Here is a 143,341-nt window from a genome sequence, read left to right as displayed (position 1 = left end):
TCTAATATGCTGTGTTTTTGAATGTTTATCCACAGGTTTACAATGTATTATTACTGAAAATAATTCTATTTGCTACTTTTATACAGCCATGAGTTTGTCACTTGTTATTTTTGTCGACGAGGAACAGCCTAGTTTTTAAAAACTTGTTAAACAGGAAAGAACCCACTAGAAATGCATTCCAGGGCAAAATAATTTGTCTGAATTTAATAGAAAAGATACTAGCTGGTTTGTCATCAGTGTTGGTCTGAATTGTTCTCCTTAAAGTACTTTTTACTTTTCTAACAGAGAGCCTGTAACTCTAAATTTTGTACCGGCAAGTTTGATAAATGTGTCCATAAAGGTATTTTTTTCATAACACTTTAATAAACAGAAAGTTGATGCAGAAACGGTTCTTTGTTTTTTTGACATGTATTACTCTTGGGGTCTGTCATTATCTGGTTGTGTATATAAATATTGAAGATTTCATTTATTTCAATAATTCCATTCAAAAAAGTGAAACTTGTTACGAATCGTTGTTTAAATTATTGTATTTCAACTGTTGATTTCTGTTCTGTTCATTTTGGTAATTACGGCTTACAGACAATGAAAACACAATATTAGAAAATGATTTAACATATTTGGTTTTTAATATAGAAACTGCAACCTACTGTGAAGTATGTCCATGTATATTATATGCATTCAACACTTGGTTGGGCTTTTTTATGAATTACAGCATCATGGAGATCAGCCTGTGGTTCTGTTGAGGTGTTAAAGAAGCCCAGTTTCTTTTATAGTTGCTTTCAGCTGGTCTGCATTGTTGGTTCTGGTGTCTCTCATTTCCCTCGTAACAATACCCCGTAGATTCTCTGTAAGGTTCAGGTCAGGTGAGTTTGTTGGCCAATCAAGGACAGTAACACCATCACCATCAAATCAGGTATTCGTTCTTTTGGCAGTGTGAGCAGAGACTGTCCTGGTGGAAAATGAAATTAGCATCTCCATGTCAGCTGAGGGAAGCATGACGTGCTCTAAAGTTTCCTGGTAGATGGCTGTGCTGGCTGGACTTGATAGAACACAGTGGACCAACAGATGCAATGGCACCTCAGATCATCACACTGGACCTCAAGCAACTTGGATTCTGTGCCTCTCCTCTTCCTACAGACTCTGGAACACTGATTTCCAGAAAAAATGCAAAATTTACAATCAACTTCTTTCTTCCACTCAACTTTCCATTAATCTGCTTGAATGCAGCATGCTGGGAACAGCCAGCTTCTTGTAGAGGGTGTCAATGACAGCTGTCAAGTCATCAGTGTGCCAGCCAAGGTTCTCCTTGACAGTGACTCTCCTGCATATTTCAAAAGAAATCCCTGCTCCAACACACCAGATTCCAAGGGCTGAGTGACCACTTCAGCATGTCCTAACTAATTTGGCCTTTCTGATATTTAAACTCACTGAGATACACATGTAATTCCAATAATCTGTATTATTCATAATCTTACAAACATCTTCTAAACAATGGTTTGATCCAAGTTATTTTCCAACAACATTCCTGAGAAACTAACAGCCAGATTAAAGGTGAGAGGAAGAAGAGAAGAGAATCGGAGTTTTATATTTGGACTCTGAATCTTGGACGCTGTCTGTCGTAGAACTCGAATTTTCTATCTAAACAACTTTTATAGACGAAAGAGAACACTGGTATGGTTTTGAGTTTTATTAAGAATCCAGAATATAAAAAAAGTGAGTGCATTAAGGTGCAGAATGTTAGAAAATCTGTGAGTGAGCAAAAGTGGCACATAAAACATTGCAAATCATTAGAGTAACTCCAGCACCAGTAGAGAAAGTAGTTCACTTCACAAAAAATATAGTAACATCCAGTTTATAACTTACAGTGTATCATACAGTGAAAATACGAACTAAAATGTCTTCAATAATTATAGTTTCATAAGGTCAGATCAGTGTGATGTTTGCACCCTGAATACGTTCTTCCAAAAAAGTCCAAAAGTAAGTTCTGTTCCCAGTTCTGTTCAGGCATATTTTGATGCCTAATTACAAAATAAAGTAAATATTGCACTTTTAGGTCACTTTGGGCATTACCAAATGAAATTAGGCAAAAGGAGTTCTGATCAAAAGGAAGCTTTTGGCTGACTCGGGAACATTTACATTAAATTGTTTTATGAGCTTGTTAATGCACTTAAAATAAAGTACTTTAAACTCAAACTAAAAACAATCATTTAGATTAGAAAAGCTTAGAACAATTACACATACTGACTCATTTTAATGCAAGGCTTGAATTTAAGTACAAAAGTAGATTTTTCCTTCAGTAAACAGCTCATTAGAGTTAATACATGTAAATAAAATCCTTGGTCAATGCTTTGGTAGAGTTAATGCTGGATCAAAATCAGAGCTCCACCTTCATGTCAATCTGCAGCGAGGTCCTTGATGGGGGTAGCCAGCTGATGTGTGCTCTCTAGCTGGCTGCAAACACTGAAAAAAAGAAATCATAGCATAAAATAACAGATCATTCTCAGCTTTTTAAAGCAGTAAAACAGAAATGTGCTTTGGCTTGTAACTCACTTCTCTCTCTGAGGCCCTGTCCAAAGCTCTGCACCAGTCTGATGAGGCCCCAGATTAATACCCCTTTGATCAGCAGCGAAATCAAAGCTCCGGTGACGGCGGCTGCTTCCAGGGTGTACGATTGGTCCTGGAACCATTTCTCTATCACCTGGAATGAAAAACAAACCTTTGCTGCAAGTCTTTCCCCTTCCTCTTTCTGCCTGTTTCCTGTCTGATCACTATAAATAAAAGCTACTAGTGCCACAAAAATCTTCAAAAAGGAGGACAAAGTAAATTTACAATCAGAAAGTGACAGATTTTTCAGGGCCTAGCATACGGATTCTCTAGAAGAGTTATTGACCTACCGAGTACATCAGATAAATGAAGAAGGCCACTTGAGGAAGGTTCTGCACCATGAAGAACCAAACCAGAACCTTGACTTCCTTCAAAACCTGAAACACAGGCGAGTTGTTAACAAGACATCATGGTTCTTCAACAAGTACCATGATGCTGGACTCCCAGACTTGCAGGCGCTCGTTCAGTTTGGGTCCACACCACAGGGTACCGGTAGAAAACTTTAGAACACTGGAAATTATTTATTATTTATTTCTTAGTTATTGCAAACACCGGGACTGGTCATATTTTCTAGATTTCCTAAATTATTGGTAATTTAATAATACGTCCCACGTAGTATAACATGTTATGTGTGTTTCAGCTCTCGGCTCTGGATCTGAACCGGGCACCCTTCTTATCTCCCATCCACCTTGGGATGGTGTGCAAACCCCACCTACTTGGTTTCTGTTCCCAGTGAGGGTGATGGTGTTAAACTGAAGTGTCTTTTTCTGTGCATTAAATAAAATCCAGAACTTTTTCGCCAGGACAGTGCTTTCTAAAAACGACAATTAGTGTTTGATGTTATTACATTAGTTACTCTGCAAAGGTATTCATACCTAACTTTAAAAATCACAAACTTCAACATATTTCATGGGGATTTCATGTGATAGACCAACAGTAAAGTAGTACCGTACATAACGGTGATGTAAGAGGATACACAGTCACCTGTTGCTACAATTCAGGGAACCTCTGAACCGGGCATTTCTAACACATGGATATGCTTTGATCTGCCGGTATGTTTAGGCTTGTTTGCCTTCTGGAAGGTGAACCTCTGCCACAGGCTAATCTCTTCTTACAGCTTTCCTCTCACCACTCTTCCATAAAGGTCGGACTAACGGTTTTCCTGTACACACATTCTCCCACCTGAGCTGTGGGTTTCCGCTGCTCCTGCAGAGTTAAACTTGGCCTCTCCTTGCCCAGCCTGTCAGCTCATGAATACAACGAAAATGTACAGGTCCTTCTCAAAATATTAGCATATTGTGATAAAGTTCATTATTTTCCATAATGTCATGATGAATATTTAACATTCATATATTTTAGATTCATTGCACACTAACTGAAATACTTCAGGTCTTTTATTGTCTTAATACGGATGATTTTGGCATACAGCTCATGAAAACCCAAAATTCCTATCTCACAAAATTAGCATATTTCATCCGACCAATAAAAGAAAAGTGTTTTTAATACAAAAAACGTCAACCTTCAAATAATCATGTACAGTTATGCACTCAATACTTGGTCGGGAATCCTTTGGCAGAAATGACTGCTTCAATGCGGCGTGGCATGGAGGCAATCAGCCTGTGGCACTGCTGAGGTCTTATGGAGGCCCAGGATGCTTCGATAGCGGCCTTTAGCTCATCCAGAGTGTTGGGTCTTGAGTCTCTCAACGTTCTCTTCACAATATCCCACAGATTCTCTATGGGGTTCAGGTCAGGAGAGTTGGCAGGCCAATTGAGCACAGTGATACCATGGTCAGTAAACCATTTACCAGTGGTTTTGGCACTGTGAGCAGGTGCCAGGTTGTGCTGAAAAATGAAATCTTCATCTCCATAAAGCTTTTCAGCAGATGGAAGCATGAAGTGCTCCAAAATCTCCTGATAGCTAGCTGCATTGACCCTGCCCTTGATAAAACACAGTGGACCAACACCAGCAGCTGACACGGCACCCCAGACCATCACTGACTGTGGGTACTTGACACTGGACTTCTGGCATTTTGGCATTTCCTTCTCCCCAGTCTTCCTCCAGACTCTGGCACCTTGATTTCCGAATGACATGCAGAATTTGCTTTCATCCAAAAAAAGTACTTTGGACCACTGAGCAACAGTCCAGTGCTGCTTCTCTGTAGCCCAGGTCAGGCGCTTCTGCCGCTGTTTCTGGTTCAAAAGTGGCTTGACCTGGGGAATGCGGCACCTGTAGCCCATTTCCTGCACACGCCTGTGCACGGTGGCTCTGGATGTTTCTACTCCAGACTCAGTCCACTGCTTCCGCAGGTCCCCCAAGGTCTGGAATCGGCCCTTCTCCACAATCTTCCTCAGGGTCCGGTCACCTCTTCTCGTTGTGCAGCGTTTTCTGCCACACTTTTTCCTTCCCACAGACTTCCCACTGAGGTGCCTTGATACAGCACTCTGGGAACAGCCTATTTGTTCAGAAATTTCTTTCTGTGTCTTACCCTCTTGCTTGAGGGTGTCAATAGTGGCCTTCTGGACAGCAGTGCCACAGGCTGATTGCCTCCATGCCACGCCGCATTGAAGCGGTCATTTCTGCCAAAGGATTCCCGACCAAGTATTGAGTGCATAACTGTACATGATTATTTGAAGGTTGACGTTTTTTGTATTAAAAACACTTTTCTTTTATTGGTCGGATGAAATATGCTAATTTTGTGAGATAGGAATTTTGGGTTTTCATGAGCTGTATGCCAAAATCATCCGTATTAAGACAATGAAAGACCTGAAATATTTCAGTTAGTGTGCAATGAATCTAAAATATATGAATGTTAAATTTTCATCATGACATTATGGAAAATAATGAACTTTATCACAATATGCTAATATTTTGAGAAGGACCTGTATAATTTTCCTTCCACTTCACAATTATGCACTACTTTGTGTTGGTCTATCATGTAAAGTCCAAATAAAATAGAATGGAGCTTGTTGCTGTAATGTGACAAAATATGGAAACGTTTAAGGAGTTTGAAAAGTTTTGCAAGGCTCTGTTCTTGCTGGCACCACCTTCTGCAGTGAAGTGTAAATGTTGTGGACGTACTGGAGCACGCAGAGTTTCCTGGTTGCAGTGAGAAAGTGTTTTGTTCTCAGGTGTTGTCTATTTGGGCTGTCAAACATGAAAGCAAGGATTTAAAGTATTCCAGCAGATCCTTGCATGTTAGAAAGACAATCAATGTTTTCTGTTTTTCAGTAGTTATCATCCTGGAGCTGATCAGTGTTTAATGTTTTCATCATCATCCTCATGTCTCACCGCAACAGCTCCGACAGCAGCGGTGAAGATGGCCCAGAACACCCCGACTCCCAGCAGTATTGTGTTGATAGCAGACACGGCAGAGTCCGACGTAGTGATCAGGATGCACAGACACAGCTGAAAACATCACACAAACAATCCACCATCATGATGTCAGTCCACGGTTATTTCAAAAAGAATCCGAACACATGAGAGATGCAGGATGTTTTGACCTCTCTTCCTTTGTACAAAAGCAGCATGTGACACGGGTTACATCCACAAACCTTATCTGGGTGTCCTGAGGCTCATAAGAACAACCAGTTAAGTTACTCACATTTATTCTATAGGGACACGCATCTTCTGACGTCTGAGCGCAGCAATGAGAAAAAAACAAGGCTATGTCTCACCGCTAATCAAACTGTGGGGATGGTTTACCCTCCAGGCTTACCTGAGCCTGCAGGTCAAAGGTCACCATTGAGAAACAGAGGTTGAGGAGGAAGTACTGCTCCTGTAGGCTCTCCAGGGCCCCGCCGACCCGAAATGCCATCATGTTGGGCCTCAGGATGAGCAACGTTGTGCAGAACACGTGCACGATGCCCAGACACATGATGCAAACGAAGCGAACCTGCAAGACAAACACAGTGCCGGTGATGGGAGCTGTTAACCCCTCTGTTCTGGTGCATCGTTGTTGTTTGGAAAATAACCGTCCAACACATATACGACTGAACGTGTACCGTACTCGGCGGAGGAATTCATCCCGTTTTAACTTATATAAGTAGCTCAGGTTCAGTCAGCGTGGATACAGAGTCTTGTCATAGATTCTCACTTTGACTAGGCCATTCTAACATTAATCTACAGGGGTTGGACAATGAAACTGAAACACCTGTCATTTTAGTGTGGGAGGTTTCATGGCTAAATATGACCAGCCTGGTAGCCAGTCTTCATTGATTGCACATTGCACCAGTAAGAGCAGAGTGTGAAGGTTCAATTAGCAGGATAAGAGCACAGTTTTACTCAAAATATTGAAATTCACACAACATTATGGGTGACATACCAGAGTTCAAAAGAGGACAAATTGTTGGTGCACGTCTTGCTGGCGCATTTGTGACCAAGACAGCAAGTCTTTGTGATGTATCAAGAGCCACGGTATCCAGGGTAATGTCAGCATACCACCAAGAAGGACGAACCACATCCAACAGGATTAACTGTGGACGCAAGAGGAAGCTGTCTGAAAGGGATGTTCGGGTGCTAACCTGGATTGTATCCAAAAAACATAAAACCACGTCAGAATTAAATGTGCACCTCAACTCTCCTGTTTCCACCAGAACTGTCCGTCTGGAGCTCCACAGGGTCAATATACACGGCCGGGCTGCTATAGCCAAACCTTTGGTCACTCATGCCAATGCCAAACGTTGGTTTCAATGGTGCAAGGAGCTCAAATCTTGGGCTGTGGACAATGTGAAACATGTATTGTTCTCTGATGAGTCCACCTTTACTGTTTTCCCCACATCCAGGAGAGTTACGGTGTGGAGAAGCCCCAAAGAAGCGTACCACCCAGACTGTTGCATGCCCAGAGTGAAGCATGGGGGTGGATCAGTGATGGTTTGGGCTGCCATATCATGGCATTCCCTTGGTCCAATACTTGTGCTAGATGGGCGCGTCACTGCCAAGGACTACTGAACCATTTTTGAGGACCATGTGCATCCAATGGTTCAAATATTGTATCCTGAAGGCGGTGCCGTGTATCAGGATGACAATGCACCAATACACACAGCAAGACTGGTGAAAGAGTGGTTTGATGAACATGAAAGTGAAGTTGAACATCTCCCATGGCCTGCACAGTCACCAGATCTAAATATTATTGAGCCACTTTGGGATGTTTTGGAGGAGCGAGTCAGGAAACGTTTTCCTCCACCAGTATCACGTAGTGACCTGGTCACTATCCTGCAAGAAGAATGGCTTAAAATCCCTCTGACCACTGTGCAGGACTTGTATATGTCATTCCCAAGATGAATTGATGCTGTATTGGCCGCAAAAGGAAGCCCTACACCATACTAATAAATTATTGTGGTCTAAAACCAGGTGTTTCAGTTTCATTGTCCAACCCCTGTACTTTGATCTCATTGTATGTCAGGCTGTATTGTTAGGGTGCTGTCCTTCTAGAAGGTGAACCTCTGGCCTGTCCGAAGCCTTTTCAGCTTCTAACAGGTTTTCTTCCAGCACTGTCGTCTATTTTGCTCCATCTATTTTAACATCATCTCTGACCAACCGTCACGTCACTGATGAAGAAAATCCTGGTGTTTTCAGTGGGTTTTCTGCCTCACATAGTGTGTTGCACATACTGTAGGTCAAGAAGATAGATTTTAGTCTCACAGAACAGCGCTCTGTCTCTTTCCCCTGCATGGCTTGTGCTAAACTGCCGAGGAGAAATATTTTGGTCTTTCATTTAAAGCTGAGCTGTGGATCTCAGTAGCTCCTCCAGAGTTACTATGGCAATCTTGGCTGCCTATCTGATTGAAGCTCCCCCTACCACACCTGTATGTTTAGGTGGACAGCCATGTCTTAATAGGTCAGAAGTTCTGCCATGCAGTTTCCATTAATGGAGGATGGATTGAACAGAGATCTGTAAGATGTACAAAGTTTAGCGTACTGTTTCAGAACCTAAACGCTTCAAACTTCTCCAGAGTTTTCTCCCTGACCTGTCTGTTGTGTGCCTTGGTCTTCATGAAGCTCTGATAGATGTTTCACCAGATAAGTTTGTTGTAAAGGTCAATGAAAAGCTGCAACAGTCATTGGGGCTCATTCTTTGTTTTCAAATGTGGAAAATGTACAGTGTGCATTTTTAAAGCATAATTCTGTGGAGAGGCTTATATTGCATGGCAGAAACTATTTATGCTATCCTATCCTTCAACCTTTCTTTAACAATTCTGATCACCCCGTGTCTTCACTCTCCAGTGAGAACTTCCCTCTGGGTCTCCAAACCGCAGTCATTCAGACAGCTTTCTACTGTAACTAAGACTGATTGCAGCTCTACATGACCCACATTAAAAAATCTGAACTATTCCTTTAAGATACAGATCTGCAGCAAACTAGTAGAGCCCTTCTCCTAGAAATGACAGGCATGCAGCATTTCCTGCAGCTCTCTGGGACCGCAGAGGTTGATGACTGCTACTCACCAAGTCTCTACAGCAGAATACCACAGATCACTATTAAAAAAAGATTTGAAAACTGAAAATCAAAATGGCATGTGCACAGGTACTGCTAGAATCACTGCAACTTCTACAAGTCGTCCTCCTACAGAAGATGAAGGCATTTCTTGCACCAACAGATCATAACATCACCATTCATCTACTGCAGGTCTAGACAATCAAATCAACCTCCACGTGGAGCAACAGTGACACCAAGTGGCAAAAAGGAAACTAACAGGTTGTTATGCAGAGCTTGTAATATTTGCCAAATGATCTGCAAGCTCAACGGCCCATTTTAAACTTGTCCTGGTTCCCAAAACCTGTTTCATGTGTTTCTAACTCACACATTTACACACAGCAGCCCTGCTGAGTGCTGCTCTTAGTAACTCAAAACCCATAATAGCTACAATCAGTGGCTACTGTAGGATGTGTGCTGCTAAAGGTTTTTCTAAAACTGTATTCTCTTCAGGAGTTGAAATAGACGGTTGGGTAACACCTTGGTGAACATTTATAAACTGAAATCTAAATAGTTTTTGGCTCAATTTGGTAGAGATTTGGTTTAAAGTTAGACGTTTTTTTGTGTCTACATTTGCTTTTAGACGTTTATTAGAAGAAGAGACGGAGAAGAGCAAACAGGACTAAAAACATGCGGCCCGTGGACCAGTCCTGTGCTTTTCTAACTAAACAATCATTCAGCTTTGTATCCCTTTTTAAGATGACATTTTTAATCCAAATTAAATTTGTTTTTCATCACCGAGGCTGCGTCCTTTCTGTGTTGTTCTGCTCAGAAACTCTGATTCTGTTATTATTATTATTAATATTATTTAAACTGGAACAAACTGGAACTTCCTTTGATGATATCCAAAAAGCGTATTGCTGTCGGTGCAAAGACTTTAACGACACATATTTAATATTTCGTCATATTTACCATTATTTTTTGTAATCTTCACCCACAAACAGAATAATACAAAGTAGTTCTTGCACACTGATATTATATTATCACAACATCACAGATGAAAAAAAAAGGATGAATTTAGTTTATGATGCTAAATCACATGAAGTAAAGTGTTTGTACTCTTTGAGTTTTGGTTTATGCTCTCAGGGCTTTTTACACTGTTTACAGAATATGTTGGTGGACCTTTAAATTTTCTATTTTATTTCTTAGCTTAGACCCGACAGTTCTGGCTTGGTCCAAATCCCAGCTATGGATAGACGTATCATTGACTCATGCCTAAATGAGGTTCACATGTAGCTTGTACGTTGAAATCAGGCCTGTTGCTCAGTGGAGTATAAATGTTAGGAGTTTTTATAGGCCATTTTAGACATGGCTGCTTTTACATGTACACAAGCATTAGTTTGCACAGGTCTATAGTTTGACATATCCTCGTTGCCAAACAGCTTCTGCTGCTCCTGTTTATGTCAGGACTGCAGGCAGGTCCCTGCATCCTCTCCTCTCCCAAACTGTGAGGTAGTCTCTGATAAAGGCGCTCTGTGGGGGCGGGCGCTGACGTCTAGGAGGATAGAGATCGGTCCCTAACAGATAAGGGGTTGCCCCTGGCTACAGAGTCTCATCCTCCTATCTCTCTATTGAGATCGTTAGACGACAAGCTTTGTTTTTCCAGTGGGGCAGATGTTGCCCCACATAATCCCAACGCCTCCGCCAAAGGTTGTTAGGCGTTGGCAGAAAAGACAAGTTTCTCAACAGCCAACCAATGCACCCAACCCTGCTGCTCCACCCACAGATGCATTTAAAGGCAACACTTTCTAATGGTATTAGAAACGCCAAGAAGCATTGTTACGACATGGAGATAATCAACCTTAAATAAATTTCCATACTTCGTGTACCAAATGTCTTTTCCTTCCTTGTAGTCAGGATTTCTTAGAATCTTTTAAAGCTGTCATAGTTAACAGTTCTCCAGATTTTCTAATGGTCTCTTAAAGTTTTTCCTCAGGATTTTAGCTGCTTTTTAACTCTGTCAGTTAAATACCCGACCATTTTAGACCAATGTTTTTTGTTAAAACACCAATCCCAACGTACTGTCAAAGCCAAAAAGGAAGCTTTAAAGACACTTCTTCTAAAACATTACAAAATTAAAAGAAACAATATTTAAAGAAACTGAGCTTTTGGACGAAAAAAAGAAAACAAATCAGGAGAGGACTAACACTGAAAATGTTTCTTGATTTTAGCTATTTTATTCTGGCACTATTTGTGTTTGCTCTTTATCTTTGTACTCTAACAGATGTTTCAGATCCCTGTAGGAGAGCAACAGCTTTGCTGTTAATCCTGCAAAAGCGGGCAGTTTTTCACTCTGCCACCAGTCCCGCCTGCACCTCTCTGACAAAGAAGGACGACAACTTTTAAAATCCAAAGACTCCAGAGCTAAAGCAAAAACAGAACAAATCTGTCAGAGGCAAACACTTTTTCACAGCCCTGAGGCATGAAGTATATGGTAGAAACAGCTGGAAACTTGGCATTGTTGGTGTTCAGCTGATCCGCAGCAGGTTAACAAATGGACAATGTTTCTCATGGAAATTTGGTTTGCTTGTAAACCTTCTGATATTTTCCCTCTAAACAGTAGGTGTGTTCATGTTATTAAATGTAAATGCAAGAGTTTCCAAACAAAGCTAGAGTTTCTTACTGACAATTAATTTAGACCAAAAGGAGCTTCAATAGAGCCTCCATAGGCTTTAAAAGCCAGCAGGTAGTAGTTCCTGGACATAACTTAACAAAAATATGTGGAGGGTGTGTGTGTGTGTGTGTCAGACAAGGACTAATGAAGACATCTTGATGCCACAGCTCCAGAAATCGTAGTGTTGTTTCTAAGACAGTATGGTTCAGGAACAGGGGAATGCCACGGATTACTGCTTAGAGATAATGTTCCTGAAAGTGTTTGGTGACTCACCAGCACCTCCTGCTTGCCCTCTGAGCCCACCACAGAGAAGTTGACCACAGATCGGATCATAACCACCAGCACGCTGAGCACGAACACCACCAGCTCCTGTCTGTTCTCCTGCAGCACGCCACGGCTGATGTAGTAGATGCAGAACACTGAGGGGAAACAAATGAGGTGACGCTCACATGGAGACGTGTTTAAGAAGTTGATAATGTCTCTGTTCAGTTTAACCTTCCTGGTACTGTCCTATGATGTTGCACCTGTAAGGCTGCAGCTGATGTTTTTTCTTGTTATTCATTCAGTCTGACGTCTGACACGCTCGGTGTAAAAGCAGCTAATAATACATTTTGTTATATTACAATCACAAACTTCAATCTATTTTACTCGTCGGACCAAGGCAAAGTACCACAAAACGATGAAGAAGAAGGTAAATGATACACGGTTTAATTTGATTTTTTTTACTAATTTAAATCTGACATTTGACCTTAATCCCAAGAGACAATACTTGGCAGAACCATCTTTTGCTGTGATTACAGCTACAAACATATTTTATCTGCCAGCTTTGCACATCTAGATGAAATGTTTTGCTCATTCTTCTTTGCAAAATAGCTCAGCCAGATTGGATGGAGAGTGTCTGTGAACATCTATTTTCACATCTTGGCACAGATTCTCCATCAGATTTGGATAGAAATCATCCTAACAGACAGATATGCTTTGATCTAAAGCATTTGATTGTAGCTCTGCCTGGATGTTTGGCATTTCGTCCTTGCAACTTCAAGCAGACCAGGATTGTCCTGCATTTAGCTCCACCAACCTTCCAATCAATGATGACTAACTGCACACTTCACTTCTAATGGGTTTCTTCCAACAACATCTCTCTTCTTGGCACTCCTCCATTAAAATCGGATTAGTGGAGTGCATGACTAATAGTCCTGTCAACAGATTCTACCACCTGAGCTGTGGATCTCCGCAGCTCCTCCAGAGCTACCACAGGCCTCTTGGCTATTATTAGTTTAAATTGGGCTGAATACAAATGTAACGACAACCATTAAAACTATCAGGCACAACTTTGTGTTGGTACAAAGCCTCAGTTAAATACGTTGAAGTTTTTGGTTGCAAAGAGACAAAATGTGGAAAAGGTGCAGGGGTTTGAATACTTTAGCAAAGCACTCTGAGAACAAATTTATATTTACAGTCTATTTGGCCAAATAAGGAAGGAAGAAACTAAACTGAACAACTTGGAATGATTTAGTAGCCTGGCCGCTCATTTTCATGCTGGTGCAGCGTAAACTAAAACGAACAGCCAAACCTTAAATGCTGGATCACCACTTCCTGGATTTCCTCTTTTAAACTGCTACTCATTCTGGACTTTCAACTTTGCACGTGAATGATGCATGCCGTTCTGAGCGTATAAATTATTCCTCTGTATTGTGTTTGCTCCGGTTTCTCTGTGAACTGGAAGGACAGAGGTCTGAGGTTTGACCAGGACAGTGAACAAGCAGACCGGGGGTCGAAGTGGTGAGTTGAAAGCTGGTTAAATTGTTGGGTCAGAAACTCTGAGTCCACTGCAGGTAACAGAAAAAACAAAACCTGGCAATGTTTGGATGTGGAGATCATCCTACAATACTCCTCGCAGCTTTCTGGTCCTTGATGAATCGGTGTTGTGTTAGCAGCTTTGTAGGGCGACCAGAGAATGAGTAAGCAGTGGCTTATTGAGGAGGAAGATGGGAGCCTCACAGTGAAACAAGAAGAGGAACTTGGGGTTTTCAGTTCTTGAGTCACAATGTATCAGTTTCTCTTAGAGTATGAATACAGATTAGATTTTACAGACTACTTTCTGAGCTTTTGAAATGAGTCATTTTGCTGCAATCTCTGCACTGGAGCAGCAGTGTGTAAAATACCCACTTTGCATCACTGCTGCCAAATCTTTGGGAAATTAAATAGATTACAACAAACTGGACACATACTTTGAAGAAACTAAAACTCAGAAACTGAAGGTGTTTGTTGAAAATGAGGACGGTAAAGAAATAAATCATCGCTCTGATCCAAACAGTGGGAAGTGATTTTAACGAAGTGAGCACAGGAAGTAATCAGCAATCTCCTGTGTTCACCTCTTTCACAGTTTTCTTCACATGATTACAGCAGGAGAACGTCTGCTTTCAGCTCACAGAGTGGCTGCGTGAAGGCAGTCACAGTGACCGCCTCTCTCCTTGCTGATGGAAGGACCTAAACCACTCACATATTCCAACCAGCTGAACGAGGGACACTGTGAAGTTGTCCTCGTCCGAAACCTCCGTGTTCTTGTGCTGCTTGTAGACGCTGGACACGGTGAGGGCGAGCAGCGCCAGCAGGGACACGATGCTGAAGCAGAAGTAGGTCTTCACCAGATTGGACAGCTCCGACCACGCCTTTATCTGCAGGATGGATGGAGTAGACAGAGAGCGTGTGTGCTTGTGTACATGTCTAAATACCGCAAAGTCCAACTTGATCAACATGAAACCTATAGGAGCAGAGCCATGGAAGGGCTGGATGTTGAGCTCTTTTCTCTGGTGTTGTATAAAAGGCAGATCTGCTCACCGGTCCACATGGTGTAGGAATCAGATTCCGGTGTCTCGGCCTCAGGTTCGGAAACAGAAGATCTGGGCTCTGGTGCTGCTGGTTGTCCAACAAAGGACTGAAAAGAACACATTATGAAGATTTCTGGTAAATACATATTGTTTTCTAAACAAACTGCAGCCCTGAGATGCCTCAATAGAGCAAATAGCTTCTAAGTCCTTGTTCACTTGAGCAGAAGCCAAATTAATTCTTACCAAGCCCGCACAATATTAGGAAAACATGATCATTTGATATTAATGTTGAATATTTCACAAACTTTATAAGTTATGATGAACACATTTATTCAAGGTGTGAATGCATGGCACTGAAAATATTACAGACTACCAAATATAATCCATCCATCCATCCATCTATCCCACAATCCATCATCCATCTATCCATCCATCCATCTATCCCACCATCCATCCATCCATCCATCCATCCATCCCACCATCCATCCATCCCACCATCCATCCATCCATCTATCCCACCATCCATCCATCCATCCATCTATCCCACCATCCATCCATCCCACCATCCATCCATCCATCCATCCCACCATCCATCCATCCATCCATCTATCCCACCATCCATCCATCCATCCATCTATCCCACCATCCATCCATCCATCCATCTATCCCACCATCCATCCATCCATCCATCCATCTATCCCACCATCCATCCATCAATCCATTCATCTATCCCACCATCCATCCATCCATCCATCTATCCCACCATCCATCCATCCCACCATCCATCCATCCATCTATCCCACCATCCATCCATCCCACCATCCATCCATCCATCCATCTATCCCACCATCCATCCATCCCACCATCCATCCATCCATCCATCCATCTATCCCACCATCTATCCATCCATCCATCTATCCCACCATCCATCCATCTATCCCACCATCCATCCATCCATCCCTCCCTCCATCCATCCATCTATCCCACCATCCATCCATCCATCCATCCATCCATCTATCCCACCATCCATCCATCTATCCCACCATCCATCCATCCATCCCTCCATCCATCCATCCATCTATCCCACCATCCATCCATCCATCCATCTATCCCACCATCCATCCCTCCATCCATCCATCCATCCATCTATCCCACCATCCATCCATCCATCTATCCCACCATCCATCCATCCATCCATCCATCTATCCCACCATCCATCCATCTATCCCACCATCCATCCATCCATCCCTCCATCCGTCCATCCATCTATCCCACCATCCATCCATCCATCCATCCATCTATCCCACCATCCATCCATCCATCTATCCCACCATCCATCCCTCCATCCATCCATCCATCTATCCCACCATCCATCCATCCATCCCACCATCCATCCATCCATCCATCCATCTATCCCACCATCCATCCATCCATCCATCCATCTATACCACCATCCATCCCTCCATCCATCCATCCATCCATCCATCCCACCATCCATCCATCCATCCATCCATCTATCCCACCATCCATCCATCCCACCATCCATCCATCCATCCATCCATCCATCTCACCATCCATTCATTCACCCATCTATCCCACCATCCATCCATCCATCCATCTATCCCACCATCCATCCATCTATCCCACCATCCATCCATCCATCCATCCCACCATCCATCCATCCATCCATCTATCCCACCATCCATCCATCCATCCATCCATCCATCTATCCCACCATCCATCCATCCATCTATCTATCCCACCATCCATCCATCTATCCCACCATCCATCCATCCATCCATCCATCTATCCCACCATCCATCCATCCCACCATCCATCCATCCATCCATCCATCCATCTCACCATCCATTCATTCACCCATCTATCCCACCATCCATCCATCCATCCATCTATCCCACCATCCATCCATCTATCCCACCATCCATCCATCCATCCATCCCACCATCCATCCATCCATCCATCTATCCCACCATCCATCCATCCATCCATCCATCCATCTATCCCACCATCCATCCATCCATCTATCTATCCCACCATCCATCCATCTATCCCACCATCCATCCATCTATCCCTCCATCCATCCCACCATCCATCCATCTATCCCTCCATCCATCCATCCATCCATCCAGTGACTTTACCTACCTGCTAATTCTTTATTAATAAAGAAATCAAAACAAATCTCCACTCAGTTCTATAGTAGCCATGCTTATTTCTTTCTCTTGATTGAAGCAAACCGAAACGTAGTATTTGTGTACTGTTACACCCCTAGTCATAGGCCTAGTCAAAGTCTGTACTTCAATCCGACAGATGCTGTTGCTTGACCTTAAACTGGCTGTTCACGTTAAAATAATTTGGCTGAATTAAAACAATTCTAGCTGTTCTCCTTTCATAGTTGAAAACATCTTCTGAAAACAGCGTTATCTTTGATATTAAAATTTGTTTGATGATCTGATATATTTAAGTGTGACCAAAAAACTGCAGAAATCTGTAAGGCTGCAAATAGTTTAGAAGTATTTACAACGGACCTAAACTGACTTTATGTACAGTTACTAAGTAACTAAGCCTTTCAGGTTTTATTAAATTAAAATATATTCCACCCTTACTGACTTGATATGACCAGCCCATCCTTCAACCACTCAACTGAAGACCAAAGCAGAGAAACACAAATAAGCTTGAGGGACGAGTTTATTTGAAGCCTGCACCACACTTCCTGCAAAGAACGTCACCACAGGACCACTGATTTAAATCACGTTTCAGTTGCACCAGCAATTTACTGCTCTTAGGTTTTAAACTCACCTAAAATTACAATCTGTTACTAGTTCTTATACATTTTTCTGCACAGCACAGAGGCACTCTGAATATGACTTTCATCAATATATTAATGATTCCATAGTATTTGGAGATACATTTTAAGTTTTGAATTTGAAGTCATGTCTTAAGTTAATCCAATCAGAGTTGACACAGGACCAGAGAGACCAGTCTGATAATCTAACTGCTGATTGCAATTGGGAAGTAAAATACTTCTTTCTGTATTTTGAACTCTGATATCTTTGGTATTTTAATGCCTGAATGTCTCATACGTCAGAGTTAGGTGGTTTAAGAAATCCTGGGTTCCTACATATTTTTATGTCCAAAGTTCATGCTCTTTTAGACTTCCTTGTTAGAGCAGCAATGTAAAGGTTCACAGTCATAAATATATTTCTTTTAAGGTCATGTTTTAAATTCAAAATATGCAAAAACCACAGACTGGGTAGAAAAACGTGAACAGATGGATGGATGGAACAAGACGACAGGAAGTGAAGTTTGAAAAAAACAACAAATATTTTTCCATACTCATATTCAGACCTGGAGGATAAATAAATAAAATTCCAGACTGCAAATGAAGCATGGAAAGCAAAACAATCCTCTGGAAACGGTCAGATACTGGACTAAAAGTAGTGTAAAAGCAGTCAAAATCCAAAGAAAAATATTAAAAGACTTTTGGAAAGCTGGAATATTTATAGAATAATAATTACACAAAGTTTCCACCATATAACAGTATAACATATGAGCCAAACCCTTCTGCTACCAGTAACACTCCCAGTTCCTAAAGCCACACACAGCCTGGACTTCCCCATGATTTCAACGTGCAACAAGGAGTCTTTCTGAAAATGAGCCAGCCTTCGTTTCCAAGCTGATTTCAAGACATTTCTAAATGCTTTCATGTAGTTTTCTTAGTTATTATCCCATTCACATGACTCCCATTCCTCTACAGTCCAGTCTGAATTACCTGCCAACATATCGGGTTTTAACACTTTCTCACATGCTGCCTTTTTAACGGTTTATGTTTGAGCTGCTGTTAGTGAATCAGTCATAACCTGATCATAAGAAAAAAACAACATCCACTGATCTCCAAACAGTTTTTCTTCATTAGCAGGCGACGTCTTGACACAAATTTTAAATAAATGGATGAGTGGACAAGCTGACCTGATCTCGTCCATTTCCTGTGAACGAACCCGGACTTTACATTCCTGCGACCTGATTTAACCTCCGTCACCACCTCCGAGCCACTCAAGCTCTCTTCAACGGGGACAGGAAAAACTCTTCTTTACGTTTTTTCTTTTGTATCTGTCCCTTCTCCACCACCCAGAGGGGCTGCTGCCCCCTAGAGGACACAGAGAAGCAGTACAATTAGAGCACAGATTTTAAACAAAATTCTATGTGATGCATAGAATCAAATTGCTTAAACGTTTTGTATTTTTTCCAGTTTTTTTGTTTCCCAGCATCTCCACTATGAGGCATTTTATTTACTTGGGTCAACATTAACCAGAAGCTATTAAATAATATGGAATGATTTGAAAAAGTGCAGCAGTGAATAAAATGTTTCAGTTGACAGCAGCTTATTTAACCTTTACTGAAGCAGGTTTTCAATCCTTAGATAAAAATATCAGAGCAAACATCTGGTGATCGTGGGAAAGACATAACCCTGGAGAGGCAGTAATAAGTTTGAACCATTGTAATTAGAGGCTGTTTGACTGTTTTGTGAAAACTAATGAAATAAATCACTTAGAAGCAGAACCGTTTAGCCTCAAAACAATCAGTAGTGAGGCATATGTGGAAGATGTATTGCAATTCAGCACAATAGTATAGGGTATGCACATTAAAGCAAAAATAAAAAGGCAATAAAGTCCACTGAGCCCTTGTTTGAAGAGCAGCGTGAAGCATCTATCATGCCTGATACAGGCTTGATTCAATCACTCAGCTCTGAATTCGTTAATGTGATTGAGACTAAATGAATGACCAAGATTATCCATCAGTGTGTTTTCATCACACATTCACTTTCAGTACCTTTCCCTCATTGTGAACATTTTGCATGACCTGACTACATTACAGTCTAACCATAAACATCAGTTCAAGATCTTGGTTGAAACGGCTGCAGTTCTATACAAATAGAAATGCTTTAGCAGAAAATAAAGAACTGAAGCAACTGTCTTGGCAAAAGGTTTTTGTGCCTGAATATACTAATATACACTCACCGGCCAATCAGCTAATCACGTGGCAGCAACTCAATGCATTTAGGCATGTAGACATGGTCAAGACGATCTGCTGCAGTTCAAACCAAGCATTAGAATGGGGTTTACATAGAATGGTTTTAAAAAGAGAAAATATCCAGTGAGCAGCAGTTCTGTGGGCGCAAATGTCTTGTTGATGCCAAAGGTCAGAGGAAAATGGCCAGACTGGTTCAAGCTCATAGAATGGCAACAGTAACTCAAATAACCACTCGTTACAACCAAGGCATACAGAAGAGCATCTCTGAACGCACAACACATCGAACCTTTAGGTGGATGGGCTACAGCAGCAGAAGACCACACCGGGTGCCACTCCTGTCAGCTAAGAACAGGAAACTGAGGCTACAGTTCGCACAGGCTCACCAAAATTGGACAACAGAAGATTGGAAAAACGTTGCCTGGTCTGATGAGTCTAGATTTCTGCTGCAACATTCAGATGGTAGGGTCAGAATTTGGCTTCAACAACATGAAAGCATGGATCCATCCTGCGTTGTATCAACGGTTCAGGCTGCTGGTGGTGGTGTAATGGTGTGGAGGATATTTTCTTGGCACACTTTGGGTCCCTTAGTACCAATTGAGCATCGTGTCAACGCCACAGCCTACCTGAGTATTGTTGCTGACCATGTCCATCCCTTTATGAACAGCGTATACCCATCTTCTGATGGTTACTTACAGCAAGATAACGTGCCATGTCATAAAGCACGAATCATCTCTGACTGGTTTCTTGAACTTGGCAATGAGTTCACTGGACTCAAATGGCCTCTACAGTCACCAGATCTCAATCCTATAGAGCACCTTTGGGATGTGGTGGAATGGGAGATTCACATCATGGATGTGCAGCCGACAAATCTGCAGCATCTATGTGATGCGGTCATGTCAATATGGACCAAACTCTCTGAGGAATGTTTCCAGTACCTTGTTGAATCTACAGGTCCTTCTCAAAATATTAGCATATTGTGATAAAGTTCATTATTTTCCATAATGTCATGATGAAAATTTAACATTCATATATTTTAGATTCATTGCACACTAACTGAAATATTTCAGGTCTTTTATTGTCTTAATACGGATGATTTTGGCATACAGCTCATGAAAACCCAAAATTCCTATCTCACAAAATTAGCATATCATTAAAAGGGTCTCTAAACGAGCTATGAACCTCATCATCTGAATCAACGAGTTAACTCTAAACATCTGCAAAAGATTCCTGAGGCCTTTAAAACTCCCAGCCTGGTTCATCACTCAAAACCCCAATCATGGGTAAGACTGCCGACCTGACTGCTGTCCAGAAGGCCACTATTGACACCCTCAAGCAAGAGGGTAAGACACAGAAAGAAATTTCTGAACGAATAGGCTGTTCCCAGAGTGCTGTATCAAGGCACCTCAGTGGGAAGTCTGTGGGAAGGAAAAAGTGTGGCAGAAAACGCTGCACAACGAGAAGAGGTGACCGGACCCTGAGGAAGATTGTGGAGAAGGGCCGATTCCAGACCTTGGGGGACCTGCGGAAGCAGTGGACTGAGTCTGGAGTAGAAACATCCAGAGCCACCATGCACAGGCGTGTGCAGGAAATGGGCTACAAGTGCCGCATTCCCCAGGTCAAGCCACTTTTGAACCAGAAACAGCGGCAGAAGCGCCTGACCTGGGCTACAGAGAAGCAGCAATGGACTGTTGCTCAGTGGTCCAAAGTACTTTTTCCGGATGAAAGCAAATTCTGCATGTCATTCGGAAATCAATGTGCCAGAGTCTGGAGGAAGACTGGGGAGAAGGAAATGCCAAAATGCCAGAAGTCCAGTGTCAAGTACCCACAGTCAGTGATGGTCTGGGGTGCCGTGTCAGCTGCTGGTGTTGGTCCACTGTGTTTTATCAAGGGCAGGGTCAATGCAGCTAGCTATCAGGAGATTTTGGAGCACTTCATGCTTCCATCTGCTGAAAAGCTTTATGGAGATGAAGATTTCATTTTTCAGCACGACCTGGCACCTGCTCACAGTGCCAAAACCACTGGTAAATGGTTTACTGACCATGGTATCACTGTGCTCAATTGGCCTGCCAACTCTCCTGACCTGAACCCCATAGAGAATCTGTGGGATATTGTGAAGAGAACGTTGAGAGACTCAAGACCCAACACTCTGCCAAAAAACAACATCCACTGATCTCCAAACAGTTTTTCTTCATTAGCAGGCGACGTCTTGAGACAAATTTTAAATAAATGGATGAGTGGACAAGCTGACCTGATCTCGTCCATTTCCTGTGAACGAACCCGGACTTTACATTCCTGCGACCTGATTTAACCTCCGTCACCACCTCCGAGCCACTCAAGCTCTCTTCAACGGCGACAGGAAAAACTCTTCTTTACGTTTTTTCTTTTGTATCTGTCCCTTCTCCACCACCCAGAGGGGCTGCTGCCCCCTAGAGGACACAGAGAAGCAGTACAATTAGAGCACAGATTTTAAACAAAATTCTATGTGATGCATAGAATCAAATTGCTTAAACTTTTTGTATTTTTTCCAGTTTTTTTGTTTCCCAGCATCTCCACTATTGGGACACATTTTTATAAAAATATTTGAATCGTTTCATACAGACAAAACGCTGTCCCTATGCCACCAATGCCTACATCACCAGAGAATTTCTTTTTCTGTGCATTTCTAAATATTTTCCCCAAGCCCTGCCCTGCTTCACACAATTTAAAAAACTGTTGACAAAAATGTAAAACAAAATCCTGTATGTGTGTAAATCCTTGTTGGTTAAAAAAGTTGCTTATCCTTGAAAATGCATGGGGTAAATGAGAGAAATGGCTGTATGCTACAAAGCATTGTTTGTAAAATTAATTACAGCTTATCTTTGGCGATGATTTGTTTTTGATGATGGAAGGCCTCCTTGCCATCCCCCTAATCTCTAGCTCCCTCCACAGACTATCACATTCAAGTAAGGACTTTGGTTGGGCCAAACCAAAATGTTAAAAATGCTTCCAGTTAGAAGAAACTTCTTGGAAAAACTAAAATATTACTTGAAACCTTAATCTACCAAGGTTATGAATATTTTTTGGCTTAATTGCATAAATAAAACAACCCTGTTCTTACATGGGGCTTCTCAAACTGGCTGATGTGTACAGGTCCCAAGGTGAGACTGCTTTTAGCCATTGGAAGGCAACAAGAAGATAAATATCTTGTGTTGCCATGTCATTGAAATGGTCCACACCACATAGACAGTGATTAAACTTCATGCCATTGACAAACTTGCAGGAACCAGGGATGTCTGGAACAAGTGGGTGGAATGGCTGCCTCTCTTCTTTGCATTATGGTTTTAAATGGTTATGTTAGTGTGCCAGAACAGTTCAAGAATGTAATTTTCATGTTTAATTCCAATAAAATGTAATTAAATAAACAAGGTTGTCATGTTTTCTAGTCTAAGATAAAACAAGGCATGGCATTGAGTAATATTACAGTAGATGCTCTTCTGCAATAGCAAGAAGTATACAACCTCAAAAAGTGTACTTTCCCAGTTTTCAGAAATAATAATTAAGGATTAATCCTTCTATTATCTATGTAAATATGCATACTTTAAGATTCTTGTACAGATGTTTATTATGAGGCATTTTATTTACTTGGGTCAAAATTAACCAGAAGCCATTAAATAATATGAAATGATTTGAAAAAGTGCAGCAGTGAATAAAATGTTTCAGTTGACAGCAGCTTATTTAACCTTTACTGAAGCAGGTTTTCAATCCTTAGATAAAAATATCAGAGCAAACATCTGGTGATCGTGGGAAAGACATAACCCTGGAGAGGCAGTAATAAGTTTGAACCATTGTAATTAGAGGCTGTTTGACTGTTTTGTGAAATCTAATGAAATAAATCACTTAAAAGCAGCACCGTTTAGCCTCAAAACAATCAGTAGTGAGGCATATGTGGAAGATGTATTGCAATTCAGCACAATAGTATAGGGTATGCACATTAAAGCAAAAATTAAAAGGGAATAAAGTCCACTGAGCCCTTGTTTGAAGAGCAGCGTGAAGCATCTATCATGCCTGATACAGGCTTGATTCAATCACTCAGCTCTGAATTCATTAATGTGATTGAGACTAAATGAATGACCAAGATTATCCATCAGTGTGTTTTCATCACACATTCACTTTCAGTACCTTTCCCTCATTGTGAACATTTTGCATGACCTGACTACATTACAGTCTAACCATAAACATCAGTTCAAGATCTTGGTTGAAACGGCTGCAGTTCTATACAAATAGAAATGCTTTAGCAGAAAATAAAGAACTGAAGCAACTGTCTTGGCAAAAGGTTTTTGTGCCTGAATATACTAATATACACTCACCGGCCAATCAGCCAATCACGTGGCAGCAACTCAATGCATTTAGGCATGCAGACATGGTCAAGACGATCTGCTGCAGTTCAAACCAAGCATCAGAATGGGGTTTACATAGAATGGTTTTAAAAAGAGAAAATATCCAGTGAGCAGCAGTTCTGTGGGCGCAAATGTCTTGTTGATGCCAAAGGTCAGAGGAAAATGGCCAGACTGGTTCAAGCTCATAGAATGGCAACAGTAACTCAAATAACCACTCGTTACAACCAAGGCATACAGAAGAGCATCTCTGAACGCACAACACATCGAACCTTTAGGTGGATGGGCTACAGCAGCAGAAGACCACACCGGGTGCCACTCCTGTCAGCTAAGAACAGGAAACTGAGGCTACAGTTCGCACAGGCTCACCAAAATTGGACAACAGCAGATTGGAAAAACTTTGCCTGGTCTGATGAGTCTAGATTTCTGCTGCAACATTCAGATGGTAGGGTCAGAATTTGGCTTCAACAACATGAAAGCATGGATCCATCCTGCGTTGTATCAACGGTTCAGGCTGCTGGTGGTGGTGTAATGGTGTGGAGGATATTTTCTTGGCACACTTTGGGTCCCTTAGTACCAATTGAGCATCGTGTCAACGCCACAGCCTACCTGAGTATTGTTGCTGACCATGTCCATCCCTTTATGAACAGCGTATACCCATCTTCTGATGGTTACTTACAGCAAGATAATGTGCCATGTCATAAAGCACGAATCATCTCTGACTGGTTTCTTGAACTTGGCAATGAGTTCACTGGACTCAAATGGCCTCTACAGTCACCAGATCTCAATCCTATAGAGCACCTTTGGGATGTGGTGGAATGGGAGATTCACATCATGGATGTGCAGCCGACAAATCTGCAGCATCTATGTGATGCGGTCATGTCAATATGGACCAAACTCTCTGAGGAATGTTTCCAGTACCTTGTTGAATCTACAGGTCCTTCTCAAAATATTAGCATATTGTGATAAAGTTCATTATTTTCCATAATGTCATGATGAAAATTTAACATTCATATATTTTAGATTCATTGCACACTAACTGAAATATTTCAGGTCTTTTATTGTCTTAATACGGATGATTTTGGCATACAGCTCATGAAAACCCAAAATTCCTATCTCACAAAATTAGCATATCATTAAAAGGGTCTCTAAACGAGCTATGAACCTAATCATCTGAATCAACGAGTTAACTCTAAACACCTGCAAAAGATTCCTGAGGCCTTTAAAACTCCCAGCCTGGTTCATCACTCAAAACCCCAATCATGGATAAGACTGCCGACCTGACTGCTGTCCAGAAGGCCACTATTGACACCCTCAAGCAAGAGGGTAAGACACAGAAAGAAATTTCTGAACGAATAGGCTGTTCCCAGAGTGCTGTATCAAGGCACCTCAGTGGGAAGTCTGTGGGAAGGAAAAAGTGTGGCAAAAAACGCTGCACATCGAGAAGAGGTGACCGGACCCTGAGGAAGATTGTGGAGAAGGGCCAATTCCAGACCTTGGGGGACCTGCGGAAGCAGTGGACTGAGTCTGGAGTAGAAACATCCAGAGCCACCGTGAACAGGCGTGTGCAGGAAATGGGCTACAGGTGCCGCATTCCTCAGGTCAAGCCACTTTTGAACCAGAAACAGCGGCAGAACGCCTGACCTGGGCTACAGAGAAGCAGCACCAGACTGTTGCTCAGTGGTCCAAAGTACTTTTTTTGGATGAAAGCAAATTCTGCATGTCATTCGGAAATCAAGGTACCAGAGTCTGGAGGAAGACTGGGGAGAAGGAAATGCCAAAATGCCAGAAGTCCAGTGTCAAGTACCCACAGTCAGTGATGGTCTGGGGTGCCGTGTCAGCTGCTGGTGTTGGTCCACTGTGTTTTATCAAGGGCAGGGTCAATGCAGCTAGCTATCAGGAGATTTTGGAGCACTTCATGCTTCCATCTGCTGAAAAGCTTTATGGAGATGAAGATTTCATTTTTCAGCACGACCTGGCACCTGCTCACAGTGCCAAAACCACTGGTAAATGGTTTACTGACCATGGTATCACTGTGCTCAATTGGCCTGCCAACTCTCCTGACCTGAACCCCATAGAGAATCTGTGGGATATTGTGAAGAGAACGTTGAGAGACTCAAGACCCAACACTCTGCCAAAAAACAACATCCACTGATCTCCAAACAGTTTTTCTTCATTAGCAGGCGACGTCTTGACACAAATTTTAAATAAATGGATGAGTGGACAAGCTGACCTGATCTCGTCCATTTCCTGTGAACGAACCCGGACTTTACATTCCTGCGACCTGATTTAACCTCCGTCACCACCTCCGAGCCACTCAAGCTCTCTTCAACGGCGACAGGAAAAACTCTTCTTTACGTTTTTTCTTTTGTATCTGTCCCTTCTCCACCACCCAGAGGGGCTGCTGCCCCCTAGAGGACACAGAGAAGCAGTACAATTAGAGCACAGATTTTAAACAAAATTCTATGTGATGCATAGAATCAAATTGCTTAAACTTTTTGTATTTTTTTCCAGTTTTTTTGTTTCCCAGCATCTCCACTATTGGGACACATTTTTATAAAAATATTTGAATCGTTTCATACAGACAAAACGCTGTCCCTATGCCACCAATGCCTACATCACCAGAGAATTTCTTTTTCTGTGCATTTCTAAATATTTTCCCCAAGCCCTGCCCTGCTTCACACAATTTAAAAAACTGTTGACAAAAATGTAAAACAAAATCCTGTATGTGTGTAAATCCTTGTTGGTTAAAAAAGTTGCTTATCCTTGAAAATGCATGGGGTAAATGAGAGAAATGGCTGTATGCTACAAAGCATTGTTTGTAAAATTAATTACAGCTTATCTTTGGCGATGATTTGTTTTTGATGATGGAAGGCCTCCTTGCCATCCCCCTAATCTCTAGCTCCCTCCACAGACTATCACATTCAAGTAAGGACTTTGGTTGGGCCAGACCAAAATGTTAAAAATGCTTCCAGTTAGAAGAAACTTCTTGGAAAAACTAAAATATTACTTGAAACCTTAATCTACCAAGGTTATGAATATTTTTTGGCTTAATTGCATAAATAAAACAACCCTGTTCTTACATGGGGCTTCTCAAACTGGCTGATGTGTACAGGTCCCAAGGTGAGACTGCTTTTAGCCATTGGAAGGCAACAAGAAGATAAATATCTTGTGTTGCCATGTCATTGAAATGGTCCACACCAAATAGACAGTGATTAAACTTCATGCCATTGACAAACTTGCAGGAATCAGCGATGTCTGGAACAAGTGGGTGGAATGGCTGCCTCTCTTCTTTGCATTATGGTTTTAAATGGTTATGTTAGTGTGCCAGAACAGTTCAAGAATGTAATTTTCATGTTTAATTCCAATAAAATGTAATTAAATAAACAAGGTTGTCATGTTTTCTAGTCTAAGATAAAACAAGGCATGGCATTGAGTAATATTACAGTAGATGCTCTTCTGCAATAGCAAAAAGTATACAACCTCAAAAAGTGTACTTTCCCAGTTTTCAGAAATAATAATTAAGGATTAATCCTTCTATTATCTATGTAAATATGCATACTTTAAGATTCTTGTACAGATGTTTATTATGAGGCATTTTATTTACTTGGGTCAAAATTAACCAGAAGCCATTAAATAATATGGAATGATTTGAAAAAGTGCAGCAGTGAATAAAATGTTTCAGTTGACAGCAGCTTATTTAACCTTTACTGAAGCAGGTTTTCAATCCTTAGATAAAAATATCAGAGCAAACATCTGGTGATCGTGGGAAAGACATAACCCTGGAGAGGCAGTAATAAGTTTGAACCATTGTAATTAGAGGCTGTTTGACTGTTTTGTGAAAACTAATGAAATAAATCACTTAGAAGCAGAACCGTTTAGCCTCAAAACAATCAGTAGTGAGGCATATGTGGAAGATGTATTGCAATTCAGCACAATAGTATAGGGTATGCACATTAAAGCAAAAATAAAAAGGCAATAAAGTCCACTGAGCCCTTGTTTGAAGAGCAGCGTGAAGCATCTATCATGCCTGATACAGGCTTGATTCAATCACTCAGCTCTGAATTCATTAATGTGATTGAGACTAAATGAATGACCAAGATTATCCATCAGTGTGTTTTCATCACACATTCACTTTCAGTACCTTTCCCTCATTGTGAACATTTTGCATGACCTGACTACATTACAGTCTAACCATAAACATCAGTTCAAGATCTTGGTTGAAACGGCTGCAGTTCTATACAAATAGAAATGCTTTAGCAGAAAATAAAGAACTGAAGCAACTGTCTTGGCAAAAGGTTTTTGTGCCTGAATATACTAATATACACTCACCGGCCAATCAGCCAATCACGTGGCAGCAACTCAATGCATTTAGGCATGTAGACATGGTCAAGACGATCTGCTGCAGTTCAAACCAAGCATTAGAATGGGGTTTACATAGAATGGTTTTAAAAAGAGAAAATATCCAGTGAGCAGCAGTTCTGTGGGCGCAAATGTCTTGTTGATGCCAAAGGTCAGAGGAAAATGGCCAGACTGGTTCAAGCTCATAGAATGGCAACAGTAACTCAAATAACCACTCGTTACAACCAAGGCATACAGAAGAGCATCTCTGAACGCACAACACATCGAACCTTTAGGTGGATGGGCTACAGCAGCAGAAGACCACACCGGGTGCCACTCCTGTCAGCTAAGAACAGGAAACTGAGGCTACAGTTCGCACAGGCTCACCAAAATTGGACCACAGCAGATTGGAAAAACGTTGCCTGGTCTGATGAGTCTAGATTTCTGCTGCAACATTCAGATGGTAGGGTCAGAATTTGGCTTCAACTACATGAAAGCATGGATCCATCCTGCGTTGTATCAATGGTTCAGGCTGCTGGTGGTGGTGTAATGGTGTGGAGGATATTTTCTTGGCACACTTTGGGTCCCTTAGTACCAATTGAGCATCGTGTCAACGCCACAGCCTACCTGAGTATTGTTGCTGACCATGTCCATCCCTTTATGAACAGCGTATACCCATCTTCTGATGGTTACTTACAGCAAGATAACATGCCATGTCATAAAGCACGAATCATCTCTGACTGGTTTCTTGAACTTGGCAATGAGTTCACTGGACTCAAATGGCCTCTACAGTCACCAGATCTCAATCCTATAGAGCACCTTTGGGATGTGGTGGAACGGGAGATTCACATCATGGATGTGCAGCCGACAAATCTGCAGCATCTATGTGATGCGGTCATGTCAATATGGACCAAACTCTCTGAGGAATGTTTCCAGTACCTTGTTGAATGTATAGGTCCTTCTCAAAATATTAGCATATTGTGATAAAGTTCATTATTTTCCATAATGTCATGATGAAAATTTAACATTCATATATTTTAGATTCATTGCACACTAACTGAAATATTTCAGGTCTTTTATTGTCTTAATATGGATGATTTTGGCATACAGCTCATGAAAACCCAAAATTCCTATCTCACAAAATTAGCATATCATTAAAAGGGTCTCTAAACGAGCTATGAACCTCATCATCTGAATCAACGAGTTAACTCTAAACATCTGCAAAAGATTCCTGAGGCCTTTAAAACTCCCAGCCTGGTTCATCACTCAAAACCCCAATCATGGGTAAGACTGCTGACCTGACTGCTGTCCAGAAGGCCACTATTGACACCCTCAAGCAAGAGGGTAAGACACAGAAAGAAATTTTTGAACCAATAGGCTGTTCCCAGAGTGCTGTATCAAGGCACCTCAGTGGGAAGTCTGTGGGAAGGAAAAAGTGTGGCAGAAAACGCTGCACAACGAGAAGAGGTGACCGGACCCTGAGGAAGATTGTGGAGAAGGGCCGATTCCAGACCTTGGGGGACCTGCGGAAGCAGTGGACTGAGTCTGGAGTAGAAACATCCAGAGCCACCGTGCACAGGCGTGTGCAGGAAATGGGCTACAGGTGCCTCATTCCCCAGGTCAAGCCACTTTTGAACCAGAAACAGCGGCAGAAGCGCCTGACCTGGGCTACAGAGAAACAGCACCGGACTGTTGCTCAGTGGTCCAAAGTACTTTTTTTGGATGAAAGCAAATTCTGCATGTCATTCGGAAATCAAGGTGCCAGAGTCTGGAGGAAGACTGGGGAGAAGGAAATGCCAAAATGCCAGAAGTCCAGTGTCAAGTACCCACAGTCAGTGATGGTCCGGGGTGCCGTGTCAGCTGCTGGTGTTGGTCCACTGTGTTTTATCAAGGGCAGGGTCAATGCAGCTAGCTATCAGGAGATTTTGGAGCACTTCATGCTTCCATCTGCTGAAAAGCTTTATGGAGATGAAGATTTCATTTTTCAGCACGACCTGGCACCTGCTCACAGTGCCAAAACCACTGGTAAATGGTTTACTGACCATGGTATCACTGTGCTCAATTGGCCTGCCAACTCTCCTGACCTGAACCCCATAGAGAATCTGTGGGATATTGTGAAGAGAACGTTGAGAGACTCAAGACCCAACACTCTGGATGAGCTAAAGGCCGCTATCGAAGCATCCTGGGCCTCCATAACACCTCAGCAGTGCCACAGGCTGTTGCCTCCATGCCACGCCGCATTGAAGCAGTCATTTCTGCAAAAGGATTCCCGACCAAGTATTGAGTGCATAACTGTACATGATTATTTGAAGGTTGACGTTTTTTGTATTAAAAACACTTTTCTTTTATTGGTCGGTTGAAATATGCTAATTTTGTGAGATAGGAATTTTGAGTTTTCATGAGCTGTATGCCAAAATCATCCGTATGAAGACAATAAAAGACCTGAAATATTTCAGTTAGTGTGCAATGAATCTAAAATATATGAATGTTAAATTTTCATTATGACATTATGGAAAATAATGAACTTTATCACAATATGCTAATATTTTGAGAAGGACCTGTATGCCACAAAGGATTAAGGCAGTTCTGAAGGCAAAAGGGGGTCCAACCCGGTACTAGCAAGGTGTACCTAATAAAGTGGCTGGTGAGTGTATTTTGGATGCTTTAATGCTTTTCAAGATAAAACAAATGTATCCTACAACTGCCTGGTTGGCTGTGTTCTGGATCTGCTCAGACATCCTGCTACATTACTACCCAAACTCTTGAAAACACTTTTTCTTTCCACTCAACTTTTCATTAATATACCTTGATGAGGAACTCTGTGACCAGCCATCTTCTTCAGCAATGACATTTTGTGGCTTACTCTCTATGTTAAGAGTGCCAAAGACTGTTTGTGAAACAACTATCAAGTCAGCAGTCTCCCCCGTGAGTGTGCAGACCACAACATAACATTTCTTTTATTGCTCTTAAGTAATACTGAAATTTTCTGACAACTGAGTATTAGGTTTTCTTTAGCTGTAAGTCATGATCATCAAAATTGTCAGAAGTAAACACTGTGTGTAGCAAATCTGTACAATATATGAGTTTAACTAAATTACTGAAATAAATTACCTTTTTAATTATATTTGATATGGCTGAGTTGCAACTGTATCATCAGGATTTTACACTTTTGCTTTTCCAACAATGTGTTTCTTATGCTAGTTTTTCTTATTCTTATTCTATATTTTAAGTGTTTTGGGAGAAATAATAATCAAAAAAATAAATAAAATGAAGAAACTATGAAGATAAAACCAAAATAGACTAAAACAGGGCAAAAATAAATTTTAAAGGACTGGACTCTCGCTTTTACTACTCTCTAGTGGTAAATTAGTGGAACTATAATATCATAATTGTACTTGTGTTAAAACTCAAAATCATACTTGCTGTTGACTTTTTAGATAGTGATTTAATCTGAATATTAAATAAAACTTTAATTCAAATTAAGAATGGCAATTAAAAAAAATAGAATCACAAACAAATTTCAAGCTTTTGATTTTCACTATGGGGGAAGTTACTTGCCAAAAAGCAAGAGCACACATTTTTAATTTAAGAGCAGGATTTAATTCTCCTCTCAAAAATATGTAATGTTTGCACTCAAAACATCTGCTTTCTTTCAAATATACTCTGTTCTCACTCAAATCTTTGTTTCCGCTCTCAGATTTAATGCTTCTCCACAAATATTTTCCCCTCCTGCTTTCTCCTCAGTCAAACTTGCTCTCTGCACAAATCATATTGAAGTGGTATCATCTCCCAACACCGTTCCAACCAATGGAATGACAGTGTGCAACTGCGAGGTCAGCCTCTTAGTTGGGGTGTGCTTGTTTCCTTCTAGTGGGGTTGCTTGTGTGGCTACAGTAGATCGCAACATCTCCTCATCCAGAGCTGTCTACTGCATGTAGCAAACCACCAAAGGAGAAGAAGAAGCAGCAGCAGCTACTTCTTTGGTTAATCCTCTTCTAAACCCGTTTAAGGTGAATATAGTTATTTTTGAGAATGAAGATAAATCTATGAGTATCTCATTTTCAGAAGGAACTGCTTATGAACATGAAAACATGTGACATGTTTACTTTGCAGCAGAGAGTATTTAGCAGCGTACTGTATATAAAGCCATTGGCATAAACTATTTGGCTTGTCGACATCAGTGTGGATTTGTGATTGAATTGCTGCTGTGTATTATCCTGTTCACACAGAATGGTAACCTGAGAATCTGCATTTAGGTTTCTGATGGGTGATTGCAATTGTTGTTGTTTGTTACCAGATCCTGTCGGATCAGGTTCTAAAACCACACACAAGGTCAACAAACTTAAATTCAGTGAAGCTGGTGTCTGGATCTTGGCTGGTCTTGGCTGCTTAAAATTCTGTTTTAAAACAAATGTTTTATAGAACAATTAAAATGCTATTTTTGACAGCAGTGGATATTTTTAGTCTTTACTGTGTGAACGTGTTTATCTTGACTTCCAATTCAGTCAAAACTTATTATAGAAAATTGTATTAATAGCTAATAAGATACAGTTCAAACTCCTAAACAGACTTTAATATTAAACATTTTTATCTATAGTTTGTGCAACAGTCTGTAATTAATTGAGAATCTGCATGTGTCTGCTACAATTCTGCCTTGTGTTCAGGTCCACCACTTTTTCATCTGACTGGGACCAAGCTATGAAGCATCAGCATGGATGACGAGATGACATGCAAAAGATTCAACATAAAAAACATCTGCACAACAGCAAAGAACTTTAGTTCAAATTCCACACCTCTTTTTATTTTGGCATTTTCATAATCTGGAAAAAATGTATCCTAGCAACAGATCTCAAGTCCACTTTAACACAACACCTGTCTGCAGTAAGTCTGAGGTGTCCCAGACAAACCCAAAGAGAGCTTTCGTATTTTGTTTTCTGCTTCCTTCCTGAAGTCCTCCAGATGCTCACATGCAGGGCTGCAGCTTTGTTACCAAGAACATGAGAGTAGGAAGGACCTGTGCATTTCATATAATCGAAGGGGTAAGGGGTTTTTGTAGCTTCTGAACCAGTCACACTTTCCCTGAACAGCACAGCTGGACCCTGGTAAGAAAGTTCCAGTCTTTAAAGATTTTTTCAAAGTTTCATGAAGAGCCCAGATGAACAAATTCTGTACATTCTGACAATCCTAGCTTACTCAGTACATGTATGGAGTTAATATGTTGCCCCCTAGGTGTTAGGAACATACATAAATCCAGTAAAAATAAACTAGATCTATTTTAATAAGAAACGTCATCAACATATGGTGCCGGGCTAAAACTTAGCAAACTTTCTTTGTCACACCTTTCTTGCTTTTATACTCAAAAGTATTTTCCTCACACACAGCAGAAAATGGAATTTGTTTGCCTACGTGCAGTGACAGTTGTCATTCTATTGGCTGGAACGGTTGCTAGGTGATGATAGTACTTCAATCTAAGACGGAGCCAATATAATCCTGACCGACCTGTAATTGCAGTTTTTATAGCAAGTTTGCACAAGGGAGATGGAGGAAAGCAGGAGAAAATATCTGTGCAATAAACATTAAATCTGAGCGTGGAAACAAAGATTCGAGGGAGAACAGAGTATATGTGAAAGAAAGTAGATGTTCTGAACGCAAGCATTAGTTTTGAGTGCAAGCAGAAATCCTGCTCTTTAAGTGAAAATGTGTGCTCTTGATTTTTGGCATGTCATTTCACCCATATTTCTCATTTCTGCTGAGTCAAGTTAGTCTAAACTATACCGGAAGCGGGTTGGTCTAATTAGAAAATTAAAAGCGCCTCGATTAGTGTCGTTTACAAATTTTCACTATGAGCAAAATATGTTCAGGTGGCACATTAAATTGTATGTATTCAATTCGTTAGCTTTCTATTTGTGAGTAGATATTCTAATTTAAAGGTAAATTCAAATGCTACCACTTCCTGTCTCGTGGCTGTTTAATGCTAGCTTTACGCAGCGTGCTTTACGCTAGCAGCCACGTCTCAAGGTGTCAAACTACCTGTTAACTGCAGAGAGCGTCAGGTTTTCTCATGGGACCTGGGTTGGATTGGTTAATCCTCGGCCAATGTAGCGTAACATGCAACCATGGCGAGTGGTTGTTGTTCAGCGGGCTCTTGTCTTTGTTACAGAAAACAACCACCAGCTAAGCTAACGTTGATGTGCAGCTTCCTCATCTAGAAAACCTCCACAGTAGCAGCTGGACCTGCAGTGACTTTCAGTTAAAGCTGGAGCGTCCAGATTTACCCAGAGGTAAGACTTTGTTTTCTGTTGTTAAAGCTTTGAAACCCAGAAGAGACTAGCTGCGCACATTTCTCATTTAGTAATAGGAATATCAATTCAATTCAATTCAAAGATACTTTATTGATCCCCGAGGGGAAATCAGAATTCCAATACAACCCATCCAAACATACATCATGACACAAGACAAGGGGGGGACGGGTCACCGAGGCTTTGCTGCCCACTCACTTCATTGTTGTTTTGACAGAGCACACACAGAGCCCTGATTTAGTGTCTCAGATGTCAGTCAATATTGAATAGCTTGATCGCATTCTGATTTATATGTATGATAAGGTTAGTAAATACAAACAGAAAGTAATATGGCAAAGTACTCATATCCTGTAGCTACTTTAGTAGAGTTAACGACACAAAAATGTTTCGGACTTTTATTTTGCAAAATTATTCATACTCTCGAACGGGTTCTTGTCACAACCCAAAATCTGTTTTTATTCAGGTTTTAATGTGACAGAACAATAGAAAGTAGTCTATAAAGGAAAAACAAATCACACGTTTTACACATTTTTCACAGATACAAATCTGACAATGCAGTGCGTATTTTTATTCAGCCCCCTTAAATACATACTTTGTAAACCCACCTTGCAGCTGCAAGTCGTTTGAGTTATGTTTCTGCCTGCCTTGCACATCTAGAAATGCTAAATGTTTCAGAAAATAGCGCACACTTAGATTGAATGGATTCAATTTTCAAGTTTTGCCACAGATTCTCAATTAAATTTACGACTGAACTTTGACTGGGCCATTCTAGCACATGAATATGCTTTCATCTAAATCATTCCATTGTAGCTCTGGCTATGGGTTAAGGGTCGTTGTCCAGTGAACCTCCGCCCCAGGGCTCATCAAGGATTGCTTCTTATCTAGTTCCATCGATTTTCCCATGAAGTCTGACCATCTTCTATGTCATGTTTAAAATAAAAAAGCATCCCTGGAGCTTTATGCAGTGACTACCTTTTTTCACTGTTAGAACAAAGTGTTCAGGGCATGCCACACTTTCCAGATTTGTTTTGTAAAATATGTATAAAAACATTCATGTTTTTCCTGCAGCATTGCAGATATGCACTGCTTTGTGTTGGTCCATTACATAAAACCCCAATAGAATATAAAGTTTGTGGTTGCAACGTGTGTATAAGTTTGTGGTTGCAACATTATTCATATACCCTTAAGCTTTGAAGCTTAAGGGTATATGAATAATGTTGTAAGGCACTGTAATTAGCAGCAAGCATTGTTTTGGTGCATTGGAATATTTGGATGTTACAGTACAAGCTGTGCTGCTGTACCTATGATTAATGGTAATGTTCTGGCTGCAGCAGTGGGGGTGGAGCTGCTCTAACAGATACATGTAGGGCCAGCAGGTAAACCCGATTACGCAAGAAAATACTCCAGTTTACAAAGAATTTTTCCTGATTTTAATTGTGTTACAGGCAGATTTGAGAGACTCATTTCCTGGGCACATCAGAAGATGGACTGACCCTCTAATCCACTTATCAGCTGCTCCTGTTCTCCCTCATTCCCTGACTCTTTAGCCCTTGAGGGCTCCCCCAAGTCAGAAGGTGAAATGCAGGGCTACAGACAGCCAACCAAGCAGACATTCTTGCACCTCCTGTCGCCGTTCCGCACCCGGCAGGAGCGGGTGGTTCTGGCCCGGAGCGAGAGCCAGCCAGGGGAGCAGGTGCTGAAGATAACGGTCACAGAAACCACGGTGATTGAGGCAGAGTCCGGCGTGTGGAACTGGCGCTCCATGTCCTACCTGGGTCTCTGGTACTTCTTCAGCTTCTGCACTCTGTTTCTCAACAAGTATATCCTGTCGCTACTGGAGGGGGAGCCCAGCATGCTGGGTAGGAATGCTGCTTTTTTATCAATGGTTTCAACATTGCCTAAATTTTTCCCTTCAGTTTTGTGTTTTATGTTGACAAATTCAGTGCACATTTGTCCTTTCTGACCCAAGACAGAGGTGAACTTGAATCCTACTGCAGTTACGAGCTTTGACAGTTTAAAAGTTAACAGTTTTCATTCATGTTTTTATCAAACTTTTCAACGAGCTGCTGGATTTCTTATGAATTACCTTCTTTCTCCGTCAGATGGAGATTGATGGAGAGCAAATGTGATCATCAATTGTCAAGCCTCACAGCCTCCTCAGTTTGACTTTGACTGGGCCATTCTAGCACATGAATATGCTTTAGACTAAACTGTTACATTGTAGTTCTGGCTGCGTGTTTGGTGGTGTTGTCCTGCTGGAAGCTTCTTATTCTATTAAAGCATCCCCGAAGCATAATGCGGCCACCACCGCGATTTGGCATGGTGTGTTTTACATGTAGGCCAGAAAGTTCAGTTTTGTTCTCATCTGACCAGAACACCTTCTTCCACATTCTCATTGTTTACACGGCTTGCGCGAGCTGCGGCTTTCTTTAAAAAAAATCACTTTCTTCTTACTAGGTGACTTCTGAAGGCAAATGATTGCACTGGGTTTCATTTAGGTATATCAGAGTAAAGGGAGATGTATACAACATCACAATGATGTGCTATGTCAGTCTATCACAAAACCTTAAAAAACACTAAATACACTGAAGGTTGTTACTGTGAAAACATTTGAGGTTTATGAAGACCTCTTGCAAGGTACTGTAACGTGTCAGTTGTAATATACAAAAGAACTCCTAAACTTTCGAAGTGTTTTTGAATCAGTGAAAGTTGTTCTCTAACAAAGTTTGTTGTAAGTAATAGCTCCATTAACGTCTATAGCTTATTTTTTTACATTTATTCTTCATGCTCCTGTAGGTGCTGTTCAGATGCTGTCCACCACTCTCATAGGCTGCCTGAAGATGTTCATTCCCTGCTGCCTCTACCAGCACAAGTCGAGATCTGAATATCCACCCAACTTCATTATGATCATGCTGTTTGTTGGACTAATGAGGTGCACACCTTTGTCTTTTGAACCGCATGAATACTCTGAAATACTGAAGACATGTAAAAGTGTGCATATTCAGATAACCACTAACTGCTTTTGAATTGCAAAACCAGTTGAGTGCATCATTAAGGTGTTGTTACAACTGTTAGAAATGCAGATCAGACGTTACGCAACTTCACTGTCTCTGCTCTGGTTAGGTTTACCACTGTGGTTCTGGGATTAGTGAGTCTTAAGAATGTGGCGGTGTCGTTCGCTGAGACGGTGAAGAGCTCGGCACCCATTTTTACTGTGATCATGTCCAGGTTGATCCTTGGAGAATACACAGGTGAGGAAATATGCATTTTTAGTTTTAGTTTTGGCTGATGTGTCACTCATTTTTACTTCAGAACATGATCAGATTTAATTTGTTAGACCCTGTATTACTAACCTATGATCCCCAGAGATTTGGTGTAAAACCATGCCTGGTTTTGCATGTTGGTATAAGACATTGGGCTGCAAAGTGGCACAGTGCAAGAGCTGCAGAGGAAACTTTTGGTGGACAGTTGACCAAATTGTAAAAAGTGCAAACTCTACAACTTTGATCAGAGAGTAGGTGACAGGGACGTCCATTAATTTAAAGATGCAAACTAAAGTAGGCCTGCTTCTCTATGCCACATTATCCCATGATACAGTTCTCTTGGCCAGAAATCGTCATTTAACATTAAGGCCTGGTGACACCAGCAGAGCAGCCAGGAAAAAAATCAGGTTTCATCTTGACAGCAGCAATGACTCATCATTGTTTCTGTTTGTTCTCCAACTTGCAGGCCTCTGGGTAAACCTGTCCCTGTTTCCTGTCATGGCCGGCCTGGCCCTCTGCACAGCTTCAGAGATCAGCTTCAACATGCTCGGGTTCTGCGCCGCGCTCTCCACCAACATCATGGACTGGTCTGTACCTCAGCGCTCGTTCCACACACCCGTTTCACCACAGTGTCAAGGCTTTTACTAACCGCACATTTCTTGATGGCAGCCTGCAGAATGTTTTCTCCAAGAAACTGCTGAGTGGAGACACATACAGATTTAGGTTGGAGAATAAAAATCTTCTAATTTTTAACATTGGTGTGTTTTAAAGACTAAATAAGTGTTTTTAATTTAGCCCCCCGGAACTGCAGTTTTACACCAGTGGAGCAGCTGTCATTATGCTGATCCCTGCCTGGGTGTTCCTCCTGGTAAGTAAACATGCAGTCCCTCATTAATTTTGATCTCAGTTGTTGTTCTAGCTAGTTAAATATTTAACAGTCCCTTTTAAGCTAAAGCCAATCGTTCTAATTAAAACAATACAAAAGTAGTTTGACCCTTAAACTTTTACATTTTATCACAGAGCATCCACAGACGTCTGATGCTGCAATTACGGGTGCAGGTCTTTTGAGCCATTGACCACGGGCTCTACTTGGGCCGGCTCCACTCCACTCAACCCGCCTGCTTTCTTAGTACCTTCTCCCAAGCTGGTATTACATGCAGGCAGGGTGCGCTATATAATAACATCTTAAATCAGCACATAAAATCAGCTGTTGATGCACATACATTTCCCTGAAAACATACTAAACAATACAACCATGAAACGGCGTGTTTAGTCGTGGCTCAGTGTGGTGATGAATTACAGAGAGCTTCACCAGAACAGATAGCGGTGTCTCCTGCCACCACGCCCCCACATCAAAACCTGCTGAGCCTTATCTGTGGTCCAGATAACTTCAGTGGATCATTTTACCCTTGAAAAAAAGACATTCGATACATTTAGAGACTGACATTTTTGCCCATTCTTCTTTGCAGAATAGCTCAAGCTCAATCAGATTGGATACTTTCTACCACATCTGTCTTGTTAGATTTACATTCCTGCCAAATTCTGAACTTAATACTTAAAGTTTAGGATTTTACTTTATAACCCAACCCTGCTTTAAACTCCTCCACAACTTTCTCCCTGATCTGTCTGCTCTGTTCCTTGGTCTTCATGATGTGTGTTTATTAATGTTCTCTAACAAGAACAGCAGAATTTATACTGAGAATAAATTAAATACAGGTAAAGTCTGTTTAGTAATTATGTGACTTCTGAAGGCAGCTAGATTGTATTTACTGCTATCATAGTAAAGGGGGGCGAATAGAAATGCTCGCCACACTTTTCTGATTTTTATTTGTAAAATCAAATTAAAATCTTGTATATTTTTCCTTTACTACAATATTACTCAAATAAAATCTCAATAAGATACATTGAAGCTTGTGGTTGTAATGTGACAAAAGGGGTCTGATACATAGTGCAAAGCAGTGTAGTCCAGCTCTGATTGCTTAGCAGCTCGGTGCACATTGGTAATGGTCAAAGTGCTTCGCTGATGACTGATAAGCAGATAAGACAGACCAACTGTACTTTGTAATACAATAACTAAAACTAGGACCGTAATGTCTGAAAGGTATATAATGTCATTGGTTTTGCATTTGGATATTGATGGTTGCCACTCTTTCTCCAGGACATCCCAGCAGTTGGAAAGGGTGGACAGAAGTTCTTGTTCAGCCAGGACATTATCCTTTTGCTGCTTTGCGATGGCGGCCTGTTCCACCTGCAGAGCATCACAGCCTACGCCCTGATGGGACGGATTTCCCCCGTCACTTTCAGGTAGCCCATATGCACAACGTCTCACTCAGAACTGTGTTAATTTGGATCCACCGAGTGTTGTAGCAGCTTTAAGTTAAATTAATCTAAAACTTAAGTTAATTTTAACCACTTTATAAACAACTTTATCTGATAAACCTGGCAGACACTGAACTTGTTCGCTGTTATCTCCAGCACTGCAAAGTCCAAGTGCAGTTTGTTAAGGTGCTAGGAATAATCCTGAGATATCAGGTTGTATATTCTCACTTAAACCCCCTCCTAATGTAGACTGTAATATAATCTTAATAACCCAAACTGCCATATTATGACAAAGAGGAAGGGAAAGAATAAAAAATATGGTGACTGGTTCTGCTAGTTGGTTAAAATTTTAAGATGGAAAACAAACCTCCATCTGTTCAGGCTGTCGAAAAGTCAAACATTTGTTTCCTTTACTTTTAAAAGTAATGAGAAAAAACAACTTAAGGAACGAAACGTGCAGTGAAAATAAAGGAGAAAATACATTTCTGTAATTTCCTGATTCATTGCTGTCATTCCCTTATCTGCGGTAACTGTCGTCACCTTTAGTGTTATCGTTGATCTACAGTCTGCACGTCAGCTCATAAGGCTTTTTCAGATTGTACTTTAAAAGGTCTATATCAACTTTTTAAAAACTTGTCCATTTCTCTTTTTAATTATATTTGGGCTCACTATTATATCTGATATAATGTGAGTTAATAAAGCAAACATCTGTATTGTGATTTTTTTATTTTTTTTCTCCCATCGAGTTGAAGAGAGCCAGGTGAAATGTTGCCTGAGTTAAGTAGGTTGGAGATCCTGCGGCCCAGCCCCCTACCCAGGGATTCAAGTGTTAAACCAATTCTGGCTGTGATTTACAACAGTGGTGAACACCTTTTTGTGACAAAAAAGAGAAAGCTGCATTCATGTATACAATGTAGTTTGTGATCCAGTTCTAACCAGCATTGTTGCATTGGGGGCCATCATTCCCATTTGTCCTGATAACTGTCACCAGGATACTTTAGACTGGTTAACTGTGTAGTAGTTACGTAAAGCATAGTGGCAGTGAACTGAAGCCGCTGAAAGTCTCACTTTTCTACACTTAATCATTCCATGTATTACTTGTGACGGTTTAATGAAACTACAGCAATGTGAAAAGGCTATTTGAAGGCAAGAATCTGTCACACCACTCAAACTCTTTAAGTCCGTCTGCTGTTAGTTTTCTCACAAGATGCTTTTGGCCCTGTAAATTAACTTCCATCTAAAGCAAAAAATCTGTCACTCATTTGACTCGACACTAAGAGAAAAATGCCTTTGCTGCTGCCAATTATTATAGTTAAACATACAGGAGGAATGTTTGGAGATGGTGGTTATTTATTTAATATCTCTAGCTCTGGACTTAAGCAGACATTTTGTAATAACAGAGGACAGACCAAAAAACACACATTGTTATTCTGAGAAACTCAATGGTCACATCCAACACATACGATTACCTTGATGGTCTGGCTGCTGACTCACTGCTCAATTTACTGTTTTTCAGTTTTCAGTTTTTCAACTTAATTGTTAAACTGCTTGCTCTTCTAGCTAATTTGACCCGATCACACAGGATTAAGATGGTGCTACAATGTAAAAGAAAACATTAGAAAGAACCTGGATAGTCTTCGTAGGGTCTTGGCAAGGTCCTCTGGAGAGTATTAAGATTGAAGTGGGCTCCACAGTACATGTGGGAGAGGGTGTTTTAAGTATGCACAAAGCCTATGCATCAAGGTGGTTTAAAACTGTGGTGGCAGCCTAACCATGACTCTGGGCCTGTGCAGACTGGAGCAATTTAGTGAATTGTAGATATGGTTTTACTGGGTTGTGACAGGATTAACGTAAGTAAACATAAAACTGGGAACGGGCTGTTATTCTGTGTAGTGTCTGTAGGTGTGCTTGACATTTAAAATGCAGAAGTGACAACTCTCCCTCTTCCTTAGTGTTGCCAGTACTGTTAAACACGCCCTGTCGGTTTGGCTGAGCGTCATCGTGTTCAGCAACCATATCACCCTCCTCGGCGCCACTGGCACTGTTGTGGTCTTCATCGGAGTCTTCTTATACAACAAAGCCCGGCAGATCCAGAGGGAATCCTTGCAGGCTATGGCTGCCGTGCAGAACAACAAACCACTCCTGCAGGACCAGGACTTTCAACCCTCACAGATTAAGTGAGGATTAAATGCCACGCATTCCTGATAAAGACAGTTTTTATGCAGATTAACTGTCCATTTGGCAAAGCTATCTGTATTCCTGTGGAGCTGCACAAACAGTATTTCTTAACCACTTGTTTTGACCTCATGGCCACTTTAAGCGTCAGTTTTGTGTCTTTTATAGTGGTAAACAGGGAAAGCTCAGGGAAGTGCTGCTTGGTTCATCATCTGTGGTACAGCAGCTGCTAAATGTGTTGGAGCTGCAACATTTAAACTATCGCAGGTGGTGCAGTCTGTCATCTGATGCGACCTCATCAGATCAAAGCTCGATGTGTGAAAAAGAGTGATTGGTGCCTAAAAAATGTTTCGGTTGTTGTTTGGCTTGAAATGTTTAAAGGAAATGTGAAATATTAAAGAGCCAAGATTTGCATTCTAGGAATGCCTCCATCCTGTAATTTTTTGTTTTCTCTCTGTATGGCAAAAAACAAATGGACATCCTGACAACAGTCATGTTGGGTGGATTTTCTGTACACAATAAAGGGTCTTATAGGATTGTGTTATTAGTCGTGGTTTTTATACTCTTTCATGAGTTTCTGTGCCTAAAGATGCAGCTTTAACTGTGCTCAGATTTACAGTGAGAGCTGACTGAATAGAGCATAAAGCTTCACTTCATATTGCTGCTTTTTGTTAAAGTTTGACAAGTTTCAAATTTGTGCACATAAACAATTGTGGGGTATGACTCATATGTTGTCATTTTCAAGCTAAAATGTGTTTTTTCCCACTAAAATCACTAATTGTAAGGTGTATAATCTGAGATTTTCTGAACTAAGGATGTTGTCTGCTACAGAAAAGTAAGTCTTCCTCCATGCAACATGTGTTTTAACATGTTAAGACTGATAGTACTGGTCCTCGTATGAGCAATATCATGCCCATTTTTTCAGCGTCTGTTAAAATAGGTCAAACTTGGTCAAATTAGTTTTTTCCTAATTCCCTCGAATGAGGAGGCTTTCATGTTTCTAAAACAAGTCGCCTTTTTTTTACAAAAATAATTTTGGTTTTGCATCAATTTAAACACAATCGATGACATTTAAAGGTCCTACGAACATGGCTGACTCTGCGAACAAAAACATCTTTCGTTTTGAAGTAACCCGCCAGGTCTGGTATCAATAGAAACTAGAGAAACACCTTTCCAGAATACAAATATATCGCAGGTCTTTGTAGCACTTTCTCCAGAGACATAATTTGCTTGAGAATTGGAGGATCTAAAAGGTGCGTAAACACAGGTGGCTATCTTCCTTCCTGCTCAGATAGATTCCGGTGGTCGTTTTTTCTCGAACATCTGTCATTTATAATGTCTCAGAAGAGGAAAATGGTCGCTTTGGAAGTTTTGGAGGACCTTTATTGGACCAGTGACATCGAAATGGAAGTATAGAAAAGCATGTCTATTGTTGGAAAATATTCATGCTATGCTTAAAGGATCTGTATTGCTATGCTCAAGTATGTTTAATAATGTGTGAAATAAAATGTATTGTGTAACTGAGGCCTGCAAACAGGCTTCTCTCTGTGTGTTTGACTTGGATATCATTTGCTCAGGAACAAGAAGATATTTTTGGATGTGTCTCTGTAAGATCTGCCCTACGACAAGAAGATATTTGTAGAAAAACAGGAAGTGCTGAAAAGTCATGTCAGAAGTGCCAGACAGCTCTGAAACTCGATTAAAATGTATGTTTTTCTTTGTAATGTACACGCCTTTTATTTTGAATAAAAACTACTGTTCTGGAGGAAGTAATCAGAAGTTTCAGAAGTATCCCGGACGAGCTTCTCCCTGTACAGGCATCTAAAGACTAAAGATTGTGCAGTCTCTGTGTTTTTTTTATTACTTTGTTTTTATTAGTAACAGTATAGGATGTCTTAGCTTTACCAAACAAACGAGCACGCAGGAGTTCCTGGGATCAATTCCAACACTAGTCATTAGTTTGTTTTGCAAGTCCTGCAATGTTTTCATAGCACAAAAATCAGAACACAGAACAGTTGCTTGTTACTGATATCCAAGGTTCATTTTGAACTCCATGCAATGATGGCAGGAAAAAAATTATTTGCACACATTAATACCAACAACAAACTTTAATGTGTTTTGATAGCTGCAACTCAGCGTAGCACATAATTGTGAAGGTAAATGATTGAGCATTGTTTTCCAAATCCAAAAAGGGGATTTGCTCATGTTTATTGAGCCTGCTTTGCTCTAATACCCCTAAATAATGCATTCCAAAATCCCCTTAATAAACCGAGTCCGCTTGTGTGTAATTTAATCTCAGTATAACTAAAGCTGTTCTCTGAAGGCCTCAGATTAGTAACAAAACATTAAAGAACAAACCGCATCATGAAAACCAAGGAACACAGCAGAGATGTCAGGGAGAAAGTTGTGGAGAAGGGGTTGGGTTTCGTATGTAACAGTACTGTAGAAGTGTAGAAGAAGAACCCCAGATTGATTAAAACCTTCAGTTTTCAGGAGAGTTAAGCAGCAGCTTGTTTCTGAGGTAAGTTCCTCTTAACAGTTTTGCAGTTTGAGATGCACTTAGATGGGTTGAAAGGTGGACTACCCACAGCCCACCCATATTCTGTCTATCAGAGCTTAGTTCTGCCTGGTTCCACCCACCTGCTCGGTTTGTACAAGCCTTAACTTCCATGAAAAGGCTCTGCAGTACCACCCCTCACTTTCTGAGTTTGACACTGAGAGACGAGAGCGAACTAAAAAGGGCTTGCCCTGATTACTGCGCTAAATGCATATTTTAATTAAATTTCAATTCAATTCAGTTTTATTTATATAGCGCCAATTCACAACACATGTTGTCTCAAGGCACTTCACAACAGTCAGGTTCATACATTCCAATTAATCCTAACCATTGAACAGTGCAGTCAGAGTTAGTTATTTATTCAAATTGGATCAAATGTTTTTCTGTCTAATGAAACCCAGCAGATTGCATCCAGTCAGTGATTTGCAGCATTCACTCCTCCTGGATGAGCATGTAGAGACCGTGGACAGTCACTGGCGTTGACTTTGCAGCAATTCCTCATACTGAGCATGCATGTAGCGACAGTGTATTTATATAATATATATATGAAAATACGTATTATTGACCATGTTACTGTCATCTCACTTACAAAAACGCTGCTGCCGACATTTCAGTCCACATGAATAACTACTGGCAAAATGCTCACTCATATATTATAGGAACACATTTGACTATAAACAAAAATGTTTTTTTGTAAAATGCAGACAAATTAGGAATAAATGACACCCTCTTATAAAAGTAACCATTTTAATAAAATTTTTTTGTTAGCTTATTGAGTTAATACAGACAGAAAAAAGTGGATGTGAAAGATGTGTGGTGAAGTAGAAACAAAAGGTTTTATATCACTGACCTGTTTCAATACAAATATCATCAGCTTTTTAAAGTCAAAACAATTAATTCAGACATTGCAGTTCCATAGCTTGTAATAAAGCTTTTAAAAAAACAGTAAGGCCAAAAGAGAACACTACCTGGATTTAACATAAGCAAATAGGTAGGATATTTCAAAGAGTCAAATGTTCTGGGATTAGGATTGGTCTAACAGGTGATCCAAACCTGCAATGAGAATAGAGAACTAGTATATTTGAGGTGGATGTGTGGTTAGAAAAATCTGAAAAGATTAACATTTGTAGCTAACAAAAAAATCTGGTAAAAAAAAATCATTGTAAAGCCTCTGTCACATTTTTTATGTTACCATCTATGCTGGTGTATCGGAAATATATTTTACGTGGGTCTAAATGTTGAGAAATTAAATGCATTTTGTTAAACATCAAGTCTCGTCACATCTCCAAAGTAGGCGTATCTGTTATGATGCGCCCCTATTTTGTAAAGTGCATGTATATTGGGATGAAGGGTGTAATTGTTTTTATTGTTTTGCTACTTTTGCTGTGACAGCACTCTTGTTTTTTTTTTATACCTGACCATCTAGGAATGTACATTCAATGCTCTGTACACAGTCTGAGCTTGTCATGTCAGCTACTTCAAGCATTCTACATGCTGAGGTGAGTTTATCTTCAACAACGCAGACAGAGTGTTTGCCTAGTGTAGCATAACATTAAGTCACATTTAAGTTTCACTACAATAAATTCATGGCAGTGGTGTATATGTGTGGCATTACATGGAGCCTCTAATTTGCGAAGCTATTGGCACAGATTCTAAACTATCAAACAAGCAGCCTGGCTTAGCAGAAGATCTCATTATGTAAAATAATACAAACGTGGCTCTTCTGTTTTGTTGCTGTGGGTTTGAGGTATTAAGCGGCTTAGCTTCGCATATCTTCAATCAGGTCATACAATAATTCAGATAAGGACAAACTTTGGTTATTCTATTCCTAATCTGTGATCAGGTTTAGTTAACCGACATTAGTTAAAAGAAGGTATTTGAATCCCTTTTTCTATTATTTGGCAATGTTTGCAATGTAACCTTCAGAATTTTAAATGTAGTTAACTTCCTTGCTTCTTTTTGTGAAACAACGTCTTTCTTTACTGAGGTGCCACTATTTCCCTGGTGGACAGAGGATCTTCAGCAGACTCTCGTAGGTTAGGAAGGTGATGGCGTTGACAGGGAAAGCCCTGACACTGTTCAGTAGGAGGCCTTTGAAGAAGACCCTTCCTCCTTCCTCCTTCAAGCTCACTCCTATGCAGTGCAAAACCCCACTGTACTGCCGACCACCAGCTCCAGACATTTGGAGCCGAGCTTTTACAACGTCCATGGGCGTGGCACATGCCCAGGTCACCACACCTGCCACGCCCCCTGCCATCAGTATGGCAAAGGTACCTGAAGATAGAAAATATTAGCATTCATAATTGAAATCCTCTTTTTTTAAGACACTGTACGGTGTCTTGGAAAAAAAATATACTTCTTGAATGTTTCCAAATTAAAACCACTAACTTCAAAGTATTGTATTTTATGTGACAGACAAACAGAGTAGAGCATAATTGTGAAGCAGAAGAAAGATATTACATGTATTTCAAAATGTATAGCAAAGGTATAAGTTTAGATCAAGACCTAGCAAGTCATGGCCCTCTGCCTAAACTAGGATTCTGAGAACCATGAGTTATTTTCCTTTTACTTCAAATATATTTAATACTTTGGGATGGTCTGTCACATGAAATCTAAAAAAAATACATTGAATGTGGCAGTTATAATGTGATACATAGTGGAAAGGTTAGAATAGGTACGAATACTTTTACAAAGCACTGTATGTCAGTGTTTAATGTGCAGAAAGGACATTCAGCATGAGGCCAAGTCATGTCTCTGCAACTGTAAACCTTACGTTTGGGCACTTTATCTTCTTTTCCAAACAGAATGTTAGATCACATTATCTCATTTATTGTGAAAATATCTCAGGAAAACACTGACTATGATCCTATTCAAACATCAAAAAAATGTCACATCACCTCTGGCCGTATGGCCTATTTTCCACTCAAAAAATTGACTTTCTGATCTTACCTTTTACTTTTACAAAGTAATGCATGGTTCTTAGATGTCTACTGTCTTATTTGCGCTACATTTAGCTCTCGTGTTTGACACCTTGATAGGAGCGGTTGTGTGTCATAAACATTAAATATGAGCAGTTCAGGTGTTTAGTTCAAAATCTGACTCTTGTAGTAGATTTTGGTTCCCCTATAGTTGGAACACACTCTACGGTCCCCCTTTTTGAAAAGGGGAACCACCACCCCGGTCTGCCAATCTAGTGGAACTGCTCCCGATGTCCACGCAATGCTGCAGAGTCACGTTACCCAACACAACCCTACAACATCCAGAGCCTTAAGGAACTCTGGGTGAATCTCATCCACCCCTGGGGCCTTACCACCGAGGAGCTTTTTAATCACCTCGGTGACCTCAGCACCAGAGATTGGAGAGCACACCCCAAGGTCCCCAGGGTCCACTTCCTCAGTGGAAGACGTGCCGGTGGGATTGAGGAGTCTTCGAAGTATTCCGTCTACCAACCCAAAACGTTCCGAGTTGAGGTCAACAGCACACTCTGCCCACTGTAAACAGAGTTGGTGGTGTACCTCTTCCCCTCCCCGAGACGCCGGTTGGTGGACCAGAATTGCCTCGAAGCCACACAAAAGTCATTTTCAATGGCCTTTCCGAACTCTTCCTATGCCCGAGTTTTTGCCTCAGCAACCACCCAAGCCGCATGCCGCTTGGACTACCGGTACCCACAGCTCTGGTAAACTGCCTCGGCAATGGAGGTGCGGCACATGTTCCACTTGGACTCATTGTCCCCCACCTCCCCCAGAACGTGTTTGAAGCTCTCCCGGAGGTGGGAGTTGAAGCTCTGCCTCAGGGGAGACTCTGCCAGGCGTTCCGAGTAGACCCTCAAGATTCGTTTGGGTCTGCCAGGTCTGACCGGCATCCTCCCCCACCATCGGAGCCAGCTCACCACCAGATAGTAGTCAGTGGAAAGCTCCGCTCCTCTCTTCACCCGAGTGTCCAAGACATGCGGCCGCAGATCAGATGACGCGACAACGTCAATCATCGAACTGCAGCCTAGGATGTCCTTGTGCCAAGAGCACATATGGACACCCTTATGCTTGAACATGGTGTTAGTTATGGACAATCCGTGATGAGCACAGAAGTCCAATAACAAAACACTACTCGGGTTCAGAACGGGAGGGCCATTCCTCCTAACCACACCCCTCCAGGTCTCACTGTCTGTCATTACCAACGTGACCGTTGAAGTCCCTCAGCAGAACAAGGAAGTCCACCAGAGGGGTGCTCTCCAACACCCCTCCAAGGACTCCAAAAAGGGTGTGTAGTCTGAACTGCTGTTTGGTGCATACGCACAAACAACAGTCAGAACCCGTCGGAGGGAGACTACCCTCTCGTTCACAGGGGTGAACCCCAACGTACAGGCACCGAGATGGGGGGCAACAAGTATGCCCACCCCAGCTTGGCGCTTCTCACCAAGGGCAACTCCAGAGTGGAAGAGGTCCAACCCCTCTCAAAGAGACTGGTTCCAAAGCCAGAACCGTGCCTCGAGGTGAGCCCGACTATTTCTAGCCGGAACCTCTTTACCTCGCACACCGACTCCGGCTCCTTCCCCACCAGAGAGGTGACATTCCACGTTCCAAGAGCCAGCTTCTGCAGCCAAGGATCAGACCGTCAAGGTCTCCCCCTTCGGCCGCCACACATACCACATTGCACCTGACCCCTTTGGCCCCTCGCATGGGTGGTGAGCCCATTGGAAGGGGGACCCACTTTTCCTCTTTGGGCTGTGCCCGGCTGGGCTCCATGGGTGAAAGGCCCGGCCACCAGGCACTCGCCAGCGTGCCCCACCTCCAGACCTGGCTCCAGAGTGGGGCCCCGGTGACCCGTGTCCGGGCGAGGGAACACCGTTTCCATTTATGGTAATCATCATAAAGGGGTCTGTGGGCTGCGCTTTGTCTGATCCCTCACCTAGGACCTGTTTGCCTTGGGTGACCCTACCAAGTGGCATAAAGCCCCTGACAACATAGCTCCTAGGATCATTGGGACACTCAAACCCCTCCACCATGGTAAGGTGACAGCCCAGGGAGGGCTGTTTGTAATATATTAAACAAAATTACTTTGGCTTTTATTCTGACATTCTGAAATCATTTTGATGTTTTGTGTCCGCGAGTTTAGACTGACCTGGCGCCTTTCCAGTCTCAGTAAGGGCCTTACGAGTGACCTCATAAGGGAGGAAATAGAGTCCATAGCAGGGCACGTCCCTCAGGGCCAGAGCCACCCCTCCTCTGTACAGACCCCTGAGACCCTCCTCCCGTAGTATGATGGCCACACAGTGTATGGGCCCACGGTACCGCTCGCCAGTTGTTTGACCCTGCAGGCGCACCTTCACCAGATCAATTGGGGCACAAACCAGCACCTGGAAGCAAAGAAAAATCCACTCAAATTACTTTAGACATAATCTGTTAAATTAATTTTTGACATTTTGTTGCATATAGTCTTAAGAAAAATTTCTCGATCTCCTTACAAATGTTTTCCATTTTTGCTCTTTTTTTTTGACACTTAAATTGTTCAGATCTTTAAACAAATTTTACTGTCAGAGACAAATGCCAGGAGTTAATACAAAATGTAGATTTCTAATGATGACTTCATTTATTAAGAGAAAAAGGTCTCCAAACCAATCTGGCCAGCATGAAAATACAACTTCCCCCTTGTTAAATCAAAAATTACATGTAATTGACCACATTTTTTACTTCAGTTTCACTTGTTACACTTATTATTACTGTAGATTTATGGGGCAATTCCCTTTTAACATAGTCATGGTGGTTTAGACACCTTTTTTCCCTTAATCAATGAAATCATCATTAGAAAAAATGCATTTTTGTATTTGCTCAGACTGTAGCATTTATCAATCAGTGAATACTACCCAAACCTTATGTGTGGGACAGATATATATGAGTTTTATATGTTTTTGCTGTTATCATTTGTCCAAAAGGTTTCCAGCTATTTTTGACTCATATCAGATGCCAGTACAGAGAACACAAAATGACTGGAAACAAGCAGCCTAAATAATAGTAACAATACATTTTATTTAAAGGTGTCTTTCAGAGCACACAAGGTCACCTTACAAAAGTAATAAAAGTGTGAGAGGTCATCTGTTAGTGAATTTAGTCTATTTTCTCAGTGAAAATTTTCAGAATTAAGTTGAAGTGATCAGAGGAGTAGAAGTAGGAGGTGAGAGGATTTGGAGGGTGCAATACGTTGTTGACCAATAAAAACAAAGCTTTAGTATTTCCAACACCAGAATTAATAAGAGCTTTGGAGTGGAGTGGGAAAATGAGACAGTTCGAGATTTTAAAAGAGCAAATGAATCCAGCAGAGTATGGAGACCATTGGTGTAGTGTTGGACCATTTGTTTGCTGAATATTAGACCATTTGCACGTTGCTGGACGCCACTATGCCCTTTTCAACGTCATTGGCCATTTTGTACCACAAGATAGCCTGTTCCTTCAAATCACTCTCTGATATGACAGGGTGTCCCAAGTCCTACGTCACAAGACACTATATAGGAAGGCGCCCATTTTGTAAACTCTCCTTCAGCTGGAGACCGTGACACGGTGACCACGCAACTGAAGCATCATCTGGAGAAGAGTCCCGAGTGGATTTCATTTATTCTCCTTCGTTGGCCAACGAAAAATTCATAACTGAGGTTTCTGGAATGAGAAGGCCAGACATTTCACTTTGCCGATCGAAGACGTGAGTTTAACACGTAACTAAAAAAACCACGGAGTTTCAAAGAGACTGATCGCCACCTTGTTTTGCCTAGTCGACTCCTGACGGTCAGATCATATTTTCCCCTTTCGCCAAGAAGGCCAGAGGACAAAGACCTTCCTGAAGTTAACTGTGGACGCACCTTAACTTCCAACTTTTTTTTTTCCTCTCTTCAACTCTGCTCAGAAGGAAGACGACGACAAGTAAAACCCATCCTTTATTTTTATTTCTTTCTTAGAAAAAGTCTGGTCAGGGTAGAGGAGGTTTTAGTGCGATTAAATTCGCCATTTAATCTAATGTGTTCTGAATTATATGTGCATGCAACCTTTTTATTGAAACTTTGACGTGCTGTGTTGGATATCTGGAAGCCGCTGTGCTACCCAGCTTTGTGTGTGTTTTGCGGGGTTATTTACCACCTGGGAGCAAGCGCAGGTGCGCTGTGAGACTAGACTGTTATAATAACCTCATGGTGAAATTCACCATTTTCTTTGTCTTCAACTTTACTGCTTACTAGCTTGCCGCCAAAAGTTTTATAACTCTTTGTGTGCTCAGCCGCGCAGAGTTGGGAGATGTTTGATGACTGAATTGCAGTTTGAGCTACGCTCCCCAACTCAACTCACCACCACATCCCTTTGTCATATTATCATTTTTGCCATAACTGCTGGTTTGATCCCATACGCACCCACTACTGTTTTGCTTTATTTTGTTTAGTTAGATATTTTACCCCTTTTGTGTAGAACTTTGCATGTTTGAGTAGGTGAAGATTATTAAATCGGAAGAGCGGATTGTATCAGGGGTGTGATTTACTTCAATTCAATTCAAAGATACTTTATTGATCCCCGAGGGGAAATTAGAATTCCAGTACAACCCATCCAAACATACATCATGACACAAGACAAGGGGGGACGGGTCACCGAGGCTTTGCTGCCCACTCACAGGTGCTGCCCTTGCTAGATGAGAAAAGAGGCCACATTAGGTAAGTAGAGGGAAAAAAATTATATTTCACACTTTATCCTTAGCAGGATACAGTTTGAGATTGCAAAAAAACCTCAGCATACAGAAGCAACAAGTTGACAAAACAACATCATGCCGGGAACGGTGAAGGGGGTGTGAGGGGGTGCATATGTTTATCTTGAGCATGTGTGTGTGTGCAAGTGAGTGTGTGCAAGTAAGTCCATGAAGCACTGTCCCAGAGGCCGTTGTCCTTGATGGTACGTTGGAATGTTCATCAACCGGCCACAAAGTTCTGAGCAGGTCCACAGATGTCCTCAGGGAAGGGAGGGGGCAGAGGGAGCAGAGCGTCATGTTTACATAACTTCCGGGAGAAGTTGAAGATAACCAGCCATCAAGGGCATGCAGGGGAGCCAGATTCAGAAAAACAATAATTATTTGGGTTAGGCTGACTCTTAATTTTCCGTCAGCCTTGAGAGTCTCGCTGGTGCTTCTCAAAGGCGAATCCAAACAGCCAAATTCCTGGTCTTTCTCCAGATCCGAGCAAAAAACTTTCTCCAAGATTTATCCCATTTCACCCCTGAGTCCAGCAACCTGCCTGCGATCCTGTGTAAGGATCACATCCAGTCTGCGATTCAGCTCGCGTAACATCTCAGTCTGAGTGCTGATCGCCCTGAAGATCCCATCACACATGCCAGGCAGCCTCACAATGGCCAGAACAGCTGCTGACATTCTCCGAATTTCTCGATATGCCAGGTAACCGCTGACTCCAAAAAGCAGAAATCCTGATGTCAAACATCCAATTATATACATATCTTCAACATCCTCGACTGACATTATCGACAAACACACAATCCTCCACTTCTGCCAGGAGTCCATCGTGTATCCAGAGAAAAACGTCCCGTCCAGACAAGTTGGGCTCTCCTTCACCCTGTCTTCTCGTCGAGAACATTTGATCAATTGCATTGAGAGACCAGCTGACCAAATCCATAACTAAGAATTTGGAAGATATGCAAGAAGAGGCTCCAAAGACAAGACACAGAGCTGAAGCAGGGCAGATATGGGAGGGGGTGCGGGAGACAGAGAAAAAGCGTCCTTCTCCACCGAGAGCAGAAAGAAAAGGAAAAAGAAAAGAAAAATAAATGTTCACATAGATAAACAGAAGGCATTTTGTGTTTATTTTATGCAAGAGTGACTCGTCAGTCAAGATGAAGTTGAAGTTTCACATGTTTTGGCAGAAACGGTCGATTAAACAGTGACATCTCTGGTAATAGTCATTAATTATTACTGAGTATTTAACGGCTGTAATTATCAAAGGCGTTGAGCCACAATTACAACACCAGAAGACATGTCTGGTCTCAATTCATAAATGAGAATTTTGGTTAAGAAAATAATTTTGTCAAATTATGATTTTTAATTATAATTATTGATAAAGATTAATTAATCAATAATCATAAATCTAACAGTAGTGTGCAATCAGTTCATTAGGAGAGGAGGAGTGACTGATGCTGGGAAGGTTGTCTATACCTGATGTGAGTGCTGCTAAATTAATATTTTTGAGATTGTGAAAGGAAATGACACGTGACTGTTTAGCTGTGGACAAGGTTTAACTGAACTTGAATGATAACATTATGTGATCTCAAGTGGGAAATCAGCAGCAGAGCAATTTACAGGAGTTACTCCTGAGCAGCAGACCAGGTCCAGAATATGACCTTTGGAGTAAGTGGAGAAATCAACATGCTGTTAAAACCCAAAGTTGTCCAAAGGGTATAATTGATATTGTCCATATGAATATTAAAGTCACCAGCAAAAGTATATTTGGGGCAAGTGAACAGATGTGGATGAGAAAGACAGAAAGGTCATTAATAAAATCATTGTTAAGTTTAGGAGGGCGATAAATAGTGGCTTATGCAAGTCAGATGGAACCTGTCCCACATGATGTAGGCTAAAAGATCTCTGAAAGCAGCTCTTTAGATGAGAAACAAAATCTCCACATCTAATTCAGTCTGGAAAGGGTTGAACGTCATTTCTAAAATTTTGGGACTCCAGGGAAGAACAGTAAGAGTCGTTGTCTACAATGGAGACAATATGTAATGGTGGGGAACCTGTCCAGGAGATGCAGGTCAACCAAAATTACCCCAAGAGACAATCAAAGATTCATCCAGGAGGTAGCCAAAAAAACTAGAACAACATCTAAAGCCCAGCAAGCCTCTCTTGCCTCAAGAATAAGAAAGAGACTGGCCAAAATGGCTTCCATGGAAGAGTTCCAAAGAGAAAATTGCTTCTTATCAAAAGTCAAGCTTTTGAAAGGTGAACGTTGTGTCAAATCTTATGTAAAATGAATGCAGTATTTCAGATACAAAAACATCACACTGACAAACAACAGCAGATCACCTGCTCAGCTTTGGAATCATAAGAATCCACTAGAGAAGAACTAACAACTTGGAAATTCCAGGCCAGTGGGTGAGAAGTCGGTCAGTAATCTGACATAGATTGGGGAACCTCTAACCTTACATTCTATGGAAGGAAGGTGAAAATCATCCCTTAGCATTGACCAAAGCATCACCATTTTCCCATTGGACAAGCAAAGCTTAATGCTGGTCCTCAACACCTCAGGCTATCACAGGAAAGGAACACATTAGTGAGTGATACTGCAACCTGAGAGGCAATGAGGATGTCTATTGAGAACTATTGATCAAAATCAAGGTTAGAAGGATGAGGTTTAGCACTGGAGAAAGTTGCTCTAACCTTCATCCTAAATTGCTCTGCCCCTGTCTTGGCAATGCTAAATGTGACCCTAATGGTTAAATATTCACTGAAGTCTGTCTTTACCTTACATAGATATGTGAATTTCTAGCAAAGTAGAAATTTTTAAAAGCATAAGGATTCTTCCTTCCTTCCTTCCTTCCCAATCATAAGATATATATTGTTATCAGGCTTTTGGGTCTTCACACTTCACAGTCTTAACTTTGAGGCTGCAGGTAGATGTTTATGTGAAAACCAATGAGCCCAAAGTGATCTTACCTGCACAATGCCTGAGAAGCAGCCTGCAGCAAAGACTTGTATTGAAGACGCTTGTTTGCAGTGACTGGGAAGATTGCAATCAGACTGAGAGAGGTAATCTAAAGCATTACTGTAAGACCCAAAGACGATGGAGTTGGCAAGGCCAGTGGTCAGAACTGGAAAGGACATGCCCTTGAAGAACCCATGGAGCTGATGAACAGAGGAGATACAGTACATTCACATCCTTATCATAATCATATCTGCAAAGTGCTTGGGCACCTGTTATATAAAACAAGGGAGGATGTGTCACCTACTCCTTCGTTCAAGTATGTTCTAGTCACACAGTCAAATATCCCTTTATACACACACTTTGCTTGCAGGCGCACCTACAAATAAAACATTATGTTTCATCATAAGCATGATTTACACATTATGACATATTTATAGGTTTCAGAGCCCCATGTGACCTTCACTGTGTCCAACGGATGTCCAACTGCAATTCCCACTGCACCTGCAAAAGCCAGCAAGGAGACTTTGTAACACCAGACATTCAAGCATCATGCTGCATTTTTGCTTACTGCTGCTTTACGAGCATTTTTCTACCTGAAATGCTTCCAGCTACGAATTCCAAAAAGGGCATGACTTCACAGTCTGCAAAGAGATCCTTTTTTGTGCCCTTGCAGAGGCTATACACAGCAATGTAAGTACAGTTACTTATGTGCAAACTCCACCAAGACCAGCTGTTAGTTAATAAATGAAGAAGTGAAACAACTGGGTGAAAAGTGAACATTCCTCCAGTCTGTAAGATTTTTTAAAGAAAATCCTTTAAAATTATACTAAAAGTCAAATAATTCTTGATCAAGAGAATTTTACTTCCATAGCATTTTCCAAAACAGTTTAAATCAGCTAATCACCTGTTGTACAATTTAAACCCATGTACAAAAACAGAAATTCCACAAGCAGATTGGACTAAGGTGGATCATGGCCTCCAGTAAGAGGTTTGTTAAATGAGACCATAGTGCTTACCATGTGAAAGTGTCACCTCATTGTTAGAACTTCTTAACAGATCTCCTTAAAGTAAAGCCTGTCTACATTCTCACAGTGTTAGGGCTTGTGGGTGATCTTTGGCTCAATGTCTGAACAGGCTGTAAAATCAGCACCACTGCCTTTTCAAAATAAAGGTCGTCTTTGATTACATTGCGATGAGTTTGCACTTTGTCTCAGTGACAAAGGACATCTAACATTAAAAATGATTTCTTACAAACTTATGCTGTTACATTAAATGAAATTAGTTACAATGACATATATTTGAGCCAATCTGTAGGTCATTCTTCTGCTTTTATTTATTTAATTTCTCTTTGGGATTGAATTTTGTCTTTATATTTATTTTCAATGTTTATGTGACTTTATGGTTTGATCATATGACTAAGCCAAGACTATATCCACCTACATAAAGGACAGTGAGGAGTTAAATATTTTGTGTTGAACAGTCTAAGGATATCTAGAAAATATATAACATTTATTTTATTTATATTTTATTTTACAGATTTACTGCTTTTAAGGAACAGATGACAATAACTACATTAGCCAATCATGAAAGCATATTGGTTCTGATCTGGTTGTCAACAGTTACTCAAAACTGATCTGCAAAAATATTATTTTAGAAGTAAAATGAATGTTTTTTCCCATGCATTTATCTTAATATATGAAAAGCATTGTTAATAAAAATGTGTTTATATCATGGTCCTAGAACCTATATAGTTATGGCAACACATTTAATCTGTCCTTTTGTAATACAGTGTCTAAATGCATTCTTACTCCTTGATTTTGTTTTCCAGATTTTGTCACTTCACAACCACAGCCTTCAAAATGTTTAATGGGACTTTAAGTAATGTGAAATGGGGGAAAACTGGTTCTTTATTATGCTGTTTGTTCTATAATGTTCTCCAATAAGCCTGTAAGGCTCGATTTATCAAAGTCAATGCAAACGCACACATAACTTAACTATTTTTTGAAAATGTTCAAGGTGTATAAATCTTTTTACAAGAGACTGTATTTTAAATGGTTTTACATGTATTGCATGATTGTGCAAGAAAGTAAATAGGAATGTAAAGTACAAAAAAAGCAACAAATGTAAAAAGACATTTTTTAAAATGACAAATTTTCCTTATTTAGGTTTTGCACTTGTGGCTTTCACTCTTTTTGCACGTAAATGTTCTGGATGGGAAATGTGGGTGTTATCATAGGGGTTATTATCCATATAACAATGTTTTTACGCCAGAGTGTAAGAAAACTGTTGTCATATCCCAGAAGCAAAAAACACCAACTTTTTTGTGGAAGAAAAAAACAAAAAAAAAGTTTTGTCAGAAAGTTTGATGTCATCACACATCTTTGTCATAGCACACTCTATGGAGCTGATTGTACAACCCCTGGCAAAAATGATGGAATCCCCTGTCCCCAGGATGTTCATTCAGTTGTTTAATTTTGTCGAAAAAAAGCAGATTACAGACATCACACAAAACTACATTCATTCTAAGTGGCAGCTTTCTGGCTTTAAGAAACACTAAAGGAAATCAAGAAAAAACATTGTGGGTAATATTATACAATAGGATATTAACTAAAACAGAATACAAAGTCTTGCTTGTTTAATCTAGTAAAACTATGCAATATTAATTTGTTTATTGTGTATGGATGTCATGTAACTGGGGAAACAGTATAAGATACAAAGCTTAATTCAGAGATAATTTTTTTTAAACTTACAGCAATCCTATATTTTTCCTTCACTGAGTTAAAACAAAACATATGTTTGTATAATTTTGTAGACTTTTTGAATTGGGTTATAAGTGGCTCAAGCTCACACTACAAATTATCTTGATTCATTTGAGGTTATAATGTATTGTCTACTTTTATTGCAAGTGATTTATGTTTTTTTTTTACATTAATGATTCTAGGAGATTAAATTTGTTTTACATTTTAAATTGATCTGAAACAAAAATGTTCATTAAGCAACATTTGCATTTAAACTGAGGCAACAGTTTTCCCTGTCTATTTTTACTTCGACAGGCCTGCTATGACTTTTTCTAAATATAACTTTACTTAGATCTTTGTATATATTACATAAATATCAGAACAATCCGTAAATTGTGTAACACTTTTGAACGAATACTGAAAATGCAGAGAGAAACAAATTCGCCTGCAAAGGCTTTAAACGTACGTCATCATTGTTGGACAAGGAGCAAGCAAAGTAAAAGATTACGTCATTCTCATGCGCGATGAAGCTTTAGTATCCTCGGTACCAGCACGAAAATAGCCGCATTTTTATTTTTATGAAAAGTTATACACATTTTTTTTTACGTTGCTGCTATTGTTTTCTGATTTTAGGAGGTCATTTTAACTGCTGACATTTTTACCAAGCATCGATAGAAGAGGAATGAAGAGGAATGTTAAGCAACTAAATCTTGTTTAAAAAGAATAACGGCTGCTTCCCAAGTGTAGTTAGCCGAAGAAACATCATTTTACCTTTTTTCTTTGTTAGAAAATAAACAATGACAACTCTGACAAGGCAAGATCTTAACTTTGGACAAGGTAAGACAGCCAAACTAATAAAACTGAATCGGTTTGTTGAAAGGTGTGGTGATCAGAGCCCCTGTCAAATATAGCTGCTGTTTGCATATCCTTTTTTCACGGCATTTAGGCGTAATTTGAAACTAAGATCTAAGTTTTATTAGAAAGATAAATAACCGCAATAAGTTACCGCGGTGAAGTTAGTTTGAAGTTGGATTTTGGATATTCAAGCTCCGCGGAGTTAGCGACATCTAGCTCACGGTTGATCCGATTCAGGCACTCAGATTTCGGCTAGCTGCTCTCTGTTGCTCCCTCTTCTGACGCGCGGTGGTTCACTTAGGGACCGTCAATAAGTTTCCGAACCAAACAATCGTGGAAAATAAAAATAAATAAATTCCTTGTCTTGTGATCAGTTGAAACAAAAACAATGGTATATCATGCTACTAGATTACATCAAAGAGGCACACTTTCTATTCCATTTTAAGCCTTTTTACATTTTTAAGGAATTTATTTAGTCCAAAATGAGCATTTTTCTTCAATAGCTTCCAGGTCATGTGTCCTACTGACACAAAATCTGTCTGAAATTGTTCTACTAGACTGGACAGATGAGGCACACCTTTTTTTAAAATCTGATTTTAATGCATTTTCTATTTTTTATAAATTTCTTTCATCACAAATCATGATTTTTTTCAATAGCTTTTAGGTCACATGATCCAATGATACAAAACTAATGTGAAATCATTCTACTAGACAGAATAGATGAGACACACATCTTTTAAAAGAATTTTTGTAATCACAATTAATCATTTTGATTAAACATAGGATTATAATACATACTGTGAGCAGTTGCAAGGTAATTCTCAAAGCTTACAAGCTACAGTCAAATGTAAAACATTCATTTTAGCAGATCACACCCGCTTTTTTAAAACTGTCCTGCTTTAGTGTATAAGTCTTCAATGCATGAACCAGTTTCTTGGTATATCTGATTGTGAGTTAACCTTAGTTTGGAAAAAGAGGGGCCCAGACGTTGTCCCTTCACAAATCAAGGGTCAAAGCAGGGAGGTACAGGGGTTGGACAATGAAACTGAAACACCTGTCATTTTAGTGTGGGAGGTTTCATGGCTAAATTGGACCAGCCTGGTAGCCAGTCTTCATTGATTGCACATTGCACCAGTAAGAGCAGAGTGTGAAGGTTCAATTAGCAGGGTAAGAGCACAGTTTTGCTCAAAATATTGAAATGCACACAACATTATGGGTGACATACCAGAGTTCAAAAGAGGACAAATTGTTGGTGCACGTCTTGCTGGCGCATCTGTGACCAAGACAGCAAGTCTTTGTGATGTATCAAGAGCCACGGTATCCAGGGTAATGTCAGCATACCATCAAGAAGGACGAACCACATCCAACAGGATTAACTGTGGACGCAAGAGGAAGCTGTCTGAAAGGGATGTTCGGGTGCTAACCCGGATTGTATCCAAAAAACATAAAACCAGAGGTGTCCAAATCACGACAGAATTAAATGTGCACCTCAACTCTCCTGTTTCCACCAGAACTGTCCGTCTGGAGCTCCACAGGGTCAATACAGGTCCTTCTCAAAATATTAGCATATTGTTCATTATTTTCCATAATGTAATGATGAAAATTTAATATTCATATATTTTAGATTCATTGCACACTAACTGAAATATTTCAGGTCTTTTATTGTCTTAATACGGATAATTTTGGCATACAGCTCATGAAAACCCAAAATTCCTATCTCACAAAATTAGCATATTTCATCTGACCAATAAAAGAAAAGTGTTTTTAATACAAAAAAAAACGTCAACCTTCAAATAATCATGTACAGTTATGCATTCAATACTTGGTCGGGAATCCTTTGGCAGAAATGACTGCTTCAATGCGGCGTGGCATGGAGGCAATCAGCCTGTGGCACTGCTGAGGTCTTATGGAGGCCCAGGATGCTTCGATAGCGGCCTTTAGCTCATCCAGAGTGTTGGGTCTTGAGTCTCTCAACGTTCTCTTCACAATATCCCACAGATTCTCTATGGGGTTCAGGTCAGGAGAGTTGGCAGGCCAATTGAGCACAGTGATACCATGGTCAGTAAACCATTTACCAGTGGTTTTGGCACTGTGAGCAGGTGCCAGGTCGTGCTGAAAAATGAAATCTTCATCTCCATAAAGCTTTTCAGCAGATGGAAGCATGAAGTGCTCCAAAATCTCCTGATAGCTAGCTGCATTGACCCTGCCCTTGATAAAACACAGTGGACCAACACCAGCAGCTGACACGGCACCCCAGACCATCACTGACTATGGGTACTTGACACTGGACTTCTGGCATTTTGGCATTTCCTTCTCCCCAGTCTTCCTCCAGACTCTGGCACCTTGATTTCCGAATGACATGCAGAATTTGCTTTCATCCGAAAAAAGTACTTTGGACCACTGAGCAACAGTCCAGTGCTGCTTCTCTGTAGCCCAGGTCAGGCACTTCTGCCGCTGTTTCTGGTTCAAAAGTGGCTTGACCTGGGGAATGCGGCACCTGTAGCCCGTTTCCTGCACACGCCTGTGCACGGTGGCTCTGGATGTTTCTACTCCAGACTCGGTCCACTGCTTCCGCAGGTCCCCCAAGGTCTGGAATCGGCCCTTCTCCACAATCTTCCTCAGGGTCCGGTCACCTCTTCTCATTGTGCAGCGTTTTCTGCCACACTTTTTCCTTCCCACAGACTTCCCACTGAGGTACCTTGATACAGCACTCTGGGAACAGCCTATTTGTTCAGAAATTTCTTTCTGTGTCTTACCCTCTTGCTTGAGGGTGTCAATAGTGGTCTTCTGGACAGCAGTCAGGTCGGCAGTCTTACCCATGATTGGGGTTTTGAGTGATGAACCAGGCTGGGAGTTTTAAAGGCCTCAGGAATCTTTTGCAGGTGTTTAGAGTTAACTTGTTGATTCAGATGATTAGGTTCATAGCTCGTTTAGAGACCCTTTTAATGATATGCTAATTTTGTGAGATAGGAATTTTGGGTTTTCATGAGCTGTATGCCAAAATCATCCGTATTAAGACAATAAAAGACATGAAATATTTCAGTTAGTGTGCAATGAATCTAAAATATATGAATGTTAAATTTTCATCGACATCATGGAAAATAATGAACTTTATCACAATATGCTAATATTTTGAGAAGGACCTGTATCTTCTACCATCATCTGCTGGGGAAGCAGCATCAGAGCCAGGGACTTAAAGAAGCTCAACAAGCTGATGAAGAAGGCTGGTTCTGTTCTGAGGACTCCTCTGGAACCTCTGGAGATCATTGTGGAAAGAAGGATTCTTCATAAAATGAAGAAAATTTTGGAGAACATTGAGCATCCTCTTCATGAGACTGTCCTACAACAACAGAGTGTCTTCAGTCAGAGGCTTCTTCAGATCTGCTGTAAGACGGAGCGCTACAGGAGATCCTTCCTGTCCACAGCCATCAGCATCTACGATAACAGATCCAGTGTGATGACTGATAGATGGCTCCATGTCCAGTGCCTCAACACAAACAGCACAGAAAATGACAACGCAAGCAAAGGTTGGAAATGTCCATCATGCAAGTAAGGTGCAAAGTGTGAAGTTTGTCCAATAATGTTAGAAATAAATAATGTTGGAAATAAAACTGTAGATCTGTTAGATTGCTTTAAGACTGTGTCTCATCTGTCATGTTTAGTAGAATGATTTAACATTAGTTTTGTGAAAGGCATGTTACCTCAAAACTATTGACAAAAAATAGAAAATGCAGTTAAATCAGATAAAAAGAAATGTTTCATTTATTCAGTCTAATATAGTTATTTGACAGTAGTTTTGTACCACCAGGTCACGTGACCTAAAAACTATTGGAACAAAAACCATGATTTGTGATGAAAGAAATGTATAAAAAATGGAATAAAAATGAGTGTGCCTCATCTATCCAGTGTAGTAGAACAATTTCATACATATTTTGTGTGAATTGGTCACATGACCTGGAAGCTATTGAAGAAAAATGCTAATTGTGGACTAAAAAAAATATTAAAATGCTTAAAATAGAATAAAAAAGGGTGTGCCTCATCTATCCAAACTAGTAGAACAATTTCAGATAGATTCTGTGTCAGTAGGTCACTTGACCTGGGAGCTATTGAAGAAAAATGACGAATTGTAATATTAAAAATTCATAAAAAATAGAAAAAGCACTTAAATTAGCGCGCCACATCTTTCTCGTCTAATATGATGATTTGACATGAATTTTGTGTCACTGGGTTACAAGACATGAAAGTTATTAATTTTTGTTTCTCCCAAGTGTTTGGTTACCACCGAACCACCGTGTGTAGGAGGAGCAAGACAACAGAGAGCAGTTGCCCGGAACCAGCCTGCGTTTGCCGGCCGACACAGGAAGCCGACGCCGCTGAATCCGCGGAGCTTGAATATCCAACTTCAAACTAACTTCACCATGGTGAATAAGTTTAGGAAACGTTGAGGATTAGACATTTTATTGTCTGTAATTTTTACATGCAACACCAAATTGAATACAATTCCAATGACGTAGAGTTATTTAAAATTTCAACTGGCTTACTAAAACCTAAAGTTTTGGGGCTGATATTGTGTGAATAAGACCACACTGTCCTTCTAGTGAAAGCAGAGATCATACAACGTAAAGTGAGTGAGCCAAAACCTTTGCTTCTTTTAAATTGTTTTGTTGTACTGTACCTATCAAAAGTACTTCTACCTCTTGAGCTTTTTTTTATTTATTTTTTTTTACTTTTTGTCACATTATAACTACAAACTTCAATTGATATCAATGGATTTTTTTTTTTAGGAAAAGTATGGTTCATGCATATATTTTAACCCCTTGAGTCCAAACTTTGCAGAACCGCCCTTTGCTGCAATAATATCTGCTCGTCTATTGTCTCTTTTTTATTTTTTATTTTTTTTTACCATTTTTCTTTGCAAAATAACTTAAATAAATAAATAAGTTCAGTCAGATTAGAAGGAGAAATTTTACAAACATGCGTTTTCAAGTGTTGTCAGAGATACACAATTGGATTAAGGTCTAGACTTGGACTGGGTCATTTTAACACATGAACATACTTTGACCCAAACTAAGGCTGCACGACATTTAAAAAAATATATGTAGCGGAAAATCGCGACGTCAGTATTGATTATGGGTAACCCATACATTTTTGACTCCTTTCTTTTTTGTACGATTGCTCAATGTCTCCATAACTCTGCTCGCTTTAGCATCTCAGCCACTAGTATAAATCACATGTGGGCATTAAGGGCAGCTGAGGGCTATTCAACTCCCCAGATATGTTATGGTGTGCAGGACATGAATGCATGACACTTGAAATATTAAATATTACCAAGTATTGTGTCCAAGGAGTCTTCTAAAAGTGTGATATTGCAAACAGTGATAATATGATGATGTTTGTGATTCAATATATTGCACAGCTCTAAATAAACCACTCTATTGCAGCTCTGGCTGTATGTTTAAGGTTGATGCCCTGCTGGAAGATAGTCTTCCACTCTTCTTTGCGCTCTTTCATAAAGGAAAGATTTGTGGAATGCACAATTCATAGTTGTCCTTTCGACATATTCTCCCGCCTGCACCATGGGCCTCTTGTAGCTTTCTTATATTAAAGTATCCGTGCAAAGGAGGCCACACAAATACTTGCCACACTTTTTAGATTTTGATTTGTAAAGAAATGTAGGATTTTCCTTCTGTTTTATAGTTCTACATTATTTTGTGTTGGTTTGTCACTTGAAATCCCATTAATACATAAAAACTGTTACTCGTCAAAATGTGAAAAATGTTGAGCAGTATGAATTCTTGCATTTACGAGGCTACGTCTGAAACACACAGAGGAAGCTTGCTATTTATTTTCAGAGGTTCCCTGATGTAAATGACTTAAACTTTCCTGTAGTTTTAATTAGTTTCAGATGATTTAATACAATAAATCTGGATTTATAAAACATTTTCTGATGCATATTTAGAAGGATTATACTTTATCTCTGCATAGGATGCATGGAAGAGAAACGTCAAGAATGCCTTTTAAAGCTAGTTTAATCATTTTATTGAACAAAAAATTAATTCAATATTAGCCACATTAAAAATAAACAGAGACAAACTTTAGGTTTACCAGTGTCTGTTTATGAATAAATAACAATGCTGGGCCAACAGTTTGGTTCTGGCAGATGAAAGGGGGCAGGTGCTTGCCGTCAACACACAGCTGCATGTTTACATTTATTCTCCTCAAGAGGTGGTTGTTGTTTTACTATCATGATTCAAGGTGGAACCAGAGGGAGCCAACCTTAGGACTCTGAAAGCCCAGAATAATTTCAAATTTTCCAAGAAAGCTTGATTTGACTAAAGTAACATCATTGAACAACTACCTATGGCAGTTTGGTTCATCTTGGTCATAATCTTCTGTAAAGCAGTGCATGAGTGGCCTGGTTTAGGTTATTCCTGTCTTCCAGTTGTTGCTGACATTCTGTGCGAGTTCCTGGAAGTCGCGATTCACCTCATCCTGTACGTCCGTGAAGTCTATCCCTCTGGAATCTTTCAGAAGAGAAAGAAATACAATGTTCCCGTGCAGGTAGAGATTTCTGAAGAAATGCACATGACCTTTAAGGCTTATCTGTTTGAATGTTTGACGTCGTTCTTTTGTTTTTGCGACTCTTATTTTCAGATGTCCTGTCACCCTGAGCTGAATCAGTACATCCAGGATACTCTACACTGTGTGAAGCCACTCATTGAGAAGGTAAGACGGGTCCAGAGCTGACAGGCTCGTTTGACCTGGTTCCACTCATGGTTTATCAAATTTACGTCCTAGAACGACGCAGAGAAGGTGGTCGTGGTCATCATGGACAAAGAGCATCATCCAGTCGAGAGATTTGTGTTTGAGATTTCCCAGCCTCCTCTCCTCTCGATCAGGTTTTCATCCACTTTTTGGACCAGCGTTATCTAATAACGGCTACGTTCTGTGAAATCCATTGTTAAGGTATCTATGATCACTAACTGCAATAATTGATTGGCACAGCTCAGACACGTTATTGTCACACGTGGAGCAGCTGCTGAGAGCCTTCATCCTGAAGATCAGTGTGTGTGACGCTGTTCTACACAACAACCCACCAGGTAACAGGAAGGATGATTATAACCATGTTGGGTGATTTGAAAATGTTGATTTAACAGGACGACGTTAAAATGAAATGTAGAAAACGGTGAAATGTGGTGTTGTTTCTGCCTCAGGTTGTTCTTTTACAGTGCTTGTGCACACCAGAGATGCTGCTACACGCAACATGGAGAAGGTTCAGGTCATCAAGGTGAGCATTTTGTAAAATTATTTATAACCCTTAACCTTTTTACATTGTGGTTTGGAAACTGCAGTCTGTATTTTATTGGGATTTTTGGTCACTCGTCACTCATCGACTTCCGCTTCATCTGGGACCGGGTCACAGGGGGCTCAATAGAGACACCCAGACTTCCCCTCCAGCTCCTCCGGGGGGAGCCCAAGGCGTTCCCAGGCCAGCCGAGAGACATAGTCCCTCCACCGTGTCCTGGGACGTCCCCTGGGCCTCCTCCCGGTGGGACGTGCCTGGAACACCTCCTGAGGGAGGCATCCAGGAGGCATCCAGTATAGATACCCGAGCCACTTCAACTGGCTCTTCTCAATGTGGAGAAGCAGCGGCGGCTCTACTCTGAGCTCCTCACCCTATCTCTAAGGGAGTGCCCGGCCACCCTACGGAGGAAGCTCATTTCAGCCGCTTGTATTCGGGATCTCGTTCTTGTGGTCATGACCCATAGTTCATGGCCATAGGTGAGGGGAGGAACGTAGACCGACCGGTAAATAAAAAGCTTCGATTTTAGGCTCAGCTCTCTCTTCACCACAATGGACCGCCTCAGCGTCCCCATTACTGCGGCAGCCGCACCGATCCGTCTGTAGATCTCCCGCTCCATTCTTCCCTCATTCCTCCACTTGAGGCAGGAACTCCCCTCCAACCTGAAGAGTGCAAGCTACCCTTCCAGTTGAGAACCATCGTCCGAGGCGGACTTGGAGGAGCTGATCTTCATTCCAGCTGCTTCACACTCGGCTGCGAACCGCCACAGCGCATGTTGTAGGTCTTGGCTAGAGGGGGCCAGCAGGACCACGTCATCTGCAAAAAGAAGAGACGAAATCCACTGGTCCCCCTAGACCCCCTTGGTGGTAGATTGAAAGCTCAAACGTGTGGTGTGCATTTGTGTTCATCCCCTTTTACTCTGATCCCCCTAAATAAAATCCACTGGCTAAGAAATCATAAAACCAACTCAGCCCCTTTAGGTAACACTTCCCAAAGCTCCACAAAGTAGCAAGATGTGTGTTTTGTAGCCTTATGTGACGAGTCACACAGTCCAGAAGTAAGTGATACGTGTTTTTGGGTGAAGTGTTGTTAGAGCAGTAAAGCAGCTTTCTAAAATCCCACTAACTGTCTGAAACCAAACAAATATAAATACCCAAAGCATCCTGAGGTTAAGTGTTATAGTATTTATAGCTTTTCTTTACAAAAATGATGGTTTATTTACTTTTTATTGAGACGTGTGCTGTTTTTTCATATTATGAAAAGACTATCAAATAACTGACAGGTAGATCTTTGCAAAAAACATTCAAATAAATTTAAGTTATTTTTTATTGAAATGTTTTTGTTTTTTTCATTAATCGAATGACATGAAAAATGTTTTCTTTTTTTTACTTTGAAAATGAATTCTAAAAATATAAAATAAAAAAGATAAATTTAATAAATAAATGGAAGTCGGGTTGCTGTGTATTTTAGCTGTCTGTGTTTATCTTTACGTTTTCCTTAATTTGCTTTAATGTTTTAGTGTTTTAGTTGTTGCTTTTCAGGTTTAATTTATTCATTTCCTTTATTGTGTGTAAAGAAATGCACTTTAGTTTTTGAGTTGGTTGAGTTTAAAGCCTCATTTCTTTTGCTTGTAAGTTGTAAAAAAAATGTGATCAGATTTGGAGCTTTTAACATGAAATTTGTGGTCTATCACATGAAATCCCAGTTAAATAAATTGGAATTGGAATGTGGCAAAGTGTGAATTGGCTCTGAAAATGTAGAGTGGTCATTTGGAAGTCAGCTGCTATAAACGCAAAACAACCATCTGCATGAGTTTAGTCGCTTATTCCTCTGTAGGATTTCCCGTGGATCGTCGCCGACGAGCAGGAAGTTCAGATGAAGGAGCCGAGACTAATTCCACTGAAGTCCATGACGTCCGACATAGTTAAAGTGAGCTAAAAACGGATGCAAAAATCGATGTGATGTTTAAATGTGTAGAAGGCTTCCTGTGATGCTGTTTGTCAAAATGTCTTTCATGCCATGTGTTTCAGTGTCTGTGTTTGCCGTTACTCATATTTGTTTGGCTTTCACAGATGCAGCTCTATGTGGAGGAGAGAGCCCAGAAAACGTAGTGAGAAGCGACACATCACACGGGGGAAGCAGATGCACAAACTAAGCAGAACATTTCTCGCAGCCTGTCGGTGCAAAATGAGTTCTTATGAAGACAGGGCATTGTTAAATGTTAAATATTCCTCATGGGATATATATATGTGAGGTGCTTTCTTTTTGCTGCATCTTGCATTGTGAGTCGGACTGAAACAGTGGGATGCCGTTTGAGAAATCGTAAAATAAATTTGCTGTTTGGAAAGCCGATTTTTTTGTGTGTGACACAGTAACTCCAGTGTTTGCTATGAATAAAATTCAAGATGTGTTTAATAATTGTTGTGAAAATATAAGTTTTGTTTTTGAATTGTTCCTTTTTCTCTGTCTGTTTAATGTAGTTTTTTAACTTTACTATTAGGGGTGGGCATTTATCGTATGGATATTCGCTGTCGTGAAATATTATCATGATAAAAGTTTTGATTCATGAGAACGATAAATTTCAATTTGTGGTGTTTGAAAACCCCAAAAACTCTATTTTTAGGATTTTTATTTGTACTATTTTCTCCACTGTTTGTTCATGAGTGCATTATTAAATTTGAAAATATGATTAAATGGAGTTACTGTGTGCAGATCAGTGCTAAAAATCACACTTCTTTCTGTAACTGGTGTCCTGAAGAAGCCTATTTACATATGGGTATATGAGCAGTGTTTGTGTTTTTGCGGCTATGATTGCTTTGGCATGCACCGAGAAACAATTAACCTAAAAAAACTGCAAACAAGTTAGTTTTTTATCACCATTTTTATTGTTATGACAATAAATACAACAAAATATCACAATAAAAGTCCATATCACCCACTCCAACTTCCTATTGTACATTACAAAATTACATAATGGATTAACTATGATTGTCGTATCAAAGCCAGAAACTACATGGGATCAAGAGATGCATATGTATTTATTTGTTGCCAACTAACCTAAATAACATAATTAAACAGAATCATGTCCTTTATAAATGGCAGGGTTTCTGGGCAGATTTGTCACTAAGCTCTTGGATGAGACCAAACCCGATGAACGATACAGAAAGCTTCACACCTAACACAACTCATGATGGTGGAGCTCATTTTAATATTCCAAAACAAATGTTTTGTGGGAAGGAGGGTTCACAGGAGAAAACCAGTGCTGTAGTCTTCCTGTATGATAGAAGTCTGTCCTTAATGGGTTATTTTTGGACTGTGGTTACATCTTCATTTTTATTCTGTGCATGCGGATACAAACGCTCATCTGCTGCCATTGCTGTGTAAGCTCTGCAATAGTGGCAGCATGTTTTTGCAACCTACTTAGGAGAAACATTTTGGTGCAGACGATTGGACGCCACTAAAACCTGCTTCACTAAACTTCTCACCTTGAACTTCTTTTCTTGCAGCTGCAGTATTGTTAGGGTTAGTGACTGACTGACATGTGAGTCTATTTGGATGCAAAGAGTTGATGGCTCTTTGATGGAAACTGAACAGGAGAGACAGTGTTTTCTATTGCATTCTTGCATCTTTATTTCTAAAGTGCTTTACACACCCTAAATGACCAAAGGGCTCCACAGGTGCATAAGATAAAATAAATAAAGGCATACGTTTGCTCAACCGGAATTGAAAACCAAGTTAAAAAGATAAGTCTTAAAAAGAGATTTAAAATTATTTGAGGTATTCAAGGTATTTTTGTTAGAAGCTTTGATATTTTACAATGTTCTTATTCTGTCTATGAATTAACATACATCTGAGCCCTCTGCACAACGATCTAACACCATGATGAATTGTCAGACCTAAAACTTCAGCTGCAATCTGGCAAAAAAAGATTTTTGTTGCTGTAAAAAAAAACCTTGGCTATAGTTAAATCATTTGATTTAAACAGCCACTTTTCTAAATATCATTCCACAGCCACATCTAGAGGGGATGAGCCAAGATAAGATAAAGGAGAGCAGAAGGTCTGGAGGATTCAGACTGAATGCCACTTAGAGGACAAACTACAAACAAGCAGTTCAAACAATCACAGGTTTTCAGTCATCTATTAGATTTTATGTTTCTACCACATGAAGAAAATCACCAGAATGGGACTAAACATCTAACAGACACCACTGACTGTATGATCTCTGAGAAATGGATTGACAGTTTCAAAAGAATAAAGATATGGAACAGAAGAATAGAAAAGAAAATCCTTTATTGTCCGTTGGTGGGGAAATTAAAGTGTTAAAGCTGCAAAGGGACAGGCAACCGTATTTACTTCATCAACCAGGTGTTGAGTTGCTCCGAGATTTAATCAACAAAATTATTCTGAGTGTTTGAAGGTTGATATTTCATTGTAGCAGGACACAAAGCTACCACGTATTCCTCTTTAACTTCCTGCAACAATATTTTCTCTAAAGGCTTCAGGCAGCTCCTGGGGTCTGACCTTGGTATTTACTCTCACTTCATGATGTCAAGCACTTTGAATTATCTTGTTGCTGAAATGTGCGATACATATACAGGTCCTTCTCAAAATATTAGCATATTGTGATAAAGTTCATTATTTTCCATAATGTCGTGATGAAAATGTAACATTCATATATTTTAGATTCATTGCACACTAACTGAAATATTTCAGGTCTTTTATTGTCTTAATACGGATGATTTTGGCATACAGCTCATGAAAACCCAAAATTCCTATCTCACAAAATTAGCATATCATTAAAAGGGTCTCTAAACGAGCTATGAACCTAATCATCTGAATCAACAAGTTAACTCTAAACACCTGCAAAAGATTCCTGAGGCCTTTAAAACTCCCAGCCTGATTCATCACTCAAAACCCCAATCATGGGTAAGACTGCCGACCTGACTGCTGTCCAGAAGGCCACTATTGACACCCTCAAGCAAGAGGGTAAGACACAGAAATAAATTTCTGAACGAATAGGCTGTTCCCAGAGTGCTGTATCAAGGCACCTCAGTGGGAAGTCTGTGGGAAGGAAAAAGTGTGGCAGAAAACGCTGCACAACGAGAAGAGGTGACCGGACCCTGAGGAAGATTGTGGAGAAGGGCCGATTCCAGACCTTGGGGGACCTGCGGAAGCAGTGGACTGAGTCTGGAGTAGAAACATCCAGAGCCACCGTGCACAGGTGTGTGCAGGAAATGGGCTACAGCTGCCGCATTCCCCAGGTCAAGCCCCTTTTGAACCAGAAAAAGCAGCAGAAGCGCCTGACCTGGGCTACAGAGAAGCAGCACTGGACTGTTGCTCAGTGGTCCAAAGTACTTTTTTCGGATGAAAGCAAATTCTGCATGTCATTCGGAAATCAAGGTGCCAGAGTCTGGAGGAAGACTGGGGAGAAAGAAATGCCAAAATGCCAGAAGTCCAGTGTCAAGTACCCACAGTCAGTGATGGTCTGGGGTGCCGTGTCAGCTGCTGGTGTTGGTCCACTGTGTTTTATCAAGGGCAGGGTCAATGCAGCTAGCTATCAGGAGATTTTGGAGCACTTCATGCTTCCATCTGCTGAAAAGCTTTATGGAGATGAAGATTTCATTTTTCAACACGACCTGGCACCTGCTCACAGTGCCAAAACCACTGGTAAATGGTTTACTGACCATGGTATCACTGTGCTCAATTGGCCTGCCAACTCTCCTGACCTGAACCCCATAGAGAATCTGTGGGATATTGTGAAGAGAACGTTGAGAGACTCAAGACCCAACACTCTGGATGAGCTAAAGGCTGCTATCGAAGCATCCTGGGCCTCCATAAGACCTCAGCAGTGCCACAGGCTGATTGCCTCCATGCCACGCCGCATTGAAGCAGTCATTTCTGCCAAAGGATTCCCGACCAAGTATTGAGTGCATAACTGTACATGATTATTTGAAGGTTGACGTTTTTTGTATTAAAAACACTTTTCTTTTATTGGTCGGATGAAATATGCTAATTTTGTGAGATAGGAATTTTGGGTTTTCATGAGCTGTATGCCAAAATCATCCGTATTAAGACAATAAAAGACCTGAAATATTTCAGTTAGTGTGCAATGAATCTAAAATATATGAATGTTAAATTTTTATCATGACATTATGGAAAATAATGAACTTTATCACAATATGCTAATATTTTGAGAAGGACCTGTAGACTTGCCTTGCCAAACTTAAATGTCTGAGGTTTAAACAAGTAAAACCTCATTCACAATCCTGAGTAATGATCCAGTGATAATGTGCACCTGATGCGATAAACCTTTTTTTTAATTATTATTTTAGCCCTTTAAAAAGGCAATAAGTGTGGGGCTGCACTAATTTTTTTTCCCCATCAGACAAATTGAAGTGATATCTCCATTTTTGCTTAAATATAGCACAGTTTAACACTTTATTTCACCAGGCATGTATACTTTGGGATTTGATGTTTATTTCTAACAAGTTTTTACTTGTTTTTTGTCTCGACCTAAGTTATTGCTTTCTGTTGTCTGTTGCATCTGCATGTTTCTACGTACCTGTCACTTTGCTGCTGACACCCTGGGAATTTCACTACTGAGGGATGAATATTGGACCAATTCTCTTCTAAAAAAGCTCACATATGCACAGGAAGAGCTTATATTGTGACTATTGCTAACCTCCGTGGCCTAAATGATTGATTTATATTTTTCTTTTTTCATCTCAGGATTATAAGTTTTCCTGCACCTAATGTATATCTGTGTCTTAAAGGCCCTGAGTACTGTATCTTATCGTAAATAATGTAGGTTTTAAATTTAGGATAGTATTATTCGTAGTGGTATGTTAGATTCTGTTGCCATTGAAATGTTGAACATCTAAATAAACTCAATTGTATTTATCCTAAGGTGACTTGTCTGTGTCAGAATTAGTTTTAGAGTGCGGTATAGAACAACTGACCCAGCGCATTAGTCTCTATTATCTTGTTCTGACTCAAACAGCTCCAGCAACGCTCACATGACCTTTGGTACGAGACACAGTACAGGGTTTGGGTTGAGCAAAGCTCAGCGCTGAGGCAACAGGAAATAAAAACAGGGAAGCTACTCCAACATTTCAGAAATCCGATCTGAGAAACAGAATACATAACTCAGGAGCATGAGTTGATGTATTAAAGTTGTCCTCCATGTATTCCTGGAAAACCTGGAAAAAATGTTTTCCTTCATTACTTCATTTTTGCCAACTTCCTACCTCCTACCAGGTTGGCTGATTCTGGACACAAACCCTCTGGTTGGTTTACTTCAAGGTAAGCTCCTCGTTCAGTTATTTCTTCTAATGCTTGAATGCTTGACAGGCTGTCATTAGTCTGTGTGGTTGACTGAACTTTTCTGCAGCAGATCGCCTGCCTCTGCCATTAATTGAGACCCAGGATACAAGGGGTCCAATTAAATAATGTATATACTTAACAGATTGAAACATTTGGGAATTCTATGAGATTTGTATTAAATATAATAAATATGTATACTTTAAAAACTATGTCCCAGACAAGCTGTTGCTTTGGTAACATGTAAGAGGCAGACAAAAATATGTCCAATGCAGAAGCCATGAGTATGGCAGTGCATTTAATCATAAAATGATCAGTTGCTCCAGGTCAAAAATAACTACATTTAGTTGTCCATCTATACATTATGTTCATTTACGGTATCTAGGAAAAATTGAATTATGGATATCTCCAACACATATTCAGTCAAACCCATAAATGTTAAAATGGACAGCAAACTTTTTGAGGAATTTTAGAAATCTTATCCTAGTTTATTTTCTTGAAGGTGCATTTGAGAAGATCTTAAATTTTAGCAGGAATATCATTTTAGATATCTTTAACTTCAGAAACTTTAATATTGATGTTCAAGTCCTCTATAAATGTTTTTCCATTAGCAGTACAGCAGGAAATGGATGGATGGATGGATGGATCGATTGATAAGATGCGTTAAAACTGGAGAAAAAATGTTTGAGAAAGGTTTGAAATGTTAACTGCTTGAAGATTTTATTGGGTCACTAAGCAACAGGAGGGAACAGGTACAGTACTGTGAAAAGTATTTGTCTCCTTACAGGTTTTTTGTCACACTGAAATTTTTCAGATCATCAAACATATTTTGATAGACTTAAGTAAATATAAAAATCTGTTTTTATATGATGATTTGATTCATTAAGGAAAAAAGTCATTGCTCTCTAAACCTGATAACTGATTGTGCCACATTTAGCAACAAAAGTCATTAAGTGTTTCAGAAAACTGGTAGTTAACCTTTTACATCACTGTGGGGGAATTTTGGCCCATTGTCCTTTGTAGACTTGCTTTAATTCAGCCACGTTGGAGGTTTTTGAGCATTAACTGCCTATTTTAGGTCATGACATATCATTTCAATCAGATTTAAGTCCAAACTTTGACTAAGCCACTTGTGAACCTTCATTTTTTAAGCCATTCAGAGGTGAAATCGCTGGTGATATTTGTGTGAAATGGCCCTATAGGAATAAGCTGAATTAAATTTGACTGAATGGTGTACGCAGGTCTATTGACCTGCAATATAACAGATGGATGTTTAATCTAAAAATCACAAACTGACATTCTCTATTCGGGTCTTTCTGGTAAAGAGCAGAATTGGTGGTTCCATAAATTACGAAAGCTTTTGAAGTAAAGAAGCCCCAAATCATCCCTCTACCAACATCATGTTTGACTGTCAGTATGATGTTCTTCGTCTGAAACACTGTTAGTTTTATGTTAGATGTAACAGGGTGCACACATTACAAAGGTTTCCACTTTTGTTTTGTCCCCTGGTTATTTACCTCAAAGCCTTGGGTATCATCAAGACATTTTCTTTTACTGGAAAAGATGAGAATTTCATTGTTGGGTGACTTGCAGGGCTGGTGGGGGCATCTGGGATCTCTGTGCTGTGCTCCCTGTTGAGAGTGCATCTATTGTTAGAGGACAGGTGAGAAAATCTTCTGCTAAGAATAATTTTTTTAAGTCTTGTCATGTGTTCATCAGGCTAAATACAATATTTTTGTTTCAGTGGTTGTTTAAATTTACATTTTGTATAGATCATCTTTATCCCTTATTTGATCTTTCCTATAATTTGCAGCTGGCATGACAAAAATAATGACGGCACATCAAGCGTGAGGTCAAGCAGCAACCCAATAAGGGCTAAACATGGACTTTTAGGAATGCTTCAATTTTTCCTTGTGACTGGGATACTGGCCATAGTGGGGTCCCGTGTGGCGTCACTGGTGGTACTGGAATTTTGCCTGCGAGCCGTCTCTGGACTGCTTACAGCTGGACCGGTAAGATAACAGTGGTATAGTGACAGAACAAAGTGGTGTCCGAAAAACCAAGATTTTGTTTTATCCTTTTCTGAAATCCCGAAAGGATGCTGCACTTTGTCAACTTTGCTTGGCTCAGTGTTTTGGCATCCTTGGTATGGGTGATGATCGGTCTAAATCATCTTACTCATTTCAGTTTTCCCAGCGCCGATCACTGAGCTGCAAGTTATACAAGCTTTCTGGCTAAGCCAACTGGGTTTAAGTTGTGGTTGATGACAAACTGTTGACAGGATTTATTCCTTTAAATCAGGTCAGTTGGAGCAGGCACACATCTAATACTGGGCTTTGAGGTTCAGGTTCAGACTTATGCAGATTTCATGCCATTCTTGTTTGTTCTTGTAGCATTTCAAAGAAAAAACATTACTTTCTTTCTGTTTAATTTTTGTTTTGTAAGGGACAGTAGGAGTGTGTTTTATTAGGATTGTAAAGTTTTCATAATTGATTAAGGAATATATGGTTTTTATTTTTTTTCCCAAATAAAAGTCTTAAAAGTGTAAATTTTGAATTTAGCACTCATGGGTCAATAGTTTATAGAACCACCTTGCTATGATTACAGCCCAGTTTCATGTTTTTGCAAAATAGTTCAAGCTCAGTCAGACTGAATGGACAGCATCTGTGGACATCAATTCTTAACAGAGATTTTTAATTGGATTTAAAACGATTGTGTCCGCTACATGGCTTTTGTGAATCAGCAATTAGGACTACGAATGGCTCTCTTTCAACAATAGCTTTCATCTTGCCACTGTTCTGTAAAGGACAGATTTTGAAGTGGCTGATAGTTGTTCTGTCAACAGAGTCTCCTACTTGCGCTGTGTATCTCTGCAGCTCCTCCAGAGTTCCAATGGGCCTCCTTGGTGCTTCTCTAAAATGATGATCTCCCTGCCTGGCCAGTTAGTTTAGGTGAACAGCCATGTCTTGCTAGGTTTGCAGTTGTGCCAAAGTCTTAAAGATTCAGATGTTGTTTTAGACCCTAATCCTGCTTTAAACAACTGTATCCCTGCCATGTATGTTGTGTTCCTTGATCTTCATGGTGCTGTGTGTTCACTCATGTTCTCCAACAAACCTCTGAGGCCTTCTTAGATATACAGAGATTAAGTTACACGCTGGTGAATTCCATTTACTTATTAGGCAACTTCTGAAGGAAGATTGTTGTACTGGATTTTATTTATGAGCATCAGCATAAAGGGAGGAAGGTGAGAATATGTACAAACCAACCTCTGTAATTTTATTTCTACAGAAAAAGGAAAATCACATGTGAATTTTATTTCACACCTTTACATTTATAAACTACTTTGTCTTGGTCTATCACATAAAATCTCAATAATATACATTGAAGTTTGTGGTTGTAGCATTGGATGGAATGGAATGAAGTTTATTGGTAATGAATATTTTTTGCAAACTGTGAATTAATGTGTCACTGTACTTTGCTCTTGCCACATGAGATGGAGTGTTTCCAACCATGAGTCTCCAAACACACTGTCCTACAAGTCTTAACAGTGTTTTGGGTCGCATGCCTACTGTGACTGAGCATGGCTAAAGCTAAAGCTGAGAATAAATATGCATTTATTTGTTTTTGATGCACATTTGACTACATCATCCGCAGATTACACATTGAAAAAGATTTAGTGCACACAGATTTTTGTATATAGTTGATATCAAACATATGTGTATTTATAAAACAGAATGAAACAGTTTGTAAAACCGTTCGGTTGTACAAGCCACCTAATTGTTTAACAAATGTCTAAACCTAACAGTATGTACCGATTTTCCAGTGGTATTTTTTGATAAGTTGATTTCTGTATTTTATAATTTCACACTGACTTATGAGCTGCAATATAACTGCCTATTATGTGGTGTGATTAATTCATTATATCCGCTCTTCCCCTCCCAGGAAACCAGAAGGTTTCTGCTGCAGCTGTTAGTGCAAAGCCAGCTCTCCCTGGGCTGTGCCATCAGCTGTAGTTTGCACTTTCTCCACGAGGGGGCATCCCAGCGCTGGCTAAGCCTTCTCTTGGCAGCAGCTCTCAGCTGGTATCTGGCAAAGAAGGCAGCAGCCCTTCTGCATCATGTCATTGCTCTGTATAAGCTCCACAGCTCCCAGCGCTACTGCGGGATTTGCATCAGCCTGCTCACATCAGGCTGCTATCTGCTTCCCATGCTTTGCAGGACTATGGTCATTGCCTTCTTTGTGGCCGTGCTGGCATCTGTATCGATCATCAACCAGCAGTTTCTCTCTGCAACCGAGGCCTTGAGGTTCTGGACACCACTGACTATCTGCTACACATTGTTGGTGGTGTACATGCAGGGTGAGGGTCAACCATTCAAACTCTGCATTAGAGGGTATTCAATGAAGCCAATGCTTCTGCTTTAAGATAACACAAAAGTATCTTTGAATATAAGAAAAACATCCATTATTTATTTATTAATTGGTTCCTTTCCTTTTCCCTTGGTTGTTAATTAATTATATGTAATTAATTAAGGCAATTTGTTTCAGCAGTTGGGTAGACCATCCTTGTTCATTACCCTCTTTTGAAATCTTGATCCTATAGAAGAGCAGCATCGTCTGCCGAGCAGCCAGGCTGTTCTCAATGCCGTTGTCGTGCGTCTCGGAGGTTTGATGGTCTTGATGCTGACCGTGGGACGCTGGGCTGACGTGTTCCATATTCTAATATGTTTCCTCGGTGAGGCCAGCTGTCTCATCCCAAACATGGATCTGCTGGATGCAGCATCCTCACAGGTCAGTCAGTTTCTCTGGAGACCAGTGAAATGGGGCAGAATACAAATGTGTTTATCAAACTATGTCCCAGGATGAAAAAGAACTTCTCAAACTTTATTCCAGGAGGGGAAGGGTTTAGGAGCTCCAAGACAGTTTTAGGTCAGAGTAATCTCTAACTTATGGAAAAACAATCCTACTAATCCTTTCACAGGTCTGTTCTTACTGCATCTAACTGCTGGGTATTAAAGCACTTCCAGATAATTAAGAGCACGTGAAAAACAAACTGTTAAATGTGCTAACTTGAAAAAAAAGTGGAATCTTACTAGACAATAGAAAGTAGAATAATTTAATTTCAGTGACTAGTTAAGTTCAAACATTAATAATGTTTTAAATACTGATATTAAAATATCTAACAGACTGTTTTGAGCCATTCAAACACAGATAAGCCATAACATTATGATCAGCTGCCAAATATTGCTTTCACCTGTAAAAGTGTGGTAAATGAGCATCTTAAGGTGTACAAGAGGGTGGGGGTTCCAATGGTCTGAGTGACTGGCATTGCTTTTTTTAGGGGCTATCACATCCTATCAGACCTACATGTGCAGAGATTGGAGCACAAACCTCAGGCACTTTGTGTTCTTTGATCCACTCCTAATTATACTATTTTAGCATAATTTTGAATGACTGTTTGTTTTGTGTGTGTAAATACTGTTAAATCATGAAGCCATTGTTTTTTTGCTCTAGTTTATCAAAGTCTTACACTTTCCCATGCCCAGTTGCTGCTCTAGAAGGTTGCAGCTATCATATCAAATGTGATTTATTTTTTTTGCAATCAAGTTTTCACAGATGTCAAAGTAACATCTTTGTGAATATAGTGACAGATTTTTTTCTCAGTGATATTGTGCTGTAAAAACTTGATTGCTGTAATTCAAATTACCTGTCAATGGTCATAGTGTTATGGCTTATTGGTGAATATTCTCTTTAAGCTGTACATTTACTAATACAGGTCCTAATATTGTATTTCATGCATTTATTTCTGCCATGTACTCTCCACACAGGATGAAGAAGATTTTACTATGTATGCAAGGAGAGATCGTCGACAAACACGACAAACACAGGAGAAGCAGCATCAAAGATAGCATGAACTATTATATGAAAGACAGTTTAAGTAAACATCAGATTATTGGCCTGCTTTTTTAGACCTGTACTGATGGATATTTTCATAAAACAGTTCTCATGTTATTTGATACAGTTTCTCTATAACACTAGATTACTGCACAAAACCTACTTTGCTTTAGTTTTTATTAGTTGAACATAGGAATTCGAAACAGGAATTTACTTGTGAGTATAACTGTGTGCTTAAATTTTTGGTTACTAACAACAAACCTCAGCTCTGGGAATATGGCTGAACTTGTAACTGAAAAGCCTTGCTTTGTCCCATGTAGCATAACTGATGTTTTTCCGTTTCGTTTTTTGCTTCACAATTATTCTGAGTGGTATTTTGGCTGATGTAAAAATATAAAGCAGATATTTATATACACATTGTCTGCTATCTTTTGTCTGTTATTTTTCACTAGTGAAAAAAATGGCTTAGTTTTTAACTGTAAAATAGAAGTATTCATAAAATAAACTTGTAAAGGTGCACATTACAATAACATTTACTATGAAAGTGAGAGCGTTAAACCCCTCGTGGACTCATCTTTATTTCACCTCCCCTGCCATGGTAACCTGCCCGTTTAACCGTTTATTGAATATAAAGAGGTAAACGAATATCTCTGTTGGCTACAAACGTCGATTACCTTTAAATAATCATCTGATGCAGCAGATAACGCAATTTGCCAATTCTACAATTGTTATTCAGTATGTATTTGTAAACAGTTGTTAACAATACGTGTAACGTTGTTTCGCTGGTTACTTTATGGAAACGTAAAGGCAAAATGGCTGACGAAACCATTACTGCTGTTAGTCTCACAAAATGGCGTAGAACAAAGAGCTAGGCCCCTAGAGGCTTTGGTTTTTTTTTTGTTTTTTTTTTGGTGGGACATTCATTTCTTCAACGTAAGGAACCCATATTTTGTTAGTCTAATTTCACCAAATATTATTTTAACGCCCAACAGACATTAAGATGTCGTTCACGTCTTTGCAACGTATTTCAAAGCTTGTCGTCTTTTCATGATTTATGTTCTGACACCCACATCGAATGAAATCCACATTTTGACGTCGGTATGAAGACGTGTCTTTATTTAGAGCTCAGGGCAGACAGAGACATATATATTCCAAGAGAGGCTTTCTGATATGTCATTCCAGTTCCTTCTCAAAAAAATTTACATGGGGAACAATATGAGCCTGACGGTCCAGTATCCATAGTAATCCAAGTCTGAAAACCACAGATGACGACATTTGTTTTTTGGTGTCTGGTCGATCCACCAAAATAGTAAATTGTACTCCGATGGGTTTCATGGATTTATAACGGTATAAAGTTCCACATCAGGAAGCATTCAGCAGGTATACCAAAGACGGTGTCCAAACGCAGCCGATAGCAGTGAGGGTGCTGGAGCGACTGAGAGATTTTTGACGCCTCCTCCGGAGAGTTCAGACTGTTCTCGAGGCCTCTGATAGGCACGCTGGGCGCATGCGCACAACGCTTTCCAGATGCTTAATATAGTAACAAAATCAGAAAGATGTGGTGCCATGGAGACAGTGTTTTTCAAAACACTGTATTAAAAATGTTTCATACTGCTCTGGGCATGATGCACTGATGTGACAGTAGTGGTAATTAAAAAACAAATGGGGGCACTTTTGGGTAAAATTGTATTGAGGAAATATTATAAACATTTTATTATTGTGTATAAAGGAACATGCATTTCCTTTTATTGACCTCTACTGCCTTAGACCTTTGGACATAGAGATTATTTTATGTTACATACTAGCTTAAAACAGCTTAGACCTGGTCAAAGTTCTTTATTTAAGAATCCCCTCTATAAGCTGTATTCCAAACAGGGCACGTTGATTTGTAAAAAAACAAATTTAAATACATTAAAAAAACAATTAATAAATAAAAAAAAAATTGTTTTTTGTGTGATAACAAAACATGTTAATTCAAATTCAAAAATACTTTATTAATTTCAAAGGGAAATTAATTGTTGTTGTAGCTCATATTTTGTAGGTTTCTTCAAAGAGCTGTTGTAGATGGTGATGGCTGTGGGCCGAAAGGATCTCCTGTCTTACAGCAGATCTGAAGAAGCCTCTGACTGAAGACACAGTTGTTGTACGACAGTCTCATGAAGTTAGCTCAGTGTTCTCCATAATGTTCTTTAATTTTAGAAGAATCCTTCTTTGCACAATGATCTCCAGAGGTTCCAGAGGAGTCCCCAGAACAGAGCCAGCCTTTTTTATCAGCTTGTTGAGCTTTTTAAAGTCCCTGGCTCTGATGCTGCTTCCCCAGCAGATGATAGCAGAAGAGATCACACTTTCCACAACAGACTTATAGAAGATATGCAGCATCTTGCTGCAAACACCAAAGGACCTAAGCTTCCTCAAGAAGTACAGTCTGCTCTGTCCCTTCTTCTAGACGGCTTAACGGTTGGATCTCCACTCTAGTCTGTTGTCCAGGTGAACACCGAGGTATTTATACTCCTCCACCACCTCCACTTCTTCTCCCATGATGGAAACAGTGTCTGACCTATTCCTGTTTCTCTTAAAATCTACAATCATCTCCTTTGTTTTAGTCACGTTCAAGATGAGATGATTGTTTCCACCCCCTTCCTGTACTGAGCTTCTTGTCCATCTCTGATCCTCCCCACGACTGCAGAATCATCCGAGTATTTCTGCAGATGACAGGAGTCTGTCTTGTACTGGAAGTCTGAGGTGTACAGAGTGAAAAGGAATGGTGAGAGTACAGTCCCCTGTGGTGCTCCTGTGCTGCTGACTACCTGGTTAGACTCACAACCCTTCAGTCTCACAAACTGTGGTCTGTTTGTCAGGTAGTCTTTGATCCAGGAGATTGTTGAGGCCTCCACCTGAGTCTTCTGGAGTTTCTGACAAAGCAAATCAGGTTGGATTGATGATCCTCGCAGTGCTGCTGGCTTTGTCCAGATGACAGTGGGTCTGTTGAAGCAGGTGTATGATGGTATCTTCAACTCCTGAAGGGGGTCCAGATAGTTTATTGTTTGCTTACTCAGGTGGGCCAACATGAGTCTCTCTAGGACCTTCGTGATGTGGGATGTCAGGGCAACAGGTCATTAAGGACTGAATGGGGATTAAATGAGGACTGAATGGGTGAGTTTTCTTGGATACCGGAACAAGACAGGAGGTCTTCCACAACACTGGAACCTTCTTCTGGATCAGGCTAATGCTGAAGAGGTGCTGCAGAATCCCACAGAGCTACTCTGCACAGCCCTTCAGGACTCTAGGGCTGACACCATCTGGACCTGCAGCTTTATTCTGGTTCAGTCTTTGCAGTTGTCTCTTCATCTGACTTCTTGAGACACACAGGTGGAATGGGGAGGCTAAGGGAGCATCAGCATCTTCTGATTTGGTTGAAGACAAACATGTAGAAGCAGAAGCGTCCATGACTGAGAAGGAAGATAAAACATTTGAGGCGTGACAGAAAAGCTGTGGGTCAAAGGAGGGTGCGATGTCTGTTTGGCTGTCAGCAGGAGAAGAGGATGCTGAGCTTGTTTCTGAATTGAACCCATTAAAGAATGTGTTTAGTTCATTGGCTCTGTCCAGACATCTATCGGTCCAATCGTCCTTCTGCTTGAAGCCTCTGATCTCCTTCATCCCTGACCACACATCTTGCTTTTGTTACAAAGATGAACCTTTGGCCATTGTTAACAGAACTCTAAGCAATATTTAGCATAGCTAATTAACAGTTGTTTTAATAATAAACCTACCCACAAAACATACCTGACCCATACAGTACCTTTAGATATTACAGGTTCAGAAATTAGTAGATACTATTTTTAAATCACTTCTGGATGTGCACATTATCATTTAATTTTACAGTTACAGATACACATTATTGTGCCAAAAGTATTTGTCCTTCTACTTTTACATGTGCATGGACTTTGATGACATCCTAATCTAAATCTATAAGGTCCAGTTTGTTGATGGACAGCAAAAGCAACTTTAACTATTCTGTAAACATCTTATACAAGGTGGAAGATGTTTACTGGCCTCCCCTCTAATTCATACCAAAGGTGTTCAAGAAGTTTAAGATCAGGACTCTGTGCAGGCCAGTCAAGTTTCTCCACACCAAACTTTATTGACCTGCAGCTATAGAAGTAATTGGAACGTGGTAATTCATTGATTTGGTGGTGTGACCCAATACATTTGGCAAAATAGTGTAAGTTTTGAACCTTTGAAAGGCTTCACTCTTTATTGGGGGTTGGAGATGAATTCTGAGAGAAAGGTGTTGTGCCCTCTGAATGGGCAGTAGAGGTAGTCTCACAAGTGTTTCAATGTCCAAATGTTATAAGGTTGCTGCCTCACGTTCTTTGTTTGCACTGGCCAAACAGAGGCAGCATAATGCCTTCCAGGTAAGCAATTTCAAAAAGCCTCCTTCTGTTGAGCTGCAACAACATGATGGTTCACTTCTCCTACAAACGTATGTGAACTATGCTCAGTGACTGCAGCTCAGATGAGCTTAAACGTTATTCAACATTATGTCTACTTCGTACCTGCACAGTGTATCGAAGGCACAATAGTAACAGCTCAACTGTCAGCTCAACAGAAATGCAACACCAAACACCAAGCCTGTTGCCATCCCACTTCTTCTGCAACACATATTGTTAATTACCACACATATACTATTTGAGAAAATAAATGAAAATAAATTAAGAAAAGCAAGCCACAGTGGAACAAAGTTGGTCAAAAGGGGTATTAATTTTTCAATATCTTCAGGAGATGTCTGTCCTTGTTGCTCTATGGTGAATACAGTTGTTTAAAATAAAGGATTGATAAGGTTTTCTGTAGGAGTTTCTACTATAAGACAATATGGAGACCTGGACACCATTTCAGCCAAACCTACTTCTATGTTGTAAGTGTAAACAAGCCATGCCATACCTATGTGCTCAACCATTCAGTAGCAGTTTACTTTTCTTTATAATTAATTAATTAATTTTATATTACACCTTATTTATGTTAATTGTGGTTATTTTTGGACCAGTCCATTTTACTTTACAGTATTTTTGAATTTAATTTAATTGACTCATAAAATATGACTATGACACCTGATTAAACCCAAATAACCACTAGGAACCTCCTGTTAGATAATATTTATTATCAAACTCAGTTTTAATGCATGGCTGGTAGTCTTCATTTAATACCTGTAAGAATGAGGTAAGAATTAAAATGCAACAGTTTGAAATGGTAAAGGAGCAGAATTACCAGCACCCATTCCAACAATTTAAAAGAGCCAAAACAAATGGTTTTGTTTTGGAAAAGCCAGTTTGGCCGCCTCAGTTCCAAGATGACTCCATAACAGTGCACAAAGCAAGGTCCATAAAGATATGAATGAGTGAATTTGGGGTTGAGGAACTTGACTGGTCTGCACAAAGCTCTGACCTCAACCCAACAGAGCACCTTATGGGTAAATTAGAGTCAGGGCATATCATCCAACATCTGTCCATGCCCTCACAAATGCTCTCATGGAAGATTAGTCAAATATTCCCATATACACACTCCTTAAACTTGAGGAGAGCCATTCCAGACGAGTTGAGGCTGTTGTAGCTGCAAAGGGTCAACCAAAGTCATGTTAAAGCCTTTATATTAGGAAAGGGATGCCAGTCATGCTTATGTGTATGCAAAGACAAGTGATTCAATATCGTTGTAAATGTAGTGAATATATTCAATATATTTTTCCTAATTCCCCTCTTTATTCATTTTATCTTTCCTTTGTATTTTTGTCTCTGTGTATTTGTTGTGTCCTTTCCAATTTGTTGCCAAAACCGGAAGCTGTTCATTTTGCCAATTTAAATGCAATATTGCATTGCCCCCATGTTGTAAAACAAATCTGTCCCAACACTGTAGGGCAACCAGATCCAATATACTGTTTTGTTAAGTTGCCAGAAAAGAACAACTAAGAAAAAGTACATAGACAACGATTTCCGAATTGTCTGCGCCTTATTTCAATCATTCAAAATGATAATGCACATGATTAAAATATATAAAGGTTTGGTTTGTGGTTGGAGGTCCACCCATCTATTTATCAGCCGTCGGATTCTGATAAAGTTTGAGCTTCAACAAGTGAATCTTTGTCATTGCTTAGAATAGCAAATGATAGCCACCTCCAGTCTAACGCCCGACGTTTTAAAATGTGCGCATATTTTACAATTAAAAAATCTGGAAGTGTGTCCTCTGATAAGAATAAAAGCAGCTTCATAAAAAATTATTCATCATACAAATATCAAACATGGGCTCGTTTACTCTGTATTCAAACTGCCTCGCCTTACTGTATTTAACAGGCAGTGATGGGATCCTCTTGTGAGCTTCTCAGATGTCAAAGCACCATCCATCGCTCAACCAGGGGTTTTCTCACGCATGCGCATGGGCATAGTACTATCTCATCGGGAAGAAGGAAAAAAGAAAAGAAGTTCACACACAAAGCCACGCCTGCGCGGTGTGCCTCTCATTTACAAGCGAAGTTGCTGCATCTTTTTAGGAAGCTACATGCTTTCTTTCGACACCCAAAGGTCGCGTGGTGACAGGGACGCGCCTAGTCACGGGAACAGAAGCGGAGCGCGTTCGCGAGGAGAGTGCAAGCTCGCGCCTCTAACAGCGAAGAGTATCAAACAGCGTGCAGGGGGATCCAGCCTAATGGTTTACATTGGGTCACAACGAACAGTCAATGATTTGCGTCAAGCAGGCTACGACCCTTTTCTCGCCCAGCTTTTATTCTCCAGATCTTTTGTATTTTGCACGGGGAGAAACTGACACAGCAAACTCATCTGTATGATCGGGGAGCAAGAGCACACAGTATGGTCCGGGAAACCAGACATTTATGGGTGGGAAATTTACCCGAAAATGTACGAGAGGAGAAAATTATTGAGCACTTCAAGCGGTGAGTACGAACATTAATAGGAGGTGTGTGTGTGTCTGTGTTTTTGTATTATTTGCACGGCCAGCATCTCTTAGTATGTGCCGTGAGATGTATTTTAGTGAAGTCGGGATAAAGCAAGAGGTTCCCCCTGTAGCGAAGTCCCATTTGGCAACTGTGCTGTCAGCTCTGCATTTTGAGCGGAGACTCATCCACTCGCAGACATATGGCCACGGCCACTCACTTACTGCCTGCTATAACTTGCCCCTTCATGTTGGGTGGGTGCACATTTCCACCAGGTTACAAACTGACTTTAGTGCAACCCACCTTTGGTCCCGATCACCGCAAGGAAGACACAGCAAAGGCTAACAGCAGGCAATGTAAACAAACTCCAGCCTTCCTGGGGAGCTGGACAGCATTGTAAAACCAATGCATTGTACAGCCTGCATCTTGTGCATCTGGTGTGAGAGCCAGGTTCCGATGTTTAGCGTGACTCTCTGACTGTGTCAGACACCGCTTCCAGCCAGATCTCTGCACAAAGCGTGCTTGATTAGCTCATAAGTCTTTTGGAGCCCAGAGAGTCTGTTTGTAGAGACGGATTCTGTCTACGACAAGCCCTCCGAAGTGACGCGCCGTTCACGCCGCAGCTTTGTTGCACCCTCCCTGGCTGTGACTGAGCGTTGATGCCGTGCTGCTGATGTGCAGCACTGGAGCACAGTCTGTGGCCGGCTACTTGTGTTTACTTTCGTGCGCAGAAAGATGGTCGTCTCTCCCACATGAAAACCGCGCTGCTTCCCCGCAGCTGCTGGCTGCTGCTGACTTGCACAGCCTGCAGCGTCTTCCGATTCAAGCTTAATCATATCCATATTTTCTTAAATTAGCCCGTCATACTTCTCACTGTAAGCTCGGCTCGTTTGTTCGAGGAGCATGACAAACCCCTATCAAGCATTTATCGGCGTTTAGCTCTTTGTTGTATTTTCTGGACCTGAGCACCAAAAAGCATAAATTTACGGATGAATGTCTGTGGGCTATCACGGTTCGTCTGTGTTCTCTCGCTTCTCTTTTCTGGGCTGTCAAGGAAATAGCCTACGTGCTGGAAACCAGACCGCTCAAAATATACTATTCTCTACCTAAACGTCGCTTTTTGTTTTGACGTTACAGACACCGCCATATCGGTCGATAAGCGAACAAAAGGGCCGAAATATGGGCTAGCATAACCCCCCCCCCCCTGAACTGTATATAGCATTTATCAAAACATAACAGGCATTCTTATCAAAGCGATGCAATGATCTTGCTGTTGTCGGAGGCTTTTGTTTTCGTACTGGGTTGATGCAGTGAGAGGACTAGAGAAAAGAGAAGCTCCGTGTCTGATTCATGCTGCTCCGCAGAACGCACAGTAATGGGCTGACTCGCTATATGATGTTTTATTTACATAATCCCAAGATATGATGTGGGTAACGATGTGTTTTTTTTTTTTTTTTTTTGAGGGGGATGGTGGTGACTGGCAGCCCGGTATTGCAGCAGCAGAGTGGGGTTGGACGGGAGGTGGGGGGGGGGGGAGACGGTGCTGGCGAGTCATTTTCAGCAACGCTACCTCAGCTCCTGCGTTAACCCAGAGGTAGTCGGGGTATGCAGGTGCACCCAGTGTGTGATAGAAGTCACTGAAGATGGGGGACGGCAGAATGAGTAAGCAGTGTGAACAGCTTTTCTAAAATGGCGTCGGGAGCTGTTCAGTGTTTGGGAACCAGGATGCCAATACATTTATAGATACCCTACTGACTGTGTCAAACAGCAAAAACGCATTTCTGATGACTTTTGAGCAGAGCTCTGTCCAGGAAAAGGATCCCAAGCTTTGTAATTGCGTAGGCTTGTACATTTTCTAGGCTTGATAAATTTGTTAACCCACCTTACAGTGTTAATATGTCATTCCTACTTTTATTGAAGACAAGTAAGTCGACTGGATGCTCTTCTGCATGTTTTTTTAATAGGTATGGGTCAGGTACCGGTGTCGAGGTCTACCGCGGTTCTAGAAATTTATGGCTTCACAGCTGTAAAAAGAACAAAAAACCAAAACAATTTACACTCTTCATACAGATTAATGATCTTTTAATGAGAAGCCAGTAAAAAGGTCCCCGAATTTTCTCTGGCTCTATGGAGTAGCTATAGAGCAAAACAATGCTACCACATTCTCCCACCCCTTGCTACACATTGAAGGACAGCTGGCTGAAAGACTTTTACACTTTTCTCTCATTTAGAAGAAAGACAAATTTAGATGTTCTGCTCACAAAAAACACGGACAGTCGTGCTGTAGAAGCTAAAGGAGTGCCAGTCATCACTTTAAGGTAGCGATGTATTGAATTTACAGTTGGGAAGCAATAAGCAGCATGACACATGCAGTTGGCTGCAGGCTTGCTACCCTAGCCAATAACTATACAGCTAGAAGCAGTAGAAATAAAATAAGTTATTTCTGTTTTAAATCTTTGTGTAAATAACATAAAGATATGGTACTTTACTGCAGCTTTTAACACAATGAAATGTTCCTAATGATTGAACCAATTAGTGGTAGCTCTAAACATAATCTGTATTGTGTTGGTTTTAACTGTCATATGCAGGTTAACGCACAGTCAATAATGCAATGACATGCTTTGGATAAGAAGAACCGTTCAACTCAATATAAAAACAAAATTACTAATGTCGTGCAATAACACAAAAACAGTACACAGTGCAGCAGCAGTAAGCTAATAAAAGTGTGGTTTGGTGCAGTACTATTGTCCAGAGTTCAGTAGTCTTAGCCTTATTTATGACAAGTGGATTAAAAATGGCTGTAAAACAATAGTTTATGATTTTTGAAGTTAACTTCTTTTAAAAGTTGATAAGTAGGTAATATCTTTCTTGGTGTATTCTATTTGTATAAGTACAGTCCCTTAGGTTTAAGCTAACGGGTAGTTCGAGAGTGACCAAAACCAAAACGGACCTATCATCTATCATCTTAAAACAACTTGAGTCTCAATGACATTATAGTGGTTTTTTCCAAGGGTGGTTTATGACCTTTCAACCATTATTTGGTACTTTTATTTGCATTGGACAATTATTTACACAGAAGCTGGTACGGGTTTACTTTAGAATAGGAGGTAGGAGGCGGTGTGCTTCTAATGATCTTCCTTTGTCAAACACATGTAGTGAATGGAACTTATATAGTGTTTCTGGTCAGAGTAGCTTGCTGCTATTAAAATAACGCATTGTAGGAAGCTAAAATATATTAGTTTAAGAGAACATTATTATTTTTTAACTTTTTTATTAGTCAGCTACTTTGTCTGGACACACTTTACTGGTTCTGTTCGCAGTTTGTGTTTTACACAGGAAGATGGTTGGTGGGGCACCACCTCCGACCTTCATATCCAGTGTAAATAACCTCCCAATGCAGACATGACAATGGCTTAATCGTTCATAAAACAGTGTTTGCATAAATCACTATGACATTTTGAGATTGGAGTTGTTTTAAGATGGTGGAAGTCAGGTTTTATCTTGGCCCTTTTTGGGCTGGCCCTTAGCATCTGACTCCAGGACCAACTAATCTGGATTTATGTTAAATGACAAAGTCCAGAAAGTTTCTACTGCAGGTAAAATATTTACTGCTTATAACCTTTCCAAAAAAAAAAATTCCAAACTATCTCTTTAATTTGTTGCATCACACCAGAATCAACAAATCTTCATTGTTATCATTTGTGCAATGACTGAAATGTATATAAACAGCTCAGACCTCTCTATTCTCCAGCTAAAACAACCTACACACCATATTGTGATGCTAAATGACAAATTCGTGTTAGATTGAGTTAAAAGAATTCATGTTTGCAAATTATAAATATGATATTCATATTTTTAAGTCTGTAGCTTAACAGACATGAAAATATTTATGTTTTTTCTGTCTAACATGTACCTTAGTATTTTCTTCATGCATTTGTGTGTAGTAACATGTAGCGTTCCAAAGTTCACGTTTAGTTGCTGGGTTACTGTTGCTTTGTAGAAACTAAGGACCAAGCAGAAAGCCCCAACACACACACACACACACACACACACACACACACACACTTGGAAAATGACAACTAAACTGTAAGCTGTAGGCAATAACACATTTCCTTTGTAACATTCACACTTTTGTTTCCCCCCCTTTAGATATGGACGTGTGGAGAGCGTCAAAGTCCTGCCCAAGCGAGGTTCAGAGGGTGGAGTTGCAGCCTTTGTGGATTTTGTGGACATTAAAAGTGCTCAGAAGGCTCACAATGCAATCAACAAGATGGGGGACAGAGACCTGCGCACAGATTACAATGAACCAGGAACAATTCCTAGTGCAGCGAGAGGGCTGGACGATAGTCTGTCGTTAGGCTCACGTGGCCGGGATGTGTCAGGGTTCACAAGGGCGACAGGGGGGGCCGTGTATGGTGCCCCCACGTCGCTTCACAGCAGAGATGGACGCTATGAACGCAGGCTAGACGGGTAAGTGGAGAACGTTCGCCCTCTGAAGACAGAGCGAACCGTGGTTTGTGGTAAACGCCTTTCCGCCAAGCATCTTTCCACCATCACATTTATTTATTTAGGGGTAAAGAGTAGAAATCATGCTCAAGAATGAAAACCTATGGGGATCATCTCTAAGGTTCTCAAAGTGAAGCCAGAGCTCTTGGATTCACACTTAGTGGTAGACACAGATCTGTTTCCTAAATGAAAGCATGTTTGTACATGAGGGCATCTGTTGCTGTAATGAGCAGACAGGAGTTAAAACAGTTGTTAGGGCTCAGGTTTGTTATCTTGGTCATCTCTGTGAGGTGGAATGATCAGTTGTGGAAAACACGGGGCAAATATTGGATACCGCAAAATTTCCCAGGATTATTGGAAATTACTGGAGAGAGAAAAAAAATGGGAGAGAGGGTGTTAAAGAAAGAGAGAGAGTGGTCCAGCGGCCATCCCTGGGATTCCTCTAAATATGGAGCTACCTCCCCTGTTCGATGGATTAATTTCACCCATCTTTTCATCATGTAACAAATGAACCAAGACACCAGCACACATTACATGTATAAGACCCCGTTGTCTGGATTAGTCTGATTTGGTTTCTACCCTCACTGAGGTGCTCACTTCTCTCGTGGGTTGGAGTTATGTGGATCCCCTACACAGGATATTTATTCCCTACTGTTGGATTAACAATGGCATAAGACGTGAAGAATATGCCTTCATACTAAAGGTATGGTTTGCATTCTCCTTTTTTTTCATTTATTTGTGTACTTTTTTTTTTGTTCGTTTGATTTTGGGATTATTTCTAATCAGGGCATTACAAATTGAGCATTGGGAGACCTCTACTGATGATTCAGCACAGTAGAGACAACAAAAACAAGTGAGCAAAATACTTTTTTTTCCCAGATTTTTTTTGTTTGTGGAGCTTATTTTTATTTTTGCGAAAGTTGAGGATCAGTTTGGACTACATTTGGATCATTTAAGTAAAGAAATGCTGGAGGTTTTGACTGGAGTGTTTAAATAATCTTTCTAATGGAGGAAACCTGCCTCGCCTGTGTGGATTAACGCCTCCTCTTCTAACTGTGGAACTGTAATTGAACCATGGATACAAATAAAGAATCAGCAAAACTAGAGGACTAAGTTGCACCCATGGACCACATTTGCAAAGGACCCAGTTCAAGTTTGGACAGCGCATAATCTCAAATTGTGAAAGAAACGACATAAACATCAAGGAGCCTCGGAATTATTAGTGCTCTCTACTAATGGAATGAAAGAACATTAATCTGGATTACTTCTTCTTTACTCCTAATCTGCACTGGTAATGTTTCCCTGATGTGCAAAATGAGTTTGACTGCTTTATAGATGTGGACATTACTACAGTAATGGATGTTAGGACTTGCTAACAATAGAGGGCAATCATCAGGGCAGACTCATTGGTCAACTTTCTGAAGATGGGTTTCTTGGGACTTTTTTTCTCCAGCACATTTACACGGATATGTGACCTCAGACATTTTCCAGCATATAGAAGGAAATCCTGAACTGGATCACTGAAGGATTATTTGGACAAACTGGACAGTCCGTCTGGCCTAAAAATGAGGATTACTTTTTGAAATGTGAACATTTGTGCTTCTGATTTTTTTCGTTCCACCTCCACTCAGCATTTTTTGCCCAGTTTTTGCTCACAAAGTTCTATCTCCCTAAATTGTATTTGGAATTATAGGTCAAGTTACCACTCTCTCAAAAGGTTGGTATGCCCTGCCCTGTGTATTTTAGCTGTCCTCTCTAACCCCCTAGTTTGAACCCCTGTCTCTCTCCATTTTCCTCACTAACCAAAGTAGCTGGTGGATAGATTTAGCACTTTTTGAAATGTTACTTTACCTTGTATTGTTTTCCTTTTTCTTCCTATTCTCACTATACACCACTCTCGGCTCCTGGCCCCCATCCTGGCTCTCTTGTCTTTGATGGATCCCTAGAAATATTTGAGCAGAAATGTCTTCCAGAATTGCGAAATGTCAAAAAGGGATGCGCTAATTAGACTGATAGTTAAACAAGGGATACATTTTAGTTTATTTATGTATTTTTTAAACTATTTTAATTAAATTTTTCTTTTTGTAATTTGTTAGTGAAAAGCCATAATATATAATAATAAATGCTGTGACCAACAACAACAAAAATTAATTTAAATTAGCCTGTTAAAATGATGAGCTACGGAATTCCTAAAAATGATTATTCATATATATATATATTTACATTTTATGCTATAAGTGTTAACTAAAGATATTGTTTAATTTTGCTATAAAGAACATTCTGAAATTTGGCTAACCCATACATAATGTTGAAGAATATTCTCCTTTTGAAATCCTTTTTGTTGAGCTTTACTCTCATTATGTTATTTTTTTTTCTCCGGTTGTTTTCCCCTTGGTTGGGAACTTTTTTATAAAGCATAAGGTAATGTTGCAAGTCATCGGGCACAACATCCATTTCAGTACCGGCCTCACCAAATTGTCAGTTTGATGGATTACTCTGATTTATAGCCCGGAGGAGCACAAAAGACGCACTCTCGTTTCAGCTGATTTATTTCCAAATTCAATTTCAGGTGTGTTTCCTGAGAGAATACTATAACAGACTTTACTTCAGTATTAATATCATAGAATCATATCACCATAGATTATTATTTAGTATGTAAGAAAAACGGTAGAGAGTCCATCAATCAATTTTTGTTGAAATTATATTTACCAAAAACTATGTATAATAATTTCAAATGATTCTCAATGCATTGTTCCTATATGGCTAAGCCCACATATATAAGCCTCCTTTTTATCATGCAGCAGGAATGAATCCGGATGAATATGCTGGTCACGTAGAACCAAAACAGTTGATGTGCTTAGCATGCACCCGAGTGGACTAATAATCACATGCTGATGGAAATTCTGTCCGAAGGTGGAAAAAAAATAATAATGGAACTGAATTATATTTTAGCTCTATGAATAATGTAGAACCAGGTTTTTTTTTTCTTTTTGCAACATGAAAATCAAGGGTATCTGTTGAGCTCTGGGCCTGTGCCACCAAATTACCATTTTGGAGAGCATCTGGGGGTCAGGATAATCCATCAATTTCACAGCAGACATCCTTATGCCATACATGTTATTCATGAAGCCAGAATGCAGACGATCAAATCAAATAGGCTGAAACAGAACTTGCCCCTGACCTCTTGTACTTTTTATGTATGGTGCAGTGAAAAGACTTGGTACTCGTCTCCTAAAGTAAATTACTCAGAACATCCAGAGCAGTGTATAAAGTTCACACAGTGTTTTGTTCTTTTATGCAAGGGTTGTATTTATGATTTAAATGATTTTCTTGTCAGTTTACCCAGATCAGTACAAAGAGTTGCCATAAAAGGATTTATGTTTTTAGTACAAAGGGTTCTACTGAAATCTTCTCATCAATGGCAGTAAAATGTAGGCGTCAGGTGCAAAGGCCAGGTTGAGGACTCACTAATCATTTACCAAAATCCGCCTTCAGGACATTGTATGGCCCCCAGTGACGCAGAGGAAGCTGCTTGTGTAAGAATATCATCAGCAGCCTTTTATACCACACATGTTACGGATTGCCAAAGGTTCAAAGGATGCAGGCAGAGATTTGCAATTAAATGTGCTTATATGGTAAAATAATTGTTTGCTTTAAATCCATCTGGACTTATCTTTAAAACACTTTCATGTTTTTATCTTGTTGAAAAAAATCTTTCATTAAAAACTAACTGAAATTTCAAGGTGGGGACGCCACATTTTTAATTTTAGAAAAGGAAATTCTTAAATCTCATAGTGAGAAAATATCACAAAGGCCTTTGGTTTGTTTTGTTTGTCACAAAAATATCTGACTGTACAATCCTTTAAAAAAATGCAGCGTTTAGATAAAATTTGTAGTTATAACCACAAAATACAGCAACTGTACCTTCTGTCTGGGGACCAGGATAAATTAGGTGAAAAAGATAGTAGGATGGATCCATCTTGAGAAAATGATAAAAATCATAGCTTTTTTTTAAAAGTTTGATGCTTGTTACCATAAAAGACCTAAAACATGTAATCCTTTTTAAATGTGAGCTCGAGTTATACTAAATGTGTAGCATGCGGTGCGGCCGCTACAACATGACACTTCTATTCCGAATAATGTATACAAATGTAATAATAGGCCTTTATTTGTATTTTTACACAAAACTTAGAACAATTACACTAGGGTTGAATTTTTTTTCTGCAATGCTTACTACTTAGGCATTCCATTTTTTTTGTTTTGTTTTTTATACATGCTGCTTGTTACTCAGAAAAAATCCATCATTTTCATACCTTACAGTCATTTGCATATGGCTAACCTACCGTTTTTACACAAACGTAGCATTTCAAGACATATTGATGCGGTTAATTTGAAAAGTCAAAGATTTATTCAAAGCTCAAAACAAAAACCAGGGCTAGGATAAATACAACCGGTATAAGTTAACGTTTCGAGGTCCAGTCACAGATGTTAAATGGTCGATGCCCTTATTAGTTTTGTGATGGCTGAATAAATAGGGTGTAAAAAACAAAAATTGTACCTTCTAAAAATGATCAAGCTCCAGAAGAATTAAACTATGTCGGTAAAACCTTGGATATAAGATAACAAATACAAACTGTCTATTTGCAATACTGCATGTACATATAGTGTAGTATCTAGAAGGCTTGCCCCTACATTATTGTTATATGTATTAGTACCGTGTTGTTTTTTTTGTCTTTTATGCCTTCATAACTTAATTGTATTTCTGTAGGGTAGGCAGTTGCTATTTTAAACTAATCAGCACAGTGTTCATCATTTAAAAAGATTGCTTGCGACAAAAACCTGGCCTTCATAACAAACGATTGTTACCCATTGTTTTATTCTGGAAATGAAATCGTTCTTAATCTTGCTATTTTTGTCTTACTTTTTCCTGTTTTAGCAGAATCTAGAACTCATCAGTCTTATGTAAAGTCCCGCTAGAATGAGGATCTTAAGTATCTTTGGATGAAACCACATTTGGCCTTGTGTTGGAACAGTGTGGCTAATTTGCTGCTTATAATTCGATCTGATTTCAAACAGCAGTAATTGCTGTCCTGTCCCGCTCATTATGGTGAGTTTTGTAATATGACTCCCGTAATGACTCAGCACTTGTAATACCAATTTAAATTCTGATTGCTGGATTTAGAAAGGAGACGTTTCAGGTTTGAACAGAATGTCCTCATTAAAACCGTTTTTAACATAGATGGTTTGAAGAGTTTTCTTTTTTTTTTTTTAGAGGAGGTAAAGGTGTTAGATTGTATAACGTTGTGACTGAACGGCTTTGTGCTGAAAAAAAAATCACCAACAAAACAATAAAACGTATCAAAATGGCTTGTGTGGAGATCCTAAATGATATAAAATCAGTATGACTAGAACATCTATAAACACTGTTTTTGCTCTTTAGTTAAACTAATATTTTATGGTAGTGGGTTATTTCCTTCTATGAAGCAAGAAATCTCACAAAATAATCTTAACATAGTGTGCTATGTTAAAACTTTTATTTTCTTAATGTGATATTTAACAGCTGGAGTGAGGTATTTTGTTGATGCCCAAGCCGCTAAATTCTTAAAACATGATTTAAAGATGATCAGGATTTGAGTATCATCTTAAAGTTGATGAAAGACCACATTTGTGTTGCTCATATGATAACAAAGGGAACTAGTTTATTCTATCTTTAAGTCATAAATGGAAAGAAATAAAAGACCTGATGCTCACTTGTCTTATCAGGCACTTCTTTAACCCTTCTTTTAGTTTTGTCTGTAGATCAGTAATTTCCCCTTGAAATGCAAAAGTTTTTCTCAAACCTTCTCAAACATTTTGCTCCGTCTTTCCCTGTGTCTAATTATGACAACCCCCTTACTGTATAGAACTGACAATATTGATAGATCTCTGATCTCAAATGATAAAACTGCAAAGTAACTTGGTTTCTCTTCGCGTTTGTTAGGACTGCAGAAGGCCGCGATCGGGCATATGATCACAGCACCTATGGACATCATGAGCGTCCTGGTAGCAGCTTCGACCGTCAACGGCACTATGAAACAGACTATTACCGTGAAGCAAGAGAGAGGACTCTTGGCAATGCTGGAAGTGGGTCTGCTACTGCTGGTGGAAGTGGTACAACTGTGCCGTCAGGGGTCAGTGGAACTATAGTTGGTCCCACTTCTGGAAACACAGTAGCTAGTGGATCGGCAGGGACCTCAACGGGAGGAAGCGGAGGATCTACGGCCAGCGGGGTTGGCTTCTACCGCTCCCACAGCAGGAGTCCTTGTCGTTTTGAGGCACCAGAGCCTCGCTATGAGTCTCGTTCCAGGGAACCGTTTACTTTGGCTAGTGTGGTTCATAGGGACCTTTACCGGGAGGAACGGGGACGCCGTGTGGAGAGGTCATACCGTCACAGTCGCAGCCGATCTCCACACTCAACACATTCGCGAAATCCCTCTCCTCAGAGACTTGTGACTCAGACTACCCATCCTCCACGTTCCCACAGTGGGTCAGGCTCTCGCAGCCGCTCCTCCAGCTCGGACTCAGTCAGCAGTACCAGCAGCAGTACAAGTGGCAGGTGAGTGAAGTATGCTGTCAGGTTTTTTGTCCCTTGTGAAATTAGCTCTATGCATGGAACTGAAGCAAGATATTCTATTAAGTGTTTTATAGGGACTCTGTGACAGGGCTGTTTTCCCACTAAATGCTTTCATCAGCTATGTTGGCCTCAGGAAAATATGCAACACCTTTTTTTAAATCTACACCACATTTTCAAACAAGACTTGTGCAAGACGTCTAAAAATATAATTCCGGCCATTGATTAGTGGAGAGTGATCTATAACATATTGTTGCTTAAGATTAATTAATGTAAAAATTGTTTGTATCATCCAGAATACCTATAGAGCTTAACCAAAATATTAAAAGTTTTAATTATATGTCACAAAAATGTATAAATATTTTTTGTATTATGTTTGGTTTGTAAAAGTGAAAAGAAAGTTTTCACTAAGATTACATTTCTCAAGACTTGATACTCCTTGTGCCAGCGTGAATTGTTGCAGTGCCTGATGTACAAAAAATGCTTGTATTCAAGCCCCCCCCCCCAAACCCCCCACCACCCTCCCTCCTATCTCTATTGCCAAATGTCACATACTGTAATATCAGCTATTAGTGAACAAGCAACCATAAGGGCAATGTAATAACTAACTACCGTAAAAGACAATATGACAATAATGGCAAAAAATAATGCTGTCAAGATGTGACTTTGTATGAAATGCTATCTGTATGTACTCTGGATATGCAGATGAGCGCTTTAAGATCAGTACCTCATATTTACGTTTAAGGGTATTTTAAAGTAAGAAAGGATGCAGTTCTTGAGTTGCTCTTTTTTTTGTTGATAAGGATTGATCAAGAAAGACTGCCCGTTATGCTTGGCTATTCCATTGTTTTAAAAAAAATTGTGGGCCAGATTTGATCAGCTGTGGCTTAAAATTGAAAATGCTGATATAAAGACTGATCCAACCTGAACCGGATGATTCTACACTTTTTTTAAAAACACAATTGACAGATGTAAGGGCTTTATATACTCTGAAATAACACATAAACCTGTTTGTTTACTTGAGTTGCCAAGGTCAAAGTTCATTCAGGACCTTTCATACTTCTTGAGAAACTAAAGCGCAGAACTCCAGGGGAGTCCTCATTGGGCAGAAAAGCGTGAATGAGAACATTGCCACTTTTCTGCATTAATCCTGGTCGCATTGGTCCAGTGACACAATAGTTGTCAGACACCATGCAAGGTTTTGCTCAGATAGTGTGTCAAGAACATGCCACGAGAACTCCCAAACCAGTGTTTTCTAAAAGACATGGTAGAGAAAACACTTTTTTTGGTTCTTGCAGAGTAAGTACGGGCCTTTATAAAGCTTTTTTCTGTTTGTGAAAACAGAAAAAAGCAAACTTTTGATGTTTTTTTTGGCATTTGGAAGACCTTAGCAATAAATAAGCCTAAATCTGTCAAACAGATTGGATTATTCTACTCTGATTATAGATTCTTTAAACGCAGTTTGAGATTTCTGAAACCCTGATTTGTGTCAAGTAAACAAGGGATTCTTAGATTTCTAAAAGATCTCGCCAAAATCATGTCTCTCTTTCACAAACCTCTCTTCTAGTGAGCTGGGTGTATCATTATACTATTATTGGACATAGTTCTGTAAAGCATACAATTGTATTTAGTCATGGATACACAATAAGGGTATACATTTTTTGTGTTTTTAAATGTATTTTAGGCCACTTACCAAGTCTAAAAATAGTGTATAACATTTGGTTATCATGTTTTTAGGCATCCTCAGCTTTTGTGCTGCTGTACCTAAGGTTAGGATCCTCGTCTCTGACTAACAATTGCAGACAAAAGTTAAACTTACCTAACTGTGCCTCTGATTCACTGCTTGTGCCTGAGTTTTACAATTCTTCAGCATGAGTCGTGTCCAACCAAACCAGAAGTGTTGTAGTAAGACAACATTTTGGCAACCATAGCAACATTCCCATGTCCTGTATTCAGTCTTTTCTGAGGAGCAGTCGTACAAATATTGCATGCAAATATCAATCAGCAGAAGCGTACAGTTGGTGACATTGCACATCATAGTGGCAGGTTTTTAGGAAATGACGTTACGCAAGAAGGAACCCTAAGGTGTCTGTACTGGAGTAAAACCTCACTTCAGGCACTGTGTCATGCCAAGATAATATACTGCCTAATACAATACAGAATACACACACTGTTTTTGTTACTTTTCCATTCACATATATACAAAATAAATTTTTTAAATTCTTCTACTTCAATCTATGTTGTTGTTGGTAAGATAGTCGTGAAGTAGTGGTCGGTTTTAAAGCAGGCAAAAGGATCTTTGTAAGTGCTTTAATGACGCACTCTTTGTATCATAAATATTTGCATGCTGTTAAAGTCCACTTAGATTAGCCAAGGTCAGTTTATGCTTTTACTTAACTTGCCACATGGCGGTGGTGTTTGAGGACCACGGTTTGAGTGTGCTTCTGGTTTTGTTGTGAAGAGTAGTGGACCACAACGTTTAAACAACCATAAACGATGACCCACCATTATCTTTTTAAAATCCACTAAATTATTCTTGTCAATTGCTGAAGCCCTTTCGTCGTGCAGAAATATGGCGGAGCTCACTGCAGCAAATGATTTCTCTTTTAACCCTCAACAATTAGATTAGTATTTGTGTGGCAAATAGATGATAGAAATAAAGTAGAGTTATTTTCTTAAATGTGATTTTAATGTTAAAACATCTAGCATCACAGTGAGATATTATTTTCAATCTTTTGAATTTAAATTGCACTTCTTAATTTGGGCGTTTGCATTCAGTTCTGTTGCCTTCACTGTAATTATGATGTTGTTAAAAATATATTTTGATTTGAGATTCTTTTACTTAAATAAAAAGATTAAAATCGGATTAAACGGTGATTTCCATTCATGGGAAATGACTCTACTTAGGTCCTCTCCAGTTGATTGTTTTTTCATTTTTTTTTGACTGGATCACTCTTGGACGTGGCTTTGAAAGAGCTGTAGCGACCCATGTGGTTTGACCAGGAAGTGCTACGGGGGGGGGGGGGATATCAGGAGATGGCAGCTGTATTGGTTGGGTAATGGCCACCCCCCAACCCCTCCTTCGTGAGATCCAGATGGAACTGGAAATTTCTGGCCAGTGCTGGCTGCCTGCCCACTCCCACAGGCCAGGCTCCGTCAGCAGCACTTCCGGGAGTGTCTGAGCACAGGAGGAGAAAGTGAGAAGGAAATAAACAGCAGAGGGCCTAGAAAGCTGAGACAGACATGGGAATTGTCTGAGTGAGTTAGGTGCATGAGGCAGGCAGAAATATGCCACTTTGTATATGCTCCGTATAAATATGAAAGAACGAGTCAAAAGGTGTCCATCTCCCCTTCAACAGAGGATCCTTTATTTTTTTATTGGCAATTATCAGTATTTACGGCATTGCAAGAACTTTCAGGCATCTATACATTGATGCGGAAATTAGTGTGCTACTCTTTTTGGAAAGAAAAAACACAGTTCTTTGTTTTTGAGTCAGTGTCACAAAAAATACATCATGTCTTTCTGACTTTACTGAAGTATAAAAACCAAGGCAAAAATTCCTAAAGCAAAAGATGAATGTCAAACGGGACACCCCTTTCTTTTCTATAAGGCAATGGCGCCCAGCGTTCCTTTTTAGCCTGTTCTCTTCAAAACCATTGATGCTTCTGATAAAACAATCTATAGCTGAAGCTATATGTTTATGTTTTTAATGTTCAGTGAGACCCGTCCAATGTTTTTTAAAGCCTCAGTTGTATATTGATGAGCTGCCACATAGTGTTCCCGATGTGTGTTCCCATGAAGTGTTACTTCAATAAGTGATGCCAAAAACATGACAATAGGTCTTTTTCATGCATCTGTTGACGCATGAAAAAGACCTATTAAAGGCCTATTAAAAAGGCCTAAAAAATTAATATATATCATTTCAGTTTATTTGTAAAACCCTAATTCACAATTTGTAAAACCCTAATTCACAAAAACTGTCAACATAGGACCAATTATAAACCAAATCAACATACATAAAATGCGATTCATTTCTATTCAACCCTGTTACAGTTCAGTCCAGCACAGTCAGACGCAGAATTAAACTCGCTGCATGCAGTCCTGTTACAATGTTATATGCTATCTCTGTAAAGTCTCTGTAACGCCAGTTAAAGGATACGATAAAGCAAGTTTTTGTTCGTCTAAGGAAGGCAGCAGATTGTATTAATACATTTTATTTTATGCTCTTGCTGTGCTGCAGTGATTCTAGCAGCAGCTCAAGTGATGAGTCTCCTGCCCGCTCAGTGCAGTCTGCTGCTGTCCCTGCACCCTCAGCTCTTCCTTTATCCTCCCTCGACAAGGACGAACCACGTAAAAGCTTTGGCATCAAGGTCCAAAATCTTCCTGTGCGCTCTACAGGTTGGTAATTTAGTGCTACTAAAACAAAAAAGACCTCTTTTACGTAGAATAACAGGTAATACACAGTTTTACGTTTAGAAAAAAATGTTATTTGCAAGAATTAATAAGACCTTTTTAACTCATGTCACATTTGATTTGCCTGCTACAGATACAAGCCTCAAGGATGGTTTGTTTCATGAATTCAAAAAACATGGAAAAGTTACATCTGTGCAAATTCATGGCGCTTCAGAGGAGCGCTATGGGCTCGTCTTTTTCCGCCAACCAGAAGACCAGGAGAAGGCGCTTGGCGCCTCTAAAGGGAAGCTGTTTTTTGGAATGCAAATTGATGTCACAGCCTGGAATGGCCCGGGTAAGTTTTTATTTTTTACCTGCTCTGCAAAAGAAATGATAAATATATCAAAATAAAGCAAACTCATGGTCACACACCTTCACCTCCCAGAGACGGAAAGTGAAAATGAATTTCGACCGTTGGATGAGAGGATTGATGAGTTTCATCCAAAAGCCACACGGACATTATTTATTGGAAACCTGGAGAAGACCACCACTTACCATGACCTGCTAAACATCTTTCAACGTTTTGGAGAAATAGTGGTAAGTTGTTTTTTTTCATAATTTTTTATTTTTCGCAGTAACAAATAAAATAGTTGTGTTTACTGACAGATGTGTTTTTTCATTGTTCCTAAAGGATATTGACATTAAGAAGGTGAATGGAGCACCACAGTATGCTTTTCTGCAATACTGTGACATTGCCAGTGTTTGCAAGGCCATGAAAAAGATGGATGGCGAGTATCTAGGTAACAACAGACTAAAGGTGAGGCTTATGTTGATTCCATTTTACAATTTTAGTAAATTCCTGCTTTATTCCTGCTTTATTCCAACCTGATATTTTAACTTTTATTTTTCAGCTGGGGTTTGGAAAGAGCATGCCCACAACCTGTGTTTGGTTAGATGGATTGGCTTCAAACACAACAGAGCAATTTCTCACTCGCCATTTTTGCCGCTATGGGCATGTTGTCAAGGTAAATATGTTTATTTTGGCACCTTGCTGCCCCGTTCGTGCTTTTGTAAATCCAACCACTCTCCGTTCTGTTTCCGCTGTGGCTGACAGGTAGTACTAGATAGGATGAAAGGAATGGCCCTTATCCTGTACAACAACATCGAATATGCCCAAGCAGCAGTCAAAGACACAAAAGGTTGGAAGATAGGGGGCAATAAAATTAAGGCAAGTGGAAAAATAGCCACAATTGAAAAATCATCTTCTGGGGTTATCTCCTGTTATCTTAGTGCTTTGTTAACTAATTTTGCATGTGTATTTTCTTTTTTGTCTTCAGGTGGACTTTGCAAATCAGGAAAGCCAGATGGCATTTTATCGTTCAATGCAAGCATCTGGGCAAGATATTCGAGAGTTCTATGAGTTTCTTTCTGAAAGAAGGTTTGTATTGGGGTTTTTAAGGACAATTTGACCTCAAATTCGTTTCACCCTCAAAACTAAAACCATTTGGCATTTTTCTTGGCAGAGATGATCGACGAAGCCAATATGAGTTTCAAACCGAAAGACAATATTACGACAATGTTCGAACACCTGGAACATATAGTGACGATCCACGCCGGAAATATCCTGCTAGAAGTCGAGAGTTCTACACTGAATGGGACCCATATCAAGGAGATTACTATGAACCACAGTACTTTGAGGACCCAAGAGAGTATCGGGAATACAGAGCTGATCCTTATGAGCAGGATATTCGCAAATACAGCTACTTGCAACGGGAGCGAGAAAGAGAAAGGGAGCGCTTTGAAACGGATCGGGGTCGTGATCATGGAAGGAGAACCATAGAACGTAGCCAAAGCCCTTCTCACATCTCCACTCGGCGTCCCACCAGCCCTACAACATCGCCCTCACTCTCTGAAAGAATACCTAGTGATTCAGACCGGCGAATTTGTTGCCGATCATCTGACCGAAGTGGCAGCTGCAGTTCTGTCTCCCCACCCAGATTTGAAAAACCGGAAAAGGCCCGTGCTGAAAGATATAATAAAACTGATAAGCTTGAAAAAGATCATGTTTTTGAAATTGAAAGAGCGAGTCTAGTTGAAAAGGAGAAGAGAACAGGGCGAAAAGAGCGAGGGGATAAAGAAAAAAGCGAGAAGCAAAGGCTCAAGAAACTTAAAGTTACATCGCCTACCATGCAGACATTGGAAATAGAACCAGAACTTGAAAAAGATGTTAGCCCTGAGTCTGGACTACGGAGTAAGACCACTAAAACGTCAAAGGAAAGCTCCAGCAAAGCAAGGTTAGATCTTCTGCCTTGTGTGGTGCAGTTAACACGTGTTAAAGAAAAAGAAGGAAAATTGATTGGTCATGCTGTTCAAGAAAAGCAAACATTGAGGGCTGGCAGTGACAGTCCTAAATTGGCATCGCCTGGAGCGGACCAGAAAAGTCCTACATTCCGCTCTGAATCATCCAAAGGTGACAAGCATGGGAAAATGTCCAAAAATATACACAGTTTAATAGAGGTCAGTGGAAAGGATGGTAAAATCAAATCCAAAAAACATGGAAAATCAGAGTTTGGATTTGATACCAACATTTCTCTGGATGTTGACCGTCTAGCTGCCAGAAAAAGACGCTTTGAAGAATCTGGGAGACCTGATAGACAAAGAAGATCTAACGAAGAAGACACTGGTAGAGCTGGACTTTACAAATTGTGGAACAACACAAAGGAGACAGGATTGGAAAAAGTCATTTTGATAAGAGGGGTGCATAAAAAAGAACAACACAAGGATAAATCTGTCCGTGTGGTTTCAGTTTGCAGTCTTAAAGATGGACGGGACTGTGAAGTCAAATCTGTAGGCCTGCCTGTGGAGAGACAGTTGGATTTTGGGGAGCTGCTTGAAGGTTCTACATCACAACAGAACTCTCCCTTCCTTAGAATGGATTTGGAGGGTTTAAAAAGTGAAAATGGCTCCAGTCTCACAAAGATATCAGATGATGGCAGCTTTGATATAGATGAATTAAAAGAACAGAAACAGCTTTTGTCTGAAATTGAACAGGGAAGTGCAAAGTGCAGAGACTATGATGGAGATGAACATTGTGTGAACATTAACCAGTCTGTTTGTGCGAAACAAATTGAGCAAAGTCGATGGCTCCAATCCAAGCTTATGGATCCTGATAAAATGGTCAAGTTCGAAAAGTCTCCAAACGAGGCTTGTGATTCGGAAAAAGATTATATACTGCATGGCGTTGGGAAATTAAATCAGGACATTGCCAGTGATGACTTCTCTTCTAGTAAACGAAAGAAATTGGAGAACTTTGACCTTGAACTCCTGAAAGTAAAACGAGAGCATGACTTTTCAAGTTCCCAGGAATTTAACGAAGACACCTATGGTATGTCATCTACCAAAGGAGCTGGTCAGTCCTCAGAAAACGAGGATGATGAGACTGCCCGGATTTCTCTGTCAGTTACAAAAAGGAAACAAAAATCCTCTCCTACAACTGATGAAAACTTTTCACGTACAGAATCATTAAAAAATCATTTCAGCCTGACAACCAGAAATTTCCAGTCTTCTAACAATGTGTTCCCAAAGCTTAAAACATCCTTGCTTGGATTTGATGATGAGGTAATGCATCACTGGGATAGGAGAATAAAGTCAGATTCTCTCAGGATGGAAATGACATTCCCAAACGAAACTTTAAAACGGGAAAATATCTGCAAACGCTTTAGCCAGGATTTGGAACCAGGAGAGTTGCAGTCTGATTCAGATGACGATGGAGACAACAAACACATTTCTCCCAAATCAAGCAGTTCTTTGTCTTATATCCTCAGGGATCATGATGAGAGAATGACAGACCTCAAGCTTTCAGGCTCTTTGGAGAAAAATAAGTTTTACTCGTTTGCATTAGACAAAACGATAACTCCTGACACAAAAGCACTCCTTGAAAGAGCCAAGACTTTGTATTCCACAAGGGAAGATAACTGGTCTTTTCTCCCCACACGCTTTCCAGTGTCTCATAGTTGTTCTGAAAAGGATAAGGCAGCGCTAGCGCCTCGACCTATTCCTTCTTGGTACATGAAAAAGAAGAAGATCCGTACTGATTCTGTAGAAAAGTTGCATGATAAAAAGGAGGAACTCAAGTCACAGGATCAAGAACGTCAGGAATTATTTGCCTCTCGTTTCCTGCACAGCTCAATCTTTGAGCAGGATTCACGCCGACTGCAACGCCTTGAACGTAAGGACCAAGATTTAGAAACTGGAAGTGGTAGGCCTTTTACGAAGACTGGTGCTATAGAGACACATTCAGAAACTGGGGGAGCTGGTGTTCCCACAGAGCCTATAGTGCTTTTCCATAGTCGATTTTTGGAGCTTCAGCAACAAAAAGATAAGGACTACCTTCCACCTGACTCTGAAAGTGACGAAGTAGTGATGGAGATTAAACAAGACGAAACTCTGAGCTGTGATAATGTGATGTCTGACAAGGAACCTTCACCACCCCTAAAGGGTAGTGACAAATCATCAAGCCCCCCAATAACTGTAAAAATGTCACCATTCCTCCCTTCCCCCAAAGAAACATTCCTAACAGAAAAGAAGGAAGTTTTAACTCCAACCACAGATCAATCAGTGCCATTTGTAAAAGAGGAAAAGGTTGAGCAAGCTTCCGAGATATGCCCATCTCATTCTCCGGTAGAAAACATCAAATTAGCTGCTCCTGAGGTAACCATAACCCCTACAGTCACAATTTCTGAACCAGTAACTGAAACGGAAACAAAAGCAGAGTTAATTGAACCCAAAACAGACGGTGATAATAGTTTAGTGGTTGAACAACATTTCGTGGAAGATAAGCCTCACACACCTGTTGTTTCCTCAAGTGCCTTTGAAAAGGAGACAATGGAATTTGCTTACTCTGATTGCTCAAAGGCGGAAGAAATCTCTGAAGTAAGTAAGTCAGAGCCTGAAATTGAAAACCAGGCCACGGAAAGCTTTGACGAATCTCAGAAAACTGAGACAAATAGTGAGCCCTGTATGCCGGAGTTAGAGGCTGAAGTGAAACCATTACCTACTCGCAGACAACCCAAGGGTAAAAGGGCAAAACCCCTAGCTGTATTACGTAATACACAACCAACCAACCTTATTAACAAGGAAAAACCTGCAACACGGAAAAGTGAACGGATTGACAGAGAGAAACTCAAAAGGGCATCATCTCCTAGAGCAGAAGCACCTAAATTATCGTATGAATCCAAAACCACATCAAAGTCTCCCATACACGCATCAGATTCAGAACAAAACCTTGAGTCAAGTTTAATTGTTGGGAGAACACGACGGAGGAATGTGAGGTCGGTCTATGCCACTCTACATGACGATGAACAAGCTGGAAAAGAAGTAGCAGAGCCGCCACGCTGCATGCGGAAACGAGGGTCCGACAAAGACCAAATGCACCAAGAGGTTCAAATTTCTACCAATACCAGGCGGGGGCGCCCGCCTAAGAGAGGCGTCAAACGAGTTACAGATATATCACCATTAAAAGGGGATCCGAAGAAAACAGCGGAAGCAGACACAGAAGCTAGAGAGGCATCGAATGCTGCAGAAGTTGTGAAAACTTCTGAGGGATGGCGTTCACCTCGTACACAAAAACTCCAACAAACTTCACTAACTTCCTCTACTCCAAACAAAAAAGGAAGAATAGACAAATCATCTGGGAACAAATTAGTGTCAGCTGAACAAGCTAATCCATCAAGCAATGATGAATTAGATCTTAAACCCAAAGCCAGCCCAGAACCGATTGGAAAGCCACCAGACGGGTCAGAAAACACAAGCTTGCCAGTGCTCAGAAAAGAAAATGATTCCAGAGATTCTGTCGAAAAAATATCTGTAGATCCAGATGTTGAAAAGAAAGACACCAGCTCCTCTGAGAGGGGAAAACAACTTGAAAAAAATATAAAAGTTAAAGCACCAAGGTTAAAACGAAATACTAAACAGTTAACTGAAGACAAATCACACAGTCTGAAAAATCTAGAAATCCGTGTTAGTGTGGATGATGTAAAAGGTTTACTACGTCCTGAGGATCTTGAGTCGGATACCTTTGCAGCTAATATTACAAAAGTCAAGGCTGTAGTACAAGAGAATGAGGAAACACAGATGAAGGACTTTGCAAAAGATACCAAAGAGATTAGTACACAAGAAAATGAAGACACACTATCAGAATCTGAACCTCCTGCTGATCCAGCGGCTGTTCTTTTAGCACAACAGATGGAACTGGAGCAGGCAGTTGAAAATATTGCCAAACTAACAGCTGACCAACCTCCGAGACCTTATAAAGAACCACCTTCTGGGCGACCTACTGCATTGCCCCCTGTTATAGTGGAACCAGAAGTTGAAGTTGAAGAGGAGAAGCGAGCCAATCCTGCAAGTGAAACAGAACTTGCCGCTGCTATTGATTCCATTACAGCTGAAGAAACCTGTGGGGATGCAGAGGGCTTCACTTCTGCTCCTACCTACTCTGCTCTTATTCCTACCCCTGAATCTGTAATCTCATCCTCTTCCTCCTCCAATGACATCATGGAACCAGAAACACACATGGCAATCAATAATATTCTTGCTGGAGACTTAGATGATGACTCTCAAACCTCGAGCCCAAAAGTGTCAATGACAGAAGTGAAGACAGCTGATGAACCCATTCTTCTTGATACACCTAAGAAGACAATAAAAGTTAGAGCCCGAACCCCAAAGAAGTCAAGAAATCGTAAAGGTTCAGCTAGCAAAAAGGGGAAAACTGCTGACGAAGTCTCTCAGTCAGAGCCCTCACCAGTAAAGTTACCCGAGTCAATCCCAGAAGATTCAGAAACAACTGACTCAAAAGCGGTGACAGTTACAGCTGGAGTCTCTGCAGTGACTTCTGTTGTCACTGCCGTTGCAACTTGCAGACGTGATGTTACAAGTGCTATAACTGTAGACAACCCCAAAGAGGCGGAGCAGCCTGAAGTGGAACAGCCTGTTCCCAAAGAATCAGCCTTCCATTTAGGCACAAGCAACAGCTCTGCTTCTAAAAAGCCCCCAGCGGAGCCAAGTACTCGTACCTTCAGCGCTGCTAATTCATCACCAGTTTCCCAGCTTAGTGTACCCCTGTTGCGACCTGACAAAATTCCACTTTCTCCTGACTGGCCTCAGCGATCTGAAGAAAGCAGAATCTATGTTAATCCTTCCTGTCATGTCACAGTAGTAACACCATCAACTGCACTTGGAACCCCTACAGGAAATCCCCCAATGCCCCCTGATACCAAGGCCTCCGACATTGATCCTAGTTCCAGTACCTTGAGAAAAATATTAATGGAACCCAAATATGTGTCTTCATCAAACAGCAATTCTATAGCTACCACTGTGTTAACGACTGCCCTATCGGATCATGCAAGGATGTCAGAAATTGAAAATCCCACTGATACACTTGGTTCACGACAGTTACATCCTGAACAAAGGCCACCACTACCACCCAAGTCATTACACCATAAGCCATCACCACTTTCAGAATCCCAACAGAACTGTGGAGAAAAGAAACCGCATACAATTATGTCTCCTACTACCTCAGTAATAAGCAGAATTCCAATGCCTTATGATACAGAAGAAACCCCACGAATTTCCCTAAGCAATCGAAGCATTGGTCTGACCATTCCTAAGCAAAAATTTAGATCAAACTCTAATGAGAATAACCGCTGCCATAGTGTGGAGATAGCAGAAGATGTCTCTAGAGGGCGCTCTGTTGTTGAGCCTACTCCCTACCATACAGGCTCTAGTCCTGGCCTGAGGGTGAACACATCAGAGGGTGTTGTTGTTCTGAGTTATTCTGGTCAAAAAACAGAGGGACCGCACAGGATGAGAGCCAAAATTAGTCAGATTCCTCAAGCTAGTGCTGGTGATATAGAGTTTCAACAATCTGTGTCCAAATCTCAGATAAAGCAAGATCCCATCATTACATCATCTCAGTCACCTAACCCCAAAGTTCAAACCGGATATGGGCATGCAGGTGTCCTTTTGGCCAATCAGCCTTACAATTCTCAACCTGTCATTTCCAGTATCAAGCAAGAGGGTCTTGTATGTGACAAATCTGAAGCTCCCTATCATACAACATCATCGGGTGTGGTGAAGATGTTCCAGCCGCCGGTTAGTTCCCCACAAGTTTTGATGTACAATCAAGCTGTAATTCAGCAGCAGCATGGCAAAAGATCAGTAGTGACGGATGCATTAACAAAAAAGATGGACATTAGCAAAGCTGTTCAGCAGTCTAACTTAAGTCCAGTCCGGAGTCCACACCACCCATCTATCCCTGCAACACGCATGAGTCCTAGCCCTGGCAACACAAATGATCGGTCTGCTTTACACCTCAAACAAGAACCTCAGTCTCCACGAACAGCTGGTCATTCCCCTTCACCTTTTGTCAAAACCTGTCCATCAAGCAGCTCACCCATTGGAGCTTCTGTAGTGTTAAGTCACAGTATGCCAGCGATGTCTACATACCCTTCTAGCATGCATCACTCCCACCCAGAACAGTCCTCTGTGATAATCCAGCCTCACAGTGTCACTCAATCGTTAGCTCATGAAGCCAGAATGAACAACCCGCCTATGTCAGGAATAAACTATGGAAGGCGAGGAGACTGCCTGCCTTCTCCACAACCAGGATCTACAACGTGCTCAAATACACCACAACTTAATGTCATTCGAGATATGGTTTTGCAGTCTCATTCAAGTCCCCAAAGATCAATGTCAGGTGGTGTTGGCGGCAGTAGTGTAAGTGAAGAAGAGCCAAGACACTTTAACCAAGCTCATAGTAGACCTTCAGTTTCCCATCTCCAGTCAGATGTAATGGTGGTTCACAGTGACCACAGAGGGCTTCACCCAGGTATTCGCATGGATCAGTATAGAGAAATACAACAGCGCATACTCATGCACCAGCAACTAGGAGAACAGACATCAGTAGAAGCAAGGCAGTCCCGCAACTCAGAGACTGCAGTAACATCTTCAAGCAACATCTGTGGACCTTCAAGAAGTCCTATACTGGTAAAGAGCATTGACTTTTCAGCAAAAGATTCTCTGAAATCACCAGAAGGAAAGCTAATGCATTTGAGCCCCAATGAAAGTCGAATTAGAGGAGTACTTGCCTCTAGCCCTGTTTTAATGTCTTCTCACCCACATGGAGTTCAGCTAATGCATTCAGGAGGAACAAGCTCCTTTCCAGTTTATCGAGACATGCGAGGCTTCCCGTCCCAGTTTCCAGGACACAATCTGGCTAACCAAGGCATTTCATCTACACAGGCAAGTTACTATTCTTTTATTATGTGGTCATTTGTGAAGATATTTTTACAGTTAAACCAGAATTGTGCACTGATCTTGGAATGTAATATGAATTTTTCAGATCCCGCCAGAGCATGAGGTGGGAAACAGAGGAAAAATATCTCAGTCACACGGGGGAGGAAGTGATTCCACACCTGAAAGCCCTCATCTTCGGCACCCTACCTCTTCTGACCCTTCGCACATTTCCCGAATATCAGGAGAAACGGTCTCTCCATCATACCAGTCCCCATTGATGTCACCTATGGGTCTCACTCACAAGCCAGACCTGTCTCTACAGAAAGGCCCTCGCACATTCCTTCTTACTCCTCCACCAACAGTACCTCCATCAGGTTCACAACAGCCACGACATGATTCCAAGCTAGAACATTCTGGACATCGGTCAATTGACATGGTGCAGCTATTGAAAGTAAGAGAATCTTATAAAACATCTGCAAATTCGTTAGCTATAATATAAGAAGGAATAAGAACAACCATTTTCTACCTTACCTGCCATTAGCAGTCATCAACTTTAACATTAGGAACAGAGGCAACACTGCACCGTGTTTGAGGGAGAACAGCATCTGTAAAACAGAATTTTACCATTTTAAGATGAGGAAATTTATACAGAGTTAAAGTTTTGAATTTATCAACTGAAATTAGCGGTTAGCATTGTTAGCACAGCTAACCAGTGGCTCACTTTCCCAGTGGCTGTAAACATTTCCAAATCAAGAATGTTCCTTTACAGACAGAGGTTTAACTCTAAAAAAAGGTAAAACGGAGCAACTTTGCTGTAGTCCGTTCAACCTTCTTGGTACCTGCTAAAAGTCTCGCTCAGTCCGGATGGACCACAGACATGTCTTGACATGTACGTACAGGTCCTTCTAAAAATATTAGCATATTGTGATAAAGTTAATTATTTTCCATAATGTCATGATGAAAATTTAACATTCATATATTTTAGATTCATTGCACACTAATTGAAATATTTCAGGTCTTTTATTGTCTTAATATGGATGATTTTGGCATACAGCTCATGAAAACCCAAAATTCCTATCTCACAAAATTAGCATATCATTAAAAGGGTCTCTAAACGAGCTATGAACCTAATCATCTGAATCAACAAGTTAACTCTAAACACCTGCAAAAGATTCCTGAGGCCTTTAAAACTCCCAGCCTGGTTCATCACTCAAAACCCCAATCATGGGTAAGACTGCCGACCTGACTGCTGTCCAGAAGGCCACTATTGACACCCTCAAGCAAGAGGGTAAGACACAGAAAGAAATTTCTGAACAAATAGGCTGTTCCCGGAGTGCTGTATCAAGGCACCTCAGTGGGAAGTCTGTGGGAAGGAAAAAGTGTGGCAGAAAACGCTGCACAACGAGAAGAGGTGACCGGACCCTGAGGAAGATTGTGGAGAAGGGTCGATTCCAGACCTTGGGGGACCTTTGGAAGCAGTGGACTGAGTCTGGAGTAGAAACATCCAGAGCCACCGTGCACAGGTGTGTGCAGGAAATGGGCTACAGGTGCCGCATTCCCCAGGTCAAGCCACTTTTGAACCAGAAACAGCGGCAGAAGTGCCTGACCTGGGCTACAGAGAAGCAGCACTGGACTGTTGCTCAGTGGTCCAAAGTACTTTTTTCGGATGAAAGCAAATTCTGCATGTCATTCGGAAATCAAGGTGCCAGAGTCTGGAGGAAGACTGGGGAGAAGGAAATGCCAAAATGCCAGAAGTCCAGTGTCAAGTACCCACAGTCAGTGATGGTCTGGGTGCCGTGTCAGCTGCTGGTGTTGGTCCACTGTGTTTTATCAAGGGCAGGGTCAATGCAGCTAGCTATCAGGAGATTTTGGAGCACTTCATGCTTCCATCTGCTGAAAAGCTTTATGGAGATGAAGATTTAATTTTTCAGCACGACCTGGCACCTGCTCACAGTGCCAAAACCACTGGTAAATGGTTTACTGACCATGGTATCACTGTGCTCAATTGGCCTGCCAACTCTCCTGACCTGAACCCCATAGAGAATCTGTGGGATATTGTGAAGAGAACGTTGAGAGACTCAAGACCCAATACTCTGGATGAGCTAAAGGCCGCTATCGAAGCATCCTGGGCCTCCATAAGACCTCAGCAGTGCCACAGGCTGATTGCCTCCATGCCACGCCGCATTGAAGCAGTCATTTCTGCAAAAGGATTCCCGACCAAGTATTGAGTGTATAACTGTACATGATTATTTGAAGGTTGACGTTTTTTTGTATTAAAAACACTTTTCTTTTATTGGTCGGATGAAATATGCTAATTTTGTGAGATAGGAATTTTGGGTTTTCATGAGCTGTATGCCACAATCATCCGTATTAAGACAATAAAAGACCTGAAATATTTCAGTTAGTGTGCAATGAATCTAAAATATATGAATGTTAAAATGTCATCATGACATTATGGAAAATAATGAACTTTATCACAATATGCTAATATTTTGAGAAGGACCTGTAATATAGTTTCCCTTTAAATAGCTTATCATCCCTCTGTGCCTTCTAACTTCCTTTATAAACACCCCACTGATGCTAAAAATGGTTAACTTTGAGTCTCCTTCCCTCTTATACAACTACTACACTGAAGCATGATGCTATAAAGGCCTGGTAGCCCTTGCGTATGGTGCGTTCACAGATCTTAAAAAGATTTTTGTTTGGCTTGTAACTGGCTAGTCAGATTTTCCAGTGCATCTTTAGTTATCATATATGTAAAACAATTTTGAGTCTGTAGCAAAGGCAAAGCTATCCTTACAATACGTTCCTGTTTTGTTTAATGTTTTGCAGAAATATCCTATAGTTTGGCAAGGTCTCTTGGCGCTGAAGAACGACCAGGCTGCTGTCCAGTTACACTTTGTGTCTGGAAACACCATGCTGGCCCAGCGCTCCCTTCCGCCCCCAGAGGGAGGTTCTCTTCTCCGTATTGTCCAGAGGATGAGGCTTGAGGCTTCCCAGTTGGACAGTGTGGCACGCAGAATGATGGTGGGTACTTTATTATTTTAGCTGAGAGCCCGTAACACGGATGATTGAATAAGATACATGGATCATACAGAATTCTAGAATATAAATTCTGTTCGTTGTTGTAATATTTCTTTTTACATTTACATGACTAAGGTAAACATCTTATTTATGGCAGATGGAAAATGACTACTGTTTGCTCCTGGCTCTACCCTGTGGTCGAGACCAAGAAGATGTCCTTGGTCAAACCCAAGCCTTGAAAAGTGGTTTCATAACCTACCTTCAAGCCAAACTAGCAGCTGGCATCATCAATGTGCCCAACCCTGGCTCAAATCAGGTTTGTCCTCGTTTCCACCTTTCCTTTCACTTTTGTTGATGCTGTTACTTTTCTCCTCATAGTGTGTTCATCTCTGCACCTACAGGCAGCTTATGTGGTGCAAATATTCCCACCGTGTGAATTCTCGGAGAGCCACCTTTTGCGCCTGGCTCCGGACCTTCTCAACAGCATCTCCAGCATTTCCCCTCACCTCATGATTGTTATAGCCTCTGTTTAATTACCTCCATTTTGTTTTGTGAACAATGCCAACACCAGCCCTTTTGGATTGATCCAGTTTGGAAACTGGAAATGCCTCATCTTAATGAGTTTGACTTAAAAAAAAAAAAAAAAAAAAAAAAAAAGAAAATTTCTTGGACTCAAGTTTTCTCCTTCACTTCACCAAGTCCTTAAATCACCCAGTGATGATGAATTCCAAAACCTAGACCTTTTTTAAATAGGATGCAAAGGGTCAAACTGGGATTTTTGATGATCATTTTAGATTACGGTTTTCCTTTTTCTTTTTGTTTTTTTTTTAAGGTGTTCTGCATAGTCTTTTGTAATTCATAACATTCATAAAGCTGTGGATAGAGACCTACAAAAAGGATGTTTTTTACCTTCATAAAAGTGATTGTGATTGTTTTTGTTCCCTTTTTTTAAAACTTGAGAATTCATTGCACTATGTTGACAAAACTTTATGAACTCTGTACATATTTGTGCATAAATTGATACATGTTATGAATTTATTCTAGTGATCAGTCATGCTTGTGCTAGAGCAAAGAAAACTATTGCCTATGGAATGATGGAGAATCTTCTCAGCTTCATCAGTCATAATGCTTTTCCTCCTAAACCTTCTGCAAGTTTCTGTGACATTTCCAAACTCAAGTTTCCATCGCAACGTGTTCCCTGCCCCAAGGAACTCATGATGGGAGCTGTAGGGTTGTATATTTTACACGCAATGCCTCAATAGGGGACAGTAAAAAGACTTATTTAATTTGTTACTTTTTATTTGCGTCTTCTGTAAGCCTAATGGTATTGTGGACAATTGTGAAACTGTAGATATTGTAAATATTTAAAGACTGAAGCAAAAATGGAGAGACCAAGCTAATTATTTTACAAGACAGATCATGACTTTTTTGTTTCTTTAAGTATGCTTTCCTGTTTCTTTTTCTTATTTATTTTTTAATCATTTATTTTGGCCGGGGAAGAATGTGACTTGAGGTGGGATTGTGTGTGTGGGACGGTTTACAGAAAAAAAAAAAAGATTTTGTGCCAAAATGTCTGTTGCAAATGATCATCAAGAGCACCTGTATTTAAAAAAAAAAAAAGTGATCTGAACCTATTTTCGTATTTAAATTAGTATTTTGCTGTTCAGAGGGCACATTGAATCATTTCTTTCATGTTTTGCTTATTGACATAATTCCATTTCTGCAGTGCTTGTTACACAATGAAGCTGCATTTTCATTTGAAGGAACTTTTTGTACTGTAAGGGTTGCTTTTGTCGTTTGTCAATCCCCATATTGTCCTCTACTGCCCCCTGCTGTCTGAAACCCATTCACCTAATATATTGATGACTGCATACTAAATTTATTCATGCCACTACTTTGCGCCACCTGTTGTATAGCATGCTTTATTTTCAAATCTTAAATTGTAAGGTAGGATCATAAAGGCAAAGAATGTGACTTAAACCGCTAATGGATGTGTTGATCATTTGTCTCCATCCTTCCTCCTGTTTGTCTCAAGCAATGCTGTAAATACCCACGTCTCTAATCTGTGCTCCAGTGTAGCAATTTTTTTCCTCCCACTTTACAGTTGTCTTTATTCAGGGTCTTTATTTTTGTTTTGTGCAACAAAACAAAGCAGTCTAAAAGGGACAGGGTGATGAAGAGTGAAACCGATTTTGAAAGTAAAACCATGCTTCAGTTTTGTGGTGTAAATATTTCTATGACTGCAAGCTGAAAACTCTCATGGTAATGTTGAAGGCACTTATAAGTTTTGATATACAAATGAAAAAAAAAAAAAACAGTCTTAAAACAGTGATTAATATGAAAAATGTCTTTTGATCAACCTTCATTTTGAGTGTATTTTGCCGTTCCTCCATGAGGACATTTTAAACTGTAACATAAATGGTTGTTGAACTTTCTTCTGAAGATCATTAAATGGTCCATGACTCTGCATTTTGGCTTTTTGTTATTAATATTTTTTGATCAAATGTCCGATCCTCAAAAATATTCCTGTCTGCAACCTATAATGTACTTTGCTTTGAAAATGTATTTGCCCTCATCCTCGATTTTATTTGCTGTATGTTTTAACCATAAATGGCCAGTTTAAGGTTTAACACAATCACAACTGGATTTAAGTTTGGACTTCTCCAGGCCCTGATGCAGCAAGGGAGCCCTGGACCAGGGGTGTTAAACTCCAGTCCGGTACTTTCAGAAGTCTCTCTGCCTCAACACATTTAAATGAAATAATTGGGTCATGAACAGGGTTTTGTAGAACTTGACTGCATGCTGAGTTAACTCATCCATTTAATTCAGATGTGTTGGACCAAGGACACATCTAGTTGTAGGAAACCAGCCATCATGGACTGCAGTTTGACACAGCTGCCCAGACCAGCACAATACAACCACCATGTTTAACTGTCAGAAACATGTCCTTCTTCCACTTTTGCCTTGTCAGTCCACAGAATATTTTACCGAAGGTTTTGCAGCTCATCAAGATGTTCGTTACACATTTGAAATGGGCATTTGCGTTCTTTTGTTGGCCTTGAAACTCTTCCATGGATGCCATTTTGCCTAGTCTCTTTCGTATCGATTCATCATGAACATTGAGCCTAGCTGGGACAAGTGAGGTCTGCACTGCTTAAGATATTGACATGGGTTCTTTTGTGACCTCCTGGGGCAGTTGTTGATGCAGTAATTTTGGAAGGTGGGCCACTCCTCGGAAGGTTTACCACTGTTCCATGTTTTCTCCATTTAAGTATAATGGCGCTCACTGTGGTTCATTGGAGTCCCAAAACCTTGAAATGTCAACCGTTCCAGACCAATAGATGTCAGTGACTTATTTGCTCATCTGTTCTGGGGTTCCTTAGATCTGGGTATGATGTGTTGTTTTTTTTTTTTTTAGATCTTTTAGCCTACATCATCTTGTCTTACAGGTTCTGTTAAATTGTGATTTTGTTTTGTTTTGCAGATCAGGCAGTAATATGGGCCGGGCTTGGGTAATGAAATCGAACGCATCTTCCAAAGAAATGTGGTTTAGTACAGTTAATTCTTAATTTAACAAGGTCAGGGCAATTTTATTTTCTCATAGGGCCAAGTTTTTTTTGTATAGTTTGTTTCCCTTTTTAAATGAACTTGGTATTCAAAAAATACATTTCATATTTACTCAGGTTTTCTTTTTCTGATATTCAAATTTGTTTGATGATTTATAACATCAAAGTGTGGCAAAAAACAACAGAGGAAATTAGTTTTGCAGCATTATCCACAAGTTTCAGCAATTTCCTTGGTTAATATTACCCACATCACAATGAGGACTGCAATTTTTCCATCCGTCAGAAGATGTCAGCATGTGACTTAACAGCTGATCCTTCAGTTAGTGGATAGTTTTAGAGCATTGCAAGGCTGTGAGAAAAGGCAGCTGTCATCTTAGTTTGCTTTTAAAATGTTGTTGGAAATAATTGCTTTCCTTTGAAATTAAATTAGTAATGAACTTGTGTACCGTGAGAAGCAAAAATAAAAAAAAAGAAATGCAGATTGACACCTGTTAACTTGACTGGACAATTATTAGTTTTGCACTCCAAAACATTGCTGTTCAAGAGACGCTCTTCATTAAATCTGACTTAGTGTGTAGTATTGAGTAAAGTAAAATCAGCTAAAGTTTCGGTGGTAGAAACATACCCAAAAGTCTTGCAGCTGTAACTGCAGCAGAAGAATATCCTACCATGTTTTGACCGGCCCGTGGTTGGGCCGGATTTTTGTGCAATATCTGGTTCATTTGGTTTTGTTCCTCAACGTCCCAGTTATGGGAATGTCTTTAATTTCTGTTAAAAAACATGTCTCAACAAACCAACAGCCAACAGAGAACTCATGGTAAATTGTAAATGTTGAGTCCAATCCATTATGTGCATAGCTTATAAAAAACTTAATCAGCACTGTGTCTTGTGAAAGTATTCGTACCTATTAAACCGTTTTTACATTTTGTCACGACAAAACCAGAAACTTCAATGTCTTCTGTAGTTGCACACAAAGAAGTGCATATTTGTAAAACTGAAGGGAAATTAAATTTTTTTATAAATAAAAATCTGAAAAGTGCATTTGTATTCAGCCCTCCCCCTGAGTTAATACTTCTCTGTCTCATTCTTTGTAGGAAAATGGCTCAAGGTCCTTTGAATTTGATTGAGAGGATCTGTGCAGATCTATTTTCAGGTCTTGCAACAGATTCTCAATAGGATTTAGGTCCGGACTTTTTTCCATCAACTCTGACCAGCTTCCCTACCCTTAAGAACAAAAATATTCCCATAGCATGATGCTACCACCACTGTGTTTCATGGCAGGGATAGTGTGTTAGTTTTCTGCCACACTTAGTATGTTGCATGTAGGCCAAAATAAATTTTTATCTGATCAGAACATCTTCCTCTACATGTTTGCTGTGTCCCCTACAGGGTCTGCAGTAAACTCGAAACAAGACGTCTTATAGTTTTCTTTCAACATTAGTTTCTCTTTCCCGCTCCCGGGAAATCCTTTAGGACTTTCTTCCTTAAAGGCCAAATTTGTGGCATGAACAAATAATGCTTTTCCTGGCAACACATTCCCATAAAATGCTTTTGCGAACAATTGTGGGACCTTCTGTTCCCCATCAAGTCAAGTAAAGTTTATATCAAAGAGAAAAAGGTGACATGTAAATGACTGACTCTGAAGCCCGACCCTTTTCTCAGTTTTCAGAATAGCATTCCTCTGGACTCAAATGAAGCAAGACAAATGAACGCCGTGGCTGTGAAAAGCAACAGTTATAGACTCATCCTCGCAGGCAAACAGCTCTATGGTTTGGGGAATTTTACGACTGCGGCTCAAATCGTTAGGGTTTCCGGCTTCACCCTTACCAGTCACACTATCCAAGCTGACATATTCCCCAGAGGAAGGCCTATAGGAATTTAGTAGCAATTGGACCTCTAACTGGGAACATTTGGTGGTTGGTGCTGCAGCGTTTGTCATTTTTAGCTGTACCCATTCATGTGGAAAAAAAACTAGCTTTTTTCCTCGGCACTGTCTAGCTATAATCTCTTACACATAAATGGGACAATTACGCTATTTTAACTCCTGAGACAACTTTATTTATTATTTCACTAATGTTTCTTCCCAATTAAAAGAGGCTCATGTGTAAGAAGTTTCCCCTTACATTTGTTTCTGTACCACGTCAGTTGTGACAAAATACCTGTTAATAATTTGATGCCTTGTATTTGATGCCTTGTTTGTGATGACATTTCTCAGCATTTTTAAGAAGTCAGTCAGTGGGATAGTTGGCAAATTAGCATGCAAAGGTTCTCAATTAGATACAACCCAACTAACGTATTTTTCCTCATCATTTTGGTGTTCCCTTTAAAAGTCGCCTTGGAAACCATCTGTCAGTCTCAAGAAATCCCAATCATCACCAGGCATCTGCACTACATCCATTAACCTTCTCTGTTGTCTTTCTCTTTTTCTTCTCCCTTCCGGTTCCATTTTCAAGAAAATTGGTCCTGTTAACCCTGTATCCCTCCTCTGTACATGTCCAGCAAGCCCTGGCTCCATAACTTTGCCTCCAAACGACTAAAACATAGCAGTGTTGGTTGTCCTCATTTCAAATTTTGCCTCAGCTCCGACCCTGGCTTTTTTAAAGTTTTAGTACCACCATGTCCAACCATATATCAGAACAAGTCTCATTCCCATTCCAGTAAGTCTTCTCTTTCACTTGCCTGCCCGCTCTTCTTCTAGTCTCTTGTGCTCAGCCTGTTGCTTTGATGGTTTACCTGAGATACTTAAACATGGTTTTCTAAACGTTTTACAAATAAAAATCTAAAAGGTGGTCATGACAAACCAACTAAACTGACTGGCTGGGCAAAGAGAGCATTAACCAGTAAAGCAGCCATTAAGCCCATGGTAACTCTGGAGGAGCGGCAGAGATCCAAAGCTCAGATGGCAGAATTTGTCTACAGAATAACTATTAGTCATAAACTCTGCAAATCTGATCTTTATGGAAGAGTACAAAGAAGAAAGTCATTGTTAAAACAAAACATAAGAAGTTCTGTTTGCAGTTTACCACAAGCCATGTAGGGAAACAGCAACCAAGTTGAAAAAAGTGCTCTGTTCAAATGAGACCAAAATTGAACTTTTTCGCCTAAAAGCAAGCTATTGGTGGCAGAAAGCTGACACTGGAAATAATCCCGGACACACCATCTGCACGGTGAAACATGGTGGTGGCAGCATCATGCTGTGGGGATGCCTTTCTTCATGGACAGTGAGGCTGGTCAGAGTTGATGGGGAAAATAAATGGAGTTAAGTACAGGGCAGTCCTTGAGAAAAACTTGTTAGAGGCTGAAAGGGACTGGGACATGCACATTTATGTGTTGGAATGGCCCAGTCAAAGTCCAGACCTTTATCCAATTAAGAATCTGTGGAAGGACTTTGGGATGCTCTCCATCCTTCCTTATGGAGCTATTCTGTGAAAAATGAACAAGAGTTGCCATCTCTTTACAAAGCATTTAGAGGCATAACCTCAAAAGACTTGTAGCTGTGATTACAGCAGTAGAACTATTGACTCAGAGGGGCTCAATGCAAATACATGTCACAAGTTTAAAAAAAAGCATACATCACATTTCCTCTACTTCACATTGTTTATGTTTATTTAATAAAGGGACAGTGCATATTAATTAACATGAGTACATTAAACTGTCATCTAAATATGCTAGATTTAGCCACAAGGGCTAATATTCATCTGTAGTCCCATGGCATGCTGATGGTAAAAACACAAATGACAAGCACATGGACAATAACAAGGCTACTTAAAATAAAACAGGTTGGTGATTATAAGAAGATTATATAAAAAATCCTATAAAAAAAAAACAAAAAAACATCACGTCCACAAAACCAACACAGACACAATTCATAAAACATGTCAATTTAAATCAAGAGGGCAGTTTTCATTACTAACTAAAAAATGTGCAGTGATGAAATGTTCCTTAGTTCTAAGGGTACGGTGTTCCAAGAGTGCGATGCATGAACTGAAAAGGCAGACTAACTGAAAGAGCTTTTTCCTGAATGGTATGTTACAATTTCCCCTATTAGCTGCTCTTGTATTTCTATATGACTTTAATTGAATGAAGTCTTGTAAGGGTGGTGGAGCTGGTCTGTCACATAATAATCCCATGAAAAACATTACGGTTTGAAAAATAAAAGGGGTTCAAAGAGTCTAAAAATAGTACAAAAATGTATAAATACTTTTTAAAGGCAACATAACTGTAATTTAATTATGTGATTTTTAATATACGTTAAATCAGTAGTTCCATTGATTTATTTGACATTTTCTGTAGACTAAATTTCAAAGGATTTGGTTTCTAACACTTTTAAAATCACCAGACTGCAAATAGACACTTTTTATTGCTCAAATCAGAGCTAAAACCCTGAATGTTTATGTGTTTGCAACTCAAGAGCAGTCTGATTCAATGTTTATAGTTTTTACCTTTGTTCACCAAATCTGATGGATTAGTTCAATAAGTCCCAAAGAAATATAAGTTTTTTGGAAACACAGAGACAGGGTCAAGGCTGAGCTGTGGTCATTTTCTGTATCTTTTCCTCACCCCTGCACTGTAGACATAAAGGAGTAAGACCGTAAAAGCTGAGTGATTTATAGCTCCCTGTCAGGCCGGGATGTGGAATGTTAAATGACACCCAATTCCCAGTGTGAGAAGAAGCAGATCATACTGGTACATGGCAATAAAACGCAAAGAAGGAACACAGCCGTTCATCTGTTTTCCCACATCCTTCCCTGACTAGTCTAAGAATTCATACTTGATTTTGTGCAAAAGACAACTCATACTTTGACCTTACAGTAGACCTTATCTGTTTTTCTGCTCTGTTTTCTCCTTGAATTCATTGCAAGAAGACCACATTTTTAAAGTTCTTTTAGCCAGAAAGCAAAAAGACTGTTGAAAATTGTGATTTTTTTTAATGTTGATAAGTGCTTGTTTTCTTGTGTTCTTTTTGGCAATGAGCAGTTTGCATTCCATGCTGCTGTTTAGACATTTGTCCTCAGACGAGAATGCAGAGAAAACCAGTGAATGCTGAAATGAAAAACAAAAAAACATCTCTGCACCTTTTGAAAGTGTTTAAACAAATCCGGGTCTCATACTATGAACCATATATTGTGGCTTAAACATCCAGTTACTGATGCGGAAAGTTTTATGCAGTTTTTTTGCTCATTAGCATAGTGATGAAAATAACTCCAAAACACATGCATGTATTTGTTTGAGCATTCAGGCCAGTTCAAAGAATGTGCTAAACCTTCCAAAGCATTTAATGTTTTCCACATTTTGCCATGTTTCAGAGCCATTAAAATGAGTCACATTCATGTCTTCCCACCAATGAATATGTTATCCTTCATAAAACAACAAAAATCCTCAAGCTGTCATGGGAATAAACCTTCAACCTTTTCATATTTCCTCCCGAAGTTCTTATTATTTGGCAGAAATGTTTAGGTTTTGTCAGTTTACTGCATGACCAAGTTCTCTTCAATGAAGAAAAGCATCTGTCTGGACACTTCACCATACAAGACTGATGATAGAGTGCTTCCACCGATGCTTGCATGCTTTTTGTCCTCAGCACAAAGGGGTGAATATATTGAGACAATTAGCTTGCTGGATACCTGCCTGACCAACTCCCTTCCTGCATGTTTACCGAGCTGAGTGGTCTGTGGTGTCCAGACTTGCGTTGATCCCCCTATCTGTGCATTCACTCAATCTTCAGTTCTGATCCCATTGTCCTAGAAATGCAGCATTATCTGCGAGGTCTTGCATACGCGCAGCTGTGTGCTCTCTTAGTCATGTCCTGCTAAAGATTTGGACCAGATAGCCTCAGATCAAGTCGAAGATCTGGCAATATGGAGGATTGTGGAAGAGATTCTTATAAGAAAATTAAAACTTTTGAACTTTTTTACTTTTTTAAGTTATATTCACAAACTTCAGTGTATTTTGGGGGCTTTTAAGGTGATAAGTCAACACAAAGTAATGCATGACTGGGATATGGAAGGAAACTGATGCAAGGTTTACAAAATATTTTACAAACAAAAGTTTGAAAATTGTATTCAGCCCCTTTGAGTCAATTCTTTGTATAGGGACCTTTTGCTGCAAATATAGCTGCAGGTTATTTAAGGTATGTCAGTTGGATCATTTGACCTGGACTTTGACTGGACCATCCCAGCCCATTAATATTGCTTTGATCCAAATGTTTAGAGTTGTTTACCTGCTGGAAGTTGAATCTCCATCCTAATCTTTTGCAACCTCTGACAGGATTTCTTTCAGGATTACCCTGTATTTAGCCTCATCCTTGAAGAAGAAAAGCATCCCCGCTGCATAATGCTGTGACCACCAAGTTCCCTGGTGGGGTGTTAGTTTTCCACCATACATAGCATTTTGCATGTAGGTAAAAAAATATACTTTACATCTGATAAAACACCTTTTACCACATGTTTGCTGTGCCCACCTACATAGCCTGTGACAAACTGCAAACAGGCTTTGTTATGTATTTCTATCCTCAATAGCTTTGTATTGCCACTCTTCCATAAAGGCTTGATTTGTGGAGTGCCCCCCTAATAGTTGTCCTGTTGATAGATTCTCCCACCTGAGCTGTGGATCTCAGCAGCTTCTCCAGACAACGGCCTCCTGACTCCTTCTCTGAGAAGTGCCATCCCTTTCCTTGCTGGTCAGTTTAGGTGGACGGCTATTTCTTTATAGGTCTGCAGTTATGTGCACAGTGCTCTGACTGAAGATGTTCAAAGCTAGGCATATTGTTTTATACCTTAACCTTGCTCCAAACATCTCCAGAATGTTATTCATTACCTGACTGCTGGGCTTCTTGGTCTTCATGATGCTGTTTGTTCTCTATTGTTCTCTAACAAACCTCTAAGGCCTGCACAGAAAAGTAGACACTGAGGGTAAATTACACACAGGTGGACACTTTTTGCTAATTTGGGGAGTTCTAAAGGCAGTTGCTTGCAGTGCATTGTCGTCAAGGATATCAGAGTAAAGGGGGCTAAAAACATACAAAACAATGCACTACTTTGTGTTGATCGGTCACATTAAATCCCAAAGAAATACAAGACGTTTGTAGTTTAATGTGACAAAATGTGGAAAGGTTATGAATACTTCAGCAAAGCACTGGAAACCTAAACAGCATATCACTTTATATAACATAGCTAAATGCATCCCCAGCTTATTTTCCACTGAGCCGCGAGCCTGAATTCTGATTTGTGGTTGAATGAAAAGTTTTGGCTCGGGCTACAGCGGCACGGGAGAGTTACGATGCAGCAGTGTTGTGATTTGTTGCAAGTCATAACGTTCGGAAGGTTTTTGTATTTGTCTCCTTTGTGGGCACTGGCTCTGTCATTTAAAGAGGAAACTGGGGTTGGGTGTTTTATAGCTGTTGTTAAGTAGTGGGAATATAAAAAAGACATTCTTCATAGCTGGTGGAGTTTTGTGTTTTTGGTTATCTTGCTTCTCACACAACATTAAAAGCCCCCCATCAAAGTATATTCTTCATCATGCATGAAGCCCAAGGAAAACCTGATGAGTGCAATCAGACTTTAAAAAGAAAAATCCAAATGGAGCTTTAAAACATCATGTGCTCAATGTGTACCGACATTGCTCCATTGCTAATATGGTGGGAAACTTGAGCTATTCTTAGAATATTTTCTTCACACCCAACTTTAGATTCTACTGATGCTTGCAAAACAACAACAAATTAAAATGTTAGAACATTGTTATTTATAATACATAAAGGATGTCTGGCCACAGCAGAAAAAGAGTTGTGGAATAACTGTACAGAAATCTGGCCGTCTGCCCACTCAGAGAACTCTTAATTACATTCTTAGGACTACATGTTCATTCGTGCACTTCTTCTTTTGCTTCTTCTGCATTTATTTATTTATATTTTGTTCAGGTGTCAGATTGTTTGCATTTGTTGTTCCATTGTGCAGTCCATTTATTGCATATATATATAGATGTGCAGCTGCACAATAGAAGTATGACAACTATAACATTTTATATTCATTTCAATAACAAGAATAATCATAAAAATAACTACAATTAATAATAAAAATTATAATAACAATTCTTATTATTGTAATGATTAATTTTGCATTGTTATAATAAGGTGGATATTTTGAAATTTTGATGATGGATGCATATAAGTTAATACAAGTATATCATGATAAATTATTATTACATAATATGTGTGTATTTTCAATAGTAAATAAATCAAAAATTAATAAAGGACTTGATGCAGGTAGTTTTTGATTTTTCTGTCTGAAATACCTAAAAAAAGCAATTCTCTCATATACTAGGGCTGTTGTTATATGATATAAAATATTATACATAATAATGTTTTATTATTGCTAATAAAAGTATGGCCCTCTGTTCAGTCAAGGTGTTTTCTTGTTAAAACATCCAATTTTTGCCAGCATTGTTCTTTGCAAGTGTTTTTCATGGACTTGGTTTAGCCATTTTTTAAAATTTTGAATGTTGTGTGTGGTAGCACTGTTGCCTTGCAGCAAGAAGGTCCTGGGTTCGATTCCCGGCCAGAGGTCTTTCTGCATGGAGTTTGCATGTTCTCCGCGTGCATGCGTGGGTTCTCTCCAGGTACTCCGGCTTCCTCCCACAGTCCAAAGACATGCCTGTTAGGTTAATTGGTCTCTCTAAATTGTCCTTAGGTGTATGGATGAGTGTGTGCATGGTTGTTTGCGTGTTGCCCTGTGATGGTCTGGCGACCTGTCCAGGGTGTACCCCGCCTCTCGCCCATAGACTGCTGGAGATAGGCACCAGCTCCCCGCGACCCACTATGGAAGAAGCTGTAGAAAATGACTGACTGTTTTGTTTGGTATTTTAGTCAGCCATTGTTTTCCATGTGTATTCTAATTTTGAGTTTTTAAATTATTCATGCCGTAGCCTCTTGGATCTCCTTATTTTCCGCTCTTTGTTTCAACACCTACTCCATTTCTCTTGTCAGTTCTCCCATTGCTTCTCCCAGTGAACAGTGCTGGTCAGATAGACACATTTACTCATCATGGGCATGAATGTTACATTAATTGTGAGCCTTTAATCATTTATTCAATTCATTTAAATCATTCTTTTTAGGGTAAAATGATTGTACAACTTTACTGGTTGAGCGGTTGCAACCCTTCATGATTTTTGTAGCCTTTCAGCAAGCTTCTGGCAGAACTCTGGTAGGATATTTGACAATTTTTCTTCTCAGGATTAATGCAGCTAATTAAATTGGTTGGTTTCCTGGCACAGACCCAGCTTTTAAGCACAGTCCATATATTTTAATAGGGTTGGTGCTGTCCCAAAAGCTTAATGTTGTCTGTTTTATCCATTTCAATTATCCATTATCCCAGCCGCATCAGTTTTGATGTGACTAGGATCATTGTCATGAAGGAAAAGCTTCAACCATCTGACCCAAACTCTCATCCTCTGAGGCTCAAGCCTTTCATGACTAGAAACTACTGGAACACAAATATTACTGTCTGCAGTGGAGCAATTTTGACATCAACATGGACTGAGTGGGTGCTCCAATTTAAGTTACCCCTTAAAAGCCCAAAATCAAAGTAACATTCATGGCAATGATGACCGCATGTAACATTCTAATGAGAACTTGTCATAATGTAGCGTTTCTTTAAACTCTGAGGAGAACACAACCACAGATTCAGGACAGCGTTTTAACAGATTTATTTTGTGAAGAAAAAGGAACAAAGCGAGACAGGGACCCAGGCAATGACAGCAGGAGACTGGTTCTTCTCTGGAAGGGAAGGTGACAAGGTTATGGCTATCCCAGGAGAATTTCAAGGTGTTTTCTTTTAGAAGGGTTTGTTGAGGAACTTACAGCCAGAGCGGTTGTGGTTTAGCTGGGGAGGTAAGTCGTTCCTCTGAGATGGAGGTTGGCAGGATGAGTGTGGTAGGCGGCAGTTTCCTTTCTTTCCTTTAGCTCTTAAGTGAGGACTCAGTTTAAGCGTTCCCACGTAGGAGGGTGGACAGACAGGTGACAACAGAAGTAAGGTTCTATAAAAAACCTTACCCAAGCCAGGGCCAGAAGCTGAGAAGGCAAGGAGACTCACGGTGGGAGATGAGGAACGAAACCTTGAAGCTCGCTCAGAAAACAGATCACAGGACTAGGAGCCTTAAAAACCCATCAGGCAAGGTCTGGGGAAAAAGACAAGAGAAAATTCCGATTAGGTTCAGCAAAATGTATGTACAAGCACAGCACATCACGGTCAGTACCACAAAAATGTAGCAACGGGCCGACATCTCCCTCCTGGTCTCAGCTCCTTAAGAAGGCCAGTGATTAGACTCTGATCAGCAGCACCGGCCAGGAAACGCTCTAGAGCAGAGGGTGGAAGGAAACACACACACACACATACACAACACACAGCCCTGACAGAACTGCATTGTCAGAACAACTTACTTTATGTTTTATTTCTAGGCTTTTTCCATAGTGTAAAAATTTCTGGTGCTACTTCTAAGACCAGGAAAGCTGATCTCACCACACACTGACGTATCCATACACTGAAGTCCATTACCATTCAAGACATACACTTACAGTTAGTGTTAAGACCCCCCAGCGCCAGAAAGATCTGGCCTGAGGGGCCCTTTTCAAATCTAAACTTTATCACTCGGTCTGGGAACAATTTTGATATAAATACAATAAATACAAATGTATTTTATTTAATGTTTGGAGTGATCTTACCTCACAAATTGGACAAAGAAAATAGTTACGCAAACAGATATCCTCTTTCCAAACAGTGACTCAGTAAGAACCTGGGCTCCAGAGAGGGGTTGGTCAGATCGTGGGAAAAGGAAACGTAATGAAGCAGCCTCTCTCTCACAGAAGCAATGACCGATTTCCATGTTAACATGATAGTGTGCAATAATATAATAAACACAATATTACTGTTTGTATTACTGTTTGCATATTCTAAAATAAATGTCATGGGGAAAATTTGGGAGATAAACATTATCGGGAGTCTATTTATGAAGCTGTAATCTGAGAAATATAATGTGAACATAGAAAAAGCCTGGAATGTTCCAGATAAGATGCTGTTTTAGTGTTTTAGAGAGCCCTCCAGAATATTACAGCCCGAATGGGGCATAGGTCATGTTGATATACAAACAAAGGCCCTAATCAGTAACTTAGAAAACAATGTTCTAACTGTAAATTTATGTGATTACTACTAAATGAACTTTAAACTTAACTTTAACCTGTTACCCTGTAACACAGTAAACAAACAAAATAACTCACAGCTGATTTATGTTTTGGTCTATGTAAAGTGAGAAAGCTTCATCCAGGCTGAAAAAGAAAGGTCAGTGCCGAGCAACCACCCATGAATGAAACGCCTTGACGCCATCACTCCACTTTATAATTGACAACGGTTAGCAATAGATCAAGTGACGGATGGGGTCCCGGTACATATGAGGTGGAGACACAGAGAACCAGAGGTATGGTATATGGCCTCACTCTGCTGAGTCAGGCCTCATTAACATAACATTGTCCTTTGACGTTAGGGCCTGGTGTACAGCTTGTACTATGATGTCTGCAAAATAAAACATGACATGAGTTTCCCTTTCAGTTTCATCGAACGCTCAGCTAAACACACAGAGACGCTGCGGCATGGTTTCCAAAGCAGAAAAAACTGGACATAATTACAGTAAAGAAGTCACCTAATCCATAAACAAAGTTGTTTGATTTAATTTCAGTATTAATCCAGCTGTTCTGTGAAGGCCTAAGAGGTTCATGAAGACAAAAGAACACAATAGACAGGTCAGGAGAAAGTTTTGAACAAGTTACAGAGATCTGTTCATAAGAAATCTCATTAGTAGTTTGCCGCAAGCCACCTGGGGCACACAGAAAACATGTTGCAGAACACATCATCTCCATGGTGAAACATGGTGGTGGCAGCATCATGCTGTGGGGATACTCTTCTTCAGCAGGGACAGGGAAGCTGGACAGAGTTGATGGGAAGATGGATGTAGAATAATGACCCTAACCATTCAGGCAGAGCTACAATGGAAAGATTTAGCTTCAAACCCATGTGTTAGAATGGCCCAGTCAAAGTCCAGGCCAGGGCTGAGAACTGATTAAACTGAGCTTGACTTATTTTGCAAGGAAGAATGGGCAAAACCCCCCAATAAAATACATTGAATATAGTGGTTTCAATGTGACATGTTTTTATTACACATGATCTGGCCATACACAGGAGCATTAGGTGTTAATGAGCCAGAATGGTCATTGGTCAAACACATAGGGATTCTGTGGCATGGTTTCCGCAGCTATGAAGCTATGAAGAAAAGACCAATAAAAAGATTTGGGCTGGTTTTAAATGCATGCAGTTTAGCAGCTTAATGGTTTCCCTTCTTCAATGTCCAGTCTGCAAGAGGCCAAACCCAGCTATTAGCACAATTTATTCCTTTGCAGCTGAAGTCTGCCAAACTCTAAGATGCTTTGTGGTAAAGTTCAAAATTTTGCAGCCACAATCTATGTCAAATGACAATTCGAATGCCATTTTTAGACTTATTAAACATTTGCGGTGAAACATGAAAGTGTCCAGAGCGAAGGGTAGAAGATGTCCAAATACCCTCACAGGTACTTGTGAGATATTTGAGAAATGCATTGTGGTTCTAAAAGAAGTGTAAGAAACGTTAATGTGCACAAATAGAGAAAATGCGTTGGTGTGTACAGATAACATTTAAAATGGGGGTTTTATTCAATTTAAATTCAAAGCTACGCGTTTTAGCTGTTATGCTATGTTTCTTTTGTTTATAAGCATTTTTTTTATTAAAAAGCTCCAATTAAAGATTTTTCTTAAAACTCTTTAGAAACATTTACAAAATGATTCATGTTTTAAAAGGTGTCATTAACAGGGCCCTATATATCTAGGCTCTAAGTGTCAGGATCTGGGGTGGTGTTTGTGTTTGTGTTTGCTACATGTGCTCATTCTCAGATGGTGCTGGAGCTCTCAGGTGTGCTGGTGACAGGTGCGACTTATTCCACTGATTGCCAGGAGTACTTAAGCAGGAGGCTGCCAGCACTTCAATGCAAGAGTGTTTTGCCACAGTGGTACAAACTCTAGCCACACTCCAAGTTATGCTTCGTACTTCAACCTCGTTTAACTTTGTTTTTTGCTCCTCTGCAGATTTTGAAAACCTAAGCTTTGGATCTATGTCACTGAGTTTTCTGGACTACGTTTCTAAAAGTTACTCTGGATGATCAAGCCTGTCTTCGTTCTGAGGATTCCTATCCTGTGATCTACCTTCGTTTGGATTCGCATCAAGCTGGCAGCTTCCTGTCCTTTTCGTCTCCTGAACCAAGCCACAAGCGTACCCTGTCCACCCTCCAACGTAAGGCACTGCACATCGAACTTGTTACTGTAACCTGAGCTCCACAGAACAGCACCAAGTGAACTCTCTACGGATATACCTGCTTAAGACCTGGATCCTGAATCCCATTCCCCCTGGCGACCTGACCATAATAACTCAGTAAGCCGATCTCAGTATCAAAATAACTATTTGCTCTTAGTTTTGTTTTTCCCTCCGTTACCCGTACTCATCCATTCTCTTCACTTTTCTCCTTACAGTGAGATATTTTGTCTGTTCCGTTCCTGACTATATCTTCAATAAACAATCTTTATTTTACTTCCTCCTCTTGAGTGTTCTCTGTATGTGGGTCTGAGCTATTTTCGAACATAATGACAGAACACTCTCGCCAACAAGACCCAGCAGAAGCACTCAGGAGGACTCTCTCTGAACAGGCTAACCAGATCCAGTTTCATGATTCCTCTCTTCATTCCCTTACAGAACAGCAACATCAAACCAACCAACAGATAGAACAGATTGTCACCATGTTACAACAAATCCTAGGTACTTCATCCACCACTCCTCCAGATGGTGCTTCTGCGTTTCCGGAATCCATTCAGTCCCCCCATTTTCGTGACGTCACATCTCCTAGTCCTGAGAAATTCTCTGGAGAGGTAGGAAATTGTGGGGGTTTTTTGCTTCAGTGTTCTTTGGTGTTTAACCGGTCCCCCCACTCTTTTCCTCATGGCACCTGGACTCCACAGGAACCTATGCCAGGATCCTGTTTGTGGATTTCAGCTCTGCCTTCAACACCATCGTCCCAGTTCTGCTACAGGAGAAGCTCTCCCAGCTGAGTGTGCCCGACTCCACCTGCAGGTGGATCACTGACTTCCTGTCTGACAGGAAGCAGCGCGTGAGGCTGGGGAAGCACGTCTCTGACTCCCTGACCATCAGCACCGGTTCCCCCCAAGGCTGTGTTCTCTCTCCTCTGCTCTTCTCCCTGTACACCAACAGCTGCACCTCCAGTCACCAGTCTGTCAAGCTTCTGAAGTTTGCGGACGACACCACCCTGATCGGACTCATCTCTGATGGTGACGAGTCCGCATACAGATGGGAGGTGGACCATCTGTTGGACTGGTGCAGCCAGAACAACCTTGAGCTCAACGCTCTAAAGACAGTGGAGATGGTTGTGGACTTCAGGCAGAACCCAGCCCCACCTGCCCCCATCACCCTCTGTGACTCCACAATTGACACTGTGGAATCTTTCCGCTTCCTGGGAACCATCATCTCCCAGGATCTCAAGTGGGAGCCAAACATCAGCTCCCTCATCAAGAAAGCCCAGCAGAGGATGTTCTTCCTGCGGCAGCTGAAGAAATTCAACCTGCCAAAGACTATGATGGTGCACTTCTACACAGCCATCATTGAGTCCATCCTCACCTCCTCCATCACCATCTGGTACGCCGCTGCTACAGCCAAGGATAAGGGCAGGCTGCAGCGTGTCATTCGGTCTGCTGAGAAGGTGATTGGCTGCAGTCTACTGTCGCTCCAGGAACTGTACACCTCCAGGACCCTGAAGCGGGCAGGGAAGATTCTGGCTGATCCCTCCCACCCCGGTCACAGACTCTTTGAGACTCTCCCCTCTGGCAGGAGGCTGCGGTCCATCCGGACCAAAACCTCACGCCACAAGAACAGTTTTTTCCCATCTGCCACCAGCCTGGTTAACAAAGCCCGGAAACCACACTGACACTGTCCCTTTCCCCCACACCCCCCCTTTTTTTGCTGACAGGACACCTGTAACCTGTAACTCTATGAGTTACATTAACGCTCAGCTTGGACTCCTGCTTACTTGCACTGCTTTACTTGCACAATGATCACCTGCACTGTTGTATTGCTCTTGCATTTTATACTGCTCTATATTTACTCTCACTCACTTAAAACTGTGCACTTATATTTATATTATATTGTAGATATGTTTGTACTGTTTAATTTGTATTGTATTGCACCGACTACGCCAAAACAAATTCCTTGTATGTCCAAAAACGTACTTGGCAATAAAGCTTTTCTGATTCTGATTCTGATTCTGATTCTGATGATAATATAAAGATATCGTATATAATAGGATTACTGACCGGCAAAGCTTTGCAGTGGGCTGAAGCCCGTTTCCCTGATTGCAGGGAGTTTGGTTGTACTTTTGATAACTTCGTTAAAGAATTTAGAAAAACTTTTTCACCTATATTAGATAAATCCAGTGCTGGCCGATGTTTAAGGGCCTTAATACAACGTCACAGACCCATTTCTAAGTTTTCTATTGAATTCCGTACATTGGCAGCTACATCTGGCTGGAATAATGAGGCTCTAAAAACTAACTTTTTGCACGCCTTAGACGATCCTCTAAAGGGTGAATTAACCATGGTAGAGGAGCCTCCTACTTTAGAAGAGGTTATTTCATTAGCAACCAGGATAGATAACAGAATAAGAGAGAGAAGAGCCTGAGCAGAAAGGTCATATTTTCACCCCCAGTTAAGGAGTAATTATCCATCCATTGTCAAGGCCTCATCACAACAATTAGTTACCGAGCCCTTGCTGTTAGGAGGAACCTGCTTATCGTTTGAAGAAAGACAAAGACAAAGAGTTTCTAGGCAGTGTTTTTACTGTGGTTCCGCAGATCATTTCGTAGCAACCTGTCCTGCCTGCCCTGGGCTTTTAAAAAACAGGGTCTGCCGGCTTTGAAGGGGGGGTTGGTGGACCAAGCTCAGAATAGTAAAGCCCCCAGATTCAGCTTACCTGCGACTCTTTTAGTGGGTCAGCGTACATTGACTGTATCTGCACTTATAGACTCCAGCTGCGAACAGAATCTCATAGATCTGAATTTGGTAAACCAGGCAGGAATAGAAATGGAGTCCCTTGAATCACCACGTTCAGTTTTAGCTTTAGACGGGAAGAGACTACAACAGATAACACAACGAACCAAGCCAGTGGAACTACTGTTATCTGGCAATCATAGGGAAGAAACATAATTTTTTGTATCTCAAGGTTCTCTGGTTTTAGGATTCCCCTGGTTATGAGAACATAACCCACATCTAGACTGGTCACGGTGTCGTATAGAGTCCTGGTTCGCTAACTGCCATTCATCTTGTCTAAGATTAGCGTTCACACCAAATCTACCCCCACAGGTTAGCAGTGAGGACAAAGAAATCAATTTGACTCATGTACCTCAAGAATACCATGACGTGAAGGGAGTGTTTAGCAAGAATAAGGTTCTATCATTACCTCCTCACAGACCCTATGATTGTGCAATTAATCTTCTCCCCAGTGCACCTTTGCCCTCTAGCAGACTCAACAACATTTCACATCCTGAGCAGAAATCTATGGAAGACTATATCAATGATTCCTTATCAGATATTATTCGTCCTTCCTCATCACCACTAGGGGCGGGTTTCTGTTTTTCTGTCTGCAGAAGGATGGTTCATTGCGTCCCTGTATAGACTATAGGGGTTTAAATCAGATTACCATTAAGAATAAGTACCCACTTCCCCTCATCACTTCTGCTTTTGGACCCGTTTATGGTGCCACGGATTTTTTCTAAATTAGATCTTTGTAACGCTTGCCACTTGGTCAGGATCCGCCAGGGGAATAAGTGGAAGACGGCTTTTAAAACCCCGTTGGGTCATTTCGAGTATTTGGTCATGCCTTTTGGACTGTGTAATGCTCCTGCGGTTTTTCAAGCTTTGGTCAATGACATTCTCAGGGATTTTGTTTTTTACATTTTCGTCTTCGTATATTTAGATTATATTCTAATTTACTCTAAGCATATGCAGGAGCATCGCAAACACGTTCTTCAACGTCTCCCGGAGAACCGCCTGTTCGTAAAAGCGGAGAAATGTGAGTTTCATCAGTCACCTTCCTGGGCTATATCCTTGAGGGTGGACAGGTACGTTCTGATCTAGAGAAAATAAGAGCTGTACTAGAATGGCCGGTGCCGGACTCACGCAAATCTCTGCAGCGCTTTTTGGGTTTGACAATTCTTACAGACGTTTCATCAAAGACCATAGTCTCATTGCTGCACCTCTAACTGCTCTAACTTCTAAGATCTCCTTTTCCTGGTCATCCAAAGCGGCTTTTTGTACCTTCAAGGAGAAGTTCTCTCGCGCCCCCATCTTGGTCCATTCGGATTCTGCAAGACAATTCATCCTGGAAGTCGACACATCGGACGTCGGGGTGGGAGCAGTGCTGTTGCAAAATCTGAAGATGGAAGACTTCATCCTTGTGCTTTCTTTTCTCGCAGGTTCAGCAATACAGAGAGGAACTACGATGTGGGTGACAAAGAACTCCTGGGGATAAAGTTAGCCCTTGAGGAGTGGCGCCACTGGCTTGAGGGGGCCAAACATCCTATCCAAGTCTGGACTGATCACAAGAATTTGGCCTACCTACAGTCAGCCAAAAGGCTAAACCCACGTCAGTCTCGCTGGTCCTTATTTTTCTCTTGTTTCGACTCATGTATTTCTTTCAGGCCGGGACCTAAGAATACTAAGCCTGATGGCCTCTCCAGACAATCCGCCACAGACGATTTGGTGAGGGAACCTGCACCCATCATACCACCCAGTTGGACGGTCAGGGCACTTAGATGGGTGATTGAGGACACGGTGTTAAAGGCTCAACAACAGGAGCCCGATCCTGGCAATGGGCCACCTAACCGTATCTACATCCCATCTACAGTACGAGCTCGATTAATTAACTGGCTGCACACGGCAAGGTTTTCAGCTCATCCAGGTGTTAGTAGAACTATCGCATTGGTTCAAATGCGGTTTTGGTGGCCAACATTACATAAAGAAGTGAAGGAATTTGTTCAGTCTTTTGCTAGGAATAAGTCTTGTAACTAGCCCCCTGCAGATCTTCTCCAACCTCTAAGCATCCCAAGTCGTCCCTGGTCTCACATAGCTTTGGATTTTGTTACTGGTCTTCCCCTCTCTTCTGGTGTGACAACTATTCTCACTATTGTAGACTGTTTTTCTAAAGCCTGCCATCTCATCCCTCTCAGAAAACCTCCTTCAGTCCTTCAAACCACCAAACTCCTCACTAAACACGTCTTTCGTCTCCATGGAATTCCACTGGAGTTCAAAGAGCTTTATATTTTGGTATTGCTAGGTGAAAACAAAGCTATCACTTTGAAATCTGCAATTTTTAGCTGGAATGAACATACCATATTTCTGAGTCTAAACCAAAAAAGCAAGAAGAAAAATCTGTTATTTTAGTTATTTTAGGTTATTTTAGTTATTAATATTCTAATAACAATCATGTTACAGCACTTTTACTTTTTTTTTACTTTGACCAAAACGTCTCGTCTTCCCCTGACGTGATATATACATTTAGCTAGAGTCCTTTCTTAAATCTGACAGAGAATCTGTAGAAAGACCTAAAGATTAGGGCGATGACAAGGAGGTCTTCCACCCTCACAGACTTGGATCTCATCACCAAAGAAAAATCATCAAAATACTGGTGGAAACACAAACAATATGTCACAGCAATGAAAAACACCCGCATACTCTCAGGTTCACTCGCTACTCTATTGTATAAAACTGAACATTTGCACATGTGAAGGAATCATAAAACACAATAAATCAAAATGTGTTTGCCACTAGATTAAAAGTATCAGCAATTAAACATCCTGCAGTGAGTAGAGTGTGATTGTTTGTGTATATGTGTGTGTGTGTATTAGTTTTTGTGTTGGTGTGTGTGTATGTATGTGTTTCTCAATCTGAATCTTGATTTGGCTTTAGGGACATGTTGAGTTGATTTACAGTTCTCTCACTTTTTAGGGAAAATCAAAGACAGGCTTGTGTTTTGGTGCCTTTTTTCCCCTCCATCATCCGTCTATTCTGAATTGAACCACTCCCCGCCTCCAGAACCCAATCTGTCAGCCAGAATGAATGAGTGTGGGAGACTTCAGACTGCGCCTCGGCTGGCAGAGCCGGACTCGGGTCACTTGAAGTGGGTGTAAGTTTGAAAACTTTGAAAGTGGTGTCCTTAAATGGGTTTTGAGCTTTGAGATGTGGGAGCACAAAGAGCTATTATGCCAGGCGGGACGTGTTGATTGTCTGCCTGCTTAGTGCTGAGCATGCCTGCAATGAAAATGATGGGGTTGGGATTTTTCTAAGAGTGGAATCTACAAATGTGTAATTATGGAGGAGATAAAGAACAAAGGAAGGCATTTAGCAGTTTAGATTCCTCAGCAGGATTATTTTCCATTGTATGTCTGTTTGTGTTTGTTGGACTGCTAATTGTCCTCGTACTGTTTTTGCTGCTCTGTGAATCTCCCCTGCTATGTGTCCAGCACACTAACAAGCAATAAGCTGTTTACAAGAATATTACTGCTGCCTTCAAACCTCAACCATGTTATAATTTATGGATAGCTGTGGTCTCACCAGAGATTTGGGCAATTACCAAAGTCTAGTTCCACACTGATTTATGCCTCGGTGAGGGACTCTGGAGCCTTTTAAGTTGTGTAAACTGGAACGCTGCTTCTCTGACATTAGTGATATTTGGCCTGTTTGCATACGGGGATGGTTAAAGTTAAGCAGGCAGAATTTATTTTCCTCTTGTGAACCCTTTTTCTCTTCTTTCTTGCCTTAAAAAATAGTATAGTGGAGTTTTTCATTTGGTACAATCTTGTTATATTTCATCTAGCACTTGTAAGGGGCATCAGCACTCTTCTGTGGCTATTTAGAGTAAAAGTTGGTTGGATGAAAGATCCCCATGTAAACTCAAGAAAATGTTTTTATCAGTTGTAAGAAACCTCTGGTGCAGTGGAAACTGTAGCCAAAGTTGGTTGAAAAGTAGAAACTCTACACAAGGCGATCCTGTAATGTGATATGAAACACAGAGCTTTCTAAAAAGATCCATTTATAAAGGTTCTGTTATGTGCATCACATGAGGGCAAACTGACAACTGAAACTATTGTTTTGAGTGCCTTGGCAGTGTTTGTGCCAGCTGAACTTTTTCACATTATGTCACATCTTGCCACTAACTCAAAGTTTTAGGTAGTGCATAATTATGAAGTGGCATAAAAATGACAAATTAATTTCAATGTTTTAACAAGTGAACTTCTCAGGGCTGTGTTGAGAACTTGTATTCAGATCCTAGAACCAAGAGTCAATATGTGTAACCACCTTACGCTGCAATTACAGGTGCAAATCTTTTCGGGTATGTCTCTACCAGCATAATACATCTAGAAACCCGTCCCCCACATCATGATGCGGCCACCACCATGTATTATGTTTCTGCAATCCACAGCTTTTGAATGTAGCTCAAAAAGTTAAATGTTGGTCACATCAAATCAGACAAACTTCTTATATTTCCTGTTGTCCTCCGCGTGGTTTGTGGCAAACTGCAAATGGGACTTCTAATGGCTTCATTTAAATAAAGGCTTCTTATGCCACTTTTCCATTAAGGCCAGATTTGTAGAGTGCACAGCTATAATTGTCCTGTCGACAGATTCTGCCACCTGAGGTTTGGATCTATGCGGCTCCTGGTCTCCTGGTTGCTTCTCTAATCCTTAATACTTTCCTTGCTCTGCCTGTCAGTTTAAGTGGTTTATTGGTTGGTTTGCTATTGTGACATGGGCTTTCCTCCAACAGAGCTCAGTGAGATTTTTATTGCTTGGCACATTGTTTTATAACCTAATCTTGTTTTAAACTTCTCCACAACTTTATCTATAACTTGCCTGTTGTGTTCCTTGCCCTTCATGCTGCTGTTTGTTCACCATTGTCCTATAACGTGTTGGAGTCATCCATTTTGGTTGCACAGTTGAACATGGGCAGCTCAACAGACATCACTGCTCTGACATCACCCGGGATTGTAAAACCACAGAAAATAAACTTTCATTGCAGTTGCCTCATGGGGCGATGCAACGGAGGCCATATCTGGAGAGACAAAAGCTCTTCCATTCCTGGAAGATCTTGAAAGCTGGAAATCTGTGTGATACAAGGTCAGAAGATTCATATACCGATAGAAGACCACGCCAACACCTGGCGCAGGTGGAAAAACCCACAGAGGTTTTATTTCCAAGCAGATGAGTTTCCTCCTTGTTGGTTCAGTCGACTAAACTGTTCCTCATATTTTCCCCTCCTGGACGGATGAGAAGTTTTTTTTTTCTTGAGGTGATCATGGATGCGTGATCCCCCTCCCCTCGTTTTTCTTCAGACCTGACCCATCCTCAACTGGTGGAGAGAAGAAATCAACGTCAGCGTAATTTTGTTCTTTTTATATTTAATTGGATCGGTGCATTTAGAGGTCTGGGCAGGATGAGGCATAGTTAAGGTGATTTAGAATCACCAGTAGTTAATCCAAGGTATTAACTAGTTGCATGCAATACTGATTGAAGTGTTTTATGTGCTTTGATTTGCTGCGCAAGCGCTGCTGAATTGTGCTGGTTAAGGTTTTGCCCGGCTGATCCCAAATCAGCCAGGAGTTAGAAGTTGGACTAAGTTAAAGTTTTTCATTCAAAACAACTGCGGTCTGAGCCTCGCCCGACCACCCTTTGTTCCAGTTTTATTACTGGAGTTTTTCCACCGAGTTCCCGCCTCAGAGTTTCTGACTCTTTGAATGAGATTTGGGGCAATGAGCTGCTAGTGGCTAAAGGGGCGTGGCCCCACCGTTTTATCAGCTGATCGCTGCAATCGAGACATCAGCACACCAGGAGTATTTCTCTTTCCATTTAACCCAAATTACACATTTTGTCCATAAAACTGCTGGTTTGATCTTCATAGACACTAAATGCGCATATATTTTTCTTTTATTATTATTCTTAGGTAGTCATTTTTATTACCTTTGTGTGGAATAGTGCTTGTTAGTTAGGTGAAGGTTTTTGATTCCAGAATAATAGTATATCAGAATTATTTGGCTTCAATAAATCTTCATATATATAATTAAGAGAAGCATTTGTGTTTATTTCATGCAAGGGTGATTTATCTGTCAAAACAAGGTCGAAGTTCCCACACCTTCGGTGAAGTGGTTGAATAAACAGTGACAGTTGGTGGTTTTGGTTAATAATTCATCAATTATTAATGATGAATAGCTAATTGTAATTATTAAAGAGCTTTGAGCCCATAAACACAACACCAGAGGGCATCTCTGATTTCTATTTGTAAGTAACGATTTTTGGTTAAATTAATTTTTTTCAAATTATGATTTTAAATTATAATTCTTGATAAATATTAATTAATCAATAATCATTATCCTTACAAACGACTGTGCCACAGTTGGAAGAGTAGTCATCTTGCAATGAAAAAGTTGTGGGTTTGGTTCCAAGGGTTTGGTCTGTGTAAGTGCCTTGCCCACCGATGCCACCAGTCTGTGTATCGGAGCATGAATGTGAGTTGGTCAGTGGGATTGGGTGAATGTGGCTCTAATAGAAAAAGTGCATTGAGTGGTCGCTAAGACAAAAAATTTTTAATTAAGTCCATTTACCATTCCACAAACCTCTGAGGTCTTCACAGAACAGCTGGGATTACACTGAGATCAAATAACACATGGAAAGACCATTTACTAATTTAGTTTGTTTCTGATGGCAATTGGTTGCATTGGATTTTATTTAGGGGCATCAGAGCATATGGGGATGATTACAAAAACATAGCAGACTTTTGAGGTTATTTTTGTAAAAGAAAGTTGAAAAAAAGATGACCTCTTCCATCAACTTCACATTTGTGCATTACCTAGTGTTGACCCTCCACATAAAATCCCAGCAAAATACACAGAATGATTGTTGTAACTTGTCAAAATGTAAAAAGGCTACGAGTACTTAGCAAGGCACTCTAACAGAAAATACAGAAGGAGTTTTTTTGGTTTTGGGCAGGGAAGGGCCAATCAAGCAGCCACCATTAGAATCAGGGTAAGCTGCCTGAAGGCGTGCTATCACTAATGGTTACCAGATGCTGACTTTTGCAACTACTCAAAACCAAAATTAATTCTGCTTTAAATGTACAATGATTAGTTCTAGAAATAAAAAAACTATTGCCGTTTTGCATAAAATAATTCCCAATTCATCTTAGTTGCTGGTTGCTTATGGCTCCATTTTTCTGCAGATTATTTGTGCTTTACAAGTCATGCTCTACAGAGAAAACTCAAAGCAAGATCAGCAAATCACCGTCATTACTCAAAACACAGTCCTGGGAAAGACGTCATCTTTCTCTCTTGAATGCTCTAATCACAATAAATACACGTCTGTTTAACTGCAGTGTGTTACTGTGTGGGCTGAAATGCACAGGTGGATATCATCAGTAGATAAACCGAGAACTTTCTGCTTGGTTGCATGTGATAAGAGGAAGTGATGGATCTTGACAATTCTCAGCAGAAGGGAAACAGAAACAGCTTTGGAGATGAGGTTGTGCAGTGATTACCCAAAATGACAAGGCTGCGGGTTTAAATTTTGGATGAAATGTTTCTGTGTGGGGGATATGTAATGTTAATGTTGACTTCTTCATATTGAGTTAAAATAACTAAGTGGTACATTTTTAATTCAGTACAACATTTAGTCATTCTTGCTTCGTATGCTAATCCTGTATGCTCTGAGATGGTAGTGGCAGATATATATATATTAAAAAAAAATCATTATTTGCATTAAAGGTGCCCCTATTCCGCATTTTAATAAGTAAACATTTCTTTAAGAAATAGCAGCATCCAAAAAAAGCTCAGTAAACCTGAGAATGGAAAATCTGTTGAACTACTTTTTTGCCCAGTTATGCTTAATGTCACTAATTGGCATCATATCTAAATTAATGTACTTCTATTTTTAATGCTATTTTCAAATTAACAATCTGTATTTTATTTAGCATCTGCTTGAAAGTAAAGGCAAAGAACAAAGAGGAATACCTGTTTCGCCGCAATACCTTCTGCTGTGTTACTTTTTGTAGATCTTACTAAGGAAATGGGAATAAAATGTGTTCCTGGGAGCTTATTAGACAGACATCTTTCTTTTCAGGTTTTTTACTTTCATGTCAGATTAACTGAATCTACAATGCAAGTTATAGGCAAGGTCACTGGGTTGTGTTGGTAATTTTAAATGTCTCTGATAATGGCAAACTTGCAGACTCACCCTGGAACGAAAAACACAACACTGTGTGTTCAGGAGATCCATACAACTAAAATACACAACTTAAAAATCTCCCAGTTGGTCCAAAGCTCATTTTCTATTTTCACGTGATCATGTGCTTTCCTCAGTCTACACAGGTGCAGAGATAGACTTGTCGTGGTATTTGGCGTTGTTTATTGAAAGAGCTCCACAAGCGACAACAAGCTCCCGGTGAAGACACCTTGACAGACAGGCAATGAAATGATCTGTCATTGCACAAACAGCTGACAAAAGCATAGCTTTCCTGAGTCGCCCTAAATGCCATTATCAGGCCCAGCAGCTCCCCCAGCGCCGGTTCCCACTGACTCTTCAATGCTGCAAGAGAGACAACATGGTGTACGAATGCACCTGACTGCACATTTGCAAGTGCAGAGGCTCGCCATGAAATCTGCCACACTTCAATCTGTAGATGTGACAACTGCTGGCAGCCTGTCTAAACATAGTAATGCAACACCTACCTCTGCTCGCCGAGAGAAAGTGAGCTGATGTGTGTTTATAGTCATTTGCCATCTGGAGGGCCATTTTAGGTGTGTTTATGGTGGCAAAAGGTTAAAAGACTGGAAGTTTCATACTTTTCTAACAAACACAACTATTGTCCTGCATCACCAGCACTCATCCGAGAACAAAGAAGTAAAACAGTATCATTGCTTTTGTTGGAATTTCTCCTCTGCCCACACAGACATGTTGTGTCATGTAAGATCATCCCAGTTGCTGTTCCTTCTGTCCCGGTTTGCAGATTTCTGTCATTCTTCTGACACTTCTACATGTAGCTTGTGAGGATACTTGCTTAGCTACTTAAAAAAATTACTCTGTAAGGTTGTCACAAATTTATGTCTGAAATAAACCCAAAAAAAATGTGGAAAGTATTTAATTTAGGAACAGAAACTTCACTCTA

At 40.4% G+C, this 143,341-nt stretch overlaps 7 protein-coding genes and 2 long non-coding RNA genes across 20 annotated transcripts in view; 5 read left to right on the top strand and 4 right to left on the bottom strand.

Moving 5' to 3' along the window:
- nadka (NAD kinase a) overlaps positions 1–386 on the top strand; it is a 23,394-nt gene extending 23,008 nt beyond the window's left edge. For all 7 annotated transcript variants that reach the window (XM_047346972.1, XM_047346214.1, XM_047345473.1 and 4 more), the window contains one exon: positions 1–386. This exon is cut by the window's left edge and continues 880 nt beyond it. The gene's annotated coding sequence lies outside the window, so the exon portion shown is untranslated.
- Positions 387–1,672: 1,286 nt separating this feature from the next.
- Positions 1,673–34,454, bottom strand: LOC124859363. Of its 3 annotated transcripts, XM_047353150.1 has the most exons (11): positions 34,317–34,454; positions 26,179–26,356; positions 21,821–21,998; positions 14,534–14,630; positions 14,196–14,370; positions 11,966–12,111; positions 6,323–6,499; positions 5,896–6,012; positions 2,895–2,981; positions 2,551–2,698; positions 1,673–2,460 (listed from the first exon to the last, which is right to left on the bottom strand). In XM_047353150.1, exons 3-11 carry the CDS (start codon positions 21,832–21,834, stop codon positions 2,444–2,446), a joined length of 978 nt encoding a protein of 325 aa, XP_047209106.1. In that variant the 5' UTR covers positions 21,835–21,998; positions 26,179–26,356; positions 34,317–34,454; the 3' UTR covers positions 1,673–2,443. The 3 variants fall into 3 exon arrangements, with proteins under 3 accessions (XP_047209106.1, XP_047208441.1, XP_047209918.1); XM_047352485.1 differs by lacking the exons at positions 21,821–21,998; positions 26,179–26,356; positions 34,317–34,454 and adding an exon at positions 18,511–18,668; XM_047353962.1 differs by lacking the exons at positions 21,821–21,998; positions 26,179–26,356; positions 34,317–34,454 and adding an exon at positions 18,511–18,668 and having other exon boundaries at positions 2,895–2,972.
- LOC124858247 (solute carrier family 35 member E2A-like) lies at positions 34,431–42,878 on the top strand. 2 transcript variants are annotated; one of them, XM_047351286.1, is made up of 10 exons: positions 34,431–34,567; positions 35,917–35,961; positions 36,031–36,444; positions 37,382–37,517; positions 37,709–37,836; positions 38,315–38,435; positions 38,518–38,571; positions 38,644–38,716; positions 40,007–40,152; positions 42,120–42,878. In XM_047351286.1, exons 3-10 carry the CDS (start codon positions 36,165–36,167, stop codon positions 42,346–42,348), a joined length of 1,167 nt encoding a protein of 388 aa, XP_047207242.1. In that variant the 5' UTR covers positions 34,431–34,567; positions 35,917–35,961; positions 36,031–36,164; the 3' UTR covers positions 42,349–42,878. The 2 variants fall into 2 exon arrangements, with proteins under 2 accessions (XP_047207242.1, XP_047206494.1); XM_047350538.1 differs by lacking the exon at positions 35,917–35,961 and having other exon boundaries at positions 34,434–34,567.
- Positions 42,879–45,629: 2,751 nt separating this feature from the next.
- Positions 45,630–56,720, bottom strand: LOC124869557 (solute carrier family 25 member 45). Of its 2 annotated transcripts, none has more exons than XM_047367498.1 (7): positions 56,585–56,720; positions 56,162–56,298; positions 56,026–56,069; positions 55,873–55,944; positions 55,580–55,768; positions 50,018–50,252; positions 45,630–47,173 (listed from the first exon to the last, which is right to left on the bottom strand). In XM_047367498.1, exons 2-7 carry the CDS (start codon positions 56,196–56,198, stop codon positions 46,893–46,895), a joined length of 858 nt encoding a protein of 285 aa, XP_047223454.1. In that variant the 5' UTR covers positions 56,199–56,298; positions 56,585–56,720; the 3' UTR covers positions 45,630–46,892. The 2 variants fall into 2 exon arrangements, with proteins under 2 accessions (XP_047223454.1, XP_047223446.1); XM_047367490.1 differs by having other exon boundaries at positions 56,162–56,244; positions 56,585–56,679.
- A 2,084-nt stretch (positions 56,721–58,804) lies between these two features.
- On the top strand, positions 58,805–69,162 carry mad2l2 (mitotic arrest deficient 2 like 2). The gene is made up of 8 exons (XM_047367510.1): positions 58,805–59,143; positions 65,604–65,722; positions 65,816–65,887; positions 65,960–66,060; positions 66,167–66,261; positions 66,376–66,449; positions 68,301–68,393; positions 68,537–69,162. The coding sequence occupies exons 1-8, from the start codon at positions 59,104–59,106 to the stop codon at positions 68,573–68,575; spliced, it is 633 nt and encodes a 210-aa protein (XP_047223466.1). The 5' UTR covers positions 58,805–59,103; the 3' UTR covers positions 68,576–69,162.
- A 4,347-nt stretch (positions 69,163–73,509) lies between these two features.
- Positions 73,510–80,092, top strand: tmem82 (transmembrane protein 82). The gene is made up of 6 exons (XM_047367476.1): positions 73,510–73,767; positions 75,379–75,448; positions 75,599–75,797; positions 77,728–78,142; positions 78,386–78,573; positions 79,611–80,092. Exons 1-6 carry the CDS (start codon positions 73,674–73,676, stop codon positions 79,689–79,691), a joined length of 1,047 nt encoding a protein of 348 aa, XP_047223432.1. The 5' UTR covers positions 73,510–73,673; the 3' UTR covers positions 79,692–80,092.
- On the bottom strand, positions 78,460–93,056 carry LOC124869587. Its single transcript, XR_007038619.1, has 3 exons — positions 92,972–93,056; positions 86,007–88,638; positions 78,460–78,587 (listed from the first exon to the last, which is right to left on the bottom strand). It is a non-coding gene; the product is annotated as an uncharacterized LOC124869587 (long non-coding RNA).
- On the top strand, positions 86,383–116,907 carry spen (spen family transcriptional repressor). Its single transcript, XM_047367521.1, has 15 exons — positions 86,383–86,614; positions 90,764–91,084; positions 97,101–97,715; positions 101,972–102,129; positions 102,278–102,478; positions 102,569–102,720; positions 102,815–102,940; positions 103,035–103,148; positions 103,238–103,351; positions 103,461–103,561; positions 103,647–111,420; positions 111,521–111,865; positions 114,247–114,441; positions 114,596–114,754; positions 114,840–116,907. The coding sequence occupies exons 1-15, from the start codon at positions 86,532–86,534 to the stop codon at positions 114,969–114,971; spliced, it is 10,590 nt and encodes a 3,529-aa protein (XP_047223477.1). The 5' UTR covers positions 86,383–86,531; the 3' UTR covers positions 114,972–116,907.
- Positions 116,908–127,687: 10,780 nt separating this feature from the next.
- On the bottom strand, positions 127,688–128,502 carry LOC124862157. Of its 2 annotated transcripts, XR_007037600.1 has the most exons (3): positions 128,253–128,502; positions 127,858–128,174; positions 127,688–127,773 (listed from the first exon to the last, which is right to left on the bottom strand). It is a non-coding gene; the product is annotated as an uncharacterized LOC124862157 (long non-coding RNA). The 2 variants fall into 2 exon arrangements; XR_007037361.1 differs by having other exon boundaries at positions 127,858–128,502.
- Positions 128,503–143,341: the final 14,839 nt, after the last annotated feature.

The sequence above is a fragment of the Girardinichthys multiradiatus genome, chromosome 1, assembly GCF_021462225.1.
Source record: "Girardinichthys multiradiatus isolate DD_20200921_A chromosome 1, DD_fGirMul_XY1, whole genome shotgun sequence".
NCBI lineage: Eukaryota > Metazoa > Chordata > Actinopteri > Cyprinodontiformes > Goodeidae > Girardinichthys > Girardinichthys multiradiatus.
The sequence above is the reverse complement of the archived record's forward strand: the minus strand, read 5'-3'. Positions and strand labels throughout refer to the sequence as shown.

What these genes read in the sequence shown, in the direction of transcription:
- LOC124859363 (XM_047353150.1), bottom strand. An exon ending in TTCCTACACCATGTGGACCG is followed by an intron (nt 14,371 to 14,533) that starts GTGAGCAGATCT and finishes TCCATCCTGCAG; the next exon opens with ATAAAGGCGTGGTCGGAGCT. An exon ending in CTGCTGTCGGAGCTGTTGCG is followed by an intron (nt 2,982 to 5,895) that starts GTGAGACATGAG and finishes CCTGTGTTTCAG; the next exon opens with GTTTTGAAGGAAGTCAAGGT.
- LOC124858247 (XM_047351286.1), top strand. Translation starts at nt 36,165, where the DNA reads ATGCAGGGCTACAGACAGCCAACCAAGCAGACATTCTTGCACCTCCTG. An exon ending in GGGGGAGCCCAGCATGCTGG is followed by an intron (nt 36,445 to 37,381) that starts GTAGGAATGCTG and finishes ATGCTCCTGTAG; the next exon opens with GTGCTGTTCAGATGCTGTCC. An exon ending in GGAGACACATACAGATTTAG is followed by an intron (nt 38,572 to 38,643) that starts GTTGGAGAATAA and finishes TTTTTAATTTAG; the next exon opens with CCCCCCGGAACTGCAGTTTT.
- LOC124869557 (XM_047367498.1), bottom strand. Translation starts at nt 56,198, where the DNA reads ATGCCCTTTTTGGAATTCGTAGCTGGAAGCATTTCAG. An exon ending in CGTAGCTGGAAGCATTTCAG is followed by an intron (nt 56,070 to 56,161) that starts GTAGAAAAATGC and finishes TGGCTTTTGCAG; the next exon opens with GTGCAGTGGGAATTGCAGTT. An exon ending in TGAGACTGGAAAGGCGCCAG is followed by an intron (nt 47,174 to 50,017) that starts GTCAGTCTAAAC and finishes TTCTATCTTCAG; the next exon opens with GTACCTTTGCCATACTGATG.
- mad2l2 (XM_047367510.1), top strand. Translation starts at nt 59,104, where the DNA reads ATGACAACTCTGACAAGGCAAGATCTTAACTTTGGACAAG. An exon ending in TCTACACAACAACCCACCAG is followed by an intron (nt 66,262 to 66,375) that starts GTAACAGGAAGG and finishes TTTCTGCCTCAG; the next exon opens with GTTGTTCTTTTACAGTGCTT. An exon ending in TGACGTCCGACATAGTTAAA is followed by an intron (nt 68,394 to 68,536) that starts GTGAGCTAAAAA and finishes TGGCTTTCACAG; the next exon opens with ATGCAGCTCTATGTGGAGGA.
- tmem82 (XM_047367476.1), top strand. Translation starts at nt 73,674, where the DNA reads ATGTTTTCCTTCATTACTTCATTTTTGCCAACTTCCTACCTCCTACCA. An exon ending in GACTGCTTACAGCTGGACCG is followed by an intron (nt 75,798 to 77,727) that starts GTAAGATAACAG and finishes TTCCCCTCCCAG; the next exon opens with GAAACCAGAAGGTTTCTGCT. An exon ending in GTTGGTGGTGTACATGCAGG is followed by an intron (nt 78,143 to 78,385) that starts GTGAGGGTCAAC and finishes TTGATCCTATAG; the next exon opens with AAGAGCAGCATCGTCTGCCG.
- spen (XM_047367521.1), top strand. Translation starts at nt 86,532, where the DNA reads ATGGTCCGGGAAACCAGACATTTATGGGTGGGAAATTTACCCGAAAAT. An exon ending in AACGTTTTGGAGAAATAGTG is followed by an intron (nt 102,721 to 102,814) that starts GTAAGTTGTTTT and finishes TTGTTCCTAAAG; the next exon opens with GATATTGACATTAAGAAGGT. An exon ending in AAGGCATTTCATCTACACAG is followed by an intron (nt 111,421 to 111,520) that starts GCAAGTTACTAT and finishes TGAATTTTTCAG; the next exon opens with ATCCCGCCAGAGCATGAGGT.